The 134214-nt window shown below is 27.4% G+C and overlaps 5 protein-coding genes, 1 long non-coding RNA gene and 1 other non-coding gene across 7 annotated transcripts; 4 read left to right on the forward strand and 3 right to left on the reverse strand.

Annotated features, from left to right (window-relative positions):
- Window positions 1–28756: 28756 nt before the first annotated feature.
- LOC113385071 (nanos homolog 3-like) lies at window positions 28757–31865 on the reverse strand. Its single transcript, XM_026622878.1, has 3 exons — window positions 31769–31865; window positions 29100–29326; window positions 28757–28987 (listed from the first exon to the last, which is right to left on the reverse strand). Exons 1-3 carry the CDS (start codon window positions 31863–31865, stop codon window positions 28757–28759), a joined length of 555 nt encoding a protein of 184 aa, XP_026478663.1.
- A 9241-nt stretch (window positions 31866–41106) lies between these two features.
- LOC113385078 lies at window positions 41107–91068 on the reverse strand. The gene is made up of 9 exons (XM_026622890.1): window positions 90922–91068; window positions 86047–86174; window positions 76368–76478; window positions 48841–49059; window positions 47119–47280; window positions 46274–46391; window positions 45482–45657; window positions 42971–43045; window positions 41107–41204 (listed from the first exon to the last, which is right to left on the reverse strand). The coding sequence occupies exons 2-9, from the start codon at window positions 86129–86131 to the stop codon at window positions 41107–41109; spliced, it is 1044 nt and encodes a 347-aa protein (XP_026478675.1). The 5' UTR covers window positions 86132–86174; window positions 90922–91068.
- On the forward strand, window positions 86867–89849 carry LOC113385089 (apolipoprotein D-like). The gene is made up of 5 exons (XM_026622900.1): window positions 86867–86983; window positions 87048–87184; window positions 87553–87647; window positions 87739–87831; window positions 89710–89849. Exons 1-5 carry the CDS (start codon window positions 86867–86869, stop codon window positions 89847–89849), a joined length of 582 nt encoding a protein of 193 aa, XP_026478685.1.
- Window positions 91069–91762: 694 nt separating the features above from the next.
- LOC113375641 (FERM domain-containing protein 8) lies at window positions 91763–99784 on the reverse strand. Its single transcript, XM_026615572.1, has 10 exons — window positions 99770–99784; window positions 95866–96072; window positions 93287–93452; window positions 93063–93224; window positions 92834–92921; window positions 92656–92756; window positions 92430–92559; window positions 92207–92361; window positions 92025–92140; window positions 91763–91959 (listed from the first exon to the last, which is right to left on the reverse strand). Exons 2-10 carry the CDS (start codon window positions 96044–96046, stop codon window positions 91826–91828), a joined length of 1233 nt encoding a protein of 410 aa, XP_026471357.1. The 5' UTR covers window positions 96047–96072; window positions 99770–99784; the 3' UTR covers window positions 91763–91825.
- A 41-nt stretch (window positions 99785–99825) lies between these two features.
- LOC113375650 lies at window positions 99826–102473 on the forward strand. Its single transcript, XR_003367018.1, has 3 exons — window positions 99826–99996; window positions 100497–101552; window positions 101758–102473. It is a non-coding gene; the product is annotated as an uncharacterized LOC113375650 (long non-coding RNA).
- A 2781-nt stretch (window positions 102474–105254) lies between these two features.
- Trnag-ucc lies at window positions 105255–105326 on the forward strand. Its single transcript has one exon. It is a non-coding gene; the product is annotated as a tRNA-Gly (tRNA).
- Window positions 105327–111442: 6116 nt separating this feature from the next.
- LOC113363512 (signal recognition particle 14 kDa protein) lies at window positions 111443–113120 on the forward strand. The gene is made up of 4 exons (XM_026606006.1): window positions 111443–111804; window positions 111874–111946; window positions 112023–112123; window positions 112834–113120. Exons 1-4 carry the CDS (start codon window positions 111781–111783, stop codon window positions 112957–112959), a joined length of 324 nt encoding a protein of 107 aa, XP_026461791.1. The 5' UTR covers window positions 111443–111780; the 3' UTR covers window positions 112960–113120.
- The last annotated feature ends 21094 nt before the right edge of the window (window positions 113121–134214 follow it).

The following is a 134214-nucleotide window of genomic DNA, read 5'->3' on the forward strand; positions in this document are numbered from 1 at the left end:
CAGACTGTGATTTATACGTAAACCTCTTATGCTCTTTACAGGAAACATTAATATAAATATTTTAGTTATGAAAATGTTATAATTGAACTTGTCAAGTTGTGTAATTATCAAGTAATTATTTTAACACGTTGATCGCCCTATCCGTTGTATGACCCTAAAAACTTCTACATGAGCTAGAAATATATGTGTGTCACATAAAAAATATTGTTTTTCCAAGATTTTTGGCAAATAAATGTTCTTTTATACATGGAGTTTTCTTGATACATTTTTAACTAAATTATCTAATAAAGTCACCATGTAAAAAAAAACTGATTTTATCGTGGTTATTAACGTGTTAATGATTGAAATTGGGTAACATGAAATAATGATATAATAAATAAATTAACATAAACAAACTCACTGTTTTATGAGAATTCTTTGCAGCACTTTTTCTGCTAGCCATTTCCTATATTTTCCAATGTTTAGAACTATTATGTAATAGTAAGATCCTATATTAAAGAAAGTTAGTAATAAGTTTAATGCCAAATCTCTCATTAATATAAAACTTCTTATAATTTTTTACAATCGGGGTAAACTAGGTAAGGTAGGGTGCAATATTGAACAGTAATGATTTATTCGTCAACAAAAATATATAATTATTAGCACAAAATTATGTAATTAATAATTTAAAATTAAATCTGAGGTTCTTAAAAAGTGTAAAAACAAACCAAAAGAGCTCAATTAATTTATACCTCTTCATCATTTACCGCCATTTCGAAAATTCGCAACAAAATCTCTTTCAAACGTACTTTTCGTGAAATATAATCATTTATCAATTTGGATATCAATTCTTCAATAAAATCAAAATTTTTCAATCAACAAGCTATGTATTCGCTGTGCAATCAGGCGTTTTACACATAAAACCTAACCTTCAAAAGGCAGAAATGTCAAATAACAATTTTATCATAAGTGCGATTCTGATGTCTCTTTGATGATACAATGTTAAAATTATGATATTTGTTCTTTTAGAGGTTAGGTTTTATGTGTAAAACGCTTGATTGCTGAGCAAAAACACTTTTAACAGTTCATACGATTCTTCGATTCATATGATACGATTACAGACCCATAACATAACATTTCTATTTTATCGTAGAATTAGCCCCTTGATTTTACTTTCACCATACAAGACATCATATAAAAATTTGCTTCAAAAAATTTTTTTATGAAATATAATCGTTATTAACTAAAAGGTGTAACAATTTAAAATTTATGCCATTAATTAAAATTTAGATTAGAAATAGCCATTGTCTAAAAAAAATGACAATGGTGATGACCCTGCAGTCGCCAATGGTAACCATCATTTAATTAGACAAGAAGTTTAGAATTTAGATTTCTTGAGGTCTACTTTTGAACATTGTCATAAATTGCCAAGATAGCGGTGATAATCATGTAACTTGAAATATTTTACCACAAATAAAATAAAAATTCATAAATATGTATATTTAATCACACACCTGCTCTGGTTCAGAAATATCTTCAATTAATTAAACAATCATATCTTCACTAAAAACGAAAACAAATTCACCCATATATGTATATTTAAATTTTTAAATAATTTTCTTGTTTATAATGAAACAAATTTTTACTATAATAATAAATAATTGTATTTCACAATGTATTACACTATTTCACAATTCACAAACTATTCGCAAATAAATAATATAAAAAGTCAAGACACCAACAGATTTCAGTTCACTATTTAAACAAAATTAAACCAAAACCAAATTGATGCATTGATTGAGCGACAAACTAAAATTTTATTTATTATTAAAAAAATTATTACAAAACTTTTCTACAGCATTAATATCGCCTAGTTCGAAATATTCTCTCATGTCGAAAAAATGCTATATTTTAAGCAAGAACAATCAAAGTACGTTAACTCACCGGCGATCGGAAATAAACTATTTTTCTTATCAATACGAGTATATAAAAGACTTCAGGTTGTGCAATATTAAAAGACAACATTTCTTAACTTACCTGTACCTGAAATTACAGATTTCAGATAATACTGTTAAATTATTGGGCCTTCGAGGCAGAGTGATTTGCGCTTAATTTTGCAACCAGCATGGTCGCTGGTTTAATCCCCGTCACGGCCAACCCTGATATCAAGCAGTAGTGTTATCAATTTTTACTTGGAAATATAGGAATTAAATCTGTTTTCAAATGAAAATATATTTAATTGAATAATTGGCTGCACTAGTAGATAAATCTTAATAATAAAGTAATCAAATGTGGATATAACGATCGTTGGTTTGCCATCTAAAAATTCGACGTAAGAAGTTTCAGCCCAACAGCTTATAAGACGTAAGGTTCTGATTGCTATTAAAATATGATAAAAAAAAATTATTATAAATTAATATCATTTCTTGCCAATATATTTATTAACTACTTACATAAAAAAGTATTTGTAAACATTTTTTCAAAATTGATTACTAATGTTTATTACATTAAATTACATAATTACATAAAAGCACTGCACTCTGTTCTAACTTACCGTAATTAATATTAAATTATTAAATTATGAACACTTAAATCGAACACTTGATCAAAAAACTTTTTAGAATGATTTTTTTAATAGGAGTTAACTTCCAATTAAAGGAGTAGGAGACCTCATTTCTGAAGTATGAAAATATAAATTAAAATGATTGAACCAAAAAATGTAAGTTGACACAAATAAACTAAATTAAATGTTTACTTTATAAAAATATATTTATCCATTTAAATTACGATGTGTTTGAAGATATTACAGCATCCTTTACGCGATCCCTGAGCACTTGACAATTTTATTTTTAAAGAGCTAATTTCTTTATTTATATTTAGAGCAGGTTCACATTGATTTTTTTGTAAATTGTAGGAAGGTTTTATCCCTTTCTTTCATAATTCAATAATCGAATCATTGATAGCCAAGTAAAGGAGCACCTTCAAAAAATTAAAAATTATAATAATTTTATATATAAGAAAATCCAAAGGTAGGATTGGCTTTTTCTTTCACTATATACGAACAAAATATTATTTATTTAATTTTATGCATTTATAAGTTGTATTAATCTATAATAAATATAAAAAATATATTATTGCTTTCATGATATCAGTTTATACAACGTTGTATTTAACAAGATAATATCAGATAAAATTTCACATGAGTATGGTGAATTTATTAGATAATTTAGTTAAAAATATAACAAGGAAACATAATATATCAAAGAAGAAAAAAATATTGTCAAAATTTCTAGAAAAAATCAATTTTTTCCAAACTTTTTTCCTACTAACAAATGGCGTATGTTAGACATATATGTTTGAATATCATAATGTAAATACTATCCTTTATTTTGTACACTTTTTTATTTAAATTTATGTTAGTTTTATTATTGTTACTAGATATTAAATTATTTAGCAGTTGTAATAAATATTGTAATTAAAAAAAGGCTCATGTAGAACTTCTTATCGTCAGAGATATATGACTGACATTGCAATTAGCGTGTTAAACAAGACAAATTTATATCTAATGCATTAAATATAAGTATAAATATTTAAAAACATAAAATGTTATCATACAAGATGTAAAAATGTACTGTAATAAAAATGATGTAATAAAAATTTATTTGATTAGGGACTTACAATGTATTTAAAAACAATCTGATATGTTATAAAATATATTATGCATACTAATTATAATAAATAAAATATATTGCATTCGTAGGTATATGTAACATATTAAAATAATAATATTGAAAATGCAGGCACTAAAACTCAATTGATTTTTTTTAAATATTTCAGAGCCTTATTTGGGATTTTCGCAAAAAAATGCAGAAATTCGCCTACATGAATACATTCTTATCCGACCTGCTCAAGCAAACAAATAAATTTGTTATTTTATTGCTTAAATATGTCCAACATATTTATACAAAAAACCATTTAAACAAAACACGTGCGCCTAGGCACTTGTCGAGTGTTAAATTCCTCTAAACACAATCCCTTTCAAGAGGTCAATTAGAAAAGGCAAGTCATAAACAAACTCGAAGTGTCACTAGAAATGAAAAAGTGAATTACCTACCTGATAGAAGTTGAAGAAATTGTAAAAAATACTGTTTTAGGTAGACGAAAATCCCGAATTGTCTGCCAGAACACAAGACATTGAACACAATTGGTTTCAAGTTGCAAAGGATGACGATGGATGGATGTATTTTTGCGAAACAATTTGACCTAGTGACCAGATTTTTTTAAATGAATATATAAATTCAATTATTTGTGGTGATATAGTCAATTACAAGTATGTAAAATTTCGTAATTTATATATGAGTATCATTATAAAAAAAATCATTATATTAATTTTAAATTTATGCATTTCGGCTACAGTCCTTAGTTTTCAGATCAGTGAAAAATTAAATTTGCTATGCTAATATTATAAATGAAACTAACATTGATAAACCATATGATATTTAAACACTATATTTATAAAAATTACAATAATTAAAATTTTAATTTAAAAAATTAAAAAAGTAACAGTCCATTCAGGGGGGAACTAAATTTGATATTCTAATATCATAAATGGAACTAATATTGATAAACCATATGAAATTTAAACAATGTATTTATAAAAATTATATTAATTAAAATTTTAATTTAAAAGATGCGAAATCAAACTTTTATATTTATATAAATATTTGGTGAATTGGAAACAGACTTTGTTTTTTTTTTATTGATTGATTTATGTTTATTTTCCAAACAAAAAAATGTTTTTGAGCATGTATAATTACAACGTTTCGAAACTAGAAACATCATCAGTTTTTTTCTTATTTATTATCTATGAATGCATATCACTAGTTTTCTGTCAAAAGCACTTGTAAATTCAATTAGCATTCGTAAATTTGATTTTACTTTACTTTGTAAACAAAGGTAATAAAATATTATATTAAATACATCACTTTTCTTCACCGCCTGCCTTGAATAATTTGTGTTTCAAGTATTCAAAATCTGTTATATATTTTACAAATAAATAATGCAGACTATTTCATGTTAGTTAATCATTTTTTTGAAAAAAAAAATCGAAAAATAAATATTTTTGTATTTGTTATGCAATCTGTATGTACTTTATATTCTTATATAAATCTCTGTTTTTAATTAGATTTAATTTAAATATTATTAATAATAATGTTATAGATAATACTAATTAATAGTATATATCGTGTAGAACTTGTGTCAAAATCAAATGTGTTGTTTTTTCTTTGACTATAAAAGTCAAAAACCAGAAAATAATATCCATGCCTTATTAATTAATTTAATTTAATATAGGCATTATAATTATTATAACATCTATTTCAAAAACTATTAAACCTTTGCATTTATTGTATACAAATCACTTGTATCACACAAAGCAAAGTAGTTGTTTTTTTTTTCGACTATAAAAGTAGTAAATTAGAAAATAATATGCTTATATACTTTATTAATTGTAATAAATATTATATTATTATATTATTATTTGTGTCACATTGATTTTATTTAATGTAAGTATTATTAATAAAGTAAAAAATATTTCAATAAATATTTTAATCTAGGATAAATCGTGCACAAGCCACTTGTATCACAAGACTTGGTTATTTTACAAGTGATTATTTTTAATTTGACTAAAGAAGTGATGGAGTAAAAAATACTACTTATGCCTTTTAATTAATTTAATAATGTAAATTATTATTAATAATGTAAACAACATTTAAGATCAAAAACTTTTTTTTAATTTGAAAATTTGCTTTATTGGACTTAAATACATACATTGATTTTTACATAAAGATACAAATTGTATACACCTATTCTGGGAATATCATTATACTATCATAATTTAATATTGTTTGCATATATATGTATTAGTTTCAATTAACTTATATAAGTATGAAAAGAGCTATTAAAAACATACCGCCATCAAGTAACATTCAAGATCAAGATTATATACCAAATTAATATTTTGAATCGGTTGAATATTGATGATATTATTTTGTAAAATCCCTTCAAAATTTAAATTATTGGTTGTGTTTGTCCCTTGGTTTTGTCCCATTCCTATGGGGACCTAACCATGCCTATGGGGTAAAAAGGGACAGATGACAAATTTAAAATAAATAGTGAACAAACACATTTCTATGATGGGAAATTTACTGAACATAGTGAGATAGTTGTTTATTTGATAAGTATTATGTGCCGTGATGTAGTTCATTTGGTTTAGACCAGTGTTTACCAAAGTGGTCCATATGGACCCCCAAGAGTCCATGTCGGCTTTAAAGGAATCCACGTTAGCAAAAAGGATTTTTAGAGATCCACGATAGGATCACAACGTCTTGCTATAACCTATTTCATATTATTATTATTTTAAAGTCAATTAGTGCTTGAATTCATTAGTGCAAAATTGCTTGAATTCCCGTACCAAAAATTTTTTTTGGAAAAAAGACTTTTTGAAAAATAATGTTTTCTTCATTTTGAAATATTTTGGAAGTTCTGAACTTATTTTAAAATATCGAAGCATGTAAGCGCCGCATCGCCGTCTAACGGATAAACATTGATACGGAACCCATAGGAATATAATCAAAATTTATACTTATTGTTAAAATCTCTACAAAATTCATCATTTTTGACCGCCAAATGGCATTTTTTTACTTTTTCCACTGCCTTCATGAAAATTCAATCTGTTGTTCATCTTGTCAATACAAGTAAAATGTTTTTTGAATCATTAAAATCGGACACTCCGTTCTCTTAAAAACTAAGTTACCGTTTGTGGCACTTTTTGCCCCGTATTTTCAATTAAACGGCTAGACCTGCCTATGCCAAAAACTAATCAGCACGTCTCCTTATCAACAGCAATCGAATGTTTTTTGAATAATTGAAATCGGTTGAACCGTGTTCCCTAAATCGTCGACGAAAATTTGTATCCGCACACACATACACTTACACACACACATACATCCATTTTTTCTGAAACCTCTGAAACGTAAAGTTATATAAAAATGTTCATTTTCGATTTTTTTGCGATTACTATAACTCACCCTACGCAAAATTAAGAAAAAATCGATATCGGCTGAATAAGGGGTCTATGGCAAAGCTTAAGGGGTCCACGACTCATATAAGTTTGGGAACCTATGTTCAAGCTTTAGACAGCATAAATACTTAAAGTCAAATTGAACATTTGTGCTCCGCCGTATCCTATTATGAACAAAAATTTCTATAACACCCTAATCACAAGATTATTTTTCATTGGACTATTTTAATTTACTTCAATTATTATATATTTTATTAATATTTCAATAACTATTAAACGTTTGTATATATTGTGTACAAAAGCACTCGTAACACAAAGCAAAGTGGATGTTTTTCCTTTGACTATAAAAGTGGAAAAGTCATATAAATTTTATACCGAAAGCGGACACTATAAAATATCATTCAAAGGAAAAATACTTCGCAGTCCATTTGAAAGAGAGGCAGCCGTGGCATGCAAATCCTATGTTCTTTGAAGTTTCCTATTTGAATGCCCTGTTGGCCCGTTTCTATATTCAGGTCCAGAAAGCGATTTCAGATCGATTCAAGTCATGTTTTGTGCCCTAGGCAAATGGTAAATGATATAATATTATTTGTAAAGCGGTATACAAATAAGCAACTAATTAATCTATTGACTGTGGGTGTTTTATCAATTCTTTCAACTTTCCTTTAAAGTAGTTTATATTAACGCTAAAAAAACAAATGATACAATTCTGATAATTGTATCATTTAGACGTAACAAATAACAATTTTAAATATGTATATATTATTGACTTCCCGTAGGGTAAGTTATACTAAACGAAATGAAAATCATTGCATGTCTTTACGTTTCAAAACTTTCTAAGCATGTTGGCGAAGAATATGCGTTTAGACAACCCAGATTCTCTCTTCTAATTATATTTTACTCCTAATTAGTATCACTAGGTATTATTGTTTTCAAAACATTTTTGTTTGTTCATGTTTGGATACAAATCTTCGACAACCGATTTAAGGGGCACAACTAGTAGTGTAACCGCCTAAAAAAGTGATTTTTGGGAATTTATTTTAAAAAAAACTACTTTATCAATCATTTCAAAATTTTAGGAATATATTTTACATGTTTTAAGAATACATAGTAAAATTTTTGAAGAAAAAATCAAATATTTTTTAGGTTATCGTCGATCTCCAACGGCGCGGCAAAAAAAGGCTCTTCACTGCTGCAGTGATTTCGGCCTTCTACGTGGATGAAATTTAAAAAAAAAAATCTCGTTAAACTAGATAATATTGTCTGTAAAATGAACTACGATAAAGAAAAAAAAATCAAAAATTTACAAAATGACGGCGTTTTTAATAAAAAAGTCGAATTTTACCCAAAATTTTGGTCCTATCGAAGTATGGAAAAATTTAAAATTCGATTTTTTGAAAATTTTACACTAGTTGTGCCTCTTAAATGATTCAAAAACAATTCGATTCGTATTGACGGGGCTGATTAGTTTTTGACAAAGGCAGGTCTAGTCGTTTTGTAGATATGGAGCAAAGAGTTGTATTTTAGGAAATTCATAATATTCATTTCAGCAACTTTTATATCAGTAGAAAAATTGCAGAATTTTGAATGCTATCCCATACTAAAACTAGTGGTGTATGACATCGTGTCTTAAGGTAAATTGCAGGAACTTTCTATACCCTGACGAAATGTTCGAGGAATATTAAATTTTTCCAAATAAATTATTTTCCAAATAGATTATTATAAATACTGTAACATTGTCTAATATTTATAAGATTTATATAAACTGCATTGCAAAGTTAAAATTATTTATTTAAAGTATATAAGTGAGCTTTAGAATTTTAGCTAGAATTAAAATTACAATCTGAATTATTTTCAATATACAAAAAAAAAATTGAAAAAAAAAAAATATTATTTTTTTCCTATTGTCAAAATGGATGGACCTGCCTCTGCCGAAAACTAATCACTACTTCTCCCAATCATTACGAATTAAATGTTTTTTTAAATAATTCAAATCGGATGCTCCGTTCTCTCAAAAACACTTTTCTGCACTCTTTGCTCCGTATCTTCGTAACGACTGGACCTGCTTTTGCCAAAAACTAATCAGCACATCTCCCTCTCAATAGAAATCGAATGTTTTTTGAACCATTCAAATCGGTTGATCCGTGCGCCCGAAAACGGAAACGAAAAATGCGGACACACAAAATACACACACACATCCATTTTTTCTGAGGTTTGCCAAAATGTTCAGAAACCGAGAAGATATGAAAAAATTTCATTTTCGATTTTTGGTCCATTACTATAACTTACCCTACGTAAAGTTGAATATTTGTTGTACATTTATTTTTACATTTATAACAATTCAGTTTAATTTTCAAAAATAAGAAAGCTAGTTATAGTTTATAATTACAATAATTATAAAAATTGTATATAGTGCAGTATTTCAAAATATTTAACCATTGGTAAACTGAAATTAACAAAGTGTTATATATTTCAAACGAATTCATTAATTTTAAACTAATATTTATGAATATAAGTAAATTTCACACTATTTCAAATTTCTATTTAAATTTCGCGCTTTAAGTTGTACAAGTTGCGACAGAGATTTTACACATGTTGCTAACTTCAATTGTTTTAATTGTCAAAAAGATTTTCGCGAATTAATATGTGCGCGCGTTAATTAAGAGTTTTTAATTAAATTCTTGATTGGATTTTGTTAATTTGTACATCAAATTGTTTAATTAATTTAGTAGATCAATCTGATATAAAAAATTAATCGCGAAATATTAATAGAAAGTCAAAAAATGTGGAAATGCTTGGGTGTAACTTGAATAGTTTTATAAGTATCTCTTTCAGGGCCCCCATTTTGAAACAATTTTATAATTAAACATTTCATTTTCAGAGCTAATGTATCCTTTATTTATATATATGCAAATATCAATAGTATAATTTATATATGTGCTTTTGCAGGTTATACCTTATCACTTCCACTACATATCTGTTAATCGAATTTTAAATTCACGAAAGTCTTTAATATGAGTCGTGTGTCATGTGTTGTGTAAAGACTTTACTCGGACAATTGCAACGGGTCAAATAGACTTGTAAAAGACTAAAGTTATGTAGTGGTTCTAAAGTAGTGATTTTGTGTCGTGTACTTGAGATTTCTGGCAGATGCTCCAGAGGTGGTTCGAGTAATGGCTATATATTCTGGGAGCTGCTGCAGAAGATTTAGAACAATGTAAGTGCAAAGCATGTTTTTTTACAAATCGAGTCAGAGAATAAGTTCCAGAATTATGTACAGGCAGTTATCTGATGCACCGATAATGTTTTAAATATTTTATATTTAACTATTATATACAGGTAAACACAGGTAAAACATGGTAGATATGTTTAAAAAAACTAGCGTGTTATGCGAATCCGTATTATATGGGACAAAGAATTAGTACAAAAAGAGGGATTACGTTCCAAGAATTTAAAAAGCATGCTAAATATCATGATTTTTTACTAAATTTTGTTTTATTTATTTTTTTTTTTAATAGATGACATGAATAATATGATTTAGTCATAATTAACAAGGGAGTGCTATCCAACACGATCTTTTTTTTTCTTGCAAAATAACCTCAGCATTATTTTTTGCAAAAAAATTATATTTGCGATTTCTTGCTTTTAGTTAAAAGATTTTATATATTTACCACATGCAAAGTTATCTTCATTAAAATTTTATGATCAATTTATTTAAATGATTTTTGTTTAAGACTGATTGACTAATTGTTCAGATAAGGCTAGATTTTTTTTGATAGAACGTATGGGCTCGAATAATAAATATCAAATTAATTATGTTTTGCATTAGTTTCATCACATTTATTGAGCTATTGTAAGGCGATTTTACTAATTTTAGATTAAATGAAGTTTCATTTTCATAGGTTTTACTATATTTTATGCTCAATAGGGTGTTTGCTCAATTCTCAAATCGTGTTAGAGCGAATCCGTGTTATAGAAGTACTGTGTTATGCGGAGGTTACTTGTATATTGTTTCGCAATAGCTAACCGGTTTTGTATTACATGCTACTTTTTATGCTCTTAATAATAATATTTGTTCTTAATAATATATTTTATGTCTGTTTTTGATATTATTTACATCTACTGCTGGTTATATTGAATTAATATATTGCAACCGTATGGAAAAGTAAATTGGAAAGACCTTTGATAACTTGTCCCTTACATATCTGATATCTGCTAAGCAGTCTGTATATATTTTATGAAATATTTTCTGGCTCGTGCATTATTGATATAATTATATACATATATCTGCTGAAAATATTTTTTATATTATTATATTTGAGTCAATATTAATAAGGTAAATTTGGTATACTTTATTAAATTGTTGTTTATTCAATGCATAAAATACAATTCTTCTTTTGTTCATTCAACTACAACTATTATGCGAATAAAAGATTTTAAATTAATTTGGCAGACATATGTGTAAAAGACTAAGTTCTTATTTAATTTGTTATGGGGAAAACATGTTGATTTAGTCTTTTTTTATTTATTTATACAAGTGCCTTTTATACATGTTCTGAATCAATATAAAACAATAAAGTTTGTACTTCTCGTATGTATCAAAGATATTGAAAGTAATTTATATTATTACAATTCCATAAATAGTCAAGCAGAAATTATTTTGTTCTATAAATAGCAGATTTTGTGTGGAATTCAGAATTAATATTTATATTAAATTTTTGTTACCAAATTATTAGTTAACCAATACAGCTTTTTGTAAACATCGATTACTCATTTGTTGAAGAGGCCCTAGCATTCTTCCTTAGGTAACTCCTAAATTGATGGTATTTTACTTTTAAATTTATTTAAATTATAAATTTACTTTGTTACAAAAATCTCTTTTTTTTGTGACACCTCTTGTTCATTATTCTTCGGAAACAATTTTTTAAATTACATTTCCAGTATCAAGAATCATGTGTTTTCCCTGTAGCGATATTGACTGCATGTACATTCTTATTTATGGATAACACGATTGTTGGTTTTGATCAAAATATTTCAAATACTCAATATGACTTACCAAATTGTTAATTGAATGCAGCTTTTAAAAGTCTTTTACTGTAATTTTATTTTAAATTTATTCAATTATATTGCTGCATAGCTAAATGATAGATTTTTATTTTTATATTATCAAGAACAATTTTGATCAAGACTTGCAATCAAAGTTTCAAAGAGTTGACTTGAATGATTAGACAAAATATAGTTCTGTTTACAAGTTTATTATTCGATTCAAGTTGTAAAAATTATTTAACTTGATTTCTAAAGAATAACAATCAGCTTTAAACAGTTTTGAAGTTTTTAATGTTCAAGTGTTCGAACATTTTTCTTTATTTCATTTTACAAGTTTTATTGAATTTCTTTTATGGCTTTTTCTAATAATTTGTATATTATTCAAGTCAACTAAATTTGTTTTTGTCTCGATTAATTGTAAAGGTTTCACATGTTTTATCAAGTCGTATAAACAATTTTGATTCGATTAATATCATTTTATTTCATCGATTAATTAAATAATTCTCTAGAATAATTTTTTTTTTCTAAGTCCAATTTTTCTGATTATAATTCTTTCGAATAATTTTTTTTTTCTAAGTCCTTTCAGATAATTTTTTTTTCTAAGTCCAAATTTTCTGAAACCTTTTCAATTAAGACAGACAAGTTATTTATGCATGCTGTATTATCCCAAAGCCAACATTCGAATGAATGAGGCTCACATTGAATATTTCACAACGAGAAAATTTTATTCGGGCAAAGTTAAATATTTTAACTAAGTCCCAGTAATTTTTTCTCGTTGTGAAAATTTCAACGTGGACTTGATTTCATTCGAGTGTTGACTTTGGGAATTGGTGTGAGGGAACACTAAAAAACATAAAAAAGTTTCAACGCTGAACAGAAAAGAGAAAAATTGATCTGGGACTTAGGGGGTTTTTTTAAGGCTCTCCACCCCCTCCTTCCTCCTCCTCCTCCCCTCTTCCTCCTTTTTTTCCCTTTTTTCTGCTTTTTTTCACATTTTTTTTCCTTTTTTGGTGTTGTTTTTTTCGCATGTTGTGGTTTTTGGGTAGATTTTTGGGTTCTTTCGCAATGTGTCCCTCTGCGTGTAACCTCTCGCATCATGGACCTCTGGTTGACCATCACTTGGTGTGTTCGTTTCAGGACCCTTTGCGTTCGCCAACAGCCAGCCATCATCACTGCTCCATTTTTTCTGCTTCAGAGTTGGTCGTCGTCGTCTTCAGCTGGACTCGATCCGTCTCACCTTGTGCCTGCCTCCAGAGCGATTTCACCGAGTATGCGGTCACTTAAACCGCTCGGCTATTTAAGTTATTGATGATAAAAGTTATTTTTATTCCTATATTATATTAATATTGAATTTTAATAAAGAATATGTATCATACACATCTCTCTTATTCATCATCTGCCTCTACCCCTCTCTTTCCCCAGTTCTTCCTCTACTTTTTTTTTCTTTTTATGTATCTCTTACAGTCAAGTGCGAACCTTGAATTTTTCAGAAATATTCTAAGTGTCAAGGTCGAAATGCGACACCTGAATTTAATATTTTGAACTAATATTTGATAATTATGAAAAACTATACATTCGATTTTTTGTGCCTCTTCTGGAATCGAACCGAGACACGCTGAGCAACCGTAGTGGTCACTTAACGATCTCGGCCAATTGGTTTTGAAAAACCGTAGTCTTTTGTAAAAATATAAAGTGTTATTTCCAAACTGAAAGATATAAGTTTCCTAAAAATGTTCTGTGTCAAATGTGCGAATGGCCGAGGTCGTAACGATACGGTTTAGGCCAGAATAGCAATTCGAGGATCGACAGATCGAACCCCATTTATCTGAAAAAAAATTATATTCAATAATTTTTCTAACTCTGTAAATAAATAAGACATATAGATAAATAATTAAATTTATTGAGTGTCAGCATTACAAAAATCGACATAGTATATATGTGCATATATATAAATATAAATGTATATATATATATATATATATACGCATGTATATGTATATATATATATATATATATATATATATAAATATATAAAAGATAAGAAATAGTAGGAGGAGGATAATTTTGAATAAACTCATATTCACGCCTGGTTAGCAGTAAACCAAACCTACTTTGGTGTAATTTAAAAATCTTATTTTTTTTTCGTTAAAAAGACAGTCTATCAGGGGCAGCCAAAATTGGCCAAAATCGTGACTTTCAAATGCAATTTTGAGGCCCTTAATGAATGAAAGTAATAATTTTAATTAATGCTTTGTGTAGACTAAAGTACAATCTTTATACCAAACCAAAAAAAATACAAATTTATCATCGTCTTCATAGTTAAAATCAGCTTCAAAGTTGGCAATTTTTCAAACTTCAATTTGGTACCAAGGGCAGAAAAACTTTTTTTTCCAAAAACTGATTTCATATTCGGAATCAGCGCCTCGAAAACTATCAGGATCGGTCAAAACATTTTGAAAATCGCGAAAAAAAATGTTCATTTCATTAGTAAAATTTTGATTTTGCAACCAAAGATTTCGATTTATTGGGGGATGTATGTGGATTTATCCAAAAACGGATAATATTTTCGAAATCAGCATCCCAAAATCAATCAAGAGCAATCATTTTCCAATCATCACATTTTGAAAATCGCGGAAAAAAGACGATTTTTTATAAAAAAAATCGATTTTGCAACCAAATATTTGGATTTTTCGCGGTGTGTATGTGGGTTTATCCAAAAATAGATAGCATTTTTGAAATCAGCATCCGAAAATCTTTTGGAATCAGTCAAAAAAAAATCCAAAATAGCGAAAACAAATTAATTTTTTTTACTAAAATTCCGAAGTTGCAAACAAATTTTCTGTTGTTTTTCAGTGGACACGCCCTGAAAGCTCATCAAACAGGATAATTTCGTCCTTGGCCTAATAAAAAATCATCCAAAATTTTTGTCCAATAAGTTCTTGATGATAAACTTCTTTTAGTATAGGGTAGACCCAGATTTTATGGTTCCTGTTCCTATATGTGCATAAGTACCTGTGAAAAGAATAAATATTTATTCTAAGGATATACATTTAAAATAAGATTATTTTTTACTTAATACCAGACTAGTAACAATAAGTAAGCTTTGAATATTTTATTTGAAAATAAAACCACAAAAACTTAGTGAAAAAATAAAAACATTCGAATAATTTGTAGGTGCATCATTTATGTTAATCGAATAACTTGATATCATTTCCAAAGTTTAAAAAAAAGCTATTTAAACAATCCATGGATAGTATCCATGGATTCAACTTCAAATAAATCATTTATTATAATCGAATAATTTGATATCATCAATGAAGTTTTAACAAAAGCATGAATAGCAGTCTATGGTTTTAGTATTATTTATGATTTATAAATGTAAATTTTATCTATTTTTTACTTATATAAATAAATTAAAATGCCTAGAACAAAATTTTCAAGTTGTTTGATAAAATGTACATAGACACAAATTCGCGTTCCAGTTAAAAATTATACAAAATTTTAGTATCCAGCTATATGTACGAATTTGTACTAAATTCTAATAAATTTGATATAGTTTTTACTAATGTGAACAAATTAACGTGCCCGAAAAGAAAATTAAAAGTTATTTGAAAAAAAAGTACAAAAAAAGTTTCAAATCTACTTATTACGTTTAAATTTGCATTTCAACTGAAAATTGTTCAAAATTTTTATATGCAAGCATATAAAACAATTTATACTATTTGTTAGTAAATTTCATCCAGTTTATACTAGTATAAACAAATAAACATGTTCTGAACATAGTTTTAAAGTTATTTGACAAAATGTAAAAAAAACGTCCAAAATCCACCTATAGCCAATTATCAAACTCAAATCTGCGCTTCAGCTATAAATTATTCAAAATTTTAATATAAAAGTGAATATAACAATATACAGCAAATTCTAGCAAATTTTGTCTAGTTTATACTAAAATAAACATATAAAAGTGTCCAGAATAAAATTTCCAAAATATTTGACAAAATGTAAAAAAAAATATGACCAAACTCGCATATTGATTGCAATTGAGTAAAATTTGTTTGATAAAATCTATGGATAGTCCATGAATTCAATATGGTTAATGACTCATAAATCTTAGACAGCATAATTATATTGTTAGCTCGCTAAAATCATTATTCTGCTTTTGAATTCTATTTTAAAGTATTCAAATATTTAAAAAATGTTGGTAATTTAATTTTGTGAAAATTTCCTAATTATTTCATTAACATTAGACAAACAAATAATTTTTTCTAAACTAATTGATAAAATTTTAGATCTGATTAATAATAAAACATTACTACTTACAAAGAGCATTTATGTATTTTGACCCATTTTTATGATGTAAATATTGAATTATTGATAACAACTGCACTTTTAATAATTATTATTAACACGACAGTTAATACAAGAACATTTGTTTTCAAGAAAACATTCAAAAACGTATTTCCTTTTGTTTGAACAATGAAAAAAAGTATTTTCCACTTTTGAAATATTTCTATGCACGGATTTTTTCACCAAGATTTTGTGGTTTGACTTCAAATAAAATATTTTATAATTAACACATTTGAAAACACATTTGTAAATAAACCTGTCACAACAGACATTTTTAACCTGAAAACAACTGTCAATTTTGACGTTTGACGTTTAACCTTAAACAATATAACTCAATTTTGACGTTTAATGTAAGAAATTCATGTTCATTCAATTAATCATTGTTTTGGACCTGAATCAATATCATAATGTGTTGAAACAAATATTTGTTTAGAATTATGCGCAACAATTTGCCAAAATATTTATGAATTCATAAACATGAGCCACTTTGCCTTAAAATTAAAATATAAAACATTATTTTGTACTTACCTAATCATATTTTCGCACAAAACACATTTTAACTTTAAATCTATTTACATTTATGACTTGTAAACTTGTTATTATTACAAAGACACTTGTTCAACCAAGTTCCAGACAGCAATGACTGTTGATTTATTTTAAAAATATTTACAATAGAAATTAGCCATAGAGCATAGAACATATATTTATATAGACTGGTAACATAGTTTTTAGTATCAACATTTTAGCAGCAATTTCGTTTAGCATAGTTTTCTTTCTATTTTTATTATCTGGATTGTTTTTATCAATTACATACATATAAAATTAAATAATTTTTATTTATTTATTTATTTATTTATTTACATATATACATTATTTTCATATCTCAGTCAGACAGAGGTGCCTAGTATAAGAGATTATGAAAAACAGTTTTCTTATAATATATACATTTCATTCGACTATAATAAAACAACATTTGTAAATTTCAATACGCACATAAATTTATTTCATCCAAATTACACAAAAGAAATAAAAATAATAATTACTAATTAAATAAAATATACAAAATATTCCTAACATCTCGACATGGATTACTTACATGCAAAAATGTATATGATAGAAGAATTATTTAAATTCGCAATAATAACAACAAATTCATGATTGAATAAATAAAAGTAATAAATTGATACAAGTATATATACATATTTACATTATTTCATTTTTTGCATAAAGTGCATAATTTACTTCTTCAAAAGTGTTTTTTTATTAAACCAGCTACAAATTTGTGTTTTAGACAAAACCCTGATGATGGCATATTTTTTCATATACCTTGTATCAATTTCATCATTAATTCCTCACTTCCGATGTCTATTCTTGTCCTTTTGTTCCTGTTACGCCTTCAAAGTCATGACGGAACTTCCAGGTTTCCGGGGCCTTGAATCCTTCGGCCCGTTTCAGGATGATGTCGGCCTGAAGCCTGAAGTCCTTTTCGGTTAAGTCGCTGTGGACGCGGAAATTACGAAAGATCGTCGACAGGATTATCTTCAGTTTCAGCATTGCGTATTTGCGACCTGGCGAGGAAAAATATACACTTAGAGAGGCCTAGTTTTAGAGCAGTGATTCCCAAAGTGGGCGCCAGCGCCCCCTTGGGGGCGCTGCGGCGATTCTGGGGGGCGGTGATGGCTTTTGGTGTATTTAGGGGGCAATGCTTAGTTGTAAGGGGCGTTTAAAGCACAAAACTAAAAAATATTATAAATTTAATATTATATATAAATAAGTTATTAAAATTAACACTGAATTATATAAAGATAATATTTTAGTTAAAGTTATTCAAACATATCTGCATAGGTGTATTAGTAAATACATCCGTTTTAAAGCTGTGTACCGCCAATTCTTGTTTCGCAAAAGGTTTAATGAAAAGAATGGTTCATACGTTTCTTTGTGTGTTGATAATTTGTGTAACTTGACCAAATTTTGTAAGAGCTTCTTTAAGAGATATTTTGTAAGAGATTCTGTAAGATTGGCGGATATATGATCACTATTTGTCGTGCTATTAATTATATTTCTTTGATATCTACCCGTAACTGTCCACTCGAATGCCGCGTTTTGTAAAATAGATTTATTGGGGCCTAGTATAATTCTTTCGTTACCTAAAATTTCAAAAAACGTATCAACACCTATCAACATCTACTTCCATTATGAAGATTTCAAAATCCATTATGAAGATTTAGTTCAGAAATTTGGATTTGCTGCGCGGGTAGTAGACTTGATATTTTTGTAAGCACAAAAGCATTTATATTTTTAACAAATGTACCACCTTTAAAAATATCTCTAAATTTGTAAAATTATTCGATTTCGTTGAAATTCCAACAACACCGTGGAGCTTAAGGCTCGTGGATTGAGATTTAACGCGTAATTTTTGGAATAGCGATTTTGATATTGTATTAATTTCCAAGTCTAAATCCAATATTGCTTGAATTATAACGCGACTCCTTTATTACTTTTTGCGAACAAATTTACCGTAGGTACGAACGCACCCCCCATCATTCCTTTTCCCTCAAATTAAAATTATAATCGAAATACATCGATTGGCTTCTAAATTTTTAAAATCGGTTTATCCGTTTTTAAGCAAACATCGTTGAAAGTTCTAATTTTGACAAACTCCATAAAAACGATACCAATTTTTGCAAACTTTGACGAATTTTCAAAATTTAACTTGTCGTAGGACCGAAATATTTTAGTATGATCTATGAGACTGTGGTATCTACCGTCAAAAAAAAAACATAAAAATTGTCTAAAAATTACTTCTACTTATTAATTACTATTACTTATATTAATAAAAACACTTTATTACAAGAAAACGGCCCGGCCGATCATTACCAAAAATTAATCAGGTCGATTCCCAACCAATATGTTTCGAACAATTTTTAAATTTTCAGAATCGATTCAGAATTGCGGGCTAAAACGTGGACGAATTTTTTTTTATTTTTCTGCGATTTATAAAGAAACGGTTCGGCCGATCGTCGAACAAAACTGAGAAAGTTAGTCCTCATCGAGATACATCGAGTGGCTTTTAAATTTCTGAAATCGGTCGAACCGTTTTTGAGAAAACGACGATTTACGACAAAAAATCTAAACACACACACACACACACACATACTGCTTTCCAATTGTTGGTCTCATTCGATTCAGAATGGCTTTAAACGTCGAGAAAACATAAAATTAGCGAATCGGATTTTTTGATGAAAACAAATTTCTCCTTCGGAAATTTTGTAAGGGGGGCGCTGAGTAACATTTTTTCTGGAAAGGGGGCGGTAGGTGAAATAAGTTTGGGAATCACTGTTTTAGAGTATACCGAGTTGTTATAGGTCGTTAGACAATGTTGAAGGTGGTTTAATTTTGGAAAAGTTTGTCGAATGTTTCATTTATTTTGTAGGTGCCTCTGCATTTTGTAGGTGCCGACGATCACTGTCATCCGGCAGGAACCACAAAGTCTCCAGAAACTAAAAGAAAAAAATAGTATATATTATTTATATGCGATCAAATAGTTAAAATGAATGGGAACTAGTGGGGCACATGGCATCGTGCCTTAAAGCAAATTGCTGGAACTTTCCTTACCAAAAATTATTTGATTTTAAAAAGATTAACATTTTTGAAAAAAAATCACTCTGAAAAAATTAGATTTTTGAGAAACTATAAATTTTTGACAAAAATTTACTTTTTTTTGAAAAAAAATTTATTTTGAAATATTTTGAAAATTCTGAACCTTTTTTCAAAGCAATCGTACTGCTTTAACTGCATAGAGACAAAATATCGAAACGCGTAAGCGCCGCGTCGCCGTCTAACGGATAAGCATTGGTACGGAACCCATAGGAATGTAAACAAAATTTATACTTATTGTTGAAATCTCTATAAAATATCTGATAATTAGATGTGCATATGTCTAATGATCATTTTTGACCGCCAATTGGCATTTTTTTTACTTTTTTCACTAGATCTCCGAAACCGCTAGACCTGCTTTCATGAAAATTTGATCAGTTTTTCATCTTGTTAGTACAAGTAAAATGTTTTTTGAATTATTCAAATCGCTTCATCCGTGTTCCCAAAATCGTCGACGAAAATTTGTATCCGCACACGCACATACACACACACATACACACATACATCCATTTTTTCTAAGGTATGCCAAAATATTCCGAAACCTTTGAAACGTAATTTCGAAAATTTTCATTTTCGATTTTTTTTGCGATTACTATAACTTGCCCTACGGAAAGTTAAAAATTGCATTAACAAAAAATATTTTTTTATATTAAAAATAATTCGGATTTTAATTTTAATTCTAGCTAAAATACTTGAAATAAATAATTTTAACTTTGCAATTCAGTTTATATAATTCTCAAAAATATTACATCATTGAGTTTTGTTTATTTACTTTTCATGTAAACTTATATGAACATTAATGTATAATTGCCCTTATATTTTGTCTATAAAATACGAATCTTATTCGTATTAATATGAATGAAAATTACAGTATTTATAATAATATATGTATTTGAAAACATTTAATATTTTTCGAATATTTTATTACAGTACGGGAAGTTCTAGCTATTTGCCTTAAGGGGGCGATACATGTAATCGCCTTAATTTTTACCATTTTTTGAGGACTTTTTACACTGAGAAGGAATGACTGAATCTTTCTGAACTTTTTTAGGGTTATTTATTATATATTAAAATACACAAAAAAAATTTTTTTTATTTTTTTTTTTTTAAAGGCTGCCGTAAAAATAAATCTGCCAAGACCCTCTCGGAAAACGCCATCAATTTGCGGGCGTTCTCACTTTTCGTACGGTGATTTGAAATCAAAAAAATTAGTTTGTACGTGTTCATAAAACATATATCTTCTAGTTAAACCAAAAAAAAATTAAAAAAGTCATAAAATCGTAAATTGGCACACCTCAGAAAAAAAAGTTCGATTTTTCACCTTTTTTTCAATGTTTTTTTTTTGGTAAAAGGGTTAATTTTAAAAAAATTTTTTGGAATGTTTGAGGTTTAACTAGAAGCTATTACTGTAAAGTAGATGTGTGCAAAATTTCATTGGGATCGGTTGAGAACTTTTTGAGTTATCCCGCCCGCAAATTTCAAAAATGTCGTTTTGAGAAAAACGCGTTTAAAGTTTTGACACATAGAAACTGATAAGAGTACAATAGCACTCAAGCGTCGAGTTGAGGCGTGGCACTTAAATGAATTTTTATTGTATAAATAATGATAACTTTGTTTTGAATATTTACAGGCATAATTTTGAGATCTTATTGTAACGATTTATAAAAAAAAAATCGATTTTTTTTTCTTGTTACATGTATCGCCCCCCTTAAGGATGCCATACAACACTAGTTAAGGTATTTAATTTATTTATTTATTCACATGTGGTTGACCACTGAGTTGCCATCTTAAGAAAAATATGTCTAGGTTATGATGTACTTCACATGGCAAATTAGCAAAATCAGATATTTTATAGAGATTTTAACAATAAGTATAAATTTTGTTTACATTCCTATGGGTTCCGTACCAATGTTTATTCGTTGGACGGCGACCCGGCGCTTACGCGTTTCTTTATTTCGTCTCTATGCAGTTAAAGCAGTACGATTGCTTTGGAAAAAAGTTCAGAATTTCCAAAATATTTCAAAATAAATTTTTCTTTAAAGTCTTTTTTTTTCAAAAAAAAAGTAAATTTTTATCAAAAATTTATAGTTTCTCAAAAATCTAAATATTTCAGAGGAATTTTTTTTCAAAAATGTTAATCTTTTTTAAAAAAAAATAATTTTTGGTACGGAAAGTTCCAGCAATTTGCCTCAAGGCACGATGCCTACACTAGTTTGCGATATATATTCACAAACAATATTACTATCATATTTCTATTCTGTACAAGCAATTCAAAATAAAAGACACATATATACAAATCTCTGTATACCTACTTGCATAAAAATGTCACAAAACGCATAAATTCATCCTGGCAAAATTCGGGCGCCGCTGCGTGTGGCATTTCACTCTGTCGCACTTGTTAAAACGTCGCACTTTACGCAGAATTTTGTCCTTAATATTTTCGTCAACACACTTTTATTATATTTGGTGTTATGGACGTCAGCATTGTCAGCAAATCTCATCCTTCGTAAATAATCCCCATATGATGTAATAGCGTCACTACACGACACGAGTTGCCTGAAGGGCACACTTCGAACATAAATCGAATTTCGGCAATAACGCATCGGAGGAGAGAAGAGCGGCTCGTCCTGTGCCCGAGCACGTGACACCGGACAATACACTCGTCGAGTGAATTTATAGCGGACCTTGATAATGCTTTATTAATCCTGGACTGAACATGTGCGATATCATTAAGAACATGTGTACTGGGATAACGTACTTAATTATATAATAAAATCACATATAGTATAGGTTTGCCATCTGAAGTACATCATAGCCTGGCTATATTTTTCTTAAGATGGCAACCCAGTGGTCAACCACTCATGAATAAATAAATAAACTAGTGGGGCGCATGGCATCGTGCCTTAAGGCAAGTTGCTGGAACTTTCCGTACCAAAAATTATTTTTTTTTAAAAAGATTAACATTTTTGAAAAAAAATTTACTCTGAAAAAATTAGATTTTTTGAGAAACTATAAATTTTTGACAAAAATTTACTTTTTTTTTAAAAAAAAAAGACTTTGAAGAAAAATTTATTTGAAATATTTTGGAAATTCTGAACTTTTTTTCAAAGCAATCATACTGCTTTAACTGCATAGAAACGAAATTACAAAGCGCATAAGCGCCGCGTCGCCGTCTAACGGATGAACATTGGTATGGAACCCATAGGAATGTGAATAAAGTTTATACTTATTGTTAAAACCTCTATAAAATACTTGACAATTTGATGTGCATATGTCTAATGATCATTTTTGACCGCAATTGGCTTTTTTTTTAATTTTTTTTACAAAATCTCCGAAACCACTAGGCCTGCCTTCATAAAAATTTGATCAAGTCTTCATCTTCTTAGTACAAGTAAAATGTTTTTTGAATTATTCAAATCGGACGCTCCGTTCTCTTAAAAACTGAGTTACCGTTTTTGCACTTTTTGCCCCATATCTTCGAACTGCCTTTGCCAAAAACTAATCAGCACTCTCAGTCTCCTTATCAATACGAATCGAATGTTTTTTGAATCATTCAAATCGCTTTATCCGTGTTCCCAAAATCATCGACGAAAATTTGTATCCGAATATACACACACACACACATACATCCATTTTTTATAAGGTATGCCAAAATGTTCAGAAGGTTTTGAAACGTAAAGATATATACAAAATTTCATTTTAGATTTTTTTGCGATTTCTATAACTTGATTTACGGAAAGTTAAAAATATCATTTATTTAAAATTCTTTCTCCTGAATTAATTATTATTGAAGAACTATATATTGATCCATTATAAAACATAACTATTTTTAAAAAAAATAAAATTATATACTATCAGGTAATCAATTTTATTAGAAAAAAGTATTTTAATTATCGATTTAAAATCTAGCATATATCACCTCAATATTTTGTATTTTTTCTCCCTAATTATGGAATATCGTTGGCATTAAATTGATATCTTAATTTCCATAAGTATATTAAAATATACTTTTTTAAAATAAAAAGAATAAAACCATAAGGACAATTTTATTTAACTGTATAAAACTATTTATTTAAAAATCTTCGATTTTTTTTATAAAACTATTGTGGAAAATTCTTTGGTGAAAAGTCATAATATTCTATTGAGCTGCGAACAAATTTTAATTTGGAAATTAAAATCATATAATTTCAGAAATATATAATACAATATTATATTCTAGTTGTCAATATTTACACCCCCTTGCATAGTGTATTAAATATATAAGTTAAATATGAACAATTTTCAAAACCAAACTGTGAAATCAAAAAACAATAAATCAATCAATCACTCTTGCAAATTTTTGTTACTCTTAATATTTTGTGAGTATCTGAAATAGTAAAATGAATAGTAAGAAAAAATAGCATAATTATATACAACATATATACATATATTTCGTTTATATAAATAACAATCCCTGTAACCTGATACTTAAATACGAAGTAATACTTACAAACTATGATATATAATTTTAATTCATATGATTTCAAACCAATTTAAATATAATATTTGGTACCATATCATGAGCATAGCCACATTCATTTGATAATTTTTGAAAAAATAATCTGTAAGAGTATATATTTATTGAAGCCTATATTTAGAAGCATTTAATTAAATTTTGTGGCTAGTCTCATGATCAATTAGATCAATCAATTAACTTACATTTATTTTAGGCACTAATATAATTTTTGGTATAAAAATAACTGTAGGTGAAGTACCTGTTAGAGGTAATATTTTTATATTCCTATATCTAATGGTAAGGCACAAATATCAATGTTGTCCTTATATATAACAATAACTTAAAACTATGAACAAAATATAAAGCTTATTAATATATAGTACATTTGTTTCCGAATTTAAATGCTAAAAATAATGCGAATAATTACATAATTAATTCATTCAAAAATGAGGAAAAAAAATCTTAGCCATTTCATAATAAATATTTTACTCTATGGATATGCAATATCCTGAGTATTAAATTAAATCGCTACATTATTGATCTTAAAAATAGAAAAAATACTTCATTGGCAACATATAATAATATTTAAATATATAATAATACTGATCAAAAATTGAATGAATTACTTGTTTAAAAAGATTTGAAAATAAAAAAATATACAGTCATAATTGAATAAAAAAATCGAAAATTTAAGATAGTAGTATAAGATATATACAATTTATAAACAATTTTTTAAAAAACATTTTAGAAAAATCTTATTATAATATAATCTATAAATAACATTTATATATTCCGGTATTAATTTTTTTTTCTTTGGCATTATTTAAAATGTTAAACAAACTAATTAGGTTAGGTGATAATTCTCAAAGTAAAGGATGAATAAAGTATTAAATAAATCATGTTCTTTATAAATCTTTGGTTTTCGTTGTGTTGTTTTTTAATTGTTTATAGTATGATTATTTTAATGATGTGAGGAACTGATTTAATTATTAAAACCGGGTCAGCTTAAACATATATAATGAGACCAAATCCAACCACTTTAGCTGGTAAATGAGGTAGTGCGGTTTACTTTGCTTTTAATAATACTTTTCTACTTATAAATGTTACATTAAACCTAAAAATGGAAGTAACGCCAAAAATATTTTTTTAAAATATTTCTTCAATTTTTGAACTAGTTATCTTCAGTTTGAACAAATTTGATTAGGATTTAGGAAGGACCGTGGACGGTTTGGAAACAAGTCAATAGAAAAATCACACTTATAGGCCTATTTTGGAATATTTTCTTCTATTATTTTACTACTTGCTTATAAAAGTTAAAAGAATTTACTACGATTTTCAAATATGTAGTATCTTAAAACATAAATGAACTAATCGACATATAAGTAGGTGCTCAAAATTGCCAAACGACTTTTCCTAAATGTTAAGAATTGATATTGTGTTCTGGTTCCTTTGTGAATGTGTAGTAAATTAACAGATCAAGCATATTCGAGAATAGGTCTATGAATGGATTTTTAATAAGTTATTAAAAGTTCAGAAAAATACTGGAATTTAAGGTGACCCCATACGACCCGGATTGATCGTCCTGGATTTCCAATTTGTGTCCCAGATTTTGTTAGGAACAACATTTATCGAAAATACATATTTTTTGTGCAGAAAAGATTTTTGCAAGGTTCTTATTTTAAATTACATATATTACAATTTTAACAAATTTTAAAATACGCCACTTGAAATGAACATTAATAACTGAATTTATGAAGGAATTGTGCAGAATTTTATACAATGATTTACAGTTAAACAATAGTTTTTATTAAATGTTGAGTATATAATTTAAGAGATGTACATGATAGTAAAAAACTCTGTTTTATTAATTTTATTAAAACGATTTTTTTAATAATTTTTTATTTTTAGTTAATAATTTGTATACTTATGTTATTGTCATGAGCGTCTGTTAAATAATAAATAAATAAAAAAAAAAAAAAGATTTAACGAAAAAACACTGTTCAAAAATATATAAAAAGTTCGAATAAAAATGAGATTTATTTAAAAAGGGGTTTTATTAGATCCTTAAGTCCATGGTTTCCAATCTGTGGGACGCACCCCCTGGGGAGGAGCGCAAGGCAGTTACAAGGGAGACTTATCGTTGTTCACAAAATACTATTTTCCAGAATAAATAAAAAAAATTGAATGATATAAAAAATGAATGAATAAACAATTATTTTTAAGTAAATTCCTACATATTATTTTATGTTAATTTAGAGCCTGATAAATAAAATATTATATCAGTCAAGTGTTTATCAATAATAACATTTAAGGGAGCACAAGAATTTATTTTATACAAATGGGGAAAGGGCGTTACGAAAATATTGGAATTGGAAACCACTGTCTTAAAAGGAGTATTAGCTATGTAAAAATTTTATTTGAAAAATATATTTAAATAATCGTAGTTAACATATCATGAAAAATCGCGTAGTTAAGAAAAATATAAAAGTTCTGTACTAAGTTGATTTACAATTCCAATTTAAAAAATTTATTCATTTAAGAATAAGTCACCTTATGAAATTTCTAATATAAAATTGAACTGTTGTTTTAAATATTCGGTTAACTATTGATGAAGGATAAAATAGTATGAAGGTCAAAAAGTATTCAAAGCCGATTTGAACTCTATCTGAAACGACCGGCGCGGTTTGCTTTGTTGGCTCGGCTTGTTCGGGCGGCAAGTTGACTCTATATGAGAGGATTAAGGCGACTCGAACATTTTGATACTGCTTGAGAAAATATGGAAATTTTTCGATACGAATGAATAAAATATGTCATTAAACATATATTTAAATAATTGCGTAAAACAGAATGATAATTTTTATTAAATCATACCCAGGCAACAATCACTGGATTGGCATTCAATTTAGACGCTCTAATAATTGTAGTACTACCAACAATTTGCTGATTTTCCATATAAGTAGGTACAGGTTTCAGAGGAATAGACGCAGATATTAAAAAATAATATAAATATATTAAATACTATAATTACAAATTTGTTTAGTTTACCAAAGAATACTGCAGGAATGATATTATCATAATTATGAATTTTTGAAATCTGCCAATAGGGGCGTCATAAATCACGTGATCGATTTTTAAAAATTTTTTTGTAATTTTGATTGATTAAAACTCTAGGAATGAGTAAGTAATTTTGATAGGAATGTTCTTCTAAAAGAATGAATATCTTCTAACTCTAGGAATGAGTTAGAAGATAATTTGAATGAAGAACATTGCCTCCTAACTTGTTGGAATGGATAATATATTATATTCCAAATTATCTTCTAACTCTCATTCATGATTAATTTTTCAAAAATTTAAATAATGATTACCATTCCAAATTATCTTCTAGCTCATTTCTAATACGGTTTAAAATGACTCTAGATATTAAGTATTTTGATAGATTAAAAATCCAAAAATGTGCTAGAAGATTATTTAGAATGACAAACTTATTAGAATGGATATTTATCTATCCAAATTTAAATAATTTTTAAATGTGATTAAAAAAACTACTGATTTTAAGTATTGTTTATAAATTAAAAATTCAGGAATGAGTTAGAAGATAATTTGAAATAGGAAACTTATTGGAATGGATTTTTGATAGATTACAAATCCAATATAATGATAATATAATCCATAGTATACTCATTGGAATGGATTTATAAACAATATTTGAATTTGACACAAATTGAAATAGGTTTAAACATGATTTGGAGTGGTTTAAAGACTATTTATAAAGAAATTAAATAGGATTGGATTTAAAACAAGATTTGGAATTGGAATTTGGAAATGTATTTGGAATGGATCTATGGATCTAAACACGATTTTGACGAGTATAAGCGCAATTTAAAATGGATTTTAACAAAACTTCGAATAAAAAAAATTAGAATTGGTTCAAACACTATTAGGCATGGATTTGAAATTGGTTTACTTGGTTTAGTTTGTTTAGTGGTAATATGATCTAAAGCAAACGTTTTGATACAACTTAGGTCGATTTACCGATTTTTAGAGTTTTTTCGAATAAAATCAATTTCAGTTCCTCACATCAATAAATTAACATTAACACATATGGTATAAAATATAAATAAAAAAATTGAAAAAAAAACAGGTCATAGTAACTAACTTTTTGTCGAAATTGTATCAATGTCTGAATCCGAAGATTCCAAAGTTACTTGGATTTTCTTGCTAGGACAAAATCTTATAGTATGAGCATTGTTACCTGATGCATGGCATATAGGACATTCATATTCACGAAGAAATGGACAAGTCACATTACCATTTCGATCTTTTAAAACATGACTGTTATATACAGACTCATGGCAGCCGTTGTTTTTACAAAACACGCAAATCTAAAAAAAAAAAAAAAAAAAATTAACCATTTACAAAAAATGTAGTAATTAAATAAGAGTTTTGCAATACAGATCCAACTTGCAATTCAGTAATATTGAAAGTAAAAATTACCTTATCAACCTTGGTTGGTTTTTGCTTCCTTTTCTTCGGGCGTCCAATAGTAAAAATATTACTAAATACCACATTATTATTTTTCTCTTTCAGAGTTTCCAACAATATGTCAGTTTTCTCTTCATCAGGACAATATTCCATATCCTGACCGTTATTTCTAAAATCTTCCCAAATTTTCTCTAATTCCTCATTTCTGGTAGGACGATGAATGAAAAGATCTGTTTCGTCTATAGTTGAAAAAATGAACCAGAAATTAATTACTGAATAGATATTTTTTAGAGCAAATTGATTTTCTTAATATTAACAAAATTATCCTGAGGAGATGATTTATTTAAAAATATTTCCGTAAATTTATTAGAAGATTACATATCTAATCACAAGTAATGTTAAAAAATTAGGTTAAATCTTCTTTTCTGATAATCTGTAAATATTTTAACTATTGTTTCTTTATAAACTACTTTAATATGGGATATTTGGCGCAAGAATTTGAAATATATATGTATAAGTAACAATAATAATAAGATTTAAAACAACATGTAAAATTATTATCATAATCTAAGAACGTTTACCATGACTTCAAAATGTGCTACTTCCCAAAAAAATCAGATAAATACCTAATAATAATAAGTTTTGTTAAAAAAATTGAATTATAAATATTATTGAACTAACTACATGTATTTCGGCAACTTTTTTTCAACAATTTTTTTTAAATTGTTTCAATTAATTTTTTTGTGCCTTTTTCGCAATATCTACTTCTTTTCTAATAATTGCATAAGTGGCATTATTGAAAAATTAGCAATACTAATTATAAATATATGGTTCATACATATACACAAATTTTGATTTTAATTTTCAGTAAAATTAACTAAAAAAAATCAACTGAAAAATTCAACTAACTATTTATTAATGATTAATTATTTTTTATGAAAATATTTGAATTATTCAAAACTATAAAATATAAATAAAAGATGTATTTATTTTTGAGATATTTAATTAAAAAAACGGAAAATTACCACTAATAATTTTTTTGTTTAGCTGCTTTTGATAGTTTCAGTTTTTATGAGAATTTTTAATTAATCTTTACTTACTAATTAGATTGATTTGGAAAATTTTAACTAATAAAATTTAAAATTTCAACAAATATTTTTGTTAATTGAATGCATTTGATAAATAATTTTTTTAGGATTTTGTATCATCACAACTCACTTTCTCATTGAAAATATATTTAATTTGGAAAATATCAACTTTTTTGATTAATTGTTTATAGCAGTTTAAAATTTTTATTTAAATTTCAAATCATTCATAACCAATTCACTCGTTGAAAATATATTCATTTTTAAAAATATTAACTGAATATTACAACTAATATATTTTTTTGGATTAATTGCTTTTAGTAGTCTTATCTTTTATCAGAACTTTGAATTATCACAACTATCACTATACACTTGATTTAATTTGGAAAATTTTAAACCATACAACCATAAAATTCATGTGATATTCTTATGATTAATTTCTGTTATTTTTTATTTTTTGTTATTATATTGTATCATTCACAACTAACATATTCAAAAAAACATAAATCATTTCTGAAAAATTTAACTAGCAATAAAAAAAAACTATAAATAACAACAAATAAATTTTGATAATTACTGCTGGTAGTTTTATTCTTATTAAGAAGTATATATGTTATTGAAAAGTATAATTAATTTCACTTATTATTTTAAAAAAATGTAGGCATTATTACCATATTTTCTAGCTAAATCATTACATTTTAATATAACGCAACTTTATTTGATTGACACACATAATTTAAAATAATTGATAAACCATATATTTGAGAACTAATTATTTAGAAAACAATGTCTTAAATATTGATAAAATAATTTAATCATCCTATCCTATTGCAAAAACTTCAACACATACACACATTTTTAGTAATTAAATTATTCAATTATTTGTTAATTTTCACTAATATTTTTAAGTGTAATAAAATTGAACTAATTGCTGCATTTTTACAATTTTATATGGCTTAGTATTATTTGCAAAATAATCCTAAAAAATTAAGGCAATTCATAATATTTTTGCAATATAGTTAATAAACTATTTAGGTTTAATTTGACTTGCTCTAGACATTCAAGTTTGTAAAATTTCTAAAATATGAAGTAATTCCATTATTGACAAAATAGTAATTTAATTTATTTAGTGAAATAAGTCTTAAGTTAAAATTAAGTCTTAAATTAAAAATCATATTGCTAAAATTTCAACACACACACATTCTCAGTAATTAATTAATTAATAAATTCATTCATTAATTTTCAGTAATATATTTAGGTGTAATAAAATTGAACTGATTGCGGCAATTTTAAAATTTTATATATTTTGCAAATAATCCTAAACAAAATTGTTTAGAAAACAATTTCTCAAATATTGATAAATTAACTTAATTATAAAAAATCCTTTTGCTAAAATTTCGGCACGCACACATACATTTTCAGTAATATATTAGGTGTAATAAAATTGTACCAATTGCCGCAATATTACAATTTTATATACAACACTTCTAGATACAATCTTATCATATTCATTTTTATAAGATTGTATGAGTTTAAAAAAATAAATAAAGTTAAATAATTCATAAAGTTAAAAAATAAATAAAATTAAAAACTCACCTATAGGTTCCGCAACAACTTGAACATTCCTCTCATGTGCAAATAATCTCACAAATTCTTCTTGCAACGAAGGACAATAAGGATAATAGCACGCCATATTAATTTTTGGCTTATTATTATTAAGTAAATTAAAATCCATTTTTATAACACTCAAGGCACAACTGCACTCGACAAAAATTCAGATTGAAATGAGCAAACAAAGTGGATCCCAATTGACAAAAATCCTCGAGGATCATTTTGAAAGCCCCGCCGTTTCCAACCGTCGAAGGCGGCAAAAGCTTTGACAGAGCACTGAAAAATAGAAAGAGCGCTGGGAAAAAATTAATAGTAGTAGATTTAGCACTACTAGATATTGTTAAAGTTAATATAAAAAAAACTAGTGGGGCGCATGGCATCGTGCCTTAAGGCAAATTGCTAGTACTTCCCGTACCAAAAATTATTTTTTTCAAAAAAAATTAACATTTTTGAAAGAATTTTACTTTGAAAAAATTAGATTTTTGAGAAACTATAAATTTTTGACAAAAATTTACTTTTTTTGAAAAAAGGACTTTTTGAAGAAAACTGTATTTTAAAATATTTTGGAAATTCTGAACTTTTTCTCAAAGCAATCGTACTGCTTTAACTGCATAGACACGAAATATCTAAGCGCGTGAGCGCCGCGTCGCCGTCTAACGGATAAACATTGGTACAAAACCCATAGGAATATAAACAAAATTCATACTTATTATTAAAATCTCTATAAAACATCTGATAATTTGATGTGCATATGTCTAATGATCATTTGTGATCGCCAAATGACATTATTTTTTACTTTTTCAATTGGATCTCCAAAACCGCTAGATCTGCCTTCATGAAAATTCAATCAGTTGTTCATCTTGTTAATACAAGTAAAGTGTTTTTTTAATTATTTAAGTCAAACGCTCCGTTCTTTTAAAAACTGAGTTACCGTTTTGGCACTTTTTACCCCATATCTTCGGAACGGCTAGACCTGCCTTCGCCAAAAACTAATCAGTGCGACTGCTTATCAATAGGAATCGAATATTTTTTTAATCATTTAATCGGTTGCTCATTGTTCTCGAAATGGTCGACAAAAAATTGTGTCCGCACATACATACATACATACACACACACTTACATGTATTGTTTCTAAAGTATACAAAAATGTTCAGAAACCGTAAAGATATAAATTTAAACATATTAATTTTGTACCAACTTTCTCCGAACTTAATATATATTTTTTAGTGTTTTAAATATAATATCAAGCAGATTAAACAATTAATAAGTAAAAGTCTAGTAAGTAAATCTATAGTTTTAATTGAAAATTTAGAATAATCTTGGCACTTAATTTATTTTAAATGAAAAAATACAAAAAATCTATACTTTTACAATTTTCTGCACTAAAACTTTCTGAAACACTTAAATTGCTGTGATGTTATTAATTAATTAGTATTTACTCTACTATTATCTTCAGTAAATTATGCAGTATTCCTTATAAGCAATTTTAGTGCGGAAAACTGTAAAAGTATATACAGTTTTTATTTTGCATTCAAAATATTACTAGATTTTTATATATTAATTGTTTAATATGCTTGATATTATATTTAAAATACTAGAAAATATATGTTAGTTTCAGAGAAAGTTGGTACAAAATTAGTATCTTTAAATTTATATCTTTACGTTTCAGCGGTTTCTGAACATGTTCGCATACTTTAGAAAAAATATTTTGGAAGATTGGTTACAAAAAAACTTTTTATTTAAACATTTTGGAAAACTACACCTAATTAATAAAATAAAAAAAATAGGTGTAGTTTCCCGAGATGTTTAAATAAGAAGTTTTTCTGTAACCGATTTTTCTAGGTTTATATAATTTTAGGATGTAGGATAAAATTATTGACACTATGAGAAAAAGTTTTATCAAAATTGCCAAAAAAAATATTTATAATAAATCATTATCAACAAAACGGCTAGAATGATCTTTACGAGAAACTTTCAAACGGCTTTGAAATATTCCAAATAAATAAAAGATTTTTGTAAATTGTTGTTTTTTTCAGGCAAAAACATAATTTTTTTCTTCGGAAACATAAAAATAAATAAAATCTATACATAATAGATAGAATTCCTTTGCGTTAAATTAATTCTGTTTAATTTTTTTATTTATTCAAAAGAAATTGTTTTATTCAACTATCCCATTATATATATTATAAAACGATCAACCTATCATATTATTAGCGATCTTTTCACCAGCTCTCCACCGAAAATCGCTGGTCTCTAGGATCAAACCAGAGTCGGTACATTTCGCATTGCAAAGCAATAAAATCCTTTATACCGACATACAACGTAGTGCTTATTACATCAGCCTTTGTATTAGGCATAGTATTGATGTCCAAATAAAAGATTATTCCTAAAATCGAACAATAAGAGGGTGATAAAATTGTAATTCTATTAATATTTGCATTATATTGTATGGAATTTCTGGAAATAAAATGCAAGTGTTTGCAGATAATAGTACTTACAATGTAAGTACAATAAAAAACTTGAACCAAAAAAAAGGTTGAAAAATTCCCCAGTATATAAAGTAACGTTTATGTGGATAAATTTCTTATTTAATTCTTTTGAGGGTTGTAGTATAAATAAATAAAATTTATATTATTGTAATAATATATATATTTTTTACTACCTTTATTCTTTTGTCAATCAAGATTAAAAAAAGTCTTATAATACAAAACTGCTTGCTTAGGTAATAAAAAGAACAATCAAATAAAGTAAACAATATACATAATAAATAATAATAATTAAAAAACTAAAGAAAAATTATAAAGTGAAGTAAAAATAAAAATATAAATTAAACAAAAGTAATAATATAAATATTACATTTCTTTAAATATTATTTTGATTTTTATTTAATTATTAAATTAAATTGAATAAAATTTTATTTTATTTTAAACTAATTTATATTTAAATTTTATTTGTTTTAATTTTTGTTTTATTCATTTTATTATTAAATTAAAGTTTGTGAAATTTCTAAAATATCAAGCAATTTCATTATTGATAATATAGTAATTTAATTCATTTGAAGTTGGTATATAGTTAAATAAAATTTAAATATCGTATGGTAATTCAAATTTTTATAAAATTATTTATTTCAATTTAATTTAATAACGTATAATAAATATAATGAAATCTTAATAATAATAATTATAATTTAATATATAATTTAATATAATCAATTTACGTTAATAACGTATAATTATTTTAAATTGTGTAACATTTGCACATTTTCCAATATAGAGAAATTTTATAATTGATAAAATATTTATTAAATTTACTTGAAGTTGGTAATATAATTTAATAACTTTAAAATCTTGTAAGGTATTTAATACTTCTATAATTTTATTTAATTTTTTTTACTAAACTATTTAGCTTCAATAACGGGTAATAATTTCAACTTTTCCTAGAGATTTAAATTTATGAAATTCCTAAAATATAAAATATTTTTATTTTTAATAAAATAGTAATTTAATTTAAGTTGCTAATTTTTATAATACTTATTAGTATGTTGTAATTGATAAAATAGTAATTTAATTTCTTTGAAGTTGGTAATTTAGTTACATAAAATTTAAATCTTATAAGGCAATTTATATTTTTCTAATTTTATTTAATTTTTTTTTACTAAATTATTTAGTTTTAATTGTGGGTAATTATTTCAACTTGTTCAGAGATTTAAATTCATAAAATTCCTAAAATATAAATTAATTTTATTTTTGATAAAATAGTAATTTAATTTAAGTTGTTAATTTTTATAATACTAATTACTATTTTATCATACCATTTTGACTAGTTCTACCTACCATTTAACATTTTAACTAAAACTATTTTATCATACCATTAGAATGATGCATTTAAATTTAAATTTAAAATTGTTAGATTCTTGTTTTTCATAATATTTATTCAAACAATTATGAATAATTAATAGCATTATTTTAAGAAAAATTATTTACAATTATTTTGAATATATTTAACCAAGCAAATTTTCAAAATCCATCAAATTGGTAAGCAGTAATTTAAGTATGAAATTTTAACAAAAAATCCAATGGACATCATCCTATGGCATGATGGGTTAAAAATATCCCTTTTTTATTGTTCAAACCTCAAAGTGAAGGTTGTTGTAACAACAAAGCACAATATTTTTAGGTTTGACAGATAATTGACTTAACATGTCCTTTAACTTACAATAAGTGAGATGTTTTTCTGTTAAAGAATGGACCTTTACCCTTTAAAACATATGGGAACTCCATGCAATTTTATAAATTTTTAGTACATTTTTCAATTTCGCCTTTAAAAATATAACGTAACAAATTTTAGTTTATAAACAAATGCGAATTTTGTTTCAAATTATAGCAATTCAAAATATGGAGCAATATTTGGTATTCGGAAAACTCTATAAAATCTAAATCATTTCTCTGTATAATTTTAATGTAACTTTTGATATTGTTTATAGTTTACTCTATTTCAGAAAACTCGATAAAGTATACTATGATTTTGTAATCTAAATTAAAAAAATATGTCTCGATATTGTTCGAGATTTTCAATATAAATGAATTGGATCTACTTCAGTTTTTTATGTAAATAAAAATAAAACTGTAGAAAAACTGTAGACCATTGTCAGAGATTTTGAAAATTGGAATTTGTAAATTTAACATGAAATTATTTTTTAATTATCTCTCTTATTTTTAAAACTTTTTTCATTAAAGACAAAGTTACATAAACCCTATCAAAACCTTAATCTCATCACTACAAAAAAATCTAATTTAGTGCTTAATTTTGTTTGCTGTATTTCATTTTTTTGGGACACTTCTCTATATATTTTATAAAACTATTTTCTGCAAAATAAAATAGAATTCATATATTTTTCCTTTTCTCTGGGACCCCACTGTATTTATTTCAATTTTTCATCACACTTATCAAGAATTCCCGAAATTAACATCTTCAATTTTCGAGAGGTCGCTCATGTGTTTATTTTTATATTGTCATCTAGTTGAAGTATATGTCGTAAAGAATATAGACTTATTAATTGTTTATATATTTCCAAGACGATTTTGTTTACATGGTCTCTACTATCTTCATTCAAAATTCGTGTTTATATAATATAATATAAACGAATAAAATAATCTTCGATAATAAAACAATAGAACATCTGTAGAGTTTTATAAGAGTTCCATTGTACTACTTTAGTTTTATATAGAAAGCCCTTTTACATTTGTTATATTGTTATCGCAAACAATCATTTCATTTCATCAATCATCAAGAGATAATGAAAATAATATGATACAAAAGTTATCTGCTATATATTTATATATGTATAGTTAATTGATTAATTCTAGATTTTTTTTATTAACTTGTATTTGTTTTCTGAATCCAAAAAAGTCTAGTTTTAAGTGGCATTTTGCTTCAGGGCAAGTTGCAAAAACTTCTCGATATGTTTAAATAATAGATTTAATATTTGTCAATAAGAATTGAGATTTGGCAACAATTTATATTGTCAAAAATTGATAATTTTTTATAATGAAAACATAACATAAAACATAAAATTTTTTGAATTTTAAAATTTGAATTAGAATTTTTACGAAAACGTGGATGAATTTTTTAACACACACATATTGCTTCCATTTTGCTGCTAAACGATTCAGAATGACTCGGAACTTCAAGGTTGAAATATAAATAAAATTTGCAAGTTGAATTTTCTGGCAAAACTAAACATTTTCGAAACACACACGCATATTGCTTCCAATTTTGCTGCTAAACGATTCAGAATGACTCGGAACTTCAAGGTTGAAATATAAATAAAATTTGCAAGTTGAATTTTCTGGCAAAACTAAACTTTTTCGTAACACACACACATATTGCTTCCAATTTTGCTGCTAAACGATTCAGAATGACTCGGAACTTCAAGGTTGAAATATAAATAAAATTTGCAAGTTGAATTTTCTGGCAAAACTAAACATTTTCGAAACACACACGCATATTGCTTCCAATTTTGCTGCTAAACGATTCAGAATAACTTGGAACTTCAAGGTTAAAATATAAATCAAATTTGCAAGTTGAATTTTCGTCAAAAAATTAGAAATATCAACTGACATTATGAACATATTACACATCTAATCTAAACTTTATATAATAATAATAATTTTACTTCTTTTTATATAAAGTTGAACAATTAGATTTTTTTTCAACACATGTAGCAAAAGTTTATACAAAAAAGAAATAAAATCATTATTTTATCTAACACTCACCTTGTGTCTAAATTATCCATTCCCCTGCAATTTAATTAAACCAAAATAAATTTATGAATCAAAGAAATTTGATATAATTTCAAGTTTTATATTTTCAAATCTGATCATTATGTGTATGTACATATTTTTGCAAAAGATTATGGAAACCAGTCAGATATTTTCTATACATTAGTTATCAAGTTAATTGGAAAGCTAAAATTTTATATAGCAATTAACAATTTGTATAAAGCTTTCGTAAAATTATAGAAATATAAATTATTTTTGATTATTATATGATAGTTAGAAACTTGTTTTAGATTTATATCAACGCAAAATAGATTTATATCAACAACTTACATTACACATTATCATTATAAAAAATTTGATAATTTTATAATTTTTTATTAGACCTAGTTAAAATAAAAATGAATAAATTAAGAGCCCGATTTTTGCAGAAAATTATAATTATTTATTTCATCAAATAACAAAAAAATAAATTAAGTGTCTCTGTTGCAAAAAAAAAATTGTATGAAAAACGACGCATAAATAAATATTTAATTAAAAAGAATGTTTCTAAAAAAAAATAGTAAAAGCTAATGCAAAATATTAATGCTCTATCTATTCCCGCATAGTAATTATTATTTAATATAATTAAATTAAATTAAAACAATACTATATGATACATTCTATAGAAATATGTACATGTGATTGATAGTATTTAATTTTTTTTATTGAATATAATTAAACGCAACTTTTAAATCTAATTATTTAAATTTTTAACATATAACTATAATTTTATAAATATTTACTCGATCAACAAATTTCATAAATATAAAAATAAAACGTATATATTCAACAATTAATTAAGTTTTTTTAAAACAGTTTTATACAAGATTGCGCAGAACAAAAGCTTAATTTTTTTTATATATTCGAGCAAAAATCGAAACTGCATTTTAAATTAACAGCAAATTTTTGAAAGAGATTCGTCTATGATATTGTTTAGGTAATTTGCAGATTTTTTTGCGAAAACATTGAAGTTTTTAATTACTTGATTTTTAATATAAATGCAAATCAATATTTATTCAAAATAAATTCAGCAGATAAAAGATAGCTTTTAAAAAAATGTTTTCCATTTACTCAAAATTTAAATAAAGTCAATATACTTCAGTCATTTAGTTGTTTTACCTTAAGAGTCTTCCGGAAGTTTTGAAAATTGGTGATTTTATAAATTTTGATGTGATCTTTACGAATATCAACTTTGAGACTTCAAATTTTTGCCGCTGCCGATGGCGTTACAGAAAAAATTGAATAAATTATAGAAATTTTAATCTAATTTTATTTTTGTATATAGTTATTTTATTGTAACATGAGTCGGAAAGGAGATATCGTTCAAAAACTGATTTTTGACGCAATTGTTCAAATATGGCGGCGGCAGCGGCAAAAATTCGAGATTACAAAGTTAAAATTCATTAAGATCACATCAAAACCTATAAAATCACTAATTTTCCGAAAAACTCTTAAGGTAACAGCTTTTTTTGCACCAAATGACTGGGTTAATAATTCAGAAAAAAATATATGTCTAGAATGCCGAGAATAAATAACAATATTTAGAGTAAATCATAATATAAATCGAAATTATATATTATATATTACATCTAAGTTTTGAGAATGACCATAAGATATTTTTCTACTAATGGTGTCAGGGAGAATTATTCTGGAAAAATTTTATAGTTGCAAAATAATATCAATTAAACGCTTACTTGTGAACATAAAAATCATATAAGTCCACTCTTAAAAAATTCTCAAAAAATTGATAAAAAAAATAATAATCATAAAATAATAATCATCAGTTCGTAAATAAAATAAAAAATAATAATATAGTATGATGTAAATAACAAACAGTTATTAGATTTCAAAAAAATCTTGCATTTCAAAGAAAGAAACGAAAGTGACTATCAATAATCAAAAGATAATTAATTTATGTTGTCATGTTTTAAATTTTGTTTATTTTCCTTTTGATTGTTTGAGTGTGGTTTGAGCTGGCTTCATAAGATCTACTTAAAGATTTCATTTGATTGTTTGTGTAATTTGGAGTAAAAACAAGAGCAAAATGATTATTATTATCTATTTAAGATGAGTGATTGAAGTGTGTAACAATTTATTTATATAATTGGTGAATGAGATAACCATTCTTCGATACCGAATATATAAAAAATGATAAGTAAGTCATGGCTGAAACGTGAAAATAAGGACTAAAATTATTACATAATAATGTTAAAAAAAAAATAGTAAAAACCATACTCTTTTTTCAAACTTATAAACAGACACCAGCACAATACAAGGCTAATTAAATTAAGGTGGCGTCCATTAATCATGTGATAGGCTTTTTGAGGATTTTTGGACCCTCCTCCCCCACGGATCCCCTGGTGATTCGTGGTAATTTCCAAAATGACCCCCATTCATCCCCTACCAAACTTCGCGTGTATTTTTAGTTACGAGAAAAAATGGTAAAATTTTTGAATTTTTTTTTGAAAATGTTTGTTTTTTTTAAAAAAAATCCGGTAAAAAATAAATACACGTGATATCCCACTATACCTCTCCTTCCCCCGCAATATATTTTGTGATTTTTTGTCAACCCCTACCCCCTCCCTCTAAAAAATCTTACGTGATTAATGGACGCTCTCTAACCAAATTTTGATTTTGCTTTCCTGTAAGTTTTTAATTTTAGAACTATAATCTTGTAAAAATTATAATTATTGCATTATAATTTTTAGGTACTTGAATTACCGTTTATCAATTCATTGCTGCTTTACAAATTAATAAATTAATGCTGCGCAATTTATAGAAAACTATTTTTATAATTTAACATTAAATTACTTCAAAATATACCTTATTATAATCTCAATCGATATGCATGACATCCCGTAACATTTTATTCGCTAATATTTATTTTGCACACTTATTTTATAAGCTTTTATGCAATTATTATAATATTTTCCAAGTAAATATACAAAAATAACATAATATATATAATTTACAATATAGTTACTTATAAAACTTATTATTTTACTACGTAGTCGCAGAATGTGGATGATTTAAAAAGCGCGAAAAAATGCAGAAGATTAATACGATGTATAAATAAGGCACTGGGATGTTAGCAGAATTTCCTGTAAACAATTTGAAATATATTAAAATTAAATAGACAGTTTTTTGAATGTCGTATATTACATTAAGGTACTAATAAAGTAGAGCGGGGTTTAAAGGTCCGCGAGGAAAAAGATCCACCATCATTATCTCAAAAACCAGCAAAGAATAGAGTTTTTTGGTGATAATATTTTAAAGTAGAAGGCAAATAATGTATAACCAGCATCACTTTAATTCTTGCAATGTCGCTATCAGGAGATAAACAAAAATATATCAATATTCAAACCAAAAGTTATTTTTTTCGTTGGTAGATTTTCTCGTCTTAAGCTCTTGTATTTAGTTTATGATACCTGATTTTAATTTTTAGGTATACGATATTTATTTATTCTGTAAGATGTATTGTTGTTTTTAAGTTAGATTCAACATTTTTTATATAACCTCTATAAGAGTTATGGAGGTTATGTGTGTGGGGGTAAAAAGGACCGACTAAACTTACAACTAAAGAATAGTAGGTAATGAAGTATCTTAAGTAATAAAGCTATTTTACAAGAGATAAATAAAACTGATAGTTAATTGACCTCTGAATATTACTTTTGTAATACCAGATCAAGGTTATATACATTAAAATCTTTGTAAAAAATGTTCCTATAAAATTTTGTATTTTACATTGGTTTCATAATATAGCTATTGTTTCGTAAAATCCCTTTAAACTTTAAAAAACGATAATGAAACATTTTGCCCCCTAGCTCTGTTCCTTCTTACCCCATGCCGTAAAAAATGAGAAATGACAAATTTTAGATAAATAATAATATGACACACATTTTTATAATTAGGTAAATTGGAATTTTTACTGAACATATTTCGATATTTGTTTGTTTGATATATGCTATGTGTTTTCAAGTAGTTCATTTAGTTTGGTCAGTTTTTTTTTAATTATAATATTTATTACAACTGTTAAATAATCAACATCTAGCAATAATGATAAATAATAACATAAATTTAAATAAATAAGAGTGCAAAGGATAGAATTTTCAATAAAATAATATCCGTAGTATGATGATTTAATATAAAATAAAAGCAAATAATAATAAAAATAAAATCAATAAATAATACACATAAAAAGTTTGGACAGAATAATAACTTGAAAGTCAAATTGGACCTATGTGCCCCGCTCTACTCTATATCTTATATTTTTAAAAATGCATACGTATAAGGTTCTAATTGTGAGGGTAATATTCATTTTGTATAGGTACTATTGAAAAAAAATGTTTACTAATCTCTAGCTTTTTTTTTATTATGTTAAATATAATTCTTTATATTGTTAAACGATTAACTATTCTTCTATATTAACAATGAAAACGTCCGTTCTTTTTATATACATACATATTCATTTTTTTTAAAAGCAAATTTGAAATTGTTTCATATTTATATAAGTACGACAATAAAATTTATTTAAAAAAATACCCAAATTTTACCTATTGTACTACTTCTTTTGTACATTTTCAAAATTCCATTGTTATGTTAGTAATTAGTCTATATTTGGCAATTGTTATAAATTCTTTGAAATCGTTAAAATATATATAATAAATTCACAATAAAATGTACCTGCCCCGACAATAGTCTTAATATTAAAACCCCGGAAAAACCATTTGAATCGATACCTTATTTGTACCTGATCAATAAATTTTGTCGCGACCTGGGTTTTTCACGAGACGGATTTCAATTAGGAAAAAACGCTTTCAAAATATTCTATTGATCTGTTTTTCGTACAATACAATTATAAAATTACCTGTTGTAAAATTTGTTGAGTCAAGAGCTGTTAAATCCGCCGATGCTGCAGATTTCGGCACCACCTTTGGAAGATCTACTTGGACAAAGGGCAAGTGGTAGTAAATATTTTATATGTGAAATATAAAATAATGTTAATGTATTTTTTTTAATAAAAATGTAAATGTATATTTTTATTGTACAACAAACAATTCAAATGTGGTCAAATTCAAATGTGGTCAAGTGTGGTCAAATCTACACAATCCATAGTGAATATCAGAAAAATGATAGAAGTTGTTAGAGATGATTTTTCTATAAGTAAGGATAGCAATATTTCAAATCAGGGATTTATAAATAGTCAATAATAATAATAGCAGCAAAATAAAAATAAATACATAAGGGATTAGCATAATAATATTTATTATTATTCATGATTTCTTGATACTTAAGAGAAACTAGCTATTTACCACAAGCCAGGCGCATTTTTATTCACAGCGGTATTATTAAAAATGTTTCATTTTATTTACGGAAAAAACGTATAATGTTTTTCTCATGACTTTTATGTTTATGTACTAATAAAATAATAAAATTTCATAATTGAATCTAAAAAAATCAATTGATAGACAAAGACTGAATTTGCCAATTGCCCTTATAAAATCCTGATATTTTTTGACTTTTTAAAAGTTATATTTTTTAATACTCCTCTCGACTTTACAATGATAAACTGTTATCATGCATCAGAAATATATATATTCTGACTGTAATTTTTATTTTTTTTCATAATGAAAGATTCTAAAAAAAATTTCTTGACATCCTTTAAATACTTAAATACGTTTTTGATTTATTAGTATTATTAAATAAAAAAAATGATTTAGGATTCTTAATTTAAAAATTTAAGAATTTTCAGTAAACAAGCTATTTCAAAAAATGTTGATAGTATGTATAGGACAAAAGCTTAAAATGATGTTTATTAACAAGACTTGTTTATGAGAAAATGAATAAATAAATAAATATAAATAGAAACTAAATTATTATTATTACTAATTATTTTTATTGCTATATAAAAATTTGGAAACCGCGAAATTAGAACAAGCTACCTACTAGCAAAAAATATTAATATGATTCGGAGGAAAAAGAAATCATTTACATGTGGTGCTCTCATACCAAGGACTTGCCTTCGCGTATACTACTATTTATTATTATTATGATGGGTATGATAACTTAATTAGATTTGCAAAAAAAAACATCACAACATCACAAGCATTTGACTTTTGCTGAAAAGCTAGTATAATTATAACAGTTTATATATGGCAGCTAGAGGCTGGTTGTAACAGTGTTGTTTTTTGTAAATTTTTGAGATTCATTGATTATATTTTGCGAAATAAAGCTGGATAGTTGCTGTAACTATTTCTTAACCAAATCATGTAAAAATAGTTCCATAATTGTTGTGCATTATTTCACAATTAATCATTTTCAAGAAAAAGTGCGGTGTCACAACCCAATGTGTTACTATAAATTCTACCTGCTCTTCGTTTGAATCTGAGTATAATTCTTGTATGTTACACTCCAATGTGTTGTTGCAACTAACCCCAGATGTGATTTTTTTATTTTAATCAAGATAACTATTTAAACAATTTAGCAATCACAAAAATTGTTAGTCATTATCAAAAACTGATAAATCTGGTACGAAATTAGATATATGAACTTTAAAATTAGTCGATAACAATAACTCATACCGAAATTTCATGATAGATTTGAATTTTACATTAAAAAAAAAGTTAAAAGTGACGGACCTGCACAGTTCTGTACACTGACTTTCGGGACAGTTGCAACGATAATATGATGCGGGGAGAGGGGGGTTAACATGCCCAATAGAGGCAAAATAATATTTCAATATCTCTTTAGATCCTTTTGAAAAACGCCGGTTACAAGTTACCCCAAATAACTTAATCTTTATTTATAAGAAATTATTTAATAAGTAAATAGTTAAAATTATATAATTATCAATAAAATATTGTAAAGTTTATATCGAATGGAAAAACAACTACTGAGTTGTTTTTTCCAACATACAATGTCCCTTTTCGGCCGACTATTGTAAATTCATCAAATTTATTGAATGTCCTTTACTGGACAGTTGTAAATAAAGGAGATAATAATAATAATAATAAAGAAAAAAAGTTACCTCAGTAACATATAGCCCCTGGCTCCCCTACATATGCTTTATTTATAGTCATAATTGATCGCTATTACAAGTATTAGAACTTAATTAAATTTATAAATTTAATAAATTAAATTAATTTCTAATACTTGTGATAGTAATCAATTACGGAGTATTAAAAAACAACAATTATAATAATAAAAATAATAAAAAAAGCGCATTTCTCATGCAAGAATGATACCATAACAAGATACACCTTCGAAGACTAGAACATCGAAGTTTATATAACAAAAATTTACCTACTTTAGGGATGCTTTTTTTCTAAAGTTCGATCTATTATGTATGAAAAATGGTATAAATTATATAAAAACTCACTTTTGTAGATTAGTGCTTCTTGCCTGACTGTGTAATTGGCCTCGGGCAGAGATAGTTCGCAAGTTACTTCCGAGGGCTCTTCCGACAGATCGTCAAAGCCCAATTCCGTTCCTACGCGGATGTCGTATAGGGAACTTCTGCTTTGGGAAACGTTGTTTTCAGTTGCAATTAGTACTCTAGAAAGATAAATATAAAAAGAAATTTAATTTATGCAATTGTATATTAATCACAAATGCACCACTAGATGTATATAAAATCGCCTCGAGAAAAATACACAAACACATATAATTAATTTATTCTGCCAAAATGGTATGATGTACCAAAATTAGGTTCAAAACGAGAAGATATGCAATATTTTTTATTTTTGATATTTGTACGAATACTACGAATAATACTCGTATAAGGGAGCGTCCATTAATCACGTGAACGAGTTTTTAAAAATTGTTGGACCCCCCTTCCCCTTGCTAATACGTGGTGATATTCAAGATTATCCCCCCCTCCCCCACCAAACATCACGTGTATTTTTAGTTGCGTGAAAAAACTAAAACTTTTTTTTGAAAATGTTTGAATTTTTTTTAAAAAATATTTAAAAAATAAATACACGTGATATCTTAACCTACTCTTCCCTCCCCCACGTGATATTTCGTAATTTTTTGTCAAACCCCCCTCCCACTAAAAACCTCACGTGATTAATGAACGCCCCCTAACATACCCTAAGGAAAGTTTAAAACTTAAGATGCAAAAACAACATAATTTTATAGATATGTTAAAATTACTAAATTAAACTCTTACTTGTTGCCAACTCGAAAGCTCATAACAGGTGTAGGAAACAAATTTTCTGCGGAGCATATGAGTCGAAATGAATCAATGTGATTTTTTTCGTGGATTAGTTGAAAATTTTTCTCGGGTGCTGTAAAAAAATAACATAATAGATTAATTACACTCTTAAGTTTACTATTTTATAGTAATTATAGTAATATTTTATAGTACCAATACACACCACATTAATTTAAATTTAAAATAAACAATTTCTTAAAAATGATAAACTAATTCATTATAAGGAAAAATAAAGTGGGTAATTGGTATTTTTTAATTACTTATAATTTTCGTACTTTAATTCCCTTTAATTATTTTTTACAATTAGAAATGACTAAATAAATAGCGAAATCAGAATCAAAAGCGTAACAATCAGGCGTATTATTCATCAAGCTTTCTCCAACAACTTTCACTTGAACTTAAGCAAAAACTTTCAGTGAAAACACAGCTTCTTGTGAAATGTAGTGATGTTGTATATTATAAAATATAATATAAAAAGTGAAGAAAATTATGAACAAATTTAATGTATTATATTAAGCATTATTTAATGTTACGATACCATTGTATTTTAGATGAAAAATCAAATTTACCCCTCTGAATAAGAAAGCATTCATCATAATGGTTGTTTTGGCATAAAATCGGACAGTTTTCACAAAAATTTATAAATTAATGTATATTATGAGAAAAAAGTTATTCATTTGTATAAATAATAATAATTTGTAATAATAATTATATAATTGTTCGTTACTGTTACTAGATGTTAATTATTTAGCAGTTGTAACAAATATAGAAAATGAAAAAAGTATTAAAAACATACTTACAATAGACCAGCATATCTGAAGATTCCTTGGCAGTACCATCATTGTAGGTTTCTACCACACATTGGTAGGTTCCAGACATGTTCCAAGTTGGTCTGATCAAATTCAATGCTCTGTGTTGAAAATTCGGATTGTCTGATGCCTTATAGGATAAATTTACGGCATCTGAAAATAAAAATAACACTTATTGCAAAAAAATTATAATGATTTACGACTTGTACAAGATATAGAAGTGTATAGGTACGAAGACTGAGCAATAAGATTCGAAAGAATTCATATTTTATATTCAACTTAGACCGATTCTGTCGTAAAATAGAGCAATGTTATGGCAAGGTTATATTAGTTAGGTAGTAGTTTTCATATAAAGTGGTACTAGAAAATGACAAAATCCAATACGGTTACTGTGCAGTCAGGCATTTTTGATAGAAAACCTAACCAAGAAAATGCACAAAAACAATCTTATCATAATTGAATCTTTGAGATATGGCTTGGTAACATATGAGCAAGGTCGCATTTTATATAATTTAGTTTTATAATATTTGTAAAATGCTCGATCGCACAGCATATATATTGCATTTTGACAGTATTTGATAGCTATTGGTTTGCAAACTTGAATGTAACATAGCCTTGCCATAACATTGATCTGATAAATTAGTAATTTATATAAAAAATTAAACAAAATCAATTTTTTTATTTTGTACTCCCGAAACCGCTGAAACTGCCTTTGCAATAAACTAATCGGGACGTCTCCCCGTCAATACAAACAGAATATTTTTTGAATCATCTAATCTTTTGAATCAAAAACCAAGTTTTCATTTTTTTGCATTTATTGCTCTGTTTCTTTGAACGGCTGGACCTGTCTTTGCCAAAAACTAATTGACACATTTCCCTACCAATGGGAACCGAATGTGTTTTGAATCATAATATTTATTTTGTACGGAAAATTGTATTCACACATACATACACATTCCACAAGTACACAAAGTGAAATATCTGGGACTCCATCTAGATACAAAACTCACGTAGAAAGTACACATAAAAAAGGAAAAGGAAAACATTCTACTGAAAACTAAGGAGAAAATAAACTACTGTTATTCAAAGCTATCATTAAATCAATATGGACCCAATATGGCTAGAGCTATGGGGATGCGCCACCTCGAATCTGGAAATTATGCACAAAATACAAAACTAAAATCTTAAGGACCATACTCAACTCTCCCTGGTATGTTATTAACCAAACTGTCTACGGCGATCTAAAAAATATTTATTGTGTACGAAACCTACAAAAAAACTGTCATCAAAATACCGCAACAGATTAGAGATGCACCCGAATGAATCTTTAAAGGATATCCTTCGCCCCCAACAAAACTCAAATCTGAGGAGAAAATAGCTTCTACATTGTATATTATTAAAATCATTAAAGATATATATATTTGAAGCAACATATTGTAAGATAGCTCAGTGGATCCTATCTTACTTCAAGACTCACTGAGTTCTCACTTTAGCCTATAGTAATATTGTTATTTTTCTAAATATATAGTAAATTTTTTCTAAATATATATTAGTTATAAACAATGACACATCCATTTTTTCTAAGATTTGCCAAAATGTTCAGAATCCCATGAAACGTAAATATATGCAAAAATTTTCATTTTCGAATTTTGGACAATTACTATAACTTACCCTACGAAATGTTAATAAAATATTTTCTTTATCATAACTTACTTTTGAAAACTCCAAAAGCCAGTGGCTTCTGTCCGGCAATCCACTGATAAACACGTCGTAATCCGGTGCCTCCCCTTGGCGAAAAGTACCATTTGACTACTAGACCGTAGGGATCGCTGAGGTCATAATCGCAGTCGAGCAGCACCCCCTGGGAACTACCTGATTTTACAGAACTTGGTACTCGTAGTGATTCTATTCGGACTAGACCCAGACACAGATCTGGAAGAGAAGAAAAAACAATTTGTTTATATCTAATACATTTTGTTAATTAATATAAATTACAAATTTAAAGCTTCAACTAGTAGGGTGCATGGCATCGCGCCTTAAGGCCAATTGCTGGAACTTCTCGTACCGTAATCAAAAATCTTGGTACGGAACCCAAAAAAGTTACACAAAATGTGTACACATTATTAAAATCTCTATAAAATATCTGATAATTTGATGTGCATATGTCCAGTAAATATTTTTGACCGCCAAATGACATTTTTTAACTTATTTTCATTGAGAGTCCATAACCGCTGGACCTGTCTTCCCAAAAATTTCATCAGTTCTTCATCTTGTCGATACAAGTAAAATGTTTTTGAATTATTAAAATCGGACGCTCCGTTCTCTTAAAAACTGAATTATCGTTTTTGGCACCTTTTGTCCCGTATATTTGGAACGGCTAGACCAGCCTTCGCCAAAAACTAATCAGCACATCTCTTTATCAATACGAATCGCATGTTTTTTTGAATTATTCAAATCGGTTGATCGGTGTTCCCGAAATCATCGACGGAAATTTGTATCCGCACACACACATTTACGCACACATCCATTTTGTCTAAGGTGTGCCAAAATATTCAGAAACCTTTGAAACGTAAAGATATATACAAAATATTATGATATATTATGAGCATTACAATACAAAATTATAAAACCAAACAAACGAAAGTTACAAAATGAACAAAAATGGAATAGTTAAATTAATTAATACAATATAAGTGCACTTAAATCTATTGGTTAATTCTATAATTTTTGATCGTTTGAGTCATAAAGGCAAGGTCATAATCATGTAGCTAATTTATTTGGATAAAATAATATTTTTTGTTCATAATTTTGGTCAATTTTTCTGATTTCCTCTTCAACAATTAAAACACTTGAGACATACCTAATATATGTTATGATTGTTTTTATCAAATTAAAATATAACCAAAATATTTTTTTTGTTCAGTTTTAATCAGAAGGTTATTTATCTTTATCATTTAGAAAAAAAGAAGTATATTTATCATAATTTAGATACTAGAAAGAGTCGATAATGATTTTTGTTTTCTATGTTTAAGAATATATATTATATTATAATTTTTAATTTTGTTGTTCAATCTTATAATTGAACTGTATCGCATTAATTGAATAATGTACCTATTATTTTATAAAATGCTCTATAAAATTAATAATACAATTTCGAACTGTTTTCCTGCTTGTTATCCCTATTGACCCCGCTTATGGGGCAAGAAAAACCAGGTGACAAATTTAAAAAAAAAAACAGAAAATACACATTTTTACACCGATGAATTAGCTAGAAATAATGAACAGAGTTCAGTAGTTGTTTGTTTCATATGTGTTAATTGTTGTGATGTAGGTTTGGATTTTACAATATAATTGCTCAATGTCAAATTGGACCTTTGTGCCCTACACTTCTTCTATTGCATTATTCGATGTCTTTTAAGCTACAAAAATTAATTTTGAATATAGTAAGAATTATCTGAAAAGGTTGTAACTAGCCTGAAAATGCTGCAGATTGCTGGAAATTATCTCAAAATGTGGTAAGTTATCTGATAATATTGTAGATTGTCTGAACAAGTTGTAAATTATATTATAAATTATTTTATGAATTATCTGAAAATATTATAAGGTATTTGAAAATATTATAGATTGTCTGGAAATGAAGTAAATGATCTCAAAATGTCGTACATTATCTGGAAATGTCACAAATTCTCTAAAAATGTTTTAAAAGGAATGCTAGGCTTACAATTGTATAATACGCGATCATTAAAAATCAAATTCATTTTCTTTTAATTTCTTTTTTTTTAATTTTAGTTAAAGGAGAGATTCCAAGCATTATTATTATTTCAAAGGTACGGCTAAATATCTTAAAATATTTTTAAAATTTTATTTTAATAATTATAATTGTCTAGAAATATGATATCTAGTAATTTCTTGTTTTATTATAAAAAACCAAAAGATATATCAGACTACCCAGTATAGTGTTCTTACTATTATTGTAGTGAAAACTTTAAAATAAATAGGTTCAATCCAGATAAGCATATGAACTAAAAATATCTTAAGATGTAAAACAAATTAATTTTATAAACCTATCACGTTCATAGGCATAAGGTAAATTTGCACAGCTTTGGCAATATATAATATAATATAATATTAGGTATATGATTCTGCATTATCCATTGGTCAAACGTATGATAACGGCTAAGTGCTAATGAAAGGAGTATGGACCAAGTGGAGTAAGTGGAGTACTGGAGTATAATTTAACACTAGCAATATTACTGCATATCTAAAATCTCTTAGTTTGCACTACCATATAATAGTGCCAGTAACATAAATTCCAAAAGTTATAGCAAGGGAATGGTCTTTGTCTATAATCTTCCTATAAATTGCTTTCATCTACCATTTAGATTAAATTTCATTTACATTTAGTAAAAATAGAATTATGTTTGAATTTAAAATTACAATTTTGGAATGAAATTATTAATGAAACTATAAATTATATTTAATATGTAAGTGACTACTAATTATAAATTTCAAGGTTCTGCAAGTAAATTCGAACAAAACGTCTAGTTGCTAAAATGATATTAATAACTTTCCAAAAATAAAATATTTGAATATGTAATTTTAAAGTCTGTAAGTCTCAAACTAGTTGTGAAATAGCTAATTTCATTATAATTGTAATTTTTGAACAATTATTATTTTTTTATTAATTGCTATTTATTTATACTAACAATTATTATTTTTTTATTAATTGCTATTTATTTATACTAACATTTGTTTTATTTTATTTACATTTCTCAAACAGTATGTATTTTATATTATTTTTAATTGATTAATTTCCTTTTATGCTTTTTTCTTAATTAAAATGTTAACTTAATATTTATAAGAGAGTGTAATACAGCACGAAATAGAATAATTTGTATAATTGTAATTCTAATTTTATCTGCTACGTCTACACGATTCTTATTTAAAAAATATTTTATATATTAAAATAATAATAATTTATAAACCAATGTCAGATATGCATTAAAGCAATTAATTCAATAAGTAATAAGTAAGCAATTAATTCAATATAAAAGTGTGATTTAAACTTACGTAAAAAAAATTGCAAAATTGAAATAAATTATGCTACTAAGTTTTTTCCCTTTTGTCTCATGTATTTTAATAGTAATTAAATATATCTATAAACGTACTAGTTAAATAACTAGATAGGGTAGATGGGGGTTTAAAGGTCCGCAGGTAGAAAGGCCCACCGCTATTATCTCAAAAACAAGTAATGTTAGGAATTTTTTAACAAAGATATTTGAAAGTAGAGGACAAAAGATGTATAACCAGCCATCAACTTGATTCTTACGATGACGCTATTAGGAGAAAACCGCATTATTTGAAAGTATAGAACAAAAGTACTTTCTTTCGTTATTAGTTTTTTTGGTTGTGAGCACTATTGTTTAGTTTCCGAATCCCTAATAGCATTTTTAAGTATATGTTATTTAATTGTTTTACAAGATGGTTTGTTAACTTTAAGTAAAATTCAACATATGATTTTACATAACCTCTATTAAAACTTACATGTGGGGCAAAAAGTACCAACTAAATAAACCTCTACCCTGGCACAGGTGTAAACAAAAAAAAATTAAATAAAAAAGTAAATTAAGGTAATAATAGCATTTTTGTAAAAGATAAAATACATAAATAGCTTTTCAACTCTGCTGAAGAATATTTCTGACGAAATACCAGATCGAGGTTATATACAGTGTTAATTGTACCTATGTAATAATATAAAAATTGTACCCATAAAATTTATATTTTGGATTGGTTGAATAATGTGGCTATTATTTCATAAAATCCCTTTAAAATTAAAATTAAAAAATGAAACATTGGTTCTGTTTGCCCCCTTGCTGTCCCACTGCACCCCGTCTTTGGAGTAAAAAGGACCATGTGACACATTTTTAGAGAAACAGCATAAAGTACATTTCTGAATGATAAATTAGCTGGGAGTTTTACTGAACATAGTCAGTTGATTTTCCTTTGATATGCGTTATTTGTTATAATTGGTTTGGTTTTCACAATATAATTTATATTTGCTCAAGGTCAAATTGGACCTTTGTGCCCCACACTAATTTTATTAAATTTACTTTGATTCATGGAATGTTACTTGATTCATTTACTACCTCTCCTCGAAGAAATTTGAAAATTTTGTATAAGCTCAGTGTATTACTTACAATTATACACAAAATCCAGAATTTATGAAATATGTGAAAAACTTGAAACGTAATAAAAAATAAAGTATTAAAAAAATTGGAATTTTTAATGTAAATGTTCTATAAGTCGAAAGACCAAAAAGGCTTGGATTGGATTATACCATGTTTTTCATAGAAAGTGTATAAAACATTAAGTTTGATTGTATTAACAATATATGAACAACCGAATATTGTTATTATAAATTATATATTATATTGAATAAGTAGACTTTAGAGTTTTATTGTTTTTATATTACCTTGATGTCTATATCACTCATACAATACATTCTTATACACTTAAAGTATTAATTTTTTTGACTCTATAGAAATTATTTAGAAAAACAACGTTTGCCGGGTCAGCTAGTATGTATATATACATACACACACACACACACACATATATATATATATATATATATATATATATATATACATATATTCCAATCTTTTGGAAGTTGTCCTTTTTCGAACGTCTGAGCAAATAGTGGAGAAAGCTCATCTATTTAACGAATAGGTGAATTTCGTTCTTATTCGAATTCCTGGAAATCTCTATTTGGCTCTATTCAGCTAGTCGCTTGCAGTTTATCTCAATACCGTTGAACAAGCAGACATAAAATTAACGAAGAAAATTAGGTACGGTGTAAGATGGATTTAAAATTTACCTTGAAGCAAGGTGTGTTTGGAAAATGGAAAAGGTCAGAAAATACGATCAGGATAGAGTCAGAACTATGAACCTTTATAGATACACCCATTCACACCCCCACACACACTTCTATATTTATATCTATAATATAAAAATGTATAGCAAAATGTGTTAGTCAATGTGGCCAATTCTATTTTTTAAAATGTTCGTTGAAGTTCAAGCATGGTTCTTACGGCGAGAAAAAATCGAATAATTGTTGCTGGGAAAACCCTAAAAACAGACCTTTTCTTCTTCACATACAAACGTTTTTTAACTAAAACGTAGAATCAATTTGAACTTTGTTGCTACTATATAAAGTTCATATCGAATTACAAGTACTCACTTTATACTCCTCCCAAACGATTATTCGGATTTTGATAAATCTTTCGGAAGTTTGTTAAGAAAATTGTCTAGGAGGTATGTGATTATAAAGTACTGGGATGTATGTGCAATATTGTAGAAATAAATTGCAAAAAACGACATGTCATTGTTTAAAGCAGTTCTACATTTAACATTGCTCATATTATAAATGTGTATGCATTTTGGCGTGAAGAGTAATTTAAAAAACAATAATTATTATTCATAGCTAAACGGTAAATATTAGTGTATTATATTAAAAAATTGTAGACATGGGTACAGGACAACGTCTGTCGGGTCATCTAGTATAAATTCTTCTGTTATGATGTATGTAAATATACACCTACTAAACAATTATTCGGATTTTGATAAATCTTTCTGAAGTTTGTTAAGGGAATTTTTGAGGATGTATGTGATTATAAAAATATAGTAATATTGTAGAAAAAATTGCAAAAACCAACATATCATTATTTGACATTGAAAACATTTCGACACATAAGAACTGTCATCGACCAAAACTGTCGATTCACTTGAAATTTGAATTTAGTTTAAGCGAGCCTAGACAATATTAGTATATAATATCCATATTCATGATTATAAATAAGAAAAATGTAATATCTACAATATTATTGCCGAAAACCAGCTAAGATGTGCCAGAAATTAAAACAATGTAAGATACAGTATATGTTTGGCAGATGAAATTATATAATTTTGTTTAATAAATAACACAATACGACCAAAATTACATATACATTATTTTTTAAACTTATGTTGTATTTTGCTTTTTACTCAATTATTTTAATACAAAAGAATATTTCCACTTATTGAAAAAATGATTTAGTATTTTGTTTCATGTGTCAAAATTTTATTTGTTAGGCATTGGATAGGAAATATTTAGCAGGTTCATAATCTTAGATTGAACAGTGCCATATGAACTAGATTTTACAAATTAATTCACCTAAGATTTTAACTAAAGTAATAATGTTTATTAAATTATTAGTAAGAAAAATGTAATTTCGAAAATGTAATTGCCAAAAAGCAACTAATGAAGAGTACGCGATTATAAAAATTATAGACTTTTATATATTATATAAATTATTGAAGCATTTTTATCAGTAGGAAATAACAAAGGTGATATTGTTCTTGTACCATAGATACTAAATTTACCCTTTATAAATTTTTTTATACTGATTAAAAAACTGCAGTTTCCAATACGTATATATCTTATACTAAGACCATAAATGGAAGGTCATTAAATAGAATATTAAAAAGTATAGGATAAGATAATAAAAAGATTGGAATTTAAATTGTAGACGTGGGTACAGGACAACGTTTGTCGGGTCATCTAGTATATATATTAGGGTGGTCCTTGATATGGACATTTTCGAATTTCCTTGCTCCCAAGGGTTCAAATGGTTTCAAATTGATAAAAAACAATTCTCTGAAAATTTTAGCACTTAATATTAACTTTTAGATAGAGCATATATATATATATATATATATATATTTACATTTTATATGTGTTTTTATATATTCTATGTGAGCATATAAATGTTACCGAAAATGTATTTTAATTTTCCCAGGTTTCCTCCTGAGGGTAAATGGCATTTACAGATATTTCGCTGAAACTTTATCCCATATCGAAGCAAAAAGTATTTTCAGTGCAAAATGTAAATGCCAAATACACATGTGCCACATGATGAAGTAGTACTGTATTCAGAGTTATATGAAGATAGATTTATTTCACGTTAAAGTGTCATTTCTCCGAATTGAATTATGACGTCTAGCACAATGTCATTTCTGCAATTCGTTTTGGGATTTCTTTTTGATGATATACAGGGAAATATTATTTAACTGAGTCTATATTTCATTCTGTACTATATATTTCAAATATTGAAATATTGGATTTTTATTCGGGTCAGGAAAATATATAACCTGTAAACCTAGGATCAAAATTCTAATAAAACAGGAGTCCTTTTTAAATATATGCTGAATCAACTAATTTTTTTTACTAGTACATGTTTATTGTTATCCAAAACTGATAAAAATAAAATCATTTATATTTCATATCAGAATCTGCAGATTGTTTTGGCACAAATTGTAAGAATAAAGCATATCTAGTATATATGTTTGAAAATTCTTACATGTACATATTTAAAAAGAGTAGGGAGGGGCACAAAGGTCTAAAATAATTTAGAGAATTTGCATTGTAAAAACCAAACCAATTACATCACAACAATTAACACATATCAAATAAGCAACTTTCTGACTATGTTCAGTAAAACTCCCAGCAAATTCATGATTGTAAAATCGTGCTTTTTTGCTGTTTTTCAAAAACTAATCATCTGGCCCCTTTTACCCCAAAGGCGGGGTAAAATGAGACTGCCAGGAGGCTAACTAGTCCAGTATTTTATTTTTATCTAAGGAATTTTACGAAATAATAGTTACTGTGAATAGAATCAATTTGATGGCTGGATGTACATCTTTTTCCCTTTGCTTTCAAATATTGTTGTCAAAATTTTTTAAATTTACTTTTTTCTGGGATATCGGTGGTGGATCTTTTTACCCGCTTACCTTTAAGCTCTACCCAATGTATGTTTTGATACAACATATTTTCATTTTTTCGGAAAAACTATTGATCATAATGAATAAGGTAAAATCCAATTTAAAAATTCAAATTTATTATTTGACGAAAGTAGATCCAAATATTTTATTAAAAATATTTTTGATAATTATTATATATTTATAACAAAAATTTAATAAATACTATTCGTTCGAAATGTAATACAAGTTTATTCTAAAAGTTATTTCTCTGAATGAACTTTTATCTAAAAATCTAAAGTCCATATAGAAATAGTTTTTAAATTTAATCTATTAAAATTATTTTATATTTTATATATTTTATTTATGTTATATTATATTGTATACATTTTATATTATTATATTCAAATAAATAATAGTTCAAAGTATTGTAAATTATGTGTATAATAACTTAATTACGAATACGAATAAAATGGTTATACAAAATTGATTGAAATTATATTATTTTACGTTAATATTTTTATGATTTTGTGCTTTTAATTCTTTTTTTTAAAGCAAAAACAACAAAATGAATATTCAACATTTTTAGGTTTCATAAATACACAGAATTGAAAAATGTCGATAATAATAATAATTTGTTTAATCTGCAGTTACGTCAAAAGCTCAATTGTTCGAAAGTTTTTACAGAAAGCTCGCTTTTTGCCTACATAGTTATTTCAATTTTTCTGATACTAATGCGATGACGTTCTATATTTTTTTATTTTAAAATATTTTATCTAAACTTAAATCTGTTTTTTTTCTATTTTATTATGAGTAATATAGAATTATGTTTTGTAAATTATGAAAGCGAAGAAAATTGCAGCATACGGTGTAATTATTATAAAATTAATTATATACTAATTTAACGATGACTTGATTACAAATTAATCAAATTATTCAATTCAGTGGTAATATTGTGATATTTATTTGATGAAAAAATACTTAAACGCAAAAATTGCATTAGCCTTTTTAAATTTAATACGTACTCTGACAATGTTCTTCAATGGGCTAATAATAATAATTTGTTTAATTTGAAGTTTCTACTAAGTTAAAAGCTCGCCTGTTTGAAAGTTCTTACTAAAGCTCGCTGTTTGCCTTTCAGAGCCACCTGCGAGCTTTGTGAATGCTAATGTGAATGACATGTATTTATTTGTCTTTTTTTACAAACATGCAATTATTATTCAACTAAACTTTGTTCAAAATCTATGAAGAAAATTATTTTATGAAAATAAAGTGAAATATTATAGAAGCTTTGTTTCTATGATATCATCACGAAGCCGCTTTTCTGACATTAATATAAACCAAGTTTTTATCTTAAAAATCTTGCAGAAGAAACAGATTCAAATTAAAAATGTTCGTTTTTTAAGAAAAACATTTTAATTAATATCGGAAAAACTATTATCAAAAAATTAATAGCAGAATTTTTTATACTAATACATTAGAATGACGTTTCGCTTTTTATTATATACAAGTACTTAATAAACTACATATGTATATAAAACTTTTATTAAAACTATTAATCAATACAGTTAAGTACTTGAGAATCATTTTCTTGCAAGGCTTTTCTTTTAATGTTGGCAGAAAAATATATATTTATATATATTTATTATTTATATATTATATATATTTCTTAAACTTGTTGAGAAAATAATATATTATCAATGAATAAAATTGTAAACTATGAAAGTGAATATTATAATGCATATAAAATTTTGATAGCTTTCATCGACAACCGGTACGCAAAAACCACCCTGACCTGGATCGAGCTGTTATTTCAGGTTAAAGTGAAAATGGCGCACCGGTTTGGCCTGGGACAGAAGTTCTTTGGATGGAAAATTTGATTTATGATATTTAATATAATTATGTAGTTATAAATATATTCGAAGAAAAATTATAAACATGTTTATAAAGAAAATTGTGGCTCTTTATTTAATTAATTAAAAATTTAATTATTAACGTTTTAAAAAAATGCTTATAAGAATATTCAAAGATCAGTACGAAAATAGAAATAAGTAAAGAACGTAAGTAAAGTTTGTTGATAATTTTGAGTAATTTTAAATAAATTATATCATAAGTTCAAAGCATAAGTATAAATATAAGTTCAAGATTAAAACAACAATATATGCGTAGTAAACAGCAAAATAAGATTAAGACTATCAGCATAAAATTTTCAATTAATTGTTATGTTTTATATAATTTTAAAACTTGCATTGAAAACTATTTTTATAGAAAATGCACATGTAGAACACATAACGTTTCGCTAATATAAAATCAATGCAGATTATCATAAACTGTGAAAAAAAGTAATGAATGACTCGTTAAAAATATTTTACATTTTATTTTGCAAATTTTTTGAGACGAATAGACCTTATTTTTATTAGTATTTATTATTGTTTTGATAAAAATATTTTAGATTATTTAATTTTAAATAAATTTACTAATTTCAATAAATAGAACTCAAGCCTTTAATTTCTACATTTCAGAAATTAAATTATGTATGTTATCATAGAACTACTTTTATTAAAATATTTAATATTATTGAATTTTAATCTATGTTTTTAAATACAATATATATAATTCAAACCTACTTTAAAAGTTAGGAATTACAACTTGTATATTACCTTGTAAAATTGTATATAATTTTATTCAATTTTTTTATTATATTAGATCTTTAATATTAATTTTACTTTAATATTATTTTATTAATTACAATTTTACATTATGTCAAATTGAATAAATTGTTTGTGCGCATAAAACACGGCATTTGTTTTATTAGAAAATTTATTTTCTTATTTTTTTCTAATTTATTTTCTAGTTATATTTATTAGAAAGACGAATTTATAGAACTCAGAGTATACAAATTTAAGCAAGCTTTAGTTCCCAGAAAAACTAAGACTATTGAGCTTGAAACAATTTTGAATTGAATCATATTTGTTGAGATATCAAAGATTTATAAATAATATAAAATATTGAAGCACTTGGTTATAAAAAAATTAATTCAAAATTAAATTAAAAATAAAAGTATGCTCTATATTGTGTTTTGAATGAAGAGTATCAAGGTTCTGCAGGGCGTTACAGTTTGTTTTACTATTGCACAATATTTAATTTGCTAAATTAATTAATTAACTGTACAATATCTTATAGTTTATATTGGATAAAATATAATAAATTTTAATAAATAAGTTATAATAACAATGTCTTAAAATACCATATGTGGTTTATATGAATCAAAAAAACAACTTGATTGACCCGAATGGATTATTATAAAATGTCTAAAATATTAAAAATTAATGTACTTCTTAAATTAAAAAAATTGAAATACACACTCAGAATAATGTTATATTTTCGATTAATTTGATTATAAAAGGTACAGTGTTGCTAAAAGGCGTTAAAATTTGTCTGAAAATTATTTACTATATATTTTTATAAATCAGGTGTAATTTACGTATATCACCCACATGTTTTTTTTTTAATTTAAAAAAAAATTAAATTAATGTTGCACCTAAAATAGTGCAGATTATGTGGAGTAATATAACTTAATCTTATGAGTTTTTAACTGAATGACTATCATAAAAAGGTATTCATGTACAAAATAGAAAATTACGAATATATCAACTTACCAGTCATGTAAGAAGATAAAAACAAAATAATCCAAAACGCTGATTTTTTAAATGCCATTTTGAACAAAGTTCTTTTAATCAACAATAGCACTTCAAACAACAAAACTCAGTGACTTTCTATTACTTCGTACTGTATTTTACAGATGCATTTTTCAAATGAGTATTATTTGCACGTGTTTCCGAAAAAAATCAGATCCAGCGATCTGGCGCTCCGCACAGAGGTCAAAGGACGACTGACTTTATGCGAAATACAAAGGATCATATATTGGCGGCAGAATATGCTAAGTTAGGGAGCATGCGCACCAAAAATGGGTTGGAATAAGGAGGACAGTCAACATTTTATGTGTAATAGTTGTTTGATATTTTATATATAGGGTTAGATTTTATTTGAAGGATAGATCCAATAAAATAATGCAATTTTCAGATGTTGTCACTGTTCTGTCCATTAACTTTAACACATTCAGCTACACTTCCAAAAGTACAGTCAGAAGTTGTAGATCACATTTGAACGTAACAAGAATTAATTTTGTATCTTGTTTACTCGTTACATCATATTTTCAAAAAATTATATTCTTTCTATATAATTTGTTTAAATGAACATTTTTATACAGCAGATTTTAGGTTGAAATAAGAAGGATAGTCAACATTCTATGCACAATAGTTGTTTGATATTTATTTTGGGATTGTATTTAAATTATAACATGGGATCAATAAAATAACGCATTTTTCAGGTGTTACTGTTCTGTCCATTAACTTAAACACGTTCAGTCCCACTTCCAAAAGTACAGTCAGAAGTTGTCAATCACATTTGAACGTAACTAGAATTAATTTTGTATCTTATTTATTAGTCACCTCATATTTTCAAAAGAAGTATTCTTTTTTAAGTGATTTGTTTAATCGGTCATTTTTAGACTTTGCTTTTCCAGCAGATTTTGGGTTGAAATGAGGACAGTCAACAGTTTTATGTATAATAGTTGTTTGATATTTAATTTTTGGGGTTAGATTTAATTTATAGCACAGGGCCAACAAAAATAACGTATTTTTTCAAGTGCTGCCATAGTTTTGTCCATTAACTTAAACACTTTCAGTCACACTTCCAGAAGTATAGTAAGATGTGGTCAATCATACTTGAATCTCGACATGAATCTCGTTATTAAATATTTCGTTCAGTAGTAATAATATATTTTCAATAACTGATGTTTATACTTTTTTAAATGTAATCATGACTAATTTTCTTCTAGTCATTTTTATACTATGCTGTTTAAACTGATTTTATTTCTAGTTTTATTAAATTTTGTCAAGCGTTGTGCGATCTAGTAGTCGAAATTCTCTAGTAGTTGAAATTCTTTAATTATTTTTTGTATTTCAGATGTTTAATATTCAATTCAAGGGGTTAGTTTCTTTTTTGTATTTCAGATGTTTAATATTCAATTCAAGGGGTTAGTTTTAATTTATAGTTAACTCATTGAAAACGTGTTATCTTTATATATTATTTTCATATCATTTTCCAACTATCAATCATTATTTTGCGTCAAGTGGTACACGTTTCGAGAACTATACAAACGTTTCAATTTTGGCAGTAAAAAATATTTGAATTATATTAATACAAAATTGTCTTCATTAAAATTAGGGCATATATTTCAAGTATTGTCACAGATCAGTCCAGTAATTTTTATATTTCGACTAGTCCTATTAGAGTCATTGTCAATTTTATATATCGTTCCCTGATCACAGCATATTTTCAGCATCTTTTTAGTCATTTTTTATACTTTGCAGTTTCAGCAGCTTTTTTTGTCAATTTTTTTGTTATAATTTGTCAAGGGTTTCCACAATGTTTTCTATACAATCATCCAGTAGCCCAGTATAGAATTGTTGCAATTTTAGTATTCAAGAAATATTTAAAGAAAAAAATATTTGAAAATTTGTACTAGACTTTGCATGATTCCATAAACAGAATATTTTATTGTAATAATGCTATTTTTAACGCTGTCTGTTGATGCTGATGTTTATCCACCGATTGGCTATTTTTTTTAAAAACTTTATATTATTTATTTGAAACATTTTCCAAACGCGGTCTCAATCTGTTCAAGAAGCAAGAATTCACAAATTTCCTAAATGTAGTTAATTTATATTATATATATATATATATATATATATATATATTTAATTTTTAGAACTAAGAAGCAAAGTCGTTAATCGAAACTTTACTTTCATATTTATTATAATTATCTCTATTTATAGGTACTGTTAATTCATATTTTCTTTTTTCTCTTTAAACATTTTAATAATAATTGATAAATTAATTCTTTATCTTTAAATATTTGTTTTTTGTTTATTATCTAATAATCTGCCTATGAAAAAAAATATTTAAATCTAAAATATCCAGTCATTTAATTCATATTTAGAATTTAAAATATTGTTTTTACAATAAATTATTATTATAACATTTTTTGAGTTTTAAATATCTCATCTTTAGTAAGCCAGTACGACTCATTTCGGTTGAAAAACGATGTAAATTACTTTTTGCAGTAAGTACAAGGATTAAGTTCTCATGCAAGTCCGCAAATAATAAAAAGTGACAGGATAAAAATAAAGAATACATAATATGAGACATTTATGAGTAGAAGCGACATATGGATATTTACGACCATATGATATACATATGCATTTCTAAGTTGCGAATGTAAAATTATTATCTAAATATGACGGCTAAAATTCTAATTTTGTCTAAAAATCTCAATAGTAGTTTTAATGTTGCCTATAGATCTGCCTAAAAATTTTATTTACTCACAAAAATGAAAGTTTGGATTTGTGTAGATACAAATTTTGTATTTCACTCAGTTAATTTCTTTTTTAGGAAAATAGCTTTATTAATCCATACGTTTTTATTTTTCTTTATTGAAAATATAAATTTTATCCATCTCAGACAGACATCAGCAAAATGTTTGGAAATTTTTAGAGAGTAAGTTAACTGTTAACCCTCAAAATCAAGAAGGTGTTCTATATTTGCCCAAACTTAGTAAGTCATAATAAGGGCAAACAGGTATTTGGAAATAGATTTTTGTATAATCAGCCTATTAGAACATTTTGTTATCTTACATGAAATCACGCGATGTGTTCAGCAAATGTGATTGATTATGCCATGGTAATCAGCTAATGAATAGATAGTGTCTGAAGAAAACAGACACGCTATTACCGGACAAAGTTTTTCTAATAAAATGCTATACACGCCATATACGACAGCGTTTACTCGGTTTTGATTGATATGAAAAAAATAAAGTCGAATATACGGGCTGTTACTTGTTAGTGCTTTGGGAAAGTAATAAAAGATTTATGGAAATTCAGATTGGTCTATTATGAGAGAAAACTATTTTGCCCGTTTAATACGTGACTGTATAATTTGTTTATTATAAATCAAAGATTCTGAATTACTAACTTCTAACTAGTTTCAATTATACAAAACGGTCTTGGAGTAATTAGTTATTGATGAACAATTTGTAAATTGTTTCTCAAAGTCCTTAAAAAAATTCAATAGAGAAGTTTTAATATATCTCTCATAATATATTGAAATAATAAAAAAGCAAATAAAAAAAATATTGACAAATATTTAGTGTGATTTTAATTTCACTTTCTTGAATAATATTATTTTCAGGAACTACTTCATTCAGTTTACTCCGGTTTCATTAATATAAAAAAAGTCCTATAATTATATTGATTTACGGGTTGCTAGTGTTTTGGGAAAATAATAAAAAAATTATGTAAATTCATATTGGTCAGTTACGAAAGAGAACTATTTTGCTCGATGGGAAAATTAAAAAAATATATCTTATTCAACTTGTTCATGATAATTCAAAATTATTAAATTGTAAATACATTAATTTAATTGTTGCTTTAATCATTGGGATGTATATATTGCTAAACAACGGTTTCCATGTAGTGCGAAACAACTTGTATGTATTTCAATGCTTTCTAAAAAATCTGAATTAAAACTCTCTACTGCAAAGAAATAGATAATTAGTGAAAAAGTATGCTAAAGGAGGCTTCATCCAACTTCACTTTTTGTAATAGTCATAAAAAATTATCATAATCGTTGTCACACATTATTCAATACAATCCGGTGGCTCATTATTAATTTTTTGAAGTTTTAGTAAAATTAATAATTCGTTCTATACTTTACGAATTCTCCGAAAAAATCTTTAACTGGTCTAATGTTATTTATCATAGTTTTATTTATTTTTAGGAAATTAGACATATTATTATTTTTGGAATTATTTTATCACGTTTACTCTGTTTTGATTATTAGTGCTTTCGAAAAGTAATAAAGAATGTATGGACATTAAGAATCAATTTTGAAAGCAGAAATTAATAAACTATAATATTATATGCTTAATATAGATTAAACTTTACTTGTGATTAATCTTTTCCAGAAAATTTGTTAATTTTGTGTTTTCTCAACGTCTTTTCAAGTCACTGGAAAAAATATACGTGTATATGTGTATGTGAGCCAAAATTTGACCTTTAATCAATTTATTTCCAAAAAGGGCTGCACATATTTCAAAAATTTAAAATCTATTTAATTGTACTCGATGAAGAATTGCGTTGTTTGGTTTTTAGCAAAGATCATTCTATAAAATTATCAGAAAAATAAAATTTCTGTTTGTTCACGTTTTTGCCAATAATCCTAAACCGATCGGAAAGCTAAAATAACTTACTTAAAGGCAAAATGCCACTTACAACTAGTTTCATTTAAATTATTTAGATATATCACTTTGAAATAAAGCATTTTATTTATTAACCGTACTTATTAAAAAATATTTGTCGATAAAAGTTGATTTAAAACAGAACGACATACACAAAACCAGTTATTATTTAGGAGTCCAGAAATAAAACAAATCTAGTTAGCTTCAATGTGAGTGGGGTAAAAAGAACCAACTGAACCATAACCTTTATCCTAGCAAAGACACAAACAATAAAAATTAGTAATCAAAAATATAAATTCAGTTAAAAAAATAAATTTACTCTAAATAAATTGAATTAATAGCCACTCCAACTCTGCTAACAAATATTTCCGTCAAAATTCCAGATCAAGATTATATTTGAATATTTAGATTATCTTTGTAAAAATGTGACTATGAAATTTTATTTTCAATCAGTTGAATTTTGTAGCTATTATTTCGTAAAATCCCTTTTTAAAGTAAAAATAAGGCATTGGATCTGTTTGCGCCTCCTGGCTGTCTTTTTTACCCCGCATATGGGGTGAAAAAGGACTGATGACACATTTTAGAAAAATAATAATAAAGCACATTTCTATAATTAGGATTTGACTGGAAATATTACTAAATATAGTACAATAGTTGCTTGTTTGATATATGTTATGTGATATGATGTAGTTCTTTTGGTTTAGTCAGTATAATAACTTAAAGTCAAATTAGACCTTAGTGCCACGCCCTACCTTATTGTTGTTTATTACCTAACACCATACAAAACTAGTTATTATTCAAATTACCTAAACATATTACTTTTATCTTTGGTATAAGGGCAAATTCATCCCTGTTAGTATGAATTATATAGCATAGTGTATCCTAACATGATGTATTGCTCGAGTTCATATGTTTTGAAGGATCGGTAGCGAATCAATCACGTGAGTCTGTATATCTCTAAGCAAGAAAATCATCCCCGGAGCACCTACACGGAATATCTTTGAATACAAATATGAATACATTATGAACTAACGTATATTATTATTGATTCGTATCCCCCGGCAGCAAGGAGCGTGAAATGAAGAAATTTCGCCAACGGTTAGGATTAGCTGGAATGCTGACAGGTAATCCGTTTATGGGAATAGGAATTGTTTATTTTAATTCAGATTATCATTTAATGGTAAAATGGAAACATGTACTATAGTTAAAGCACAGACCCATCAAACTAAACTAAGAAAAAAACTACATAGAACATTTTCAAGAACAAGTAAAGAAAAGCACGAGCAGCTTATACAACAAACTAATAAAAAAATCAAAGATTTATATTAATCGTTATTTACGATCAAGAAATTCTTATATTCTTGAAGTTTAATATTATTTCAGGGTAGCAAAGTTAGCGTCCAATAATCAAGTGATCAATTTTTGGATCCCTGCTACCCCTTTGGTGATACGTGGGGATATTTAAAACTCCTCCTCTCCCATTTAGCATCACTTGTATTTTGACTTTCTAGAAAAGTCGTCAAATTTTTCGAATTTTTTGAAAAAAATTGAAATAATTTTCAAATTCAAGTAAAAAACTAGTGTATGGCATCTTGTATTATCTTAGTGCAAATTGCTGGAACTTCCCGTAGCAAAAATTAATTTTTTTAAAAAAGATTATTTCTTTTTTTAATCTTTGAAAAAAAATAGATTTTTGAGAAATTTTAAAGTTTTGAAAAAAATTTACTTTTTTGGAAAAAAAAGACAAAAAATGTAGCGTAGCGTACTTTAACGGACAAATAATGTTACGAAATGATTTAAATTGGTTGAAACTTGCTCCCGAAATCGTTGACGAAAATTTGTATCCGCACACACACAGACACATACACACACATACCAAAAAAACACACACATACATCCACTTTTTCTAAGGTATGCTAAAATAACCAGAAACCTCCAAAACGTAAAGATATATAAAAAAATACATTTTCATTAATAATAAAAGATTTTCCTTGATCGTTTATTATGATTAAGGTATATTTATATTCTTGTAGTTTATTTTCATTCAAGTGTTGAATTTTCAAAAGGTTTTTGGACCCTTCCTCTCCCCTTGGTGACACGTGGTGATATTTAAAATTACACCCTCCCCCATTTAACATACATGTATTTTGAGTTCCTAAAAAACGTTAAATTTTTGGAAATTTTTCGAAAAATTTTGAAATATTTTTAAATTCAAGTAAGAAATAAATACACATGCAATCTCACTAGACCTCCTTCTCCCTTCCTAAAGTACACATAAGTTTTTTTATTCATAAACAGATTTACAGCTGTTCTGTGACTTGAATCATTCGAAACAAGCCTATAACAACCTGATTCGAATCAACTCGAATCAGTATGTATGAACATACATAAATTTTATTAGATATGAAAACAATATTTTTATAAATATAAACATAAAAATAAAAGCATGAATTGAATCATGAGAGCCACTCGAATTCAATCGACTTTTACGAGGTAGTCGATTCAAATTAAATCGAACATTAGAATCATTCGCATAATTCGAATCGAATCCAATCAAACTGTGCCTTTATCAGTATTTCGTACAATTAAAAAGTGAAAAGAAAAATTTACTTTGTTCATACCTAATAAAATAAAATGATTTCTAACTTTAATATGTTTATAATGTATCAAGTTATAAAACTTTTCATTTACATGTATATATATATATATATGCATGTAATTTTTTGTATATTCATGTACGTATTCTGCAGTTTATCTCGCTAAAAAAACTGCTTTTTGCATGGTACTTGAAATGCATACATAATATTTTTTGTTTGGTGGAATGCATATGGCAAGGCATAATATTCTGAATGCTACGATAACATAATGATATTCCAAAAATAAAACTACGAACCAGAACAATTTTATAAATACTGTGTCTTCAAAGAAAATTTTTACATTCAACTATTAAGTTGTTAAATTAAATTTAAATTTACATTACAGATTGGATACTTCGTTCTCTTAAAAACTCGATTTCTATTTTCTGCGTTCTTTGCTCCGTATCTCCGCAACGGCTGGACCTGCCTTTGCCAAAAACTTATTAGCACATCACCCTATCAATAGGAATCAAATGTTTCTTGAACCATTCAAATCGGTTAATCCGTGCGCCTGAAAACGTGGACGAAAACATGCGGACATACAAAACACACACAAATTCATTTTTTCTGAGGTATGCCAAAATGTTCAGAAATCTTCAAAACAATCCTTGTATAACAATATGAATAAATAAATCATTTGGTAACTAATAACACGTTTTTCATTATTAACAACATAAAATATTATTAAAAAAAAGCAAAAAATTAACTTCTAAAATCATCAACCAGACACAATTTTATCTGATACTATAAGTAATATTTGATTCAATCGAAATGAAATAAATATATTCAAAATTTAAAATGATTCTAATATTATGAGATTGAATTTTTATGAAATAGTTGTAAGTTCGTAACTCTCTCAGTGGGTGAATATAAATCACAGAATCAAAAAGTTTCTGCTCTTTTGGATGTTTGTGGGTATTAAATGCTTTTCTGATTGTTTTATTTGGCAAGTTTCTGTCACTTCTTGTCATGAAGTAAAGACTTGAGGAAAATCAATTTAGGTCGAATATCATGATAATACATTTAATTTATACACTTGCTTCAAAAAGAAAATAATTAATTTAAAAGCTCAAATTCTTCGTATTCTATTCATTAATTTATTTAATAATAATTTTCAATGATAATTAATTATAAATTTTATAATACTAATTCGTTTATTTTAACATTTACTTTTTATGCTTTTAATATATTTTTATTTATTCTTAATAAAAAACAATAAATATGATTAATTACTAATGGTTATAAGAACTACTACATTAATTAACTTAAAATTAAAAGTGATAATACATATATTTAAAATAATAATGCGCTCCCAGCCCAAAGAACTGATGTAACTGTTAAAAAAATTGCAGAAAACGTTAAAACGCTATTTATGGCTCCTTGGATTAGAGACAAGAACTTTAAGCAAGGCCATCAAAAACATCATATTGAGATGAATAAAGGAAATGTTACTCATGTGATTGTAATAAGAGAAAATTAGCAAAAAAACGACTTATTCAAGAAGCAAAAATACATTAAATTGAGGCACAGGACGCACAAGCATAGAAGCAGAAGTTTGAGTAGTAAAAAAAAAATTATAAACAAGGAAAAAAAGAGATAAATGAAATGCGATGCTTTAACACCATAGACCTGCTATCAGGTTCAAATATTGCGAGAATAATAATAATAATAATTAGTATTAGAATTGAACATGCGACCGTTTTTTTTCACAAAATTGTATGTATGCTAATTCGTGACTCCATAGTAAAGCCTCAGATCTTGCAACCGCAGATTTCAAAGTCTGTCCTTGTCTCGGACAAATCATCAGTTTTCATTCAAAAACATATACTTTTTTAAGGAGATTGCTATTTTAATATCACAATTTCGTTGCAATTAAACACATGTTTTCAAATTAATTTGTAATTTACTTTTATTACATAAAATTTGCATAAATAGTTCATAAAACATATCGACTTTTGCAGAATACTAGTGAATTTTAAAAAGATAATATAAAAAATGCTTTTGGCTCGAGAGCAACCTGTATTGTTTTATATTTTATAAATTAAAATCTAACTAAAACGCTTATTTATAAAATGTTAAATTCTAGTAAAGTTCTAGTGTTAGTAAATAGTAGTAGTAAAATAAATAAGTCAAGTGAAATAATTCAGATGAGAGAATTTACAAGAACTTCATTGATGTCCAAAGTACTATTGAATTATAGCAGTGATGCACAATAGTTTAAATATGATTTCTAATGAAAATAATTCTTTGAAGCAAAACAGAGGCCCATATACATATTACATCACTTTTAAAGACATCTAACAATAATTTCTTTACAAGACAATCAACAACCACTAGGTTGCCTTCTAATAATATTGTTTTTCTTTTAAATAGAAAGAAAAGAAGATGTAAATAAAAATATAAAATAAATTATTAATATCATATCAATAATATGCTATATCAAGAATTTTATTCAAGTTAACTCAAAAATGCTATTAACATTGATACAGCATGTTTTACACATTTTAGTTTTATTTAGAAAAAAAAGTTTGAAACAGGTGAACAAACAAGTAGATAAATCTCTTGAAACAGAACCCAGATTGGTCAAATCTGACTATTATCATATGCAAATAGAATATTAACTAGTTCCAAATCATATTAAAATAACAATAAATTTTCATCCCATCTTTTTCGCATAATTCTGAAGTCTCACGTCAAATCTCCAGAGATTATTTCTCTGTGCCGAGAACTTTTTGCAAGCAGCGCCAGAAAAAAGGCCTGATATCATGATATAATACTTTTAAGAAGTTCCGGTGTTGATGCGTGTTTTATTTTTCATGGAAAACTTTTTGCCCTGTTCTTACTATGTATTGTCGGAGGGATTTTCTGAGTGCCTAGAATATTTATTTTCAGAATGTTCGCCGGAAAATGGAAATTATTTTATTCACTTCAGTTCTTCGAAAAAATTTCATTCGTGTGAAAGTAATTTTACGTTTGTTACGGAAATAATTGTTTGAAGTTTTTTACCGATATATTATATGTGTATTGATTTATTATTTATTTTATATACACTTTATTATTTTTTTATTTTATATTTATTATTTATTAACTTCCCGTAAGGTAAGATATAGTAATCGCCAAAAAACTCGAAAAAAAAATCTTTGAAAAAGTTTTTGAATATTTTGGTATACCTTTGAAAAAATGAAGATCTGATGAAAGCGGAGTACTAATAGAAAATTGAATCGTTTTTAAACATTTTAATTTTTGGTACGGAAGTTCTAGCAATTTGCCTTAAGGTACGATGCCATGCACTATCATTATTATTTGCATATTACTAAAATTATGAACAACAAAAAAGTAAATTATGAAATAATAATAACATAAATTTCTTATTAAAAAAATCAAGCAAAGTATCATATATCGCAGGTCTTTAATATTAAGTTAATATGTTATAGATTAGTATTGTTTTGTTATTAGTGGCAAAAATGGTATATTCAACTTCCTGTCGGGTAAGTTATAATAATCGAAAAAATTCGAAAATGAAAATTTTTTATATCTTTAAAATCGATGCATGTTTGTATGTATGTGTATATATGTTGTTTGTATGTATGTGTATGTATGTGCAGATACAATTTTTTGTCGACGATGTCGGAAGCACGCATCGGTTTGAATGATTCAAAAAACTTTCGATTTCTATTGACAGAGAAAACTGCTAATTAGATTTTGGACAAAGAGATTTCATTATACAAAGTATTAATATTTTCGAAAATGAAACCACTTTTCGTAGATCCAAAATTTTTTTTTGAGTATTAATTTTATTAAAATTTGAAAGATGGAATTTTCTGGCAAATACAAAATTTTAAGTTAAATATAATGAATACCAAATTATTAAGACAGTATTGAAATATACTACTGTTTTGATAAGATTTTAATCACTTGATATTTAAAATTAAGGTGTGTTTTAGGGTTATAATGTCTTAAACAACTAGTGTATATAAATCGTACTACTTTTTAGAGAACGTTTTTTTTTCAATATTATAGTATTTATTAACCCCTAAAAACTGCAACAGATGGTAGATCTATAGGAATTTTAAATATCTTAAAATCTTTTAGTGCAAGCAATTAAATGAAAGTTTACTACGGTGCATATAAAAGGATTAATGGAGATCTAAATTCAGTACGTTTGAAATAAAAGTGTTTATATTTTATTATGTCTAGATAGCTATTACCGTCGCTAATGGCCTCATGTCAAACACGACGTAAACATAAAACTGTTCCTTTATCGACTTATAACAGTCACATAAACCTAATTGCAAACACTAAATAACTATTAAAGGTTTTATTATTAAATAACGCGTGAATAGCTTTCCTTGACACATTTGACATTATTAAAAGAAAAAGCTAGTGGGGTGCATGGCATCGTTAAAAATTAAAAATCTTGGTACGGAACCCAAAAAAATATACACAAAATATGTACACATTATTAATATCTCTATAAAATATCTGATATTTTAATGTACATATGTCCAATAAACATTTTTGATTGCCAAATGGCATTTTTTTGAACTTATTTTTATTGAGAGTATATATAATCGATGGACCTACCTTTTCAAAAATTTAATCAGTTCTTGTCAATACATCCCATTTTGCGATGGCGCGTGTTTTGTGCGCAATTAATAGTATTAATTTGTGTTTAATCAAATGTTTTAACTAAATCTACATAATTAGAATTAATTTGGCGTTCCCAGAATATGTGACCAAAATTTGAGTATTATTTAATAATGTGTAAACAGCTGCCTTTGACATAAGATAACCGAATTGCTAAATCTATAAAAAGCAGCGCGAAAAATATGGATATGGTTTCATCGAGTCTTGGAACTAATAGTTATAGGTAAGTAAGTTTTGAATATAAGAATAATTAATATTAGAATATAATATAATATATTATTTTATATATAGTCTTTTTTAGAAAATAGTTTCCATAATAAATTATATTACAATTTACCTTAATTTTTTGTGTCTATTTTGTTTGTAATAATTATATGCTTTATTAAAGGGTTTATATTTTGTTTACTAAATCTTCATTGTCTAAAAACTTATGTTAGTTTGATTTTCGAATTTACTTTTAAAGATAAATTATTACAATTGAACTCTAATAAAATAAGCTTGTTTGCAAATTTCAATACAAAAAATTGTCGAAATTTTTAATTTTATACGTTTTTTGATAAGGCAGAAATTGTTTTTTATATGATTTTATATAAAGTTGACTTGAGATTTATATTATGATTCTAATACCGAAAACTAATAACAATCTTTTATGTAAAAAAATCCTGTTAATGTTACTATATAAAATTATATGTTTTGTTATTATAATAACATTTTCCTTTATATATTCGTAGTAAATTGAAACTATGTAAGTATGAGAAGAAATTAAAATTTATTATGCTTGGTTTAAGTTTAATATGAAAATCCATTGTGATTGATATTTTTACGTACAATACTAGCTTAAATCTTGTATTTCCAGATATCAATCATGAAGTGTTTTATTGCCATTAGTGCACTTGCACTTCTTGCAAACGGTGCTTTTGCCAACGTTTGCGATGGACAGGCCGATGGCACATACCTCAGAGACCCTGAAGATTGTTCCAGATTTTACTTTTGTGATGAAGGCCGTGGTGTAAGTACCAAATGCGCCGGCGATTTATTATGGAACACTAACATCAACATTTGCGACTACCCTGACAACGTTGACTGTGGTGATAGACCATCACCAACTGAGGCACCAGAATACCCATCCACTACTGATTCTACAACACATATTCCTGATGAGACTACAGTCGGCTGGACTGATCTAACTAGTGAACATCCTGAAGTGGACACAACAACACGTGAAGCTGGATTCCCAACAGAAATTCCAAATGGAACAGAAGGAAACTCAAACAATGATCGTTGCAAAGGTCTTCCAGATAACACATATTTACCTGACTCCACAAACTGCAAAAAGTTCTACCAATGTGACTACGAAACCGCAATAAGCCAAATTTGTCCAGCTGATTTATTATTCAATCACGATTTGAATGTATGTGATTATGCTTACAATGTTAGATGTGGTGATAGACCACATAGTTCATCCGACCCTGAAGAATCATCAGACGCAGGCCTTGAGCCAGTTGAACCTGAAGATCCTTCTGATACTGAAATCGTCGAACCTGAAGAAACAGTGGAACCAGAAGAAGCAGTAGAACCAGAAGAACCATCTGAACCATCAGGATCATCAGAACATACTGAGCCTTCTCAAAACACTGAATCATCATCAGGATCTGAAGAATCTGAAGAATCTTCAGGATCTTCAGAAAATACTGAACCTGCCAAGAATACTGAATCAGGATCTGAATCTGATGAATTGGAATCATCTGAAGAATCTTCAGGAGAACGTGGTGATTTGGATGAATGGTTAATCCAGGAATTGACACACAATGGAATGAAGTATCTACACAAATGGTTGAAAGTTCATGGAAAGCATATCCATCATAAACGACTTCATTATTTGATCAAAAAGTACGGTAAACACCACTAAATTTCATGGTATCTGAGCTGTTTATGTATGTAGTTTTAAAGTCAATTATGCAAAATTGTTATTTATAAATATTTTATTATTATTAATCTTTTGAATATATTTTGTTGTATTATTCATACGATTTGCTTGAAATAAATTTAGCAGTATTAATACATCATTCTTTAAGTAACAGAATGTCACGTAAGTAGAATTTAAAATCGTTTTTGTCGAGTTCCTCTTAGGAATGAGCAATGGCATAACTTTTAACAACTGGGCCCAAGTTTAAATTGAACGGTTTTCTTAAATCCTTTACGCTTCTGTCTTATCCGCTTCTTGTTTTAATGGGAAAAGCATCTTGTTATTTGAAATAGATTCAATCAAAGTTTGAAATTAGAAAGAAAGAACTTTAACGTAGTGCAATGATGGTTTTTGTCATTTTATGTTGAAAATGATATTAGATTCATTATTTTCACATAAAATACTTTAGCTTATTTTTATTTTAATATATGAAAAAAATTAGGCACATTTTCTAAAGAAATGTTTACAACAAAGATTTAAAGTTTTGTACACCAACGCGATATATAGTAAGTATTCTAGTAACTACTAGCAAAATATGAAATAATTTATCTTATTGATAACGGATTAGATAATAATAATGCAATTTTCTTATCTTTGCATGTTGACACGTATGTATGAATTGTTTTGAGCATTAATTCTACAATTAGAAACTGCAATCACATGAATTTGACCTCGATATGTTCTTGAACGAGCTGCAAGTTTAAAGTTCTCGGAAACTGAACATGCTCTATACTAGTTAAACAGGGTTTGCTAATATATAAAGTGATGAATTATTATGTATTTAGAAAATAAATCACTTTTTGTTTGATTTTCATAAGAAATAAGATGTAAAAAAATAGTCTAACTGAACATCCTCATTGGTTAGCAAGGAGTTGTTAGATCAAACGCATGAGAAATGCAACTTCTAGTGATATATTTTAATTTTAACCACAAAAGTCTACTTGTAAAGTCTATTTTCACTTTTTTCTATTTTTATTTTCACTAAATGTAGTTCTTATATTTATTATTTTTTTCTGTATTTTTTTAATGTCTTAGGTAAATATTTAATCAAGCAAATGAACAGTTCAAAACTGAAGATGTAACTAGATAGGTTAAACCTGCATCCAATTCTAATAATTATCAAGTCAAGTATTTAGTGGTACATAGAACGGTTGAATCTTTAATACTCATTATTTACTGGCTTTTATTGACTATCGAATTTAATAACAACAAATAAAATTTAATGATATATGAGTAAATAAGTAAGTAATCATAAATCATAATCATGTCAAAGACCTAGGCGCTTAGCTATACCGTCTACTCTATATTTTAATATCCTATACATATTATAAAAATTTTATATTAAATTAAAAAATAAAGTCAAAATGAGAAAGAAAGAAATTCAACAATTTCTTAGCAAAATACTTGAATACTATTTATCATAAAATTTTAATGGAGGATTTCCAAATGCTTGGTAGTCTACTCACGATATGTAATTTTAAATTCAAAACCTATAACTATAATTCAGTATTAGTAATATCGTTTCATAATTATGGTATTATAAAAATATTACATTGCAATTGTAAACAAATATATATAATAAATTGATCGAAAACATGTATTAGAACGTAAAAAATGTTTTTCGTTGAGTAATTGAAAACTATTTTATAATTACCCAGTAAACAGTAACTACGGTAACAAAAATGTATTCGGATTATTTGTGTATCCTATATTTAGAACCTTTAACGTTTATTTACATATAATTCACATTCATGATGTTGTTAACCAATTGTAAGTTTTTTTTAAATTTATGATTAATATTATAGTATTAGGCTTTATAAATTGTGCTTGAACTCACCCTGTTCTGTGATTAATTCGGATGTTTTGTATTTGGTGGCATGAAGCTTGAATGACCAAGTGCTTGTTAGTAGTGCAAATTGTCCATGATAATAGTGTCGCTGGTGATAATCTAAAAGTGAGTTCATTTAAATTAAATTAGAATTATATATATATATATATATATATATATATATTATATGTATATATATGTAATAATTTGTAAATTAATATTGAAAATCTAGTTTATTATTAACATTCCAGAAAAAAGTGATAAGTTCATTGTTGAATGGTTCGACAAACAAATTTTTCAAAGGCGTTTTTTGTCATAATTTATAATTGTTGAATCTATACTCTGTAACATTTTTGTTTGGTATTTTCTGTCAAAATTATTCGGGCTGATGTAAATCGTCCTAAATAATATTGTCATAGCTATTATCTCGCAGACGGATACAACATATACAGAACTGCGCAGGTCTTTTGTAACAAAATCACAAAATTTCGGCTTGCATTACTGTCGACTAAATTTCAATTTTATATGTCCTAATTTTCTTCAATTTTCTCAATCTGGGATAAAGCGTAACGGTTTTTGTGATTGCTTCATTGTTTAAATATTTATCTTGATCAAATTAAGAATATCACACCTGGCGTTAGTTGTAAGGAAACCTTGGGGCTAATTGTAACATACAAGAATTATATATATTAATTATAGATAATAGTGAAGATGGTTGTGTAATGTATAATTTGTAAGATATGGGCATGTAAATTTTTGAGGCACGTTATCTTTTATTTGATTTAATTGTAGTTTATGTTGATTTATAATAAATATTTCAATAATAGGAGACACTATATAATTTATTTGTGTTAATCATAGTTAACGTAGATTTATGAAAATAATTACTTAGCAACATGTCAATTTTTTTAAAAATTGAGCAAATTATAAATTTATTATCACAGATATTAATGCCGTTTTTTTTGTTGTTACTACTTGCACCGGTAAATGTTACAACTATTACCAAATATGGAGTAAGGTATATCATCGTTTTTATCTAAAAAATAGTTTATTATGAAATAATGAACAATAGTTCCATTAGAAAAGTTAGTTAAGAATAGTTATAGCATCAATTCATTTTTATTTCGTAGAAATTTAATTAGTTAATTTCATGATATATTAATTTCAAGAAAACTGTTACAACAAACCTCTAGCACCCTATCTATTTATGCATATGTATGTATTTGATTATATATGTTTACAAATATATATGACAAAACTATTTAATGAATCATTTTAAAAAGCTCCATAGCTTTCATTAACGATAACATTTTTTAAAAGTTATACCAATACGTTTTTATTTTAAATATATTAGATATAAACATAGTTATAAAAAAGCCTATAATTTTAAGCAAAATAATGTTAAGTAAATCTTTTTATTTGCTCAATATATTATGCCTGTATTCTGTATGAATAGGAAAAAAATTAATTAATAGTTGTTTCTCATCAATTTAAACTAATAATTATTGGCGCCATGAAAAAAGAACTTTTGTAATTCAAAGAACTTAAGGTAATGTCATAGGATAGAGTGGGGCACAAAGGTCCAACTTGATTTTAAGCATTTATACTTAACGTTTATTAATTAAATAACGTACACCTAAATACTATATTAAGATCTTGTAAACTAAACAACAGTACTCACAACCAAAAAAACTAACAAAGAAAGAAAATACTTTTTTAAGGTTTTTTAAACATTGCCATTTATCTTCTGATAGCGATATCGTACGAATCAAGATGGTAGCTTGTTATACATCTTTTTCCCTACTTTCAAATATTGTTGTTAAAAATATCCAAACTTTACTTGATTTTGAGATATTGGTGGTAGATCTATAAGCCACTATATTTGTCTATATATTGTCAATGCAGACCTATTCATTTCCTTCAGATATTCATTATCTCGCAGAACTCGTTAAAGTTTTCTCAGAAACAAACACTTTGTAAGAGAGTTGTAAGAAAATATCTCTCGTCGATGTTTAAATTAGTACAAAAGTACAAAAGTAGCTTTTTTGTGCAAAAAAATATGTCATTAGCAGTAACCTTTTGAGTTTTACAGGTACGAGTGCGGCGGTCGTTAAATGCAAGCAAGCGTCAAATTGACTTTCAGCTTTTCATTTTCCACCGAATGTAAGCGACACCGTTAAGCATAAACATATTATAGGCTTCTCTTCCGACTGCTTTTATTAAATTGTGTTATTTTTAATGAATAAAGTTTTAATATAGCCATTAAAACAAAGCTGATATATTACTTAGCAGCCAGAAGTTTTAGTTCCAGTTCAGGAGGAAAAGATTTATTTATCAATATACAAGGTGATTTAAGACAATGTGAACAAGACAAGGTGATACAAGATTTAAGGCACAGTGGACTTTTGTTAAATAAAGATTTAATATAAGAATGTTATACATGTAGGGTAGAGTGGGGTTTAAAGACCCCAAGGGAAAAACACCACCAATATCTCAAAAACAAGTAAAGTTAGGATTTTTTCAACAACAATATTTGAAAGTAGAGGGCAAAAGATGTGTAACCATCCATATCCTTAAATTAAGCAACGCACCTATATGGAGATAAAGGTTATGTTTGAAAATCTATAACAAAAGTATTTTCTTTCGATAGTTTTTTTGGTTATGAGCACTATTGTTTAGTTTACAAAACCTTAATAATACTTTGGGGGCGTCCATTAACCACATGATGTTTTTAGTTACAAAAAAATCACGAAATATCACGTGCGGGAGGGAGCGGTATAGTAAGATATCACGTGTAATGATTTTTTACTTGAATTTTTTTAAAATCGGGAGGGGGGTATTTTTGAATATCACCACGTATCACCAAGGGAGAGGGGGAGTCCAAAAATCTTTAAAAAGACCATCACGTGATTAATGGACGCCCCATTTTGAGTTTACCTTATTTGATTGCTTCATTAGATGTTTTATTTGTTGATTAATATTTCTGACAAAATACCAAATCAAGGTTATATACAGTGTTATCTCTGTGAAAAATGTGCCTATAAAATTTATATCTTGTATAGGTTAAATATTGTACCTATAATTTCGTAAAATCGCTTCAAAATTAAAAATAAGACATTTGATCTGTTTGCCCTCTGTCTGTCTCATTTTATCCTGCCTATGGGGTGAAAAAGGAGCAGATGACAAATTTGAGAAAAATAGAAAAAAACACATTTAACTGAGAATTTTACATCTAACATAAATATTGCATATCATCTTGTTTACTTACAATTCACACGTATTTTAATTTTTTTTCATTTATTTTAATCAATAAGTCTTAAAGTTCAATAAAGCTATCAGCTAATTGTACTGTATAACGTCAAAAATTTTCCAGTGAAAATCTCCGTTAATAAAGGTTCTTGTAATAAAATATAAAATGGACTTTACAAAAATAACATTATGCAATTTTGAAAACTTTAATAATTTATTTTAATCGTATTTTCTACATTACAAACACCATTCATTCCCTTTTATATAAATCCAGCTACAGGTGCGTTTATCCATTTATAGATTTACATTGCAGGTATATAATAATTCATATGAACAACAGATTAAAACGCTTTTAGCAAGCGTTACATAGCCCGAATAATTATCATCTAGCTATTTTATTCGCAATCGCGAATGTATTCCACATACGTAATATCTGTTTCATAATTTAAATCGTTCGCATAATCGCCCTATAATTAATCAATATGAGGTATTGATTAATATTTCCATCATGTATGGAGTGGAGTACATGAACTAGTAGTGCGTCTCGTTATACCTTAATGGCACCTGGTGGAACTATGCCATTTGTAAACAAATATTATGCGAAGAAATTGTATCCAAACATACATATACACTACAAACAAACACATACACATTAAGAAAGCTTTGAAACAAAACGGAAAATGTTTTCGATTTTTGCGAATAATGCAACTGACCCTACGTGAGGCTAAAAGTTCAAAGAGTGTTACATTAAAATTTCTTATTTCAATTCGTAAGAAGCTGACCTGAGCCAGAGTTCCTTGTTTCGATCTGTGTTTCGAACAGCCTGCTGTCAAGAAGTAGTGACAACGTTTTTTATTTGGAAACATAGATAGCAATAAGTTTCGAAGTGAAAGTAGCTCTGATGCGGCATTGCTGCATCAATAAATATTCGCTCTGTCACAGAAATTGTAATAATATTATAATGCATCCATCACACAGAGATGGGAAAATAATTTGGAATGCCATCTGTAGAAGTGACTAGTATTAAGTCAAATGAGAAAAAGACTTAAGTTCTGATTGCTGCTTAAAATAAAATAAAAAAATTTAACAACCCTAAAGAAGAGTATAGTCCACTAATTTTTGACACAGTTCATAAAATAAATGTCTACTTAGAATAAAATATTTTATGAAATTCGCATGGATCATTAAGTACTTTAAAAAATTCCTGAGATAAAAGCTGATTTGACTGAATACCCAATAAAGAAAATATTGCCGTCGGACATAGAAGATAATATTATCAAAAATCATTTGATATGAAAACTATAATAAAAGGCACGATTCTTAAATTCAGCAAACCACAAGTGTTTTGTTAATACATTGTTTATCAAAATAGATAAGATAAGTAGAAATGATTAATAGAATTACAATCGCTCAGATGTTCAAGTATAGTCAACCATAATAGTATGTTTTTAACTATGTATGATGGAGCTTAAATGATCCGGTTAAAAGCCTTAAAATTCTTGAAAATCTTTTTTTCTCGGACATAAAGAGACTTGTCAAAAATTATTTGACATGGAAATTAAAATAAAAGGCACAATTCTTTAATTCAGCAAACCACAAGTACTTTGTTGGCACATTGTTTATCAAGATATATATGATAAGCAGAAATGATCAATGAAACACACAGGTGTCCAATAAATATAATTTTTAACAAAATTATGATAGATCAAGATTCCTATGATCTCATTCTGTAAGAATGTACCTTAACTGAATAATAACGTCTTCTGTGCATGATAAGAAATTTCACAAAATGTTAGTAAATTTATAAATGGAATGAAAAGAATTAGTTGATCATAAATCAAAAAAAATTGATTACAAATTAGTAACAATGTATTAATGCTAATAATCAAGCTAATGTTTTCAAGAAGCTCAAGAATTTTTTTACATTTCAACTATATAATATGGATCTTATTTTGTTCTACACGAAATAATCGTTTAAAGTTGTTTGTTTTTCTAGTTATGTGCTGAAAAATATTGAATGCAACCTCAGATTGCATTGTAATATAAATTTCTCTGCTTATCTATGAAATTATAAATAAAAGGACGCATTGTCAGTTCGCATTTCATGACAACTAAAAGTATTTATATTTTTTTTTATTGTTTTCAACAGCAATCAGAATTTAAGAGTCCAAATAATTAATACGACATCGGTTTTACAGATATCAATCCAAACAGTTGTCTCATCTCTGTGTGATAATTTTTTTCTATTACAATTTTTGTAATAGGGCGAATATTTTATTTTTCTATATTATTTATCTATATTTTCAAGTAAAAACCGAAGTTACTACTGCTTGACATTAGGTTAATAAAAGAGCCATTAAACCCGGTACCTGAAATTTGCTCTGCCACAGTCGCTCTAGCCACAACCCCGAGTCTCTTTTATAATATAACCGAGATAAAAAAAATGTTATCTAAAATATAATTTGCAAGTACATAATTTGCTTTCATATTCCTAAAAATTGGATGATTCTTGATAAAGAAAATTGAATTAATACTCGTATGAAACTTCGAGACGTATGAAAAATTAAGATTCTGTAAAATATTATTATTACAATATTATCTAAGTAATTATTAAATACCTACATTTGGCATATTTTCAGATTATTTGTCAGTGATCAAATTATACAAAACGCATTACAAATAGTATTGTTTTCATAACACAATCTAAAAGTTTATGCAATCACTTACCTGGATTCGATTTTATAAGAGTGCATTTGCATTGCATTTAATCTTTATTCCGTGGTTTTATTCCGAGTTAAATCTCAACTGTGGACCGGCCGTGGTCCCGTGGTAAGAACGTGGGCTAGCAAATCCTAGTCCCGGGTTCGAATCCAACCTCGGTCGGTTCGGTATCAAAACAGCTTGATACCAAATTTTCACTTGAAATCATAGATTTCAAATATGATTTCAAGTGAAAATGGCCTTTCGTGGGCAAAGCTGTAGTGGCAACACGCCACTTGGAAGTAAAGAGGTACTAAGATGGTATCGCTTTGAAATATAAAAAAAAAAAAAAGGAAGTCGAATTTGTATCCCTATACAACAGAAAAATGTAAAGGCTCTGACATCGTGCAACCATGATTGAGTGCATTTTCAACTCAACCCACGGACCTGCCCTTGTAAGAAATATTCGTAAAGAAAAATGTAATAAACAGTAAAAATATGTAAAGAAAAAGTAAAAATATATGTAGTATGTAAGATAAAAAGAAAAAATAATTAGTAATAAAGTTTTAAAAAAAAAAAAAAAAAACTGAATTTGATCGTATACAATGGCACGGAGTCTGACATGCATAAATCAAAAACCTTTTCAAAACAAATGCATTTGGCTCCACTTCCTCATTGACAATGAATTCATTCATGCGAATCATGGAAAGAAGTCAACCGAAATATTTGAAAGATTGGTGGGAATAGGAGGCAGTAGGTTAGAAAGTTGTTATGCTTATATTTATTTAAACTACAAATCCGAAGTGGTAGAACTTTGTTTTTGCAACCCCAAGATTTCGAGTTTAAATCACGCAGTACAATATAGATTTCCATTTAAATGAATCTACTTTGATTATAAATATGAGCCCATTCCTGTGTGTAAGTAACTAGAGTGACTGGGTTTGAATCAGAGATCTTGGGTTCGTTCCCGCATCCGAAATCGAAGAGCCTGATGTCAAGCGGTGGTGACATCCGTTTTCACTTGAAAATATAGATAGCAATACATTTCCAAGTGAATATAGCCTTGCATTGCTGCATCAATAAATATTCGCCCTAGGATGAAGCAACTCTGAGTTGCCATATGGGTCATTCTTTTACAAACCGGACACTTTTTAACCTTGACATTTTAGAATTGTCTGAAAATTTGTTTACAGATACTATTCATAAAATCATTTGACACGTATTTCAGGATTTTGCTGAAAAAAAATTTTTGACTTAAATATTTACGATTGAAATATGGATTTTTTGCTCAATTTCTATGAACATCATCTGCGGTAAATTAATTATCTCCGGATGTGCTGATCCGATCAGTATTATTTTTTTTTATTACACTCATATTGAAGTGAACTTTGTAATGATTGAAAAATTTTTTTTTTGTTTTTGCAATTTTCTTAACAATAACAACCCTTAAATATTTACAAAGGTTTTACTCGGCCTTTACCCAAATTGAATCGATCCAAAAAAAAACATATATTTTCTTTTTTTCTCTGCAACAAAATTCTTTTTACAATTTGTTGGAGGTTTTGTTACATCGAAAGATATTAAATATTTTCAAGCGCGAGCCGCGCTTTGACGTCGTGGACCTCAAAGACTTGTACTCATTTGTCACTTTCGAATGACAATCGTATTGTTTTTCGGTTGAAAAATATTTTATAATTTCGCTTCTGGCGAAAAATGAACATATAGTCGAAAAAAAACATTAGGGGAGAGCGGAGCTTAAAAGTTCGTGGGTAAAAAGATCCACTGCCAATATCTCAAAAACAAGTAAAGTTAGAAATTTTTTTAACAACAATATTTGAATGTAGACGGATTGTTCAGTTAGATTTTTCTAATAATAAAAAAATGTTTTTCAGCCACTTTTTTTAAATTCGTCATTTTCCGTCTTCACTCCGTAGCCTGGATAAAGAGGGATCGACTTATTTTTAATTTTAATAGAATTTTACGTAATAATAGCTAAATTTTATAGCCAATGTAACATAAAAATTTTATTCGTATATTTTTATAAAGAAAATACCAGATATACATTTGATCTGATGCTTTGTCAGAAATATTTATCAGCAGAGTTAATTAACTATTAATTTATATATAATTATATATATCACTATATCTATTGTAAAATAGCTTCTTTCTAACTCAATTTAATTTTTTATTTACTATTTCCTTATTATTTACACCTAGGCCAGTATGAAGGTGTGGTTGACTCTGTTTACCCCACCTACATGTAAGCTTTAATAGAGATTATATCAGAAAGGGTTGAAGCCAACTTAAATATTCCTCTACATTCAAATATTGTTGTTAAAAAATTTCTAACTTTACTTGTTTTTGAGATATTGGCAGTGGATCTTTTTACCCACGAACTTTTAAGCTCCGCTCTCCCCTAATGTTTTTTTTCGACTATATGTTCATTTTTCGCCAGAAGCGAAATTATAAAATATTTTTCAACCGTAAAACAATACGATTGTCATTCGAAAGTGACAAATGAGTACAAGTCTTTGAGGTCCACGACGTGAAAAGCGCGGCTCGCGCTTGAAAATATTTAATATCTTTCGATGTAACAAAACCTCCAACAAATTGTAAAAAGAATTTTGTTGCAGAGAAAAAAAGAAAATATATGTTTTTTTTTGGATCGATTCAATTCGGGTAAAGGCCGAGTAAAACCTTTGTAAATATTTAAGGGTTGTTATTGTTAAGAAAATTGCAAAAACAAAAAAAATTTTTTCAATCATTACAAAGTTCACTTCAATATGAGTGTAATAAAAAAAAAATAATACTGATCGGATCAGCACATCCGGAGATAATTAATTTACCGCAGATGATGTTCATAGAAATTGAGCAAAAAATCCATATTTCAATCGTAAATATTTAAGTCAAAAATTTTTTTTCAGCAAAATCCTGAAATACGTGTCAAATGATTTTATGAATAGTATCTGTAAACAAATTTTCAGACAATTCTAAAATGTCAAGGTTAAAAAGTGTCCGGTTTGTAAAAGAATGACCCATATGTAAAATCGACAAAGTATTAAGTCAAATCAGCACAGCAGCTTATAGGACTTTTTAGTTGTGTATATTTAACTGCTGTTCAAACAATATTAAAAAAAAACTTATATCAAATATATTTCTAAGTGAAAATATCCTTTTTTTAGTTAAAAAGTAAGATAGGTAAAAATTTAATCAGTGCAGTCAGAAATGCCACTGGATTCATTCTGAAAAATATATATGAAAAATAAAATGGACGATTGGATAGACTTCTAATGCCCATTAGTAAACATTATCATCACAACAGCTTATAGAATACCAAATTCTGCTGAATACCATGAAAAAGTAAAACTAGGTGTAAGTGAAATTTTGCAGGGCTGCTCAACGTAAGACCTCATCGAGGTTTATCAAATACCTTCTAAATACTTGAAATTGGTACCACCGTTTTGGAGAAATCTTTGACGACGACATCCTTTTTTAAATTTTTTTTTGTCAAACGATTCAAAGTAATGTGAAACGTCAAAAACCAAAAAATTAAGTCCAAAAACATTCACCTTTAAGAAGTTAATAAATTATACAGACCTTTTTAAAAGTATAAGTATATGCAAAAATAGGTCGACAATTTGCAACAGGAAAATATTAGTTATAAAACTATAATCTTATATTATAAATTATTTTAATAATAGTGAATGTCCATACAATTAGTATAATGTGCATAATTTACCTCTTAAATCCTCTTTTATTAATGAACATGAACTAAAGTCCTTACTAATGAAACATTCCAAAAATGACACCAGATTAACAAGCATTTTTGCAGCCTCGCAGAATTTCCAGAAACTCAGAAATAAATATCTGAAAAAATTTACACAATATATAAATATATAACCAATTAAACTGATAATCGTAGTTGAACCTAATATAAAAAATAAATGATTTATGCTTAATTGCATATATATTCAGCAAATTGCATGCAAATTTCTGATCTAGAAATTTTATATCTACATTTTTTCTGTCAAATATATAATGTTTTTTTTTTAAATAAATTAGAAAGTATATATATATATATATATATATATATAATTGCAAATTGCAAATTGAATGCAAATTTCTGATCTAGAAATTTTATATCTACAATTTTTCCGTCAAATATATAATGTTATGTATATATATATATATATATATATATATATATATATATATACATAATTATGCGTTTGTCTACCTGCGTCAAGGATTATCAGTAAATAATAAAATGCATTCTTAACACATGCTTCTTAGAATACAAATGATTATGTACACCTGTGGTATAATTAAATGTAATATTTAGATACATCCATACATACAGATATATATATATATATATATATATATACATAAATGTAAATTAGTTGTATATATGTGTTACTGTTAATTACTAGCAAAATTAGTATTTAGTACTTAGTTGTTTATTGCACTTTCTCAATTCAATTTTTATTTCTCGCCATAACTGTTGAATATATTTAAAATTATTTATATATGTATTTTCTTTTTACCAGGTTGCAATAATGTTTCGAGTGATATTTTCGATTTTCGTGTTTTTTATTCTCCGAGTAAGAACACAAGTACCTTCCTTCGGTGAATGTCCGGACGTACAAGTTGTACAAGATTTTAAAGTGGATGAGGTATTTTTTATTAAATAAAATATAAACATGTATGCAAATTTATTGAAAATTGTATGTCTATTAGTATTTAGGTAAATGGTATGAAATTGAGAAATATTTTGCAATCTTTGAACTTGGTGGAAAGTGTATCAGTGCTGTATATGGCAAACATCCAAATGACACAGATGCAATAACAGTTGTTAACAAGCAAATCAATCAAATGTAATGTATGGTAATTACTAATAATTTTACAATTTAGTCGTATGCAATCTATAAATATTCAATTTTGATCAAATCGATTGTATTTAGTAGTACAGGAAACAGAAAATTAATTCCAACAATAATTGAAGACAGCGAATATTAGTGATTGTTAATTATTTAATACAACTTAATTTTCTGTGTCTTCAAATTATCAATCTAAAATATCTATTTTTTCTTAATTTTCTTAATTTTTCACAGTTTTGTTCAATTCAATATAATTGAGACAAATATCATTTTCATCCAGCAAAATCTCCTCCAACATTTTAAAATTTTATGAACACATTTATATTTGTTTTTGTTCCTTAAAAATGTTTATTTTTATTTTCCAGATTTGGCACCTCTTCCCAAGTAGAAGGTTATGCAAAATTTGAGGATCCGAGCAGCACAGAGGCGAAATTGACGGTGACATTCACTTCTCTTCCAGGTATAAAAAATATGAATCCAATTACTCAAATTTAATTATACAAAAATAAATAATAAGAAATATTATTATTTAAAATAAATTAATTTTTCAGTTAGTAACTCAGGAAAATATTGGGTTTTGGGAACAGATTATGAAAACTATGCCGTGGTTTGGTCTTGTAGCAGTGCAGCTTATTTGAATGGACGTATGTATATAATATTTTTTTCCTTATGTAATTTTGCAAATATTCATAGTTTCGTAATCTTGTAATTTAAAAAAAATGTCTTGATGATGCCACTTGTTCCATAAATAACCCTTTTTTTTATTTTTCTAAAAGTATTATATATCTAGATCATATCTTCATTTAATTAAAATTTCGGAGAATGGAAGTTTCAAGTATTCTTTTTTTTCAGCAAAGAAAAAAAAATACATATCGGCTTTATTTATCTTTTTTTATTATTATCATATTTTCACAGTAATCAGAATTTTAACGTCCTATGAGCTATTGGGCTGAAACTTCTCCTTACTTCGTATTTTTAGGTGGTAACCCAATAGTCAATCCATCCATATTCGATGATTTTATCATTAGAATTTGTCTAATAGGGCTGACTTTTTATTGGTGCTGCAAATTCCGGGTGGGGGCTGTTACTTGGAAACATATAGATTTTTATATTTCCAAGTGAAAATCGTTGTCACTACTGCCTGACCACAGGATGCTCGAAGTGGGTATCGAACCCGCGACCTCTAAATCAATACCCGTTGCTCTTAACCGCTTATCTACGAGCGAGCCCTTATGTATCATATTAGTATTATTAATATTCCGTCTAATAACAATTGCACATACACTTTTCTATCAGCACAACAAAATTCAACTTGTATTTCTTGAAATTCACAATTTGTTACATATTAATTAATAATCACTAACAGTAAAAAATCACAATCCATAAGCACATATTGCAGTTTGACTGCAAATAAAAATATACTGAACAGTAAATATAATAAATTTGGTTTCAATTTATTAAATCTCACAAAATAACGCGCATAGAAAATTATCTGCGATTCATATATATAATATTGATCTTATTAACTTCCCGTAGGGTAAGTTATAGTAATCGCAAAAAAATCGAAAATGAAAATTTTTATATATCTTTACGTTTCAGAGGTTTCTGAACATTTTGGCATACCTTAGAAAAAATGGATGTATGTGTGTGTGTGTGTGTGTGTGTGTGTATGTGTGTGTGTATGTATGTATGTATGTGTGTGTATGTATGTGCGGATACAAATTTTCGTCGACGATTTCGGAAACACGGATCAACCGATTTGAATAATTCAAAAAACATTCGATCCGTATTGATAAGGAGACGTGCTGATTAGTTTTTGGCAAAGGCAGGTCAAGCCGTTCCGAAGATACGGGGCAAAAAGTTCCGAAAACGGTAACTCAGTTTTTAAGAGAACGGAGCGTCCGATTGGAATAATTTAAAAAACATTTTATTTGTATTGACAAGATGAAGAATCGATACAACTTTCATGAAGGTAGGTCCAGCGGTTTCGGAGATATAGAGGAAAAAGTAAAAAAATGAGCCATTTGGCGGTCAAAAATGATCATTAGACATATGCACATCAAATTATCAGATATTTTATAGAAATTTTAACAATAAGTATACAATTTGTTAACATTCCTATGGGTTCCGTACCAATGCTTATGCTTTAGACAGCGACGCGGCGCTTACGCGCTTTATATTTTGTCCCTATGCAGTTAAAGCAGTACGATTGATTGCTTTGAAAAGAAAGTTCAGATCTTCCACAATATGTCAAAATAAAAAAAAAAAATTTTCGAAAAAAAAAAAAATTAAAAAAAAAATTTTTTTTTTAAAAATTTTTTTCAAAAAAAAGTAATTTTTTGTCCAATTTATAGTTTCTCAAAAATCTTATTTTTTCAAAGTAATTTTTTTTTTCAAAAATGTTAATCGTTTTTAAAAAAATAATAATTTTTGGTACGGGAAGTTCCAGCAATTTGCCTTAAGGCACGATGCCTTAATTGCCTTAAGACAGAATTCCACTTACAGCTAGTTTTACTTTTTAGAATTTGCTTGGATATTAGCAAGAGAACGAAAACCATCAGAAGAAATTTTGGAGAAAGCATATGCAGTCATTGAGCAGAACAACCTCAGTAAATTCTATTTAATGAAAACGAATCAGGATGATTGTCCAGAAGAACAATGAAACTGTTAAAAATAATTTAAAGAAAATTATAAAAAATAATATATATTTTTTTTAAAAATATTGACTGAAAAAATTTGTTTTTCAATTTTGGCATGGAATGATTATTATATGTAGATTAATTTGATATAGGATTTATATATATATATATATATATATATATATAATATATATATATATATCCTAGATCTATTGTATGGGCATAAATGTAAATGAAGACAATACTATAAGCTTTGTTTGCGTTATGACTTCATTTCAAAAACAGAAGACTAGAATATTCAATTTCCTGACGCCAACAATAGCTGATGAATTAATCTTATATAAATAATACTATGAAATCATAATATTATGGTATAAGTCGTTTATTCATTGCTGATGTGCAAAATCCCATCGGAATCCAATATAGTAGTGTTATGGTTATATAATTCAATCAAATTAAAAAAAAAATATTTTTGTTAGGCCCTTTGATAATAAAATATTATAAGATCGATCATTGGATCTTATCTTAATTCAACATTTCTTCAGTTATCAATTTTAGTTAATTTATGATTGTTGAATAAAGCTATTACAAAAAAATCAAGTAAGAACAATTACAATTTTCAAATTTTTAGGGCAATATTTATAATACATGTAGATTATTTTTTAAGACGTCAAAGTTATATTACTTGTTGTACAAAAAACTTTGGATATGCATTTGTTAGATTCTTACATATTCATGAACAAATAATTTTACTGCACTAGGCGCACGAAAATATAATTAATTTAAATAAAATTCTTGTATCGTATTAATTAACTTATTTGATTGTAATTTATCATTTGAGAACATGCATTTACTTCAGTCAAAATTTACGTTCATGTATTATTATTTACTATGATTTCCTCCTACTATGATAAATACTTCTCTTATTACTTCTACTGAAGAGGTTAAAAACAACTATCAAGGTGCCAATATAGTTATTGGTATTATATTAAATATTATTGGATTATTATAATAAATCCAATGCGTCATTTTGAAGAGTTGTATAAATTTAGCCATTTATAAAAATTGTGAAGGTTCTGGCAAAACGCTGCTTACCTCTAATTTGTATTATTTTTTTCACTATATTGAGAAACTTCATACATTTAGAAATTAATTAAATATTCCGTTACTGATCTAGAATATCTTCTATAATCTTTTCTTTGCAACTTTATATTTAAATGCATTTTAAACTGAATTATTCTCAACCAGAGGTTGTGCGAGAATAAGAATTTATAAAATGAAATACGTGCATGCAGTTTTGTAGTATTATATAACCCTTACAGTAAATCTGTTGCAAATAATGCAATTACAGAATATTTTTAGGTAAACGCTGGTGTCCTCTATGTATTTATTCCCTATGAAGGAAATCTGTTTCAAAATCCTGCTGGATTCATGCTTATTGTAGACCCAATCTATGCATCAGTGCAGCAGAATTAAAATTGTTGTTAAAATTTTTAATCCAAGAGTTTAATTAAAATTTTAATAAAAATCAACTAAATCAAAATTTAATATTTAAGCAAAACGCAAAGCAAAAATATTGACATTTATTTTAAATAGACATTATTTGCAATATATTAGTCTTAATGGTAATAGCATAATTAATTATGATATTTTATTTCATTGGTGTTTAAAATTTCTCATATCTAAAAATTATTGAAGCTTCGTTATTAATTTGCAGGGTTATGGCATAAATATTCTTCTATTCTTATTAAAAACAAAAGCAGAAAGTATATTTTTATACCGTCTTCGTTATATACAATCGAATAAAGATGAAATTTAGTAGTTTCTCAATATTAAAAAAAACATTAAGCTTCAAATCAGAATATGGAAGCTGAGCAAAAAAATCCAAGGGATATTTTAAGGTACGCATGGCTAAACATGTAAATTTTGACGTGATTTAATTTATTTGTTTTATTTACAGAATATACATTTGATCATAAATCGTGACAATTACTATAAGTTAATAACTAAACGAAAATGAACCCATTTGTCCAATACAACGACCTTCTTCGTCAAAAGTTGCCAATGTGAGACGCGACAACTTGTTGCTCAAACAAGAAGGCCCTTGAGAACTTTCAGTTCCAGCATCAGTATCTAAAAAAATCCAATATAATATTAATAATACAGCATTTATTAAATTTTCTAACAGTGAAGCCAACCATTATTTTCAAAATTGATTGTCGCTCTATCCGGCTCATCAATGGTTCCATTGGCCCTAGCTTTTTTCATTTCTTCAATAAAAGATGATATTAGAACGTCCATCATAGATGCTTGTCTGTATAAATTCATAGATTTTCATTAGCAAATAAACCGCAAATAAGACTTATTTAAATTAATATACTTTGAAAAAATCTGGAGCACTTTATAAACTCTAGCACCATTTTCAAGAACAGCAAACTGTAAAAATAAACAAGGCAGGCACTCGGGTAGTTCTTCTCGAGACGGTTTGGCAAAGTCCCATGATAATTCAGGATATCTCAAGCCAAGTAACAATGTCTGGAGTAGATAAAAAATTAAAATATTGTTAAGATATGTTTGAGTGCAAGAGTTGATATATTTCTTACACATTCCAAATCATCAATTATATAAATTCCTTGCTGATTGATTGCAACTAATACAGGAATATCTTGATGTGTTATCAAGCTAGTTAGGCCACGAACAGGCTGTTCGACTTGCCCTTGGAAGAATGCAGCTCTGTATAATATAAATAGTAATATTTAACACATTATTCTTCAAACTTTTTTAAATATATTTATATGTACATCAAAAGTAAGTTTTAGAATTATTTACCCATAGAAAGGCAGTGCCCAGCAGAATTCGAGATATTTACGCATCAATTTCCTAGTCGTTGCTGCATTTGGAACACGTTTAAATTGTTCTAAAAGTCTTACCTATGATAATAAATAAAAGTACCATTGCAATATAAATAATTTTATAAAATTCTTTAATTTGCTTAAAGAATTCTTACTTCAGCTGAATGCTTAGAGCTGATGGGTAACCATGCCCAACTTTCACTCTTGCGGACATGGGCTGGTAGAAAACGTCCTTGCTTTTCTCTAAAATGATGATTTAATAATTCAGTATGTTCAAAGTCATAATTCAATCATTGCAGATTTGGACATCTTAAATGTTTTGTCTACTTTATCATAAAATTATTGTTTGAAAGAAAGTCAATGATAAAATTTTATGTCATTTACCGAAAAAACGAAGTCGTGTGAGCTTGTGGGTTATACGGTCCAAGTTCAATCCGAGCTTGAATTCCTCCAAGCATTATACAATGACTTGGTTCACAAGGGTAACGACCACCCAACACATTGTGACGTGCTTCTTCGTATAAAAGTTCTATTATTTTTGGATCCCTTGAAGAAAAGTGCAATAAATAAAAATTTTAATGACTATATTATCTTGTTTATCAACTTACTTAATTTTATCCTCATTTTGTTTGGGGAAGAATACGTTTCTTTGTAAAGAAATGATAGGCTCATCTCTAGCGTGTTGATTTGCAGTACCATGACCAAATCTCTCGAGCAATATTGACCAAGCACGTCTTACTTCAAACGGGCGATGCAAGGGCTTTAGTTGCACTTCTGTGAATTAAACAAATATGAATGAAATTCATAATCCAAATAGCTGGAGTGTATTTATTCACTTTTGGTTAAAAGATTCACATTTTTTAAAAAACGTTCATAACTTTGGACTTTATGCTATTAAGCAAACATTTTGTGAAACTTTCTATTGCTCATGCATTGATTTATTTATCTAGTTTGGAGTTTCCTATTAACACAAAAAAAAAACTAAATATAAAATTGAAAATACTATTAATAAAGTATTTTAAATATCAGACTCATACTCATTAATCTTCAGTAGCTACCACGTTTGTCATGTTTATTATTCTATAAAATTAAAAATATATTTTATAATGTTTATTATTCTATTAAATTAAAACTATATATTTTTTCATATTCTCTTTTGCCCAGGCAAGTAAAAAATAATATTATGTTAATAAAAAAAATATTATAAAAACTAATGATATTTAATACCTTTGTTGATCATAATTTTTCGATAAAAAATTTCATAAAGTTTAGCTTTCAAAAGTTTCAAATGAACATAACTTTTCAATAATTTTTAAATTTACATAAAAAAATTTCAATTTTTACGAAAACGCGCAAATCTATCAAGCATATGAATTAACTTTTGTAATTACTAATTACTCTTCGTTGTCGAAGTTTTGTACTGATTTTAGGTAAACATCAAATTGATAAATTCAAATAATTTTATTAATATTTTAATTTTTATATTATTAATATTACATATTATTATTATTTATATCTTTTATTTATAAGAAGTTAAGGGGGTATTCTAGTGTAGAAATTCAACAAAATCGAATTTTTTTGTATTTCATATTTTCAAAGTTTAACTATCTAAAAATATGGGTACGAAAAGGTTTTTGAAAATTTGGATTATTTTTGGAGGTATAGACATTTTACTGACTCGGTCCCCATATTGGTTTGGCTTCACGCAAAACTTTAAATGCGTTTTTCTCACAATCAGAACAGACTTTTCAGTACTGTTGACACGATTTCTCGAGTTTTAATCGACCGATTAACTTAAAATGTTCAGAGAGTCTTGTTTATATCCCTATCTATAGTCCGAACTAGGATTATTACCAAATTCCAATTTTTCCTATATTTAAAAAATTCTAGAAACTCAAAAAACAGTAAAAAAACACTTTTTTTCAAACAGTCGCCAATTTGTAAAAAAAAATTTTTTTTACTCATCGCTAGTTCGGGCGGTTGCGACATCATTGTAAATTAATAATCTTCTTATTTTTTGCATTTCCGATGGCTAGGAGGGCTGAAATCATGTCAAGACTGAAGTGCCAATTTTTTGACACCACCCACTTCATCAGCTGCCAGTTTTTACAATTTTCAACTTTTTTATTTTTTAATTTTTGCTTGGTATTTTAATAATATTAATAAACAAGTGGTAAAAAAATGGATAGTAAAAATATTCATTGCTTTCTTTTACGACACTTTAAAAATGACCTAAAATTCATCGCTCTACACTAGAATACCCCCTTAACACTTTCGGGACGACACCGATTTCAAAACAATTTACTGAACCGGCTGTAAACTTGATTTCATTGTGTATGTTATGCAATTTGTTTGATAAAAATTTGTGGTCATTGAAGGACATACATTTATAATATTAATTTATTTTTGATCATTTTATAAAGAGTGACGGTCAAAACAATTTCTAAAATGCATAGCTGGTTGATTTTGGCATGTTTTACAATAAAATAATTACTGGTGCTTTTCTGTCAGACAATACAATCCCTTTTATCCTTTCTCTCGCATTTAGAATATGCCACTGATTAGTCAGTATATTTGTTCATTTTTGTGCTGCCATAATGGTTTGTTTTTTCTATTATTTTGTCTAATAATTCATTTGTAAAATATAAAGTAAAATCAATAGTTTGTTGATGTATGTCAAACTCGATTATTGAAGGAGAATGATTCTCCGAGAATCAGCACATTTGCTAATGTCTTTCCGCTCTTCACTTAATTTGTTCAACTTGTTCTTCCTTCTGTTGGTTCACATTCATCAATATCTTCAGTGCGAATAGTAATTTCGTAAAATTTGTCTGTATGAATGTCTATTTGAAACTCATCTTCAATACTGCTTAATTCACAAAATTTACCAGTCGTTTTTTGCCATATTTAAAAGCGCTCGGTCGTTTTAAATATTAAAAAAAAAGACTAGCATAGCAAAGAAAAAGGTTAAAAATACTACTGAAATAACTTAAAATTATTTTCAAAATACAATACTGTTTATCACTGCTATATGTAATTTATTCAACTTTTCGATGCAAACTGAGTCATTGTTTATAAAATAGGCTGTGCCTCACAGAGTATGTTTGTCCATTGAGGTGGACAGACGTCCCCAAAGTGTTAATTTAGAACTATTTATCAGAAATTTTCCACAATATTTACGGTTTACCTAATAACGGACTGGTCATCCACAGGCAGAAAACAGCGGCGGCCAACGCTCTGTTCGCCACGCCTAGATCGTCTGCGTGAAGTGCGGCTGCTGCCATCACCCGCGCTGGACAACTTGCGGTGTCCTCGACTTCCAGTCGAATTGCTACGCGGGACATTAGGTATATGCATGTCGGAATCATAGCCTGAAGAGGCCTTGATGTGTGAACTAAAAAAGTAAAGTAAAGTACATTATTAAACTAATGGCATTGTGCCTTAAGGCAAATTGCTGAAACATTCCGTACTGTTTTATATTAAATGTTTAATACTGATTAATATTAAATGTTTTCAGGGCCGGATTTAGAAATTTGGCGCCCCGGGGCACTGACAAAAATGCCGCCCCATCCCTGAAATTTTACGAACTTTCGAACTTTTTTTTAAAGCAATCGCGCTGCTTCAGCTGCGTAGGGACAAAATATAGAAGCGCGTAAACGCCGCGTCGCAGTCTAACGGATAAACTATGTTACAGAACGCATATAAATGTAAACAAAATTTATACTTATTAACATATTTTTAAAATATCTGATAATTTGATGTGCATATGTTTTGTGATCACTTTTGTCCACCAAATGTTTCTTTCACAATTTTTTTTATTGGATTATCGAAACCGCTAAACCTGCCTCCCACAAATTTAAGCAGTTATTTATTCTGTTAATTTTTTTGAATGATATTGGACGCTTCTTTTCTCAAAAACTGAATTATCATTTTTGGCATTTTGGCCCGTATCTTCAAAACCGTTGGACCTGCCTTGGCCAATAACTAATCAGCACGTCTCCTTATAAATAGGAATTGAATCATTTAAATCGGTTCATCCGTGTTCCCGAAATCGACTTAAATAATTAAAAAATATTAGATTTGTATTGATGGGGAGACGTGCTGATTAGTTTTTGGCAAAGGCAATTACGAAAAATGGTAATTGAGTTTCGATATTTCTTCTCTGAAACAGCTACGCAGCGCGATTGCTTTGCAAAAAGTTGAATAGCTTTTTATAAAATGTAATTTTTAGTGCGGGATGTTTCAATAATTTGTCTTAAGGCACAATGCCATGAGTCACTAGTTTAAATTTTTTTTCGACGCTATAAGCTTGGAAGTGCACAAATTCGTCATTTTAAGAGGGCTCGAGAACTGAAGTAAATATTTTTCTTAAACTTTTAGCTTGTTTACGGATCTTTATATTAGCCAAATTGCCAAATTTAATAACTTATTAACCAATTTGATAATTTACGTTCGGAGAGGGAGGCAAGGCAAAATAATAAATTTTAATAATTGGTTATTTCAACCCAAATCTTGCATTGCAATCGTATTATGTTTTGTTAATTATATTTCTTGAAATATAAAAATGTTGGTAAAAAAATTTGATTATATTGTGTAGAATTTTTTTCTCACTATCCAAATTTTGCCGCCCCCAAAAATTTGCCGCTCTGGGCAGTAGCCCCGATTGCTCCTACTGTAAATCCAGCACTGAATGTTTTCAAATATATTATTATAAATAAATACTGTAGCTTTCTACATTCGTATTTTATAGACAAAATGTAAAAGCATATAAATTGGACGATGATGTTCATATGAGTTTGCATGAAAAGTGAATAATCATTTAATGACGCCCTTCGAAGAGGAGCTAGAATGAAAAATATTGTCTCATAATTCCAAGAATTATATAACCCAAAATCCAAACTAATTTCAATATTCAAAAAAAATATTTTTGTAAATTAAACATTTTTCTTTTGGAATTTTGAAATAATTTTATTCTCTTTGCGTAATAATCGTTTCGTCAACACAAGCAGTAATCTACCATTTTTTACTCATTTAGCTCCGTATTTTTGAAACGGCTGGGCCCGTCTTAGCCAAAAACTAATCATCAATTCTTCCCTTCATTACAAATTGAATGTTTTCTGAATCATTCTAATTGGATGCCCGGTTCTCGCAAAAAGCGAGTTTTCATTTCCTGCACTTTTTGCTTTGCTTTGGCCTACCTTTCCCAAAAACTAATCAGCACTAATCCCCATACCATCAGTAGGAGTCTATTGCTTTTTCAATTATTCAAATCTGTTGAGCGGTACTTTATTTATTTTTTATTTTTTTTGAGGTATGCCAAAATTTTTGAAACTTCTAAAACGTGAAGATATGCAAAAAATTTCATTTTCGATTTTTGGCCTATTACTATAACACCCTACGGAAAGTAAAAAATGAAGGCTTTTCAATCAATTTCATTATTTCGAAATATAGCCAAGGAAAGAGTTAATAATTTAGACGCCAATTTAAGTGGTCAGATAAAAAAAAACTAGTTGGTATTGGTATTTTGCCTTGAGGCAAGTTACATGAACTTCCCGATATTTGTAAATAATCGACTTAATCAATAAAAAATAAATTAACTTATGAGTGATTAAAAGTATTCAGAGCGGATTTATTACACATAATTAAAAACGAGCGGAGACTTAACGTCTCGCACTTCTTTCTAAAAGCTAATTTTCAAAAAACAATAATTTTTTATAATTGAACCAATTTCCATACGACTTTAATGGTTTAGTTTGTACAATAAGACCAAGTACTCTATCGTTATACCAAGTAAATCGTCTGATTTTAACTTTAACAAACGTCAAGAAAAACTACTCATTTTCTCAAACTTTGATGAATTTTTAAAATTAGACTACTTGTCGTAAGACATTAATATTTCAGTAAGTTCTAAAAGACCATGATCGCCAAAGAAAGTTCCATAAAAACGGAATTAAACTTTTTTTTCAACAGTTAATTAACTAATCAGTATCATTCCCAACTAATATCTTTCAAACAGTTTTTGATTTTTTAAAATCGATTTGGTAGTATGAGCTTAAATGTGGACGAAAAGTTTAACACTTTTTTCCAAATTACAAAGAAACGGCTCGGCAGATCGTCGCACGAAACTGACAAATGCTAATTCTCATCGAGATACATCAACTGGCTTTTAAATTTCTAAATTCGGTTCAGGCGTTTTTGAGCAAACGTCGATGAAAGCTCTAATTTTGACAAACGCCAGAAAAACGATGCTAATTTTTGTAAACTTTGACGAATTTTCAAAATTAAACGACTTGTAGTGAGCTGTAATATTTTAGTATGATCTAGAGGATCATGATATCTATCACAAAAAAAATTATGAAAATCGTCGAGATTTTTTTTAACACTTTATTACAAGAAAAGGGCCCGGTCGATCTTCACCAAAAACCAATCAGGTCGATTCCCAACCAATATCTTCCGAACGATTATTGAATCCTCAAAATCGATTCAGAATTGCGGGCTAAAACGTGGACGAAAAATGTTTTACTTTTCTGCTATTTACGAAGAAACGATTAGGTCTATAAATTAGGAATAAATATTTTATAATACTTGCGTTTACCAAATTGGGCCATGTCAGAAATACGTAATATTTGCTTCTGGTCTGATTATTGTACGCAGGCTAGGTGTAGGTGAATGTATTAAATTCTAAAATAATTTATAGCACTTATAAATAATTTACCATGCTTGATATATATATAATACAGATTATTATGTGATTATACATAGTAGAACAAAAACTCACACCAAATACTATTTTTATAAAATGTTTATCGCATTAATTATATTAACTGATATTTTTAACTTTTAGTTACTTTTAAAATCTTGGCTGTTATCTGCACCATATTATAATTTGTTATGATATTTTATTGGTTTTTAATAAAATAGCGTTGCATCCGAAACCTTCCCTATATTTCACTTACACACAAATAAATAAATAAATAAATATATATATATATATATATATATATATATACTACTGTTCATTGTTAGTCGACAAAACACACAAATTATTAAGCCACAAACATAAATAAAAATATAATTAAGAGAAATAATACTTGACAACAACTGCCACGAAGGTTAGATTATTACTGAGTTAGAATTGCATATTTACTTTCGTATTGCGCCCTCTATGACTCTGATCCCAAAACTATTCTGACTCTATAACAATTATTGAATTTTAATATCATCTGGTAACAATTCACGCCGTTTCGACCCTATAAATTGGGACGAAAAACCGAAGTCAAACCATTCAGTTTTTGGAGCTCGTGGGGACAGTTCAATGGTAAGTCTTTTAAAAATATTTATATTGTGTAATAACTTTATATATTTAGTTTTAAATACGTTGCATGTATTTTGTGCTTTGATTGATTCTATTTGCCTTTATTTACTGTTCAATTGTGAATAAAAGTAATTAGGTAAATTGAAGTAAATATTCGTCACTTTTATATTAAACGATTTATATTACTCTTTATACTCTAATATATTTTTGCTGAGGAGTCGCCTTCGTGTTTTTTGTTGCGAATATATTCAATTTTAGCCTTTGAATTAACATAAATAACCCAATACATATTTAGATTGTAATGTATACCTTGTCAGTTTAGAACAGATTTAGTAGTCAACATACATTTTTTTTATAAATCCTATGTTTGAAGTACTTTTCTTTTTAAATTTTTTTGGCGCGACTGAGGCACTTCTACTGTATCTACAATTGACTAGTATTTATTTGTTTAAGTTTATTATTTTATTGTTTTATTTATTTTCTATTTGTTCAACTTGTTTCAGATTTAGTGTGGTATAACCATGGCGGGTGACTGGGGATTCATTGTGCCTTTTTTCACATTTTATTATTATATATACAATATTTAATTAAATCTATTTTTATCATTATGATTTAGTTACTTACTTGCGTCCAACCGTTTTTCTGTTTTGTTTGTGCGGAAAATTGAGTTCGAAACTATTATCGTTAATCATTTATAGTTTTTTTTTAATCGTTTAAAACGAATTTTAAAGCCTAGTTTGCGCGTTTTTAAAACCTGTCGCCCTCCCCCCTCGGCAGGTTCGAGTAGTTCGCGATTAATTATTAAATTAATTTTTGTTGGTCGGTGTGTGGTTGCTTGCAAAGTTTTTCCCAGAAGCGGAGCAACGCCATACGCTTTAATTCATAAATAATACTATATGTACATATTAAGAGTGATGTTAATTTTTTTTTGAATTATTTTATTAATTACCTTACGTTATATGCGCATTCAAACATCTAGTTTGAAATTTTGAAATCCAGCTTGTTTCTCAAATTACTTATATTTATTTTAACGGATTTTTTCTGCTTTTATGTACTATAATTTAATCAAATAAATTTAAAATTCTCGTTATTGCACAATGGGTCTCCCGTGACGGAGAAATGTTGAAGACGCAGTGCTTGAAAAGTATTTGAATTTTTTTAAAAAAAGTATATCGATCAATACCAAGACCAACTACTACAGAAGAAGCACGACCCAGGAGGGACTTGTGATACCAGAGGAATCAACGCCAGGACCAACTACTACAGGAGGAGCACATTCCAGGATAATATGCATTCATATATTAGTTTTTTCGTATTACATATAATTAGTCGTTATCTAGACTTACATTTATATAAGTATATAATTTTTTAATATTAACATTACCGGGGCCCCGTTTATATGCTCATCCCTTTTAGGGAAATTTGTGTTTTTTTTAATCTCGTTTCAGGTGTATTTTCATGAAGATTTCCAGAAGATTTCCTCTTCAAGACAACCAGGAAGCCGCTACCAGATTGGAGATTATGCGCATAAATGAAATCATATGGAGCAAAGATAAAATGTAAGAAAAAACTTTAATTATATTGTATTATTATTATTATTGGATCTTTATAATAGTGTATCGATATTATTGTATTATATTAAACTAATGTTTAGTTAAGGGTCCTTTTGACGTAAAAATTTCGGTCGAATATTTTGTAATTTATTTTCAAATTAATTTAAAATAATAATCAATTTTAATTTCATAATTATCCATCACTTTCCAGAGGCAAACCAGGACCAACAGAAGACTGCTGACGGATCAAGACCAACAGAAGAAAACTACCGAATTGGTGAATATCAAGATGAATATGAAGTGTGAGAAGACTTTAGTTATATTATTCTATTATTATTAAGTAATTACTATTAAGTAGTTATATTATTTATAAGGCGCGTTTTCGGTCGTACGTTTTTTAAAGTTGTTCGCGTATTATTAATTCGCGTTTCCACGTTAATATCTTCAGTCATACTTTTTTTGGGATTGTTCGCGTATTTTTGTTTGAGCTCAAAGGGTGGTGGCGTCGTGGAAGAACCTTTCATTTTTTCCGCGTTTTTCTTTACATCAATTAATTAATAATTGCGAATCACAAAATGATTCGCCCATAAGCTTCATAGGCTGGGAAACTATGAAGTTTTTTTCCAAGTAATTGCATGGTGTATTTGGGGAGTACTTCTGTACTCTGGGGGGTACATCATGTGGATGCTTTTTTTATAATATCACAATCACCGTTACAAAATCACATTACAATTTTCATATTAATATTTCATACAATTTCATATTTATAAAAACTACACACTACACACCGAGAGGTTCTTTCGCTTTTAAAAATCGAAATTTTTGGGTACATTAGGTCATCTCGCGGGGTTCGTTTCGCGTTACATTCGGTACAATTCGTTTATTAGTTAAATATAATTAGTCAATAAGTTAGTTTAGGTGGATTAGGGCTGCAGAAGTCGTTGCATTTCTGTGGCGACACCACATTAAAAAAAACGCGCCTAGCAACTCTACCTCCTGGGTGGCGTGGAAAAGAGTTGCATCTAGCTATAAATACTATTGTCAAAATTAGATATTTAGATAATTATTTTAATTAATATACATAGATGTATCACTATAGGTTGCACGCATTACTGATAATTATAAACTTATATGGAAAAGTCTTACAAATAAAAAAAATCAAATAAATCTTTACTTTTAAATTTGTTACTTTCCAGTTTTTTCTTGCTCAAGCTTATAAGTAAACAATTTTTTTTGAAGTCACTTTTAATTATTAATAATTTTTGCATTTTATACTCTTAAATCAATTAAAAATTATTTAATTTATTAATTCATAGAAAAAGTTCTATTTCAGTTATAACTGTAATTATCAGTATCAAAATATTTAAATCAATATTTTAATTTTTTGTTTAATGTATATTTAATGTATAATGTATATATGAATATATTACAAAATAATATCGAATTGTATAGAATATTAAAAAATACAAATTAATAATAATAATTAATTTGCTTTTTATGTTTTTACATTGATTTTTTTACAGAAATTTGTAAACAAATTTTAGACTTTTTAGCAAGAATAACTGAAAATTATCATTTGAATCGTGCGTTGAAAATATATTTTTGGGTGGTACTGCAATGTGAAGAATTGTATGGTTTTTAGTAGTATTAATATTACTTGTAAGAAAGCAGAAAGTGAACGTTAAATTATTACTTAATCAGCCTGTTTAATAGGTGTGTACCTATTAATATAAAAATACAAATAAAAAAAAACTTATTTCAAAAATAAATGCAACAATAAAAGAATACATTATAATTAATTTATTAATGGGAGAAAGTTGACCAAAAATAAAAAAATATTTTAAAAATGCCATCAACAGGAAGCAAATGTTTTTTGAATTTCAATTTTCAATTTTTTCACGATTTTCACGACAGGAAGCAAATGTTTTTTGAATTTCAATTTTCAATTTTTTACGATTATTATGACTTACCCTACAAGAAGTTGATAATAGAATAAAATTCAACTTAAACATTTTATAATGCCTACAGGCGTATTAAATGTGAATTCCAAAATTTCATAAACATTGCATAAAATATAACATTTTTCATACCACGGGGGGCGCAAAGCTGTTTTAAAAATATTAATTTTAAATGTTGAGTAATTGAAATAGTAATTTTAAATGCTGAGAAACTGCCATCTAGAAAAATTTAGATATGTCCAAATACGAATGGATTAGAAATCTATTTGTCATTGAGAAATATGATGATATGCTGAAAAACAAGCTCAACCGTCGCATTACATTTTTCTAATGTTGTGATAATCATTTTTCTATGATTTGTTTTCACTAAAATTATTTTGTCTTATAATCGATAGTTATGGTTGTATGTATTTTTTTTAATATTGTGTATTATTTGGCATAATATCAGTTAAGTATATTTGAATTAAATTATTAGAAAAATTAGGGAGAGGCCGCAATATTTTTTCTTTCGAAAGGAGGGCGCAAGGAAGAAAAGGTTGGAAACCACTGGTTTAACCCCTTAAGTTAGGATTTTGATACAGTTTTGTTTTTGTGTTCTATAGTTTCGTAAAAATAAATATTTTGTAATAATTGTGCCAAATAATACAAATGTTATAAATGTATAAAAAATATACATGCAAACATAACTATTGATTATAAGAAAAAATTAATTTAAATTTAATAGAAACAAATCATAGAATAATAATTAGCACAACATTAAAAAAATTTAATGCGACGGTTGAGGTTGTTATTTAGTACAAATTTTCTCAAACCACGGCACCATTATAAAAATCGACGTTCTCAGTACCTTTTCTATCACCAAGCGTGATTGGTACTTTGTCTTTAAGACTGCTACTGCAGAAAAACCTGTTTCACACAAGTAAGGTGTCACAAATGATAAAAAATTTCTAAAGCATTATTTGTTAAAGTAGGGAAATCGACCTTTACTCGTAACCAAAACTTAACAATAGTCTTTTCGTCCTGAAACATCTGCTTCATTGTGCTAACACTAGATAAATCAATTATCATTTACTGCTTTGCTGTTGGAAGACCAGAATCATCATATTTCTTAATGATAAATGGATTTCTAATCCATTCGTATTAGGACATATCTAGATTTTTAAAGTAATGCGAAAATTGGTTCCTTAGACTAGTCATATGAATGATATTGACTTATTTACTTCTACTTCGTCAGTAACAATTAAGTAATTTTAAAAGTGGGAAACATGTCAAAGTTATTAGTTTTCATACTAGCTATCCACAGTTCTAATTTTTTCATAAAAACCTTAATCTTGTCTTCCTGAACAAAAGCATGAATTTGAAATACTTGAATTGATTTATTTAAATCGCTTAGTCTTTGAAAAATATCAACTAAATACGCAAATTTTGCGAGAACCTTCGTGCATTAAAACAAGTCTGCTCCACTCTTTTGTTATCAGCAAGAAATACGTCAATTTTTTTGAGCTCAAACAATCTTAACTAATGTGCTTCACAATAATAAAGTAGTACATTTTGAATTACATTTGTCCTGACAAAATTGCAGCAAAAATTGTGGATTACTTGCATGTATTTTGCTTATTTATTTTTGACACTTAAACAGCATTTAAAAATAATATTTTTTGACGCGCCCCACAGTTTGGAAAGCACTGGGTTACCATATTGATAATTTTCAAACAGCTCGCCTCAAGCGAGACTTGTAAGTGTGTGCATAGCGTCGGTGGTGTAATGGTCAGCATAGTTGCCTTCCAAGCAGTTGATCCGGGTTCGATTCCCGGCCGACGCAGAATTTTTTTTATTATTTTTTAATAAATTGATGTGCAATTATAAACTAACGTATTTTACTTACTAAAAAATTGAATATGTAATAAACTTTTTAATTAATACCTGTGCTTCCTGTAACTGCATGTGACTGAGGTACTTGTATAGGTGTAGGTTCCGAGGACGACGAACTTCCACCGGCGGAAGCTTGTGAAATGCAACTAGCATTGGACCCTAAACAGATACAATACTATTAATAACAATTAAAAATATTATCCAATCTTCTAATATAATAGTGAAAGATACGATCTTATATATAAAAATGAATCGCAAAATGTGTTGGTAACCGCATAACTCAACAACGCCTGGACCGATTTGGCCAATTCTTTTTTTAGAAAGTTCGTTGAAGTCCAAGGATAGTTCTTACGGAGAGAAAAAATCGAATAATTGCCGGGAATACTCTAAAAACAATCCTTTTCTTTATCTCATACAAACGTTTTCTAACTAAAACGTAGAATCAATTTGAGCTTTATTGCTATTATATAAAGTTCATATTAAATTACGTGCACTCACTGTATACTACGATTATTCGGATTTTGATAAATCTTTGTGAAGTTTGTTAAGAAAATTTTCTAGGATGTATGTGATTATAAAGAACTGGAATGTATGTGCAATATTGTAGAAATAAATGAAAAAAATTGCGAAAATCGACATGTCATTGTTTGCATTGAAAATAAATGAAAACTATCATCTGCCAAAAATTTCAATTTACTTATGAACCTAGACTATATGAGTATATGTATAAAAAATTTATGATTATGAATAAGAAAAATGAAATGTCTACATAAAAAGCAGCTGAGATGTGTCAGAAATTAAAATAATATAAAATACAGTATATGTATGGCAGATTGAATGATACACATCTGAACAGGATATGACAAACTAATTCACTCAAAATATGAAATCAAATATTAATCAGGGCCGGACCTACCTTTAATGCGATGCACGCGAAAAATACGAGTGCACGCCAACACAAGATTCGAATATTAAACTTTCAATATATTTTATTCTCAATATATAATTTCTTTGCAATTTTTACTAATCTTTTCATAATATTTTTAAAATACGTAAAAAATTCACTTTATAACAACAAATGGGAAAGTAAAGATGAATGCCTACAATTCGGCCCTCACGATATCGCTTAGGAAAAGTTTAAGATGCAATATTAGATATCTTAAATTAAAAAAAATTAAATTAATTTAATTCAACATAAAGTACCAGTGTTATATTATGGTTATGGTTACATTATACCGTTTAAAAGACTTCAATTTCCAATATAGTGTGGGCATTGAGACTCATCATTTTATTTAAAGCAGTTCTACATTTAACATCGCTCATATTATAAATGTATATGCATTTTGGCGTGAAGAGTAATTAATAAGTATTTTTATTTCTGAAACAACAAAAATATACTATTTCCCAGTTATTGTCTATTGCAAATTATAAATTGATTGACCGTCCATTCCCATTCAAGCTATATGTTGCAGAATGGAGGTCAATATTGTATAGGATTTCCAATGGTCAAAATAAAAATAAAAGCCGAACTGACCAAACAATGCTAGCAAAGAAACATTTGCATGCTATAAAAAGCTTTGCATGAAATGTTTTGTTTTTGTGGTCTGTTCAATATTTATGATGGTCATTTTTAGAGTATATAAAGAATAAATGGTTTTACTATATAACACTAAAATATTTCATTTTACTTCTATGCATAGAAATATGTATACATATGAGAGGGTTTCAATGTACAAAAATCAATTGTTTACCAATATGTTGAATAATTATTAGCAACTGATATAATAAAATTCTGTGTATTGCATTTATTCTTTTTATCAGTTTTTAAAAATACGTTAAAACGATAATCTTAAAAGTAAACAATAATTGAAATTTTGAAAATATTCAAGGGTTTATAATAATTCTATAACTGTATCGTTTGATTTACTAATGAATGATTTCCTAATAAATAGTAAACGTGATACGAAAAATAATATAAACTAAATAATATGAATATAAATACGAGCTAGTGGGGCGCATGGCATCGTGCTTTAAGGCAAATTGCTAGAACTTCCGTACCGAAAATTATTTTTTTTAAAAAGATTAACATTTTTGTAAAAAATACTCAGAAAAAAATCGATTTTTAAGAAACTACAAATTTTTGACAAAAATTACTTTTTTTGAAAAAAAGAAGACTTTTTGAAGAAAAATTTATTTTGACATATACACATACATCCATTTTTTAAGGTATGCCAAAAAATTCAGAAACCCCTGAAACGTAAAGATATATAAAAATTTTCATTTTCGATTTTTTTGCGATTACTATAACTTGCCCTACGGGAAGTTAAAGATCACAGAAATTGATCTGTGAATGAAATCTAATTAAAGCATAAATGAATGAAAATCAAATGCACTCAATTAATTAAATTTATTAGATAATATAGTGCTGCTATAGCTCAATTTTTTTTATAAGAATGTATTTGAAAAGAAAACGTTAGGGCAGACTTTATTCTGACTTTTGAATACGTTTATTAATAAATATGTAATCTAAATTTAGGCTGTATGTTTTTCAAATAATTCTAATAATAAAAATATAATAATAATGGAAAAACCAACTGTTGGGTAGTTTTTTAAAAGATAATTGAAGAAGGTATTGCATTAACGTTCTTAAGAAGTATCATCACAAGAGCTCCTAAGTTCTGACTGCTGTTCAGAAAAAACTCAGAAAACTCAGTTTTTAATATAATAAAATAATACCAAATGAAGAAATATTTACGTCTAAATCTAGCAAGGAAGAATTATAGATATAGTTAAATTTAGTTGAGAGAGATTTTCGAAAACGCATAATTTGTGATAATACAATCTACAATCGTTACAAAATTAAGAATCAATTATTATGTATAACATATTATTACCTGGTGATTTCTGTTCCCCAACTTTAGCAGTGTTCTCTGTGGCCTGGTTAGTTTCTTGAACTGCATTTTCAGCTTGGTTTACATTCCTGGTCGTTTCTTTATCTTTTTCTGTTTTTGATTGAGTTGCATAGTTCTGCAGTAAACATTGTTCCAATTACATTTAATTTAATGCTATTTATTTATTTATTAGAAAACCAATATTTACCTGTGTAGATCTTTGGGAGTAAATCGAACTACAATGATCGGAATCTTGCAGGGATTGCGAACCATGATTTGCTAATGAATAAAAATCGTTGCGGTCGCTGGAAATTTATAAATAATTAATTTATAAGTTTTGTTTTCAACTGAAAACATAGAATTTTATAATACACAACAGAAAAATAGTATATTATTTACTTAGGTTTTTACTATTATTTGTAAAATTGATCTAGTAAATATTCACCAATATTTTATATCTTGTTTATAAAACAGTTTTTGTTTCATGTTGTTATTGAAAATTCGTTGGCATGAGTGCAAAAACAGTCAAATATCATAAATCCAGAATTTTAAGAGTGGATTGTTTTATATAAAATAACTTCAGTAATTGTTGTTTTGTAAACATATCTTATTAAGAAAAGCGTATTCAAATTATGAGGTACTATTTTACTAGCTGCAAATATATTAGAATTAGCATTCAAAACTAGCACCCTAAAAAAAAATATTTTTTAAAACATAAAAATATATAAAATTGATAATAAATTTAATTAATTTCAATATATACTTAAGTTTATGAGAGAAATTCTTGAAAAATGCATCTGCAATAAAAGTAATACCAATAATAATATTACAATAATATTACCATTTTTTAATGTTTTGAATATTACAATTATTTATTTATAATTATAGGGTAGGGCTAGGCAGGAATGTCCAATTTGAATTTGAGCAATTATATTGTAGAAAACCTAAACAATTATATAATAACAAAAAACAGATATCAAACAAAAAACTTTATGACTATGTTCAGTAAAAATTCCAGCATTCATCATTATAGAAAAGTATTTTTTTGCTGGTTTTTAATATTTGTAACCTGGTGCTTTTTATCCAATAGGCGGGAAAGGAAAACAGGTCTAAGTTTTAATTTAATTTTAAAGGGTTATTACAAAATAATAGGTGCCAAATGCAAAATATAAATTTTATGCGGACATTTTTTACAGAGATAACACTGTAATTAACCTTGATCTGGAATTTTATCAGAAATATTCGTCAGCAGAGTTTCAATAACTATTTAATTAATTTTTCTTTTGTAAAATTGCTTAATTTAACTTAATTTATAGTTTTATTTGCTATTCGTCATTTCATCTTTGCCAGGGTGAAGGTTTAGTTGATCCCTTTTACCCCATCCCAGGTGTAAGTTTTTACAAAGGATATATGAAAAAATGGTTGAATCTAAATCAAAATTTAACAACACGTCTTATAAATCAATTAAGTAACGCAGACATAAATTTTATATTAAGGTCTGGAAAATTAGGCAACAGTGTTCACACTCAAAACAAATAACAATGCAAGAAAATACTTTTGTTATGGATTTTTAAACATTTCCGTTTTTCTCCCATAGCAACGTTATAAGAAACAAGGTGGTGTCTGGTTTTACATTTTTTTCCTATACTTTTAAATATTGTTGTTAAATTTTTTTTAACTTAGCTAGTTTTTGTGATATCTTTGGTGAACCTTCTACCCTATTACTCCAGTCAATGAGCGTTTTGGGTCTGAATTTTTTTACTGTGCTCCGATTTGCATGAAATTTTGGAAATAGGCTAATTTTACCCTTAGCGGTGTATTTTTATATTTTCAAAATAACGTCGGTTACCTCTAGAAGACTTATATATATAAAATATGAATACTGTTTTCATAATCTCTCATACCAGGCACCTCTCTCTGTCTGAGATATGAAAATAATGTATATATAAATATATATAAATAAATAAATAAAATATGAAAAAAAAATCATAACCATAACGTAATGATTATTAAAAAACTAAAATGTGTTCTTTGTAAATAAATCAATGTGTAAATATATTCATATTATATTCTAATGTTCAGGGTGTAGTTCTCATCAAGAACCAATGGTGTTTTAAATAAAGGAGCAATTTTCAAGAAAATTTGGATGACAGTTAAGTTTATCTGAAAGTTGTGTTTATTTGAATATTTATGAACATTTATGAACTTATAAATTAATATTTTTATAAGAATCACTTATGTTTTCTTACCTGAAGTCATTGTTTATTGAAAAGCTTCTCCTTTGAAACTCATTGTTACTTTTATAATTATTATTATCACTCTGACAATTATTGTCAGTCGATTCCATTTTAACAATATTTTTATAATATAAATTCACAACATATTCACTTGCACATGCTACAATTGCAATAAAACTAGCACAATATGCTAATTAAGACACATTGTTCTTGAGCATAACATCATCACGAATGCATTAATTAACAGTTAGAAATTAAATTAGAGAATAAGTAATTTTATCTATCACTACTATAAAATTATAAAACTAGTAAGAAGTTTAGGAAAACCTGTTTGACTTAGGGTGTAAATTGTCTACCCAAAGCGATCAATACTGAGCAAGAAAATGGTTGTAACACAAACTAATGCGAAAGATTTAAAACATGACTAATTTATAAACATTGAAATTCTAATACCACGACATTGTTATTAATTTAAATAAATAATGTTTAGTATGTTTATTTAAAACTATTTAAAACATTTAAATTTATTTGTGTACAGTCCGCACTTTATTTTGACAACTGAAATATGAATTGGTCAGGGCCACCAACATTGTTAATATAATGAATCGTTTTTAACATATTATTAAATTCTATAAGAAAAGATAAATTATCCTAAAATTTAATTATTTAATTGATTGTTCATTTTAGAAATAAATTAAGATTATAAATTTTAAATTAATTCTTAAAAATATAAACTTTCTCCATCTTGTTAGGTTGCAAACTTGCACCAACTTTGCATCATTTCCGCGTTGTTCAATCCGTTTCCATAAATTTTACTAAAATATTCATTATTACTGTCAAAGTTTTTTTTATTGGAATATTTGATTAGTTTTTAAAGTTTATATACTTTTATATTAAATAAGATCAAAATTGTAGTTTAAAATATTTATGGTTTACGTAAAATGTGTGGGTGACAATCAGATTAAATGTTAATTTAATTACCATAATTTAATATTTAATACATAAATCTAAAGTGCCACTTTACTCTTTTGGCTTGAGTAAAGTAACATTTTTTAGACGTTTTAAATACCAAGTTTTCAAAATTCAATATAATTATAACTCCATCTCTTAAGAGAAGTTAAAAACAAGCGCTGGCAGCCTTAACCTGTTCTGTGCCATGTAGCACCAACAAACTTTTCAAAATCTACACGTCATTATGAAATTTTCAAATTAAAAAGTGTTCATTAATAATTATAGTGTATTATATAAATATTAGTTCTAATCTATTGTTATTAAAATGGTTCTCTTAGGCAATGATGAAGTAAGTGTCTTAAAAATATCACCTACTCCTTATTCAATATGTCAATTAATTAAATTGGTTTCATTTCAGTTTTTATCAAAACTTACAAAAATGTTTCAAAATGCCAGAAGTTCTTCATCGGTTACCTTAACTATGAAACGATGTAAGTTGGTTTTGAGTGATTTTTTTATTTATCATTTTTAAATGTTATTTTGCTCATATCATAACCTCAATTTCAGATGATGGAAGAACTACACCTTACCCTAGAGAAGGCAGGCCCCCTTTGCCCAAACCAGATGAGCATTTATGTCTGTTAAGAGCCGTACACAAATCAAAAAAGGTATATTTTATAATTGCTTTTTTGCAACTTACATATACTTTCAATTTGGCATTTTCTGCATGTCTTACTATGCTCGGTACAACAAAATCAAAACAACATTAATTGTGATGAATGATCACAAGTAAGTTTTGGGCAGTTTTAATTGTTATGTTTTTTTTGACAAGTTGTTCTAGATATGGTTTAATATTTGAAAATTTTATATTTTACGTTATAAAATATATATTGTTAACTAATTGAGGATATCCATTGACTTACGAAAATTTAATTTATTTTTAATTGGTACTTTTAATAGTATTTTTGAATACTCCAGATAATTCCTAGTCTAAAATCTTTATTTATTTTATTAATGGAAAATAATCCATATTCAAGGAAACTTCTTGAAATTTGCTTGGTGTTTGTTTTGGTCTAATCTGATTTATTACGTTATTGTAGTTTTCTTCAACATTTTTGATTGCTTTTGTTTCGTTTTGCTGCTGCAAATATTAGCTTTTATTTATCTGAGATATGTACACATTTAAGTACTATTTTATGAATTTATTATTATGTGGTCATTCAAATGAGAAAAATTGAGAAAAGGGTTTGGTTTAGTTCTAAGGCTTATACTTCAAAGTGTTTTAAGAACAACATTTTTCAAGAAAATAATGGAAACAATTGCTAAGTTATGTCCAATATTTTGGATAATCCTTCTAAAGGACTCTCCTCCTTTGCAGATTTCGACTGTAATTAAATCGAAAGACGCAGTGAGGTTTCACATAGCATATTGCAGTTTATTAAAAGGTAATATGGATGGTTTGAAAAAGATGAAAAAAGTCAAACCAAAAGTGAAAGCGACATAGACCTATTTATTTAATGGTGGTGTTTGTAAAGTGAGCAAGAAGATTTTCTTTCTTAAATTTTATAATGTGATGCGAGATGAATGTCTGTGTCAGAAGCCTTATTCATTTTTCGATTCATGTCAACTTAATTCGCTTAAGTTATTAAACCCTTTATATAAATATACATTGAATTATTGTATTGTAATATTTTTTGTAATATAGAATATGTTATAATTTTATTATGTGATTTCTGGACTGGGACTTCATAATTTACCTATGCATTATTGATCTGAACTATGAGTTACTAAGCAGTATTGATTTTCAAAATCTCTCATTCCTTAAGGATTATCCAAATAGAACTGAGACATGCTCGTTTTTTTATACACAAAGTATTAATCGTGAAACACTTAAGAGTAGGATGCTGGATAATTATTTTCAGGATAGATGTAGTATTTTGGAATCAGAATTTATTGTTCATAATAAAATATCATGAAATTTTGATAATTATATCAATGAAGTAACAAATGACTGCCGCAACACTCAAATAAGATATTTATTTAAATAAATGTATATATTGTAATGATCTTTTTATGAGCGAGTTTGATTTACAGTCTGCTACTGTATTTAGAGATATTTGCTTTTTGTTTACATCTTAACTACAAAAACAAATATTTACTATTTGTGTTGAAGAACTCAGCACAAAATTTATTGGTGAATGTTATAAATATAATTGGAATGTTGTTGTTGGATTTAATAAAAGTGCCTAATTTTCAAATGGTGCAAACTTTGAAAGCAGTTTACTTATTGCTATCAGCACATGCTGAAGCATGCTCTTCTGCAACGTTTAAATTAAGAAAAATCATGTTTGTAATGATTCATGAAGCATCTAAAATATAATTGAGCTTTAGTTAGTTGTTTTAATCGGAATCGAAATATGAGCCGCTGAACTGAAATATGACAAGAAATTTTACAGAATGATTTAATAAGTACCTTATAGAAATATGTATTTATTAAATTTTATTGTGGATGGAATTGATATTTGTGTATCGAATATGTGAGCTGTATAATCATTTCAGGAAAGTGTGTTCATTAGCTAGGTTATATGTTGCAGACAGAATAATTTTCTATACATTTGTATTTTCTAATTTTATTTGAATACACGTCTTTGGACTTTGCGAGGATTAGTGATTCTTGCAAGCACTGGGTTCCAAATTTGAACCCACCATGGCCAGCCTGAAATCAAGTAGCGTTGATATTGGTTTTCTTCAGTATTAATTGGTGAATCAGTATTAGAGATTTCTCTTTATACTTATTATACTTATTAAATATAGATAATAAAAAGGCCAACTTTGGATTGCCGTCTAAGAAAGCGATGTTGGTAAGGAGATTTATCACAATAATAGATCAATGATGTGTGGAGTTCTGATTGTTAGATTGCTGTTCAATAATAAGAAATAACTCATCTTTAGATAAAATTAAAATATTAGAATATCAGACAAAATATAAATATAGATGAAAAAAAAATAAGTATACATTATATTGGATGAAAGTTTATTGCATAGGCTTAAATATAAATGCATTTCTAATTTATTCTATGAAGAAATTATGTTATTGAAAATGCATGTTTGCGAGTAAAATATATGGAGCTATGATTAAGATCCTTGACCTCGACTTGGAAACTTATAAAGATCAACAATTTTATAAGGACGCAGTCCGTAGAAAGTTAGACGTATAAAGGATAAAAGTTTATTATAGAGGCTTAGAAATAAATAATAAATGAATATTTATATAATAATTTCTAATTTATTCTACTTTATTTCATGAAGAGACGATGTTACCAGAAATGAGGATTGAATTTAAAATGTAATAAAATATCTTGGGACCTTTGACATTCATAAGTTGAGGATGTTAATTGCCACTATAAGGACGCAGTCTAAAATAATTTCTTATAATAATGTAAAAGAAAGATAGTTTTCTTGTCTTAGAATTCAAATTTCTTTTTACTATTAGGAATATTACAAGTTTTTTACAAGCTATATTAGTTTGTACATAGTTTTCTTTTGTAATAACCAGATGGATGAGCTCTAACTACTTTTTAAGGACTAGATTTCGTTACTTTCAATATGCCTGAAAGGTTGCTTTGTGCTACTGCATTGCGCAAAACTATTTTATTTAAAAGAACGGTATTTTGTTCTCAAACCAGAACCTGGTACATTTCTACGGTGTCAATTATTCTGATATACAACTTGGCTATTTTCAAACATTACTACCTTCCACAGATGCCTCTACCGATTCTCTATTAAATTTCACAGCGCATGTGTTCCATACTGGCGCAAACTTTCCCCAACAAAGTATATTCCCCACGGGGTAGAAATTCGTAAGCCGTAGAGCGCGAATGTCCTCCTGACATACTTTCATTCATATTTCCACCACGCCGTGCATTGTTCTAGGTTAAGTGTTGGCGGTTATTCGAATAATATGTGATATTTGAATTATTAATAAGAAACAATTGTAAATAATGTTGGAAAATATGAATATATTGTTATTTTGAATATGGATCGGTTTTATCGTCGTATTATCAATTTAGTTGCCGCACCACTGTGATGTTCCGTAAAGATGAAGATGGAAGAAGCACGTGGGCCCGCCACTGAAACTAATGAGGTTGAAGTGCAGATTGTTGATCACGGCAGTAGACAGGTAGATTGTATAAATATAGTGTGTTTGTACATGTTTTATTTAAATACAATATCTACATTGTATTCATAATCATAAGAATCGCTTATCTGTCAACTAAACTTGGAAGAAATTTCTGTTGTGATGGAAACAAATGCGAATTGCATGTTTTTTTGGAACACTCAGTAATTAAATTTATTCTTAACTCAGTAAGTAAATTCATTCTTAACTTTATAAACGTACATATATGTTGCTGTGAGAATTAAGAATATTTTACATTTGCTTCGGGATTTTGTTTCTTTGCATACTCATTTATTGTTTTCTTGTTTGATTTGTGCAACATGATTCATATTGCTATATGCCTCAATTATTGATCTTGCACGATGTGTAGTAATTAATAATTTTACTGAGTGATTTGATCTATATATTTTTTATAACAATTGCTAACAAAATTTTTTTCTTGGTTGGTAATACCTTTTTTCTTTCCGAAGAAATATGTAATTTCTGGTTCTAATTTTATGTTTTTTTCGTTGTTCCAAGTAATTCTGAATCCATTGATACGATTCTTTGAAATTTTTCCCTAAATTAGTTGCACCGTCCCCAATTATTCAGTTTGATAAAACCTCAATATTGACTGGCACTCCGAAAAAAACTTTAACCTTATCTTTCAAAAAAAAAAAAAGTTTTTGCCAGAATGTTCTATTTCGTAGCCTTATGTTATCTGTAACACTGTTTTATTGTAACTAACTAACTAGTTAAATGCAAATTTGTTTTCAATGTTTTTGCAAAATATTTTGAACCGATTTTGAAAAATCATAACCAAATATTATTAGAATGCTAATGTTCGACGAGTTGAGTTATTTTTAACATGTTGTTCGAGTTTTAGATGTTTATCGGTCAAATCGTTTTTTTCAAATAATTTTAAAAATTTCAACAAATCCCAGTAGTTACTCGTTACCTTTCTGCAAAAAAGTTTTTGCCAGAATATCCTATTTGCTCTTTTTCTCGATGTTTCGAGTTGTTATAAATCGTTTGACAGCAAATATTGGAAAAAGTATTTTTTTGAGTCTGAAATAGATCTTTTTATGTTTTGATGTTTTTTCAAAAATGTCTGCACTGATTTCAAAAATTTGAACTCGATAATATCTCTAATTTTTTAGTTTTGCGCGGCAATCGGCCAAACCATTTCTTTTGGCACAAGATTGCCACAATTTTTATCAACACGCTAGTCAATAACCCTGAATCGATTTTAATAATTCAGCAACTCTTTGAATGATTTTAGTTGGAACTCGATTAGTTTTTGTCAAAAAAATCGACCATGCCATTTTTTTTGTAAATGATGATTTTTTTATGAAACTTTTTTAGACGATACAGTTCGTGGTCTTAACGAATGTTCTAAAATATTAAGAGCCTACGAAACGTGGTTTAAGTATACAACATTATTATTGTTTGAAATAATTGTGTGTGTTCAGATTTCCAAGTTTTATCGTCACACAAATTAGGAATTTGCTATATCTCACTTTTCATTCAGTTGTTCGATTATTTCCACATATGGAAAAGTTTATGCAACTTGCCCTAAGGCAAATGCTACATACACCTACCTGATTCATTCGCCAACGTATAATCAGTCGTTGAACTCTACTATTCGCATGATCATAGAGCAAAAACTTTTACAAACATACAATATATTGCTAGCATGTCTTTTACTGTGGTTATTGACTTATGCTTATTAGGTATTTATATGCGACCTATTTATATAATACTTAATTTAAATGTATTTCAGTCGCATGTGCAACATACATGAAACTCACATTAATGCTCGGATTCATTTTCCCGCTTATTAAAATTAAATTTTCGTAAGCGACTACGTGAGAGCAATTTCTAAAAAAGCTGACTTGTTAAAATTCGTTGAACGTAGATAGTGTGTAAAATTTCAGAGAGATTCATAAAATATTCAGATACGTAATCTACTATTAATATATTCAATTTAAAATTCAATGACGAACAAGAATTTCAATTTGATTTCTAAAGTTTTGTTGTGACTAATTTTTGTTTTGAAATTACTGAATAGAATTCACTATAGGGTACCATATTGATTTTTCAATTAGGGTTACGTACCAATGTCAAATTACTCTAATACTAGTGTGATGCAACAATTTCAGGTGAACTTTATGTGCGTTATATTTTTTGGCTCATAATTCTTTGAGAATTTCATCTTCATTATCAATAGTTACAGTACATTGTCTTTTTTTGTAGAGCTTTTTGAGATCTTTGAATTATTGATTCGTATATGATTAAATTCTTTAATACAACCCTTAATTGGATAAGGGTAAAAATGGCGTAGAAATTTATTATGATGTAGATTTTTATGACAATGATAATTTAGAAATAGTTGAACAAGAATATTAAAATATATATTCTATTGTGTAGAGCTTTCTGAGATCACTCTTTTCTTGCCTGAAATTTACCCTAACCGATGCTTTTTTATTTTTTTTTTGTACTTTTAACCAATGCAGAATTTTTTTTGGTACAAATCTTTGTACTTATTTTTTCATCTAGTAATTTTAAATGAAAGATAAGGGAAACGATGTCATGGATTTTTAGTATGTAGTTTTTTAAGACAATACTAGTTTCACAAAAATAATGAAGATTATTTTGCATTTTGCAGAGTTTTATGAGACCTTTACTTTCTTCTTGACTGAAATTTATCTGAGCCGTTGCTTTTCTGATTTTCTTTAGTACTTTTATTCAATGCAGAATTCGGTTATCAAAATATGTTTTTGTATATATTCCTTTTTAGTAATTTTTATTTATAAAACTTCAAGTACTATAATTGTATGGGAATGTTCAATTATAAATATTGACTTTTATAATATAATATAATCAGTACTTGTAATTCAATTTGATAGTGAATTAATTCAATGTTTCTGAAGAACGGAGATCATTCCTAAATCTCCAAAGAATAGGAAATATTTATAACCAGATACTCCTATCGGGCTGAGTTATTAAAATATATACATTATACTACTAATAATAGAAACAATGAGAAGAAAATGTACACAGTGGGTTATTCTTTCTCTGGGACATCCCAAACCTATGATGAACAGGTTTTTGGCAGGTAGATATATAGACAAGTCGTAAGGTGATCATACGTCCCTGTTTGTTCGGCACAGTCCCGCATTTCCACCTTGTGTCCCGGGTTTCCTTAAAAGCAATATTTGTCCCGGATTTCGTACTTTTTCCCGGATTGTCCTGTGTTTTATAAATCTAGGTTTAAACTGAAGTTCTGCAGTTATGATAATAATATTACAAATATTTGTCAAATATCTGAACGTGTTGTAGGCAACAAATATGCTTATATGAAGCAATAGGTTATGAATGGGAAAATTTCTGAATGCAAAATACCCCAGTGTTAAAATAGCATCTCACATTGAAAGTTTCGGACTTTTATTTTCAAATTTACGAATGTTTACCCCTCAACCAACTGCCGTGGATTAGCGCAACTACAAGTTGCCATCCTTATTTTGACCCAAGAAAATATGGTCACCTTACAAGTAGACAAATAGGAAGATAAGATGATAGTAGGATATAAGAATGTAGTCAGGTTGGCAAGTAGACAGGTGGAATGCAGAGAGGTAAATAGGTAGACATGTGGACAACTTAGATAGATAAACAAGGTGACCATGTATAGGTGGTTACTTAAACAGGTAAACAAGTAATCTATTAAGGTAGACTGAATCGATTATTTATATTTATGGGAAAGTACTTGCAACTTGCCTTAGGGCAAAGCGCCACTTACACCTAGTCCTGTTTTATATCACATTTATCATTCTTTTTTTTTCCTCTAATTTGTATAATAAGAACATCTTCTGTTTTGATTGATATGAATAAAATGCAATAAAAGAAATGAATAAAAACAAAGTTTACTATTTGGCTGAAAGCTTATCAATCCTCGTTTACACATATCTGGGATTTCATGCTACTTGCCTTATGGCGAATTGCCAGTTACTCCTAGTCCTGTTTTATATTACATTTTATATTCTTTTTTTCTTTCTCCTCTGATTTGTATTTTCAGTTTTGATTGATATAAATAAAATGTAATAAAAGAAATAAATAAAAACAAAGTTCCCCATTCGGCTGAAAGCTAATCAATCCTTGTTTTTTATGTAAATCCAAGCATTTGAATATACAGCAGTATATTAAACATCACTTTATCCGAAAGGTGTAACCATATATATATTTTCCATGAAATGCACGAAGTACAAACTTCGGGCATCAATCATAGACTAAAAGCACTGATACAAACGTCAGCGTTCGGACGTTTATGATTGCGGAATATAAATATTCATGGGTTCAGTTCAGTTTTCAGTTTCGCATGTCGAAGGGATGAAATTTATTGCACCTTGACCTGGATTAGAATATCTTGATTTACTTTAAATGACGCTTTTTTGTTAAGATTTGTGTAATTGTCAAAAGCTGATTTTAGAATAGATTGCCTGCTTGGCTTAATGGAAATGCATTATGGAGTAATGCATATCATATTAAAGCATGTAATTAGCAATTCACATATATTATTCAATGTCAAACTGCAAAGCTTTGTTGACGGGGTTTTGAGGTTCTATGTGAATAATATCGCAGAAGTATATATTATGATAGTGTCACATTACATGAAAAAGTTTGTATTCAAGTCAATTATAAAAACTGAATCGTTTTTTAAATTTTCTGTTTGTTTTTCAATTGAAAACTTTTATTGCACTGGTTTATTTGAGTATGTCGCAAAAGATTAGGCCGATCATTTTATTGAGATCAATTTTTTAAAATGAATTTTATGCATTTGTGGCACCGACTTTTTAGTTCTTACATGACATTGCTTGATATATAGGAAATTATAGAAACTTTTAGTTCTGGGTCAACTTGCAGAACGACATTCAAAGTTTTGATTAAATAATATATATATATATATATATATATATATATATATATATATATATTTATCTCAGCCCACAAATCTGTAATTTGATGCATACTCCTATATGACATGACTAAAATAATCAGTAAATAAGTCGTTGAATCTATATTGCGTATGTTTATTTCAAACTTGAAATAAATATTTATACAATTAACATCAAATAAAGTGTCATAGAAATTGTACAAAGTAGACTTTTTTTAATTGAAATCTGAAACTTTTTTATAATTGAAGTTGAGAGTAACGACACACTAATCATTAAAACGTTTATTGGGTGATACAAGAAAATCAATTAAACTCTTATAGAATCATTAAATGTCAAAATTTATGCGCACTTTAATTATTATATAGCTATGTGAAACATAAAAAATTCAAAAGTTAATATACTGATTATATTATTGATTAAAATTTAATTTCCTCATAAATAAATCAGCATTCATTAAACGTAATGTATGAAATATAGTCGAGCAAAACTGAAAGTAATTAAATCGCTTTAGTAAATTTCACATAAATATTCACTGGTAAAAATAGCTGCGGTTTTGTGATGGTTAAAATGCTATAACATGATAAACGCAAAAATTTAATCGGAAGCTCAAAAATAAATTTTCTGAATTTTCATTATCACATTGTGATGAGTATCGGTGTAAAATATTTTGCAGTGCAACGTAGATTTAATTAAACACAAACGAATAAATTTTGGACTGTTAAACGAACACATATTGGCTCATAATGCACATAAGCTGTTTCTTTTTTAAGACTACTTATTTATCATAACATCGGATAATTTGCTTCAACTCAAATTTATTAAGTGACAGGCCATCATTGCACCCAAAATTGCAAAATGCGAGAACCTAAATATACCCAATTATCTTTTTTTTTTACATATAGTAACATATAGTAAGAAAACAAAACAAGTTTCTTCGTGAATAGATTGTGAGAATATTGTTTATTTATGATCTCTCAGATACATGGATTTTAGTGGAATTACAATTTTTGGCAGTATGTACTTCTATTCTGGATACAATCTACTATTGGCATTTGGACTTTTTATGAAGGCAATATTACCAGCACCATAGGTAGTTAGAATAAGTAAAATCATGCTTTGATATCTCTGATTTTTTTGGTAATGGCAACCTCTATCCCAAATCACGACAATGTAGCTCAAATGATTACTATGTTAGTCTTGTAAATGAGAACAAATATACTTGACTAGAATCCTCTTATTATGTAATATATATATATATATATATATATATATATATATATATTCTCGTTAGAATAAAACTTTTCTTGCGGAGATTTATTAACTCGTTGAATAACTATAGTCGAATCAAGAGGTCTTATCTAATATATTTCGACCGAAGCACTTTACTTTCTGCGAAGTGTATCTAAATTTATTTATATCTATAAATCTATCGTAAAACAGATTTATGGAGAAAAGAAAAAGGATACTACAAGGAGACACTGTACAAAGGAAGCGTAGCATAGAATATTACTAAGAAATGACTTATTGTAAAAATGGATAAAGATTTTATCTCTTTTGACTACAAGCGGATGAAAATGCATTTATTGTGGAAAGTTTCAAACTTCTTTATATTCGTTAAACATGTAAATCAAATTTGATAGAGAAACGAGAAATATGTAGTAGGGGAAGTACAGATTAAATTACTTAGTGTTTTGTTTATCAATGATATTTATTATAAGCACTATATGATATTATAATTAGTCTCGATCGTTTGTACTCATCTTTCATTCATTGACTACCAGTAAGATAGTATGTATTTGAATTAAGTAGACTATAATTACATTAAGGAAAAATGCAACCAGTGCAAACATTATTTTTCTATACACAATGGACAAAATGAGATATAGTGTCAAGATATACTGAGTTGCTAATTTTTAAGATAGCAGTTCACAAATAAATTTTTTTGTCCATTTTGCGACATTAGAATATGAAGCATGAACACAAATAGTACAAATCATACATTGTAAGTTACTGTGAGACTTGTACCATTTTGGTTCATTTATAACCAATCTTTGCCGGGCTCAGAACGGAAAAAGAAGGTTTTGCAACACATGTATCTACTTTTTACCGCTGGATCTTCTAGTCTGTTTTTAGCAATTGTTTCTAGCATACTTGGAGTAGGAGTTAAAAGTCAATCATCTTTGACAGGTTTCATTTTTTTTTCTTGACCCACTAAAGCTTGTGAAATAGTACTATGTCATTTGTCCAAAATATATAAGTAAACCATTGTGTCTGAAATTTAACAAAAATGAATAATTAATAAAAATTCTACTGAACATCTGATTATTGCAATAAATTTGATCGAAATTCTTAGTACTGGCATAAGTTAATTGATTCTAATTGAAATAATGTTGAGTATCAATAAGTAGGTTTTCAAAAAATATGACAAAACCACCTTCAAAATAAACTTTTCAAGGCGCGTAACACGTTTGAACTGATTGCTCCGACAAGATTGTGACAATGACGTTCAACATCTGACATGATTGTTAATATATATGGTATACACTCGCTAGTATAGTAAAACTAGACTAGCTAAATATATACAATTTTGTCCGTATTTCTCTACCTAGTGCATTTTTCATTAAACGTATGAATATTATCACCACACGATTAAATTGTATACGTATAGCGATTAGTTTTTTAATTGATCAGTGTATTTGACCAAAGACTAAGAACTTAAATTACTATTGTAAAATTTCAAGGAAGAATGACATCATTAATAGTGTTTGACCAAAAGCTTTAAAATTAATACTTCTATATAAACATAGAATTCATTGTTGTTTATAATAGTATATTTTTTTGTTATTTTTAAACATCAATCATAATAGTCCTATAAGCTGTTGTGCTGATTTGACCTAATATTAGTCTGTTTGACAGAAGACAACCCAAACGGTTGTCACATTCCTGTAGGATATACTATTATTACAATATCCGTAGTAGGGCGAATATTTTTATTGGAAACATATTGCTATTTACGTTTCCAAGTGAAAATCGTTGTTTCTGTTGCCTGACAATAGGCTGCTGGAAGTGGGTATCGAACCCGGGATCTCTGAATCAAGTCCCATCGCTCTTAACCGCCTTTCTAATAGTATAAAGAAATCATTTGAATTCCACGTCTTTAGTTTTGCTTTGATACATGTGAACTTTATTATTTGGGTGCCAAAAGACTAGCATAACATGTAATTTTTAGTATATTTCTTTAACTTTTCATTATTTAATATATTATTTTTAAATTGATTATACTTTTTGCATTATTATATTTTTCTTCAATTATTATTATAATTTTTCTTAATAATCTTAACGTATTACAACTATCTTTTATATATAATAGTCTTTCTCAAAATCTTCCTTCTAGACGCAAATATTTTTCTATCATTACAAAAGTTTAATGCACCGAAAACGTATATTCTTGGAAAAGCTCGCGTAACTATATACGATGCAATTATCCTACAATATGTAATGAAAATATTTTACTTTAAAGTAATATAATATTTAGAATATACTGATGTTGATGTTATATGTGGCTAAATTAAGCTTGCACGTTTTCCATTAACCTAATGGAAAATATAATGACTATGAATGGATCTTATTTTTATTTGCATACATTTATAGGATGATGCACTGAGAATATTATGTAATACTTCTTTAAGAAAATGTTATTAAATTATATATTTTTGCAATATTGAGTGAATATTTTCATTTAAATTGAAAGTATAATCCTTTTATTGAAACTGTGATTTATTTATTGAAACAAGCAAGAAAACGAGTATATTCTATGTTTTTGGGCGAAACCTTTGACCAAGTTTGGATGACAATAAAGAACATTACTTCTTATTGACAATCTCTAGAGACTTTCAGTTTTTAGTAAAAACTTTCAGTATTTTCAAGAGAAATCCATATAAATTCATGAAACACAACTTTCTTCATAATGATATTTTCTCTGTACCATTTGTGAATGCGAATGAATTTTTAGTTTTAAATTTTAATAACTTTTTTGAATTACAAAGTGGGATATTACACCAATTTACCCTAAATTTATTATTATATGATACATACTTTTATTTTAGATAGATTATTTTTCCTTTTTTTCATTTATCTGTTAGTGCCCCACTGACAGAATTTATCTGTCATGATAATCTATTTTGCAAAATTACGCGTTCCATTTAAACCCATTTCCAAGTCGAACTCATGTTGTCCGTTGAAAAAAAAACAACCATGGTCTAAAACGTTAATTAAAGTTTACAGGGAATTCTACAGCAAATTACCATCGAAAAAAAAAACTAGTGGTGTATGAATTTGTACTAAATTGTAGACATTTTCTGTTCTGCAATTGAAAAAAAAATTAAATATTTAGGAACATTAAATTATCAAAATAACATTAGCTAAGTTACTAAATTTTTATCTAATAGCTTATTGAAATAGTTAAAAAATTATTGTGTATAATTAATCATTTGATTTTTTTGACTTATTTTATTAATTAAAATAAATTTAACTTGTGATTTATTAAAATAATGGTAGGTTAAGCGCTTATTTTTCAATTTGCAAGCAGACATTTTCCGAAATTTGTGCCAAAAATAAGAGGTACTTGATACTAGCACATTGAATTATCTAAATATGTAGAACAATACTTAATTTATCAAACCCCAATAGCCCAATAGCGAGCTATTGAAATTTACAAAATATTAAGGTAGTTTTGATAATTTTGGAGTATAATAAAAAAACAGTAGGTTCCTTGTTTAGCATCTAATTTTAAGGCTAAAACAAGAAGTATTTGATTTCAAGAATAATATGCCTAATTTTTATTAATATATAAGGTTCTTTAAAAATGCTTTCAAATTTTTCAAAAATTCACTTCCAACGTACGTTTCAAGTATGTGACTGAAACATTCGAGTTTTATTGAGAAAATTGAAAAAAATTTATTTTGTTTTACTTAATTTTATCTTTTAGACAAATATACTAAACATTTAAAATTATTCAATAACTTTAGAGATTTTTTTTTATCTTACGGTAAGATCTTTGGTTTAGCAACCCGAGGATTCCCAAGTGGGTTTGATACCTTCTTTGGACATCCTGATATTAGGCAGTAGTGGTATTATATTTTACTTGTAAATATTGATCTAATTAATCTAATTAATAAATTGTTTACAAGTGAAAATAGCACAAATTAAAAATATATCACAAATATTAAAGAATTTTAATTATAAAAATATATCAAATATGTTTGGTCGAAGTTCGAGGGTGCGCCATCAATATGGTCAATGGAATCATTGAACCGATTTTAACCGATTGCGTGCAGTAAAGGCTTTTTGTAAAGCAAGCTGGAAAAAATTGTAAGGCTTTGAATTTGATAATAAAAACAAGTTTATCAAATTTTATAGAAAATTGTTCAAATCATTCAACTTTTCCATTGACCTCATATAAATGGCGCACCCTGTAGTTGGTTGATGTATCATCATTCGTAGGACTCTCGAGATCTGATTGACGAGCAAAAACTAAAACCATTCAGAAAGTTCAAGAAATTTGTTCAATTTTTTTATTCAAATCTATATGTCCATCTGATACTATTCTTATGGTGGGCTGTACACGATTGTTATCGTAAAATATCATTCCGAAAGCAGAAAGGAACTAGTGTGGTATCATTTTCAAGTGGTGCCTCTCGCCCTAGGCCAGTCCATTACCTCGACGCGCCCCCATAACATAAGCACACACAATGGAACCTATCGCCCCGTACAAGCTTGCACCACTATCAATTCTGAAAGTGCTTTACATTTCTGGCAGATTGCCTGAACTATCAAACCTTATACGGAAACCCGGTTTAACCTTGTCATTGGAAATAGTCTGTTTTAGTTTTAAAACGGATTCAAGTAAAAGAAATCGATACTCGCGGAATCGGAATAACTTCTAATGGCCTCGTTGCACGATCCGATATCTTTGCTGGTGCAATAAGTAAATAGAATTGTAAAATTAATGGTGGAAGAGGAGCTTTGTTTCAAATAACGTATTTATTTGTGGCCTTTGATACTAATATGACTTCGATTGTGTTTTACATATTAAATGCACAACAGTTTTAAACTATATATCAGAAAAATTTTAAATTAAGAGGCTGCTCATATTATCTTTTCAACGTAAGTCTCGTTGGACTATTTTCAATTGAAATATAACTTTGGATAGGGTAAGCTATTGAAGCTTTATACTTCGACAATTAATAATTTTGGCATATCATAGAAAATTATTTATGTATGTGTCTATTTCTGCGGTACCTACATGTTTGGAACTAAATTGGATTTTTCAAAAATTATTGAATTTGTTTTGACAATATGCAAAGCACATCACTTGCTGGTGAGTTAAGATAAACTTAGATTTCGTATATAAAACGAAAAGGCACAAAATGGTCATTTTAATGGATAAGAATGAGATTTTGATATATGCATTCTTCAAACATATTGCAATTGCAAATATAATTGCGATTGAGTTTTGTTTCCTTGAATTTGAAGAAATAAACAAGTTCGATTGCTTGCCCTTCGGTTGCATCATGTAATACATCCTCTCATAAAAAGCAGTATCTAGAATTTTTGAGATACTAATTCGATAATAATATCAGCAATCATCAAATTGAATCTCCTGAAAAGTATCAACATAGAATTGATGAATCAGGCGAAATTATAGTATAGTATAAGTATAGTTATGAGCAGGGTCGGTCCTGGGGTTCTCAGCGCCCGCATGCAATTTTTTTCCAGCGCCCCCTCCCTCTTATTATTTTAAGTGTTTTTACAGTTTATCATTAAAATTAGAAAACATTTACGTCATTTTTAAAACTACTTTTCAATAATTCTGGATTTAACACAAAAAATTCAGATATAATCTAAAAGCTCATAAATTACATTTATTTTAGATTTATTTAGAAGATCGAGGTGATTCGAGGGTGCTCATAATCAAATTGTTGTGTTTTTTATCCAAACTTTCTAATTTTCAATACAAAAATTGTTTAGGACATCCAAAAATTTCAGTATGTTCATTATTGTTTGCAAGAATATTTTTAAATTTTCAATTAATTGTAATGCAGTTGTAATTTTGATATTTAGGTTTTGAAACATTATACTTATTTTGGGGATTTCATGCGATTTAATCTGTTGAGCAGCACAAAAATTCTAGCCTTTCATTAATAAACACTGGTCCTTCATGTTGGATTATTTAAAATTAATTTTTCATTATTTAAAATATATAAAATTGATATTCTCCAAAGATTATTTCTTAAATGACATTGACAAAACTATATTATAAATTTCATATCCGAATCTCGTTCTGGCGCCCCCTAAGGCGTGCTCCCGCATTTTTCGCATGCATTGCATTCAAGGTAGAACCGGCCCTGGTTATAAGAATATCTACTAATCAGATTGGCATATGATAAACTCTTCGAAATATGTTGTTGGTTAGTGATGATCGCTAATTTATAAATTATTATTTTATAAATAATCATTTATAAAAAAATTACAAGTTTGACGTTTTTTACGATCTATCCTACCACTCGGTAAATAAAATATATCTTGAAATAACTGTCTAGATAGGGAAACTATACCGTTTTAATAGAAATCGTTTACTTAACAGCTATATAATAGGTTGATTGGAAAGATATAGAAATAGGGTTTATAATAGTCTCAAATATAGTATATAACAGCTTAATAAGAAATAAAATAGATGTACTGCTATGTAGATGTAAAACGTCTACATTAAAGTTGTTATATCATTGTAGGGATTATATGTAATATATCTGAAATTACAACATATAGATTCATCGTAGCTGATCGATTTACTGTTTCAAGGTTTTGTTTTGTTGTAATATATATTTCAAATTTTATTTCTTTAATAATTTTATGGGTTAAATATTCATTTACAAAATAATAATATTAGATCAAAATACAGAGATTAATGTTTTTAATATTACTTACTGTTTACAGTCTTGTCAGTGGATTAGTAGGAAAAACTTTGGCCTTCCATGACTTTTACTGTTTTAACGTTTCGTTATAAGTAAATAAATATTCTTTAAATAAATAATTATTCCAACTATGCTGTTGATTATTTCTGACAAGATACCAGATCAATCTCTGTAAAAAATCTCTGTGAAAAATGTATTCATAAAATTTATATTTTGTATTGGTTGAATATGTAGCTATGTAGCTATTATGTTGTAAAATCCCTTCACAATTAAAAATAAAACATATGATGTTTGTAACTGATTGTCCTATTTTACCCTGCCTATGGGGTAAAAAAGACCAGGTGACAAATTCTTGTATTTTTTTTTTTGATGAATCAGCAAGGAGTTTTATTGAACACAGTCAGATAGTTGTTTGTTTGATGTGTGTTATTTGTTAGGATATAATTGGTTTGGTTATCACAATATAATTTCTCAAAGAAAAATTGAACTTTTGTGTCTTGCTCTACCTTAAATATTGGATGATAAAATGATAACAATAAATAAGAATGTGAATCTCGCCACGAACATCCTGATATCAAGTAATAGTAGTAGTGATATCTATTTTCACTTTAAAATATAGCTTTTTAGAAGATTGCTGCAATAAATTAAAAAATATGATTAGAATTAAAAATAGGTCTATTAGAAGTACAATAGAATAGCTTTTGTAAAATATAGCTTAATCACAACATCTTACAGAACAACTAGATGTTTCTGATTGTTGTTCATGTCGAATAAAACTGATTTATAACTTTTTTTTTCAAACTTGAAAAACTTTCCTTCCGATGTTTCCGGCAATAAATCATCGACTAATCCCCAACATCTATACTTGTTATGTGTTTCTATCGTCATATGAAAGTTTTGAGTCCACATTTCAATCGCTCTAATGGAATATTCTATTACTCGAGCTTCGCTAATTGTTCGGAATGAAATAACTAACAGTTGCACACGAACATCAATTTGAAATACGGCGTTCCTATATGTCACTTGACACGCAGAAATTCTGCGGCGATATCAATTAATCAAAGTTCAGTTATCGGTTGTAATATATTGATACAGGTTATGTAACAATAACAATATGGAATATAGATAAATTCTCAAAAAAAATACTCATACAATTAATGTTGACATACTGGGTTAATCGAGTTCGAGTTTAACTCAGCTCACAGACCTGGTTTAGAGCAGTACTTCCCATTATTATTACTGGGTCAACTAATAAAAGTATATTTCTTTTTAGATTGTAGTATATTGATATGCTTGTTGTATATTGTAAAAATTGAATCTATAAGTAATAATTTATTAAATTATTTGTAAAAAGTTTCTTTTAAATTTATCTACACTTGAAGTACTAACAAGTGCAAATTCACACTGTTACATAGTATGTGGTTTCTGAAATTTGCTTGGTATAAGAGCAGTAGGTTTTTCAATAGGCTTGTATTAATTTAGGACATTTGATATGTTTTTTTTTTCATTTATTTTAGAATTTTTCATTTAGCAAAAATGGGATAAATAAAGGTTTTTATGCAAATGATGCAGCAATAATAGAGTCAATAGTGCCCAAAATTTTAATACTAATAAATTTTTATTGATCAAAATATTGTCATTTGGAATTTGAAACAAAATTTTAATTAATTGATGCAATTCAATCGTTACATAAAATTTTTACTTTAGTCACTAGTTGGTTAAAAAATTTCTTTTTTTTTATTTTGGATATAATTTACATCTGTCCAATGGACATTAGGTAAATTTTATGAATAACAAAATAACGTAAGTGAGTATCTACATTTATATAACGTTTGTTTATGGCATTCCTTTGCCTTTTTGAGTGTCTGTATTTATATTGTACCTACATAAGATAATTTGTGCTATAATTAATTATATTTGTAAGAAACGTGTGTTTAAAGTATTGGTGAATAAGGTTTGACTCTAATTTAAATATTTATTTTTAGAAATGCAATCTAAACTGCTATTGACTAAATAATTCAAGAAAAATTTTATAAATTCGGAGGAAAACGTATTTGTAAAAGGCTTGATATATACGAATTATTGATCATAATATAAAATAGTATAAACTATTATTAAAATTCATATCCTCTAAATTGATATTGTCTTGAATTTTAATTTTTTTTACAAACTACTTCTATTAATAAGCTATTCATGCTTATTCATCGCTAAATTTCTTTGTTTCTTGTTTTTAGAATATGATTTTTATCTTTACACTATCATTGACACATAATTATTATCAAATAAAATAATTACCAGTGATGTATAGAATCGTGATTTGAGGCAAATTGCTAGAATTTCCCGTATCATAATGAAATATTCGTAAAACAAAATTTACTAAAGGAAAAATATTTTATTATTTAAATTAAAAAAAAAAATTAAAACAAATCTTTTCTCAAAGGCAATCGTTTCATCAACACATGCAGAAATTTTTGAATTATTCAAATCGGATGCTTAGTTCTCTCAAAAACTGCCATTTTTTGAATATTTAGCTCCGTATCTCCAAAACGGATAGACCTGCTCTTGCCAAAATCCGATCGCCACTTATCCCCATCATTACGAATTGAATATTTCTTGGATCATTTAAATCGGATGCTCCGTACTCTCAAAAACACGATTTTTATTTTCTGCACTCTTTGCTCAATTAATAAAAATCAAAACGCGGTTATAAATTCTGCGTAAATTAGTATATCGGTTGTAGTTTGACTTGTTTTTTGAAAATATATTTCGTAAAATTTTAAAAACCGAACACTCTAATTTTCAATAATTATTTATTAGAAACAATAAATCATTTCAATATTAAAATTCAGAACAAATTGTATCTATTTCAACCGTATGTATCCGAAAGTGTCAAAACAAGAACATTTGTTACGAAATTATCGTACCCTTTTCAAAGTGAAAAACTTTTGTCATTTTCGAAATAAATCATTGACCGTCAGAACTGAGTTTTGTTTCTGTGATATTTCATTCGATCACAAGGACTTGTTCTCGTATATTCGTGTGTTTTTTCCGAAAATAAAAATGTCACTTCTTATTGTGGGAGGTAATGGAATTGTGCGATAGCTTGCCATTCCGGGCTGATGACGCGATCTGGAAATGACGATCGGTTTGGCGTTTTAGACTCCGGTTAAAACTGGAGCCGGAACATTTGTCAGATTGTTCTATTTGAAAAATTGTCCTTGAAAATATATGACAATGCTATGATTTGCGATACTAAGCCAAGAACAATTCGTGTACATTTTTATAATTGAAAGTCTGAAAATGGTTTGTTCCATATATATGGCAGACCATACATTCAGAAAATTTGTGTACATGAAAATACAGAACTACTGTCTTTAAATGATAAATTAGTCATAAAATCAAAGCAATCAAGAAAAGGGCGACTGGCACAACCGTCCACACCCACAGGAATTATAATTGATAAATTGATGAGAAAAATGCACAATTCTAACACTTGCTCTCGATTGTTATTTTATTTAAATTTCTTAATTCCATTTTAAGTGCATTTCACTATTGAGTCAATTAAAAAAGTTCTGCAATTTTGAAGACAAACACTACATTTTCTTATTAAATTTCAATTAACTTCTTGTAGGGTAAATTAAAGTAATCGCAAAAATATCGATAATGAATTTTACTATATATTTTTACGTTTCAAAGATTTCTGAACACTTTGGAATACCTTCGCGCTTACGCGCTTTCATATTTCGTCTATATCTAGTCAAAACATTGCGATAGCTTCGAAAAAAAGTTCACAATTTCTAAAATATTTCAAAATAAAAAAAAACATTTTTTTCAAAAGTCTTTTTTACCAAAAATTTCTCAAAACTCTGATTTTTTCAAAGTTAAAACAAGATTAAAAAAAAAAAAATTTAATTTTTGGTACGGTAAGTTCCAGCCCTAATGCACGATGCCATACACCACTAGTTTAGTTTTATATTCTAATTAAATTTTCTAGAAAAACCGTTTAAACCAAATTCCCTGCAAATCAGTACGTATTGCTTCTTCTATTTAATATTATACAAATATTAATCAAATTAAAATACTAAGTTTCAACAACAATCTTCCTTTACGAAATCGTAATGTCTTAATAAGCGTCAAAGTTTTGCTTGGAACGATTTTATAACATGTCAGGCAAACCTGTTCGAAATCAAGTTGCGCGTTTTAATATTAAAGTTTCATTGAACGAAAGATCCTTTCTTTATTCGTAAAAGAATAAATTTAATAAAACGTGAAGGACATGTTGCACACTTGTGGAAATTTATGGGATATCCTGGTCTGAAAAGATAAAATGATGAAACAATTTTCGGTTGGATCATGTGTAAAACATAAAAAACGACTAGTAGACTTTGTACGATATATATACATAGTTTTTGATTAAATTCATATTAAGAATAAAATTTATAATTGAAAGCCAAAAATATTTATAGGATAGAGTGGAGCACAAAATTATTTTGTGAAAACCAATTCAATTATATCACAAGTTGTGATCATAACAAATAACACATATCAAACAAACTATGGCGGTGGACCTTTTTACCTATAAACTTTTAAGCCTCGCTTTACTTAAATATATTTCAAAATTATTATAAAAAAGTAAACATATATTTATAAATATGTATCAACTTGCACATGTATGAATTTTCTCTTATTTTCCTGAATTTTCCGAATATTGCTATTGGTGAATAAATAATCAAAATATGCATTTTCGATTTGATACAATTTTGAATCGTTACGTAATTGAATTCACATGCCCGTGAACAATTTTAGATGTGAACTAAATCGATTCAAATTTCCGTCAGAATCGAATTCCGGAATAGATAAATACCGTGGCTGATATCTGCAGCTTCCGCGAGCACGTTTTGCATTTCGATATCTTAATAAACGGGTTATATTTAGGTAAACTGGGAATTTGGAACGTGATTTTATGTATTTCACTACCACTGGCTATGGAAAATGCTTCGAGTTTCAGATTTTCATTATTTTTTTTACTAATTTATAATTCTGTTATTTTCATTTATTATAATCATTTACCATCATAATTTATTATTATATCAGTCATACGTTCTTGTATATATGTCAACAACGTCTGATGTAAAAGATTACAGTGAATATTATTATAAATAATTACACACATATTTTGCATTTTTTGCCTCGTATCTCCGAAATGGCAACACCTGCCTTTGCCAAAAACTAATCAGCATGCCTTCTCATCAATACAAGTAAAACGTTTGAATCTTTCAAAACAGATGCTCCGTTCTCTCAAAAACTGAATTGCCATTATTGGCACTTACTAATTAACACGTCTTCTTATCATTGCGAATCGAATGATTTTAAGAATCATTCAAATCGGTTGATCCGTGCTCTTGAAATAGAGGATGAAAAATTTATCCTAACATACCCACTCACACACTCACAAACACATATACATCTTCATCTTCATCATTTTTTTGATAAATTTTGTAATTTTCATTTCTTTATATGCGATTATTTTATTACTATTATTATTATTCGGATTATATATGGTTTAAATTTTATTATAACTATGTGGAAATTTATTTAATAAAAACAGACTTTGTAAAAACATGTGAAACTGTATTAAAATTTGATTATTTATAAAAGTCGACAGACATGACGATATA

The sequence above is a fragment of the Ctenocephalides felis genome, unplaced genomic scaffold (assembly GCF_003426905.1).
Source record: "Ctenocephalides felis isolate EL2017-DRISC unplaced genomic scaffold, ASM342690v1 CF-g0.4_SCAFFOLD_00845, whole genome shotgun sequence".
Classification (NCBI taxonomy): Eukaryota; Metazoa; Arthropoda; class Insecta; order Siphonaptera; family Pulicidae; genus Ctenocephalides; species Ctenocephalides felis.

Coding starts and splice junctions, on each gene's coding strand:
- LOC113363512 (XM_026606006.1), top strand. CDS start 111,781: ATGGTTCTCTTAGGCAATGATGAA. Junction 111,805..111,873: donor TTCTCTTAGGCAATGATGAA/GTAAGTGTCTTA, acceptor GTTTCATTTCAG/TTTTTATCAAAACTTACAAA. Junction 112,124..112,833: donor CCGTACACAAATCAAAAAAG/GTATATTTTATA, acceptor CCTCCTTTGCAG/ATTTCGACTGTAATTAAATC.
- LOC113385089 (XM_026622900.1), top strand. CDS start 86,867: ATGTTTCGAGTGATATTTTCGATTTTCGTGTTTTTTATTCTCCGAGTA. Junction 86,984..87,047: donor AAGATTTTAAAGTGGATGAG/GTATTTTTTATT, acceptor TATGTCTATTAG/TATTTAGGTAAATGGTATGA. Junction 87,832..89,709: donor TGCAGCTTATTTGAATGGAC/GTATGTATATAA, acceptor TTTACTTTTTAG/AATTTGCTTGGATATTAGCA.
- LOC113375641 (XM_026615572.1), bottom strand. CDS start 96,046: ATGATTCCGACATGCATATACCTAATGTCCCGCGTAGCAATTCGACTG. Junction 93,225..93,286: donor CAAAATGAGGATAAAATTAA/GTAAGTTGATAA, acceptor CTTTTCTTCAAG/GGATCCAAAAATAATAGAAC. Junction 91,960..92,024: donor AATCAATTTTGAAAATAATG/GTTGGCTTCACT, acceptor GGATTTTTTTAG/ATACTGATGCTGGAACTGAA.
- LOC113385071 (XM_026622878.1), bottom strand. CDS start 31,865: ATGGCGTGCTATTATCCTTATTGTCCTTCGTTGCAAGAAGAATTTGTG. Junction 29,327..31,768: donor AGTTGTTGCGGAACCTATAG/GTGAGTTTTTAA, acceptor TTTCAACTATAG/ACGAAACAGATCTTTTCATT. Junction 28,988..29,099: donor AACCAACCAAGGTTGATAAG/GTAATTTTTACT, acceptor TTTTTTTTTTAG/ATTTGCGTGTTTTGTAAAAA.
- LOC113385078 (XM_026622890.1), bottom strand. CDS start 86,131: ATGCTTGTTAATCTGGTGTCATTTTTGGAATGTTTCATTAGTAAGGAC. Junction 49,060..76,367: donor CGAATTAATCACAGAACAGG/GTGAGTTCAAGC, acceptor CTTCTCTTCCAG/ATCTGTGTCTGGGTCTAGTC. Junction 46,392..47,118: donor TTCAGATATGCTGGTCTATT/GTAAGTATGTTT, acceptor ATTTTTTTACAG/CACCCGAGAAAAATTTTCAA.